General features: G+C 42.0%; 1 pseudogene; it reads right to left on the bottom strand.

Annotated features, from left to right (window-relative positions):
- Positions 1–24,868: 24,868 nt before the first annotated feature.
- On the bottom strand, positions 24,869–26,123 carry LOC129011444 (adenylate kinase 4, mitochondrial-like; annotated as a pseudogene).
- Positions 26,124–144,179: the final 118,056 nt, after the last annotated feature.

Genomic DNA, 144,179 nt, shown 5'->3' with positions numbered 1-144,179 from the left:
CAGCTTGACCTGCAACTCCTTTCCCCTCCCTGTAGGTTGGGGGGGTGAAGCTGAAAGTCCCAACTCTCTAATCCTGCCTTGGTCTTTCCAGTGACCAGCCCCACCGTTGAATCTATCAGACAAAACACACACAGAAAAGACAGCACTTTGGAGATCCCAAGGATTTTAGGAGTCCTGAGCCAGGAATCAGGGACGAAAACCAAAACATATGTATGCCCTCCCTGGAGCCTCCCTTTAATCATCTTGGTTTCCATTGCCACCACAGACCACCTCCTGGTTTTGACCACAGATCCCTTACATCAAAAGAATATACAGAATCATTAATAATTAGTCCAGTCCATCATATTGTACAAATGTCCTAGGATGAGGCCACTCAGGTTTGCAGTCTTCCTTTCAATCTTGTCAGGTTCCCAAAACAGGAGTGGTCCCGACAAATATACAGCTTCACCCTTTCAGGCATATGGAATAATTGAGCAGAGAGACAGTATCATCTATTGCTCTGAGACTTTTGAGTTGTTCATGTAATATTGAGCTTCCCTCAATTAATAACTCATTTATTTATTCATTTACACTCATCTACTATTTCTCCTGCTCTCCATTAATATCCAAATTTTTCACCTTGAGACAGGACATTAGAATTGCCACTGTGCTGGTCTAGATTGCAGGCAGCAGCACTAGTCTGGCGAGTGCCTCCCACTCAGCCTGTTCCCCTTCACATAGGGTAGGGTTATATAGATTCCAAACTAGTGAGCCATTTTCACCACCAGGCATTATGGCTGTATTTATCCTTGGTCCCAGTTTTGCCAGAGGGTGAACGCGCAAGCCACCTGCATCAGGCCCTTAGGAATTCTGAGAGGAGAAAAAAATTTTCTTGAGGTGATTTGGGGAAGAAAAAAAAAATTAGAGCCATTATACCAATACACTCCTCCCCTGGCAAGAGGTGCATACTCATATCAGTGTCCTCCCCACCTCCCCTTCCCCAGATCAACCAGAAAAACTGAGAAAAAAATCTAGTGGGGATACTATAGTCCCACTCATGCTGAGTGTGAGCACAAAATTGTGAAGGTGTGCAAGCCAGCCCTGCAAGCTTTTGTTTCTCCCTGCTTTAGGCAACCAATGTTTCAATTGCCTGTTCTCCTCTATCAAACTATTACATGAGGGAGGATATCTCTCTGCCCATTGTTGGACATTATGGGCTGTATGTGTTCCTTGGTCTGAAGAAATGGCAGTCAGCCATCCAAATTTATGCAATATCTTCTGTTCTGTTCTGTTTTTTTGTTTTTTTTAATTTTTATGGCACTCTGAGCATTTCCATTTCCCACCAGGCATGCAAAAGCCCAGTCCAGAGTCAGTGTCTATTCTTGTCAAGACCCATTTGCAGCCTCCAGGGCTCCCAGCACCAGCCTCCCTTGCCAGCTGTGTTCAGGGCCTTTTCACCAGGGAATCTGCCGCATAGCCATCAGCAGTCTCTGTCTCCTTTTATGACAAACGGAGCAGTTCTTACTGCCATTATGTGCCTGAGAGGGTGCAAAAGAAACTGTCTTGACTCAACCCATCTCTCCACTGCTGCAGTACCCACTATCCTATATCAATTAATTTCATGGACCCAGGTGGCTACCTCCAGGGAGGACACAGGGATATCTGCTTGGGCCCTGGCAATTGTACTTGTTTCCATTTAGCAGGTCCAAATAATATTGCTCGAAGGACAGGTTTACATGCTTTCTGTTTTACAGTATGAGGTAGAGGAAACCAATGTGTGTGTGTGTGTGTGTCATAATACCACACATGGGTTATTAAGAAAAGTTTTTAAAATTTCCAAATATTTGGGGATTTTATTCCTAAATATCTTCTTGTTCTTGATTTCTAATGTAATTATGAGTGGGCAGAGAATATATAATTCAATCTTTATTTATTGAGACTTATTTTACGGCCCAGAATATGATCTATTTTGGCAAATGTTTTATGTGCGCTTGAGAAAAGTATGTGTGCTGCTGTTATGGGATGGGGTGTTCTATAAATGTCAGTCAGATCAAGTTGATTGATAGTATTGTTCAAATCTTCTACATACTAGCTGGTTTTCTTTCTACTCATTAATAAGAGAGAAATATTGAAGTATCTAAATACAATTATAGATAAAGTATATTTCTCTTGTCAGTTATCTTTTGTTCAATGTATTTTGAAGTTTGTTTGTTAACCCTACATGTTAAGCATCTAGGATTGTTATGTTCTCTTGGCATATTCACCCTTTTATTATTATGAAATGTTCCTTTATATCTTGGTAATATTCTTTGATCTGAAGTCTACTTCATCTAATATTAATATAGCTATCTTAGCTTTCTTATAATTAGTGCTCACATGGTATATCTTTTTTTTTTTTTTTTTTTTTTTGAGACTGAGTCTCGCTCTGTTGCCAGGCTGGAGTGCAGTGGCATGATCTCGGCTCACTGCAACCTCTGCCTCCCGGCTTCAAGCAGTTCTCCTACCTCAACCTCCCAAGTAGCTGGGACTACAGGCAAGCCCCACCAGCATGCCTTTTTGTAATTTTTTTTTTTCTATTATTATTATTATTATACTTTAGGTTTTATGGTACATGTGCACAATGTGCAGGTAAGTTACATATGTATACATGTGCCATGCTGGTGCGCTGCACCCACCAACTCGTCATCTAGCATTAGGTATATCTCCCAATGCTATCCCTCCCCTCTCCCCCCACCCCACAACAGTCCCCAGAGTGTAATGTTCCCCTTCCTGTGTCCATGTGTTCTCATTGTTCAATTCCCACCTATGAGTGAGAATATGCGGTGTTTGGTTTTTTGTTCTTGCGATAGTTTACTGAGAATGATGATTTCCAATTTCATCCATGTCCCTACAAAGGACGTGAACTCATCATTTTTTATGGCTGCATAGTATTCCATGGTGTATATGTGCCACATTTTCTTAATCCAGTCTATCATTGTTGGACATTTGGGTTGGTTCCAAGTCTTTGCTATTGTGAATAATGCCGCAATAAACATACGTGTGCATGTGTCTTTATAGCAGCATGATTTATAGTCCTTTGGGTATATACCCAGTAATGGGATGGCTGGGTCGAATGGAATTTCTAGTTCTAGATCCCTGAGGAATCGCCACACTGACTTCCACAAGGGTTGAACTAGTTTACAGTCCCACCAACAGTGTAAAAGTGTTCCTATTTCTCCACATCCTCTCCAGCACCTGTTGTTTCCTGACTTTTTAATGATTGCCATTCTAACTGGTGTGAGATGGTATCTCATTGTGGTTTTGATTTGCATTTCTCTGATGGCCAGTGATGGTGAGCATTTTTTCATGTGTTTTTTGGCTGCATAAATGTCTTCTTTTGAGAAGTGTCTGTTCATGTCCTTTGCCCACTTTTTGATGGGGTTGTTTGTTTTTTTCTTGTAAATTTGTCGGAGTTCATTGTAGATTCTGGATATTAGCCCTTTGTCAGATGAGTAGGTTGCGAAAATTTTCTCCCATTTTGTAGGTTGCCTGTTCACTCTGATGGTGGTTTCTTTTGCTGTGCAGAAGCTCTTGAGTTTAATTAGATCCCATTTGTCAATTTTGGCTTTTGTTGCCATTGCTTTTGGTGTTTTAGACATGAAGTCCTTGCCCATGCCTATGTCCTGAATGGTAATGCCTAGGTTTTCTTCTAGGGTTTTTATGGTTTTAGGTCTAACATTTAAGTCTTTAATCCATCTTGAATTGATTTTTGTATAAGGTGTAAGGAAGGGATCCAGTTTCAGCTTTCTACATATGGCTAGCCAGTTTTCCCAGCACCATTTATTAAATAGGGAATCCTTTCCCCATTTCTTGTTTTTGTCAGGTTTGTCAAAGATCAGATACTTGTAGATATGTGGCATTATTTCTGAGGGCTCTGTTCTGTTCCATTGATCTATATCTCTGTTTTGGTACCAGTACCATGCTGTTTTGGTTACTGTAGCCTTGTAGTATAGTTTGAAGTCAGGTAGCGTGATGCCTCCAGCTTTGTTCTTTTGGCTTAGGACTGACTTGGCGATGCGGGCTCTTTTTTGGTTCCATATGAACTTTAAAGTAGTTTTTTCCAATTCTGAGAAGAAAGTCATTGGTAGCTTGATGGGGATGGCATTGAATCTGTAAATTACCTTGGGAAGGATGGCCATTTTCATGATATTGATTCTTCCTACCCATGAGCATGGAATGTTCTTCCATTTGTTTGTATCCTCTTTTATTTCCTTGAGCAGTGGTTTGTAGTTCTCCTTGAAGAGGTCTTTCACATCCCTTGTAAGTTGGATTCCTAGGTATTTTATTCTCTTTGAAGCAATTGTGAATGGGAGTTCACTCATGATTTGGCTCTCTGTTTGTCTGTTATTGATGTATAAGAATGCTTGTGATTTTTGCACGTTGATTTTGTATCCTGAGACTTTGCTGAAGTTGCTTATCAGCTTAAGGAGATTTTGGGCTGAGACAATGGGGTTTTCTAGATATACTATCATGTCATCTGCAAACAGGGACAATTTGATTTCCTCTTTTCCTAATTGAATACCCTTGATTTCCTTCTCCTGCCTAATTGCCCTGGCCAGAACTTCCAACACTATGTTGAATAGAAGTGGTGAGAGAGGGCATCCCTGTCTTGTGCCAGTTTTCAAAGGGAATGCTTCCAGTTTTTGCCCATTCAGTATGATATTGGCTGTGGGTTTGTCATAAATAGCTCTTATTATTTTGAGATACGTCCCATCAATTCCTAATTTATTGAGAGTTTTTAGCATGAAGGGTTGTTGAATTTTGTCAAAGGCCTTTTCTGCATCTATTGAGATAATCATGTGGTTTTTGTCTTTGGTTCTGTTTATATGCTGGATTACATTTATTGATTTGCGTATATTGAACCAGCCTTGCATCCCAGGGATGAAGCCCACTTGATCATGGTGGATAAGCTTTTTGATGTGCTGCTGGATTCTGTTTGCCAGTATTTTATTGAGGATTTTTGCATCAATGTTCATCAAGGATATTGGTCTAAAATTCTCTTTTTTTGTTGTGTCTCTGCCAGGCTTTGGTATCAGGGTGATGCTGGCCTCATAAAATGAGTTAGGGAGGATTCCCTCTTTTTCTATTGATTGGAATAGTTTCAGAAGGAATGGTACCAGCTCCTCCTTGTACCTCTGGTAGAATTCGGCTGTGAATCCATCTGGACCTGGACTTTTTTTGGTTGGTAAGCTATTGATTATTGCCACAATTTCAGCTCCTGTTATTGGTCTATTCAGAGATTCAACTTCTTCCTGGTTTAGTCTTGGGAGGGTGTATGTGTCGAGGAATTTATCCATTTCTTCTAGATTTTCTAGTTTATTTGCATAGAGGTGTTTGTAATATTCTCTGATGGTAGTTTGTATTTCTGTGGGATCGGTGGTGATATCCCCTTTATCATTTTTTATTGCATCTATTTGATTCTTCTCTCTTTTTTTCTTCATTAATCTTGCTAGCGGTCTATCAATTTTGTTGATCCTTTCAAAAAACCAGCTCCTGGATTCATTTATTTTTTGAAGGGTTTTTTGTGTCTCTATTTCCTTCAGTTCTGCTCTGATTTTAGTTATTTCTTGCCTTCTGCTAGCTTTTGAATGTGTTTGCTCTTGCTTTTCTAGTTCTTTTAATTGTGATGTTAGGGTGTCAATTTTGGATCTTTCCTGCTTTCTCTTGTGGGCATTTAGTGCTATAAATTTCCCTCTACACACTGCTTTGAATGCATCCCAGAGATTCTGGTATGTTGTGTCTTGGTTCTCGTTGGTTTCAAAGAACATCTTTATTTCTGCCTTCATTTCGTTATGTACCCAGTAGTCATTCAGGAGCAGGTTGTTCAGTTTCCACGTAGTTGAGCGGTTTTGAGTGAGATTCTTAATCCTGAGTTCTAGCTTAATTGCACTGTGATCTGAGAGACAGTTTGTTACAATTTCTGATCTTTTACATTTATTGAGGAGAGCTTTACTTCCAAGTATATGGTCAATTTTGGAATAGGTGTGGTGTGGTGCTGAAAAAAATGTATAGTCTGTTGATTTGGGGTGGAGAGTTCTGTAGATGTCTATTAGGTCCGCTTGGTGCAGAGCTGAGTTCAATTCCTGGGTATCCTTGTTGACTTTCTGTCTCGTTGATCTGTCTAATGTTGATAGTGGGGTGTTAAAGTCTCCCATTATTAATGTGTGGGAGTCTAAGTCTCTTTGTAGGTCACTCAGGACTTGCTTTATGAATCTGGGTGCTCCTGTATTGGGTGCATATATATTTAGGATAGTTAGCTCTTCTTGTTGAATTAATCCCTTTACCATTATGTAATGGCCTTCTTTGTCTCTTTTGATCTTTGTTGGTTTAAAGTCTGTTTTATCAGAGACTAGGATTGCAACCCCTGCCTTTTTTTGTTTTCCATTTGCTTGGTAGATCTTCCTCCATCCTTTTATTTTGAGCCTATGTGTGTCTCTGCACGTGAGATGGGTTTCCTGAATACAGCACACTGATGGGTCTTGAGTCTTTATCCAGTTTGCCAGTCTGTGTCTTTTAATTGGAGCATTTAGTCCATTTACATTTAAAGTTAATATTGTTATGTGTGAATTTGATCCTGTCATTATGATGTTAGCTGGATATTTTGCTCGTTAGTTGATGCAGTCTCTTCCTAGTCTCGATGTTCTTTACATTTCGGTATGATTTTGCAGTGGCTGGTACCGGTTGTGCCTTTCCATGTTTAGCGCTTCCTTCAGGAGCTCTTTTAGGGCAGGCCTGGTGGTGACAAAATCTCTCAGCATTTGCTTGTCTGTAAAGTATTTTATTTCTCCTTCACTTATGAAGCTTAGTTTGGCAGGATATGAAATTCTGGGTTGAAAATTCTTTTCTTTAAGAATGTTGAATATTGGCCCCCACTCTCTTCTGGCTTGTAGGGTTTCTGCCGAGAGATCCGCTGTTAGTCTGATGGGCTTCCCTTTGATGGTAACCCGACCTTTCTCTCTGGCTGCCCTTAACATTTTTTCCTTCATTTCAACTTTGGTGAATCTGACAATTATGTGTCTTGGAGTTGCTCTTCTCGAGGAGTATCTTTGTGGCGTTCTCTGTATTTCCTGAATCTGAATGTTGGCCTGCCTTGCTAGATTGGGGAAGTTCTCCTGGATAATATCCTGCAGAGTGTTTTCCAACTTGTTTCCATTCTCTCCGTCACTTTCAGGTACACCAATCAGATGTAGATTTGGTCTTTTCACATAGTCCCACATTTCTTGGAGGCTTTGCTCGTTTCTTTTTATTCTTTTTTCTCTAAACTTCCCTTCTCGCTTCATTTCATTCATTTCATCTTCCAGGGCTGATACCCTTTCTTCCATTTGATCGCATCGGCTCCTGAGGCTTCTGCATTCTTCACGTAGTTCTCGAGCCTTGGTTTTCAGCTCCATCAGCTCCTTTAAGCACTTCTCTGTATTGGTTATTCTAGTTATACATTCTTCTAAATTTTTTTCAAAGTTTTCAACTTCTTTGCCTTTGGTTTGAATATCCTCCCGTAGCTCGGAGTAATTTGATCGTCTGAAGCCTTCTTCTCTGAGCTCGTCAAAGTCATTCTCTGTCCAGCTTTGTTCCGTTGCTGGTGAGGAACTGCGTTCCTTTGGAGGAGGAGAGGTACTCTGGTTTTTAGAGTTTCCAGTTTTTCTGCTCTGTTTTTTCCCCATCTTTGTGGTTTTATCTACTTTTGGTCTTTGATGATGGTGATGTACAGATGGGTTTTTGGTGTGGATGTCCTTTCTGTTAGTTTTCCTTCTAACAGACAGAACCCTCAGCTGCAGGTCTGTTGGAGTACCTGGCCGGCCGTGTGAGGTGTCAGTCTGCCCCTGCTGGGGGGTGCCTCCCAGTTAGGCTGCTCGGGGGTCAGGGGTCAGGGACCCACTTGAGGAGGCTGTCAGCCCGTTCTCAGATCTCCAGCTGCGTGCTGGGAGAACCACTGCTCTCCTCACAGCTGTCAGACAGGGACATTTAAGTCTGCAGAGGTTACTGCTGTCTTTTTGTTTGTCTGTGTCCTGCCCCCAGAGGTGGAGCCTACAGAGGCAGGCAGGCCTCCTTGAGCTGTGGTGGGCTCCACCCAGTTCAAGCTTCCAGGCTGCTTTGTTTACCTAAGCGAGCCCGGGCAATGGCGGGCACCCCTCCCCCAGCCTCGCTGCCGACTTGCTGTTTGATCTCAGACTGCTGTGCTAGCAATCAGCGAGACTCCGTGGGCGTAGGACCCTCTGAGCCAGGTGCGGGCTATACTCTCCTGGGGCACCGTTTCCTAAGCCCGTCGGAAAAGCACAGTATTCGGGTGGGAGTGGCCCGATTTTCCAGGTGCCGTCTGTCACCCCTGGAAGGGGAACTCCCTGACCCCTTGCGCTTCCCGAGTGAGGCAATGCCTCGCCCCTGCTTCGGCTGGCGCACGGTGCGCTCACCGACTGACCTGCGCCCACTGTCTGGCACTCCCTAGTGAGATGAACATGGTACCTCAGATGGAAATGCAGAAATCACCCGTCTTCTGCGTCGCTCGCGCTGGGAGCTGTAGACCGGAGCTGTTCCTATTCGGCCATCTTGGCTCCTCCCCCAAGTCTGCCAGTTTTGAGTGGGGTCCAGAACAGGAAAAGGCTCTGCAACAGGTCCAGGCCGCTGTGCATCTGCTCTGCCACTTGGGCCATATGACCCAGCAGATCCAATGGTGCTTGAGGTTTCAGTGGCAGATAGAGATGCTGTTTGGAGCCTTTGGCAGGGCCCCATAGGTGAATCACAACAGAGGCCTCTAGGATTTTGGCGCAAGGCCCTGCCATCTTCTGCAGATAATTACTCTCCTTTTGAGAGACAGCTCTTGGGCTGTTACTGGGCTTTCATGGAAACTGAATACTTGACTACAGGTTATCAAGTCACCATGTGATCTGAACTGCCTATCGTGAACTGGGTGCTTTCTGACCCATCTGGCCATAAAGTGGGTCATGCACAGTAGCATTCCATCATCAAATGGAAGTGGCATATACATGATTGGGTGTGAGCAGGTCTTGAACACACAGGTAAGTTACATGGGGAAGTGGCTCAAATGCCCATAGTCTCTACTCCTGTCACCCTTCCTTCTCTCCTCAAGCCTGCACCAATGGCCTCATGGGGACTTCCCTATGATCAGTTGACAGGAAGAGAAGACTGGGATCTGGTTCACAGATAGCTCTGCACGATATGCAGGTACCACCTGAAAGTGGACAGCTGTAGTACTAGAGCCCCTTTCCAGGACATCTCTGAAGGACAGCGGTGAAGGGAACTCTTCCCAGTGGGCATAACTTTGAGCAGTGCTCCTGGTCATGCACTCTGCATGGAAGGAGAAATGTCCAGATGTGTGATTATATACTGATTCACGGGCTGTAGCCAATGGTTTGGCTGGATGGTCAGGGACTTGGAAGAAGCATGATTGGAGAATTGGTGACAGAGAAATTTGGGGAAGAGGTATGTGGATGGACCTCTCTGAATGGTCAAAAACTGTGAAGGTATTTGTATCCCATATGAATGTTCACCAGTGAGTGACCTCTGCAGAGGAGGATTTTAATAATCAAGTGGATAGGAAGACCCGTTCTGTGGACACCACTCAGCCTCTTTCCCCAGCCACCCCATCATTGACCATGGTGACAGGGATGGAGGTTACACATGGGCTCAGCAACATGGACTTCCACTCACCAAGGCTGACTTGGCTATGGCCACTGCTTAGTGTGCAATTTGCCAGCAGCAGTGACCAATACTTGCCCTCAATATGACACCATTCCTCGGGGTGATCAGCCAGCTACCTGATGGCAGGTTGATTATACTAGACTTCTTCCACCATGGAAAGGGCAGAGGTTTGTCCTCACTGGGCTAGAGGTTTGCATATCCTGCACACGATGCTTCTGCCAAGACTACCATCTGTGGACTCACAGAATGCCTTATCCACCGTCATGGTATTCCACACAGCATTGCCTCTGACCAAGGCACTTGCTTTCCAGCTAAAAAATTGCTGCGTTGGGCTCATTCTCATGAAATTCACTGGTCTTACCATGTTCCCCATCATTCTGAAGCAGCTGTATTAATAGAATGGTGGAATGGCCTTTTGCAGTCACAATTACAGTGCCAACTAGGTGACAATTCTTTGCAGGGCTGGGGCAAAGTTCTCCAGAAGGCCATGTATGCTCTGAATCAGTGTCCAATATATGGTACTGTTTCATGGGTCCTGAAATCAAGGGTGGAAGTGGAAGGGGCACCACTCACCATCACCCCTAATGATCCATTAGCAAAATTTTTGCTTCCTGTTCCCATAACATTATGTTCTACTGGCCTAGAGGCCTTAGTTCCAGAGGGAGAAATGCTGCCACCAGGAGACACAACAATGATTCTATTAAACTGGAAGTTAAGATTGCAACTTAGACACTTTGGGCTCCTCCTACCTTTAAGTCAACAGGCTAAGAAGGGAGTTACAGTGTTGGCTGGGGTGATTGACCTGGACTATCAAGATGAAATTAGCCTACTACTCCACAATGGAGGTAAGGAAGAGTAGGCATGGAATATAGGAGATCCATTAGGGCGTTTCTTAGTACTACCATGCCCAGTAATTAAGGTCAATGGGAAACTACAACAGCCTAATCCAGACAGGACTACAAATGACCCAAACCATTCAGGAACGAAGGTATGGGTCACTCCACCAGGAAAAAACCATGACCTACTGAGGTGCTTGTTGAAGGCAAAGGGAAAATAGAATGGGCAGTAGAAGAAGGTAGTCATCACTATGACGACATGATGACAGAAACGAGGCCTGTCGTTGTTATGAGTATTTCCTCCTTCTTTTGTAAAAAACATGTTTGTGCATGTACACACTTGTACAAAGAAAATATATTTATTTTATTTCATTTTCCTTTATTATGTGACATTAGATTTATTGACTTCACATCAGCATTTAAAAATTGTTAACTTCATGTAATGACATTTGGGTTGGGGATTGGTGGGTTTCTGGTTGTATGAAGAATAGTTGTATTATCTTAGGTGTAATTATGTTCTTATTATTGTCTTTATTTGAAGATTATGTATAATCTAAGGAGATGTGTGTGTGTTCAAGTTGACAAGGGGTGGATGTGTGATGGTTGATACTGAGTGTCAACTTGATTGGATTGAAGAATATGAAGTATTGTTCCTGGGTGTGTCTGTGAGAGTGTCGCCAAAGGAGATTAACATTTGAGTCAGTGGCATGGAAAAGACAGACCTACCCTTAATCTAGGTGGGCACAATCTAATCAGCTGCCACCACAGCTAGAATATAAGCAGGCAGAAAAATGTGAAAAGAGAGACTGGCCTAGCCTCCTAGCCTATATGTGTCTCCCGTGCTGGATGCTTCCTGCCCTCGAACATCAGACTCCTAGTTTTTCAGTTTTGGAACTCGGACTGACTCTCCTTGCTCCTCAGCCTGCAGGTGGCCTATTGGGGGACCTTGTGATTGTGTGAGTTAATACTTAATAAACTCCCCTTTATATATGTATATCTATTCCATTAATTCTGTCCCTCTAGGGAACCCTGACTAATACTGTATTCTTCTGTCCATTTATTCAGTTTTTTTTTTTCACCCTGGGCCTCCTTTCTTTTGCAAAGGTGCCACTTCCATAATGTTTGGTTATCTTAGCCTTTCTACATTGCTAAATTAAGGATCACATTCACCTTTGACCCCAGGACTACCTGTCCCCTGGATGGTGCCTGCTGTGTGGCTTTTTGATGAAACCTGCAGTAAACTGCAAGCAGAACAAATGGCTTCTGCCCATCAACTCTGATGGCTAGTGCTTCTTTTATTAAATATCTTGTCTCCCAGATCCTCGATCTTACCTTCCAGACAGTGTGTTCTAGATTAGTTCTGTTTACCTGGGCTTATTTTCCCGACCCTTTTAGCCAACTCTGTCCCATGGCAAACCACATCCTCTCTACTGAATCATGCTGAAGTTTCTCCCCCACTATCTTTTCCAGCTATGAGCTATTTCTTGCTCCCCTATCATAGCCAAAACTTCTTGAAAGAGATCTCTTTATTCATTTCCCAATGCCTTCCCCATTCACTCCATCTAGCTTTTCATTTACTTTATTTTACAAACACAATCTCCAGTTTTTTACATCCTATGGGGAATTTTCAGTCATCACCACATAGTCAGCAACGTTTGTTGCTGTTTATTGCATCTTCCTTTAGAGACATGTTTTTCTTCTTAATTTCCATGTTAAAACCTCTTCATGTTTCCTTCTGCTTCTAAAGCCTGTCCTTCTTAGTATCTTTCACTTACTTTATTGTAACTGCACTATAAATATTGCTGTTAAGACCATTTTCTTCAGTCTATAATGTCTTTCTGCATTATAGACTATAATGTCATCTGCAGCCAAGAATTAAATAACCTTTAACATACCTATGAAATCTAAATTTCTATCTCTAAATCCAGATCCATATATCCAACTGCTTGCAGACATCTACCATTAATATCTTACCATCAACTCAAATTGAAAATGCCCAAAACCAAGCTCATAATCTTTCTCTAAAATGTATCCCTCCTCCAGTGTTCTTCTGAGAGAATCCCCTATTGTGTATTCAGGGATGTTGCTGAGAACCTGTAAGATATCCATGCTGCTTGATCTTGAATCTGTTCCCAGTCCATTGGTAAGTTAGTTTTTCTCCTAGTTGTCTTTCAAATACACCTATACTTCTCCATCTGCACATTTCAAGCTATTGTAATACCTTGCTGACACAGCTGCCTAATTGATCTCCTCACTATTCTATCACTACTCCACACTGCAGTAGAGGTAATCTTTCAAAAAGGCAATTGCTTTAATGGAATACCTGTGCTTAAATAAAGTCACATGTCAATGGTATTCCATCAGTATCCTTTATATAATATCTAGGTTCAAACTTCCCAGTATTTTTTACATGTTAGCACACATAGAAAATGAAAATATGTGTATGATTTCACAAGAAAATGAATAAGGTTGTGTATGTTCAGAGGCAACCAGCCTGGGGGCTTATGCTGCCTCCAAAGATGATGGAATCTATGGTGACAGTTCACCTATAATGCAGCCATGGTCATAAGCATGCCTCACTGCACAGCTGGGAAGCTCCAAACTAGAAGGTCCTGAATGACAGGGACTCAGTCTCCCAGCCTCATCTTCTCATGCTTAGTCCTCCAGTCTCTCTAGTATTTCTTGGATGTTTACACCACTTTCCTGGTATGTGCTGCCTATGCAGGTGCTCTTTGAAATGCTCTCCTCCATTTCACCTGGATAACTCATACTCAACCCTCAAATTTCTGTTCAAATATAATTACTTGGAAACTGCACCCCACCACCAACTTCCCCACATGATCAGAATCCCTTTCTTACTGTTTCAAATCTCACTCTACTTTTAAAAGCTTAACATAACATAAAATTTTACATAAAATTCACCACATTAAAGTGTACAATTCAGTGGATTTTTGTATTAAAAAAGTTGTGCAAACATCACCACTATTTAACTCCGCAATATTATTTCACCTAATGGAAATCCTGTACCTATTAACAGTCACTCCCAATTCCCCATCTCCCCACTTCCTGGCAACCACTAGTCTACTTTCTATCTCTATGGTGTTGCCTATTCTGAACATAAGTGGAATAAAAAATATGTGGGCTTTTTTGTTTGGCTTCTTTCACTTAGTATATAATGTTTTCAACGTTTACCTATGTTGTAACATGAGTCAGTACTTCATTTTTATGGTCAAATAACATTCTATTGCATGGATGTACATTTTGTTGATCTAGTCATTGGTTGATAGACATCTGGGTTGTTTTCACCTTTTGGCTATTGTGAATAGTGCTGTTCATGTACAAATTTTGTTTAAATAATTTTGTTTTAATGCTTTTGGGGATATGCCTAGCAATGCATTTGCTGGATCATATGGTAACTCTATGTTTAACATTTTGAGTTACTTCCAAACCATTTCCCATCACAGCTGTACTATTTTACATTTACACTACCAGTGTATAAACTTTCCAACTTCTCCACAGATTTTCTTTTCTCTGTGATGGTTGATTTTATGTGTCAACTTGACTGGGCTAAGGGATGCCCAGATAGCTGGTAAATATTTTTAGGTTTTTCTGTGATGGCATTTCTGGAAGAGATTAACATTTGAATCAGTAGACTGAGTGAGTAAAGAAGATCACCCCCACTAATGTGGTTAAGCATTAACCAGTCTGTTGAGGTTATGAATGGAACAAAAAGGCAGAGGAAGGGTAAATTTGCGGTCTCTTTCTTTTCATGAGCCAGAACATCCATCTTCTTCTGTCCTTGGACATTAGAACTTCTAGTTCTCCAGCCTTGGGACTCTGGGACTTACACCACTTCCCCTGCAGCCCCCCTGCAGCCTTGTAAGTCTGGAACTTACACCCCTGGCCCACCCACCTTGTTCTGAGGCCTTTGGCCTCAGACTGAATTACCCCACCAGTTTTTCTGGCTCTCTAGCTTATAGATGGCAGATCATAGAATTTCTTGGCTTCCATAATCATGCAGAATCCCATAATAAATCTCCTTTTATATATCTCTATATAGCCCATTGGTTTTGTTTCTCTGGAGAACCCTGACTCATACACTTTCCTTTAGTTCTTTAGACATGGTTTCCTTTAGCTCTTCTAAAAATAGCTGATTTGAAGTCTTTGTCTACCATGTCCCATTTCTGAGCTTCCTCAGGGAGTTTTTAAAAGAAACAATTTCTTTCCTCCCCCTTGTATATGAGGCATACTTTCTTGTTTCCTTGCATGTCTCTTAGTTTTTTTTGTTGTTGTTGAAAAATGGACATTTTAAATATTATGTATTAACTCTAGAAATCAGATTTTTCTACCTTCCCAAGTTCTTTTGTTGTTGCTACTTGTTATAGTAGTAGGCATGTGTTCGGTGACTTTTCTGAACTAATTTTGTAAAGCCTGTATTCATCATTTGTGGCCACTCACATCTCTATTCCCTTATTTTTGTGGTTAGCTAATGATTGAACAGATTTCCTTAAATGCCTGAAACAAGAAAATCTCCCAGGCTTTGCTGAAGGGGCCTGCGTATGTGTTGGAACAACCTTCAGTGCTCAGCCAGGCAGGTTACAACTCTACCTTAGCCTTCATTTCTTGAAAGAACCTCAAGGTCAGCCAGAGATAAGAACTTCGTAACTTCTCAGGTCTTCCTGGAGCACACACACAGCGCTTTACATGCATGTGGACTTCTACATTCCTAGAAATATGTTGGAGATTTTCAAAGGTATTGTGAATATCTTATTCTTCAGTTTTTCCTTTTATTTATTTTGTTTAGTCTATTGTTTGCCTCAACTGCTATCTATCATCCCAGACAGTAGTGACATTAAAATAATTGTCTCTAAGTGTTTTTGGCAAATGCTGTATCTAATCCTGTACTACCTGTCTTCTGAAAGGAAGGAATAAACATTCCAATGTCTGCATAGATTTCCTCTTCTCTGTGATTGTTTAGCACTGTGTGTTCCAAGTTATGTTAAATAAAGGCAAGTCTTTCCAGGGGGGTGCTAAGGACCTACCACACAGGTCTGAATGAGGCTCTGAAAGAATTCTAGATACTTTCTGCTCTCTCTAGCCCTGGGAATGTGGACTATTATTTTCCAAGGCTTCTGATAAGCTTAGGAACAGGGGATGAACATACAGCAAGTTAAAACTGTCCCCAATTTTGCTATTCTTAGCAAGATTCAGCAATTTTTCTCAAATAAATGGTCACTGGGTTGCTGTAAGTCTTTGGTTAATTTCCAGAGTTCTGAAAAAAAAATTCCATTTTTTTTCAATTTTTGAAAAAATAATTAATTGATAATGGTTGAAATCTTCAACAAAGGAGCTGAACAAACATACTGGGGAAAGAATAGTCTCTTCAATAAATGATGTGGGGGAAAACTGGATAGCCACATGCAAAATAATAAAATTTGGAACCTGATATACCATACACAAAAGTCAACTCAAAATGAATGAAGGGCTTAAACATAAGACCTGAAACTATAAAGCTTCTAGAAGAAAATTTAGGGAATAAGCTCCATCGCATTGATCTGGGCAATGATTTTTTTGGATATGATATAAAAGAACAGGCAACAAAAGCAAAAATAGACCAATAGGACCATATTAAACTAAAAAGCTTCTGCACAGCAAAGGAAACAATAAAGAAAATTAAAAGGCAACCTACGGAATGGGAGAAAATATTTGCAAACCATATATCTGAATGGGGATCAGTATCCAAAATATATAAGGAACACATACAACTCAACAGCAAAACAAACAAACAAAAAAACACAAATAACCCAGTTAAAACAGGCAAAGGACCTAAATAGATGTGTTTCTAAAGAAGGCATTCAAATGGCCAATAGATATATGAAAAAGTCCTCACCATCACCAATCATAAGGGAAATGCAAATCAAAATCGTAATGAGATACCATCTCACACCTATTAGGTTGTGTATTATCAAAAAGACAATAGATAAAAAGTGTTTGTGAGGATGTAGAGAGAAGGAAACCCTTTTATATTGTTGGTAGGAATGTAAGGTAGTGTAATCGTTACGGAAAACAGTATGGAGATTCCTCTAAATATTAAAAATAACACAGGGGCCGGGCATGGTGGCTCATGCCTGTAATCCCAGTACTTTGGGAGGCTGAGGCAGGTGGATCACAAGGCCAGGAGTTTGAGACCAGCCTGGCCAGCATGGCAACACCCCATCTCTACTAAAAGTACAAAAAATTAGCTGGGCATGGTGGTGCACGTCTGTAGTCCCAGCTACTCGGCAGGCTGGGGCAGGAGAATTGTTTGAACCCAGCAGGTGGAGGTTGCAGTGAGCCGAGATTGCACCACTGCACTCCAGCCTAGGTGACACAGCGAGACTCTGTCTCAATAAATAAATAAATAAATAAATAAAATAAAATAAAACTAACATATGATCTGGCAACCCTACTTCTGGGTCTATATTCAAAGGAAACAAAGCTGCTATCTCAAAGAGATATCTGCACTCTCAGGTTCATTGCAACACTATTCACAATAGCCAAAATACGGAAACAGCCTGTGTCCATCAACGGATGAATGGATAAAATCATTATGGCACAGATTTACAACGGAATATTGTTCAGCTTTAAAAAAGGAGATGCTGCCATTTGTGACAGTGTGGATGACATTAAGTGAAATAAGTCAGACACAGAAAGACAAACGTTGCATGATATCATTTATATGTGGGATCTAAAATAGTCAAACTCAGAGAAACAGAGTAAGTAGAATGGTGTTTGTCAGAAATTGGGGTTTGGGAGAAATAGGGAGATGTTGGTCAAAAGGTACAAACTTTTAGCTATAAGATAAATAAGCTCTGGAGATCTAATATACAGCATTGTGACTATAGTTCATAGACTACAGTTAATAATAATGTACTGTGTACTTGAACTATGACAGTAGATCTTTAGTGTTCTCACCACACACCCACACAAAAAGCCTTCATCAGGTGATGAATATGTTAATTAGCTTGATTGTGAGAATCATTACAAAAGGTATATTTATATCAAAACACCATGTTTTACACCTTAAATATACACAATTTTTTATTTGTCAATCATACTTCAATAAGAAAAGTTAATTCTGACAGCTTTTTGCCAGTTTTTTTCATTGCTTTTATGGAGGGATGAAATGTTGAGGTCCTTACTCCATGGTTTTTGCTAACATCGCTGACTCTTATTCTACTTTTATTTAATATTTACTATAGCTCGTAGTAAAAAAATTAGGTAATAAGTTATTCATGTGACCAATTGGTTTTTGATTAATATTAGTTTTTCTCCTGAGAGTGTAGACTCCTTTAGGGGAGGGTCTTGTCTGTTTAGATTACTGTTGTATTCCTAGTTCTTAGCATAATGTCCAACACATAGAGTTTGATCAATATGTATATGTTGAATGAGTGAATAAGGAAATTAGATAGTTAATTACTGTGAGAACATGGTAATTACTCGGTGGGATGTAGCACAGAGCAGTGTTTAAATCCCAGCTCCATCACTTTGTGGGTGTATTATAATGTGACAACCTCTCAGTTTTCTTATCTGTAAGATGGGAAGAATAGTACAAATCATAGCTTTGGCTAACATGTACTAAGATATCATTATTTTTTAGGTCCTGTGCTAAGTCCTTGAAATGTATTATCGTACTTCTCATAAAACATTTTAAGGTAGGTACTATTATTATCTGCAATTTATTTTAATTATTATTTTTTTTTTTTAGAGACAGGGTCTCACTCTGTTGCCCAGGCTGGAGTACAGTGGTGTGGTCTTACTGCAGCCTTAAACTCCTGGGCTTAAGTAATCCTCCTGCCTCAGCCTCCCAAGTAGCTGGGACTACAGACATGCTACTATTCAACTGCTGAAGGACTATTCAGCTGGCCTGTTCATGGAGGCCAAGCGTGGGTTTCCAAATGGACTGCTGTTCCATTAGTGTCTTTACTTCTAGGGAACTTGGAGCAACGTTGGCACTCATCCCATGATGCCTGTTCTTGAATGTTAATGTAAGTGTGTGCATTTATTAAACATACTTGCGAGAATCAGGCCAGTATTTAATTTTAAAAATTAAACACACCACATGTGTGTTAATCTCCTTTTCTGACTCTGTTGTGTGGGGGTGTCCGTTGCTGGCTCTTCCAATGGACAGATGAGAAAACTAGAGATGCAAAGACCACAGATAAGGACTTCACAAATAACAAAACATGGACCAGAGCAAACTCTAATTTGGAGACTTGCCCAGAGCTTTTGAAAATATTGGAAGCATTTGTAACCCAAATGTCATGGGAATGAAAGAATTTAGAGTATTATCTGCATCTGAGATAAGATATTAAACCACTGTTTCCCAGAGTGGCTGGGTCTGAGATCTCTGTATTTGCTGTGTGAATACTTGCAGTAGGAATTGGAAAATAATTATGGAACAAACAATTTCTAAGTTATGTGAAGTTGAGGGATGTCTTCCGGGCAGCATTCCGCCTGAGAGCCTTCCCCTCCTGCCCAAACCTCCACTGGGACCTAGCAAAGCAGGAAGTGCCTGAGGGCGGCACCAGTGAAAGGAGAAGTTCAGTACATGGAGTTGTGTAAAAGCACAAAAACAGTGATTGGAAATGGGATTAGGCACTAGAGCCATTCGAGGTTCTCTGTATTTTCCAAATGGCTGTGACTCAGGGAAAGCGCTTGTTGGAGTGGGACAGAGAAAGGGGTCAGAAAAGATAAAACCAAAATGAGAAAAGGAAAGGATCTGGTTCAGAGACGGCAAAACTTACAGATATACAACTGAGGAGGGACTGACAGTGAAACCATTCTTACTATATCTGCATATCATGTGTGTAATGTTTTGAGTATGCATAGTCTTGTACATACAAACATGTACACATATATGTGCTTTATGTATGTTTACAAAAATAAGTTGACTGTAGAGTAAATCTGTACATAGTTCATTTATAATATTTTACATCTTCACAGTGCACCCATTCATTCATTTATTCATTCAGTCCTTAGGTGTTCCAGACACTCTGCTGGGCATTGGATGTACAAAGATCACACAACACAGTGCCTTCTGCAAATAATCGCACAGTCCATTGGAGGAAACAGTCATTTGAATAGTCAATTATAAAGCAATGATAGGGATATATGGAGGGCTTTGTGGAAACATGGATAATGGGCTCTGTTATGGGTTGAATTGTGTCCTCCTCTCAAAGTCACATGTTGAAATCCTAGCCCCCAGTACCCCAGAATGTCACCTTATTTGGAAATGGGGTTCTTCAAGATGTAATCAAGTTAAAATGAGGTCATTATGGTGGGCCCTTATCCAATATGGCTGATCTCCTTATAAAAAGGGGAATTTGGGGGACAGGCACACACTAAGGAGAACATGAGAAGATGAAAGGAGAGATGGGAGTGATGCTTCTACAAACCAGGAACTCTAAGGATCACCAGCAAATCACAAAAGCTAGGTGAGGAGCTTAGAACAGATTCTTTTTCACAGCTCTCAGAAGGAAACAACCCTGCCAATAACCTTGACTTTGACCTTGTAACCTCCAGGACTGTGGGACAAAAATTTCTGTGGTTTAAGCCATCTAGTTTGAGGTGCTTTTTAATGGCAGCTTTAGGAAACTAATACTGGGTCTTAACTCAGCTTTGGGGAAAGGGAACAATGAAGGCTGCCAGGAGGAGATGACAGAGTGAACTGTAATAGACAGAGTTGATTGAATAGCAAGTTGCCAAGTGAAAGGGTTGGGGAAGGGTGTCAAGATGGCATTCCAGGTGGCTAGGGAGGCAATACAGGTGGTAAAGTATTGAGGTGAGAAGCAGCTGGTGAGTGAGGAATTTGGTGAGGTTTGAGAGTGGTCTCAAGTAGGAAGTAGGAAGAGGCAGGATATGCCAAGCACAGGACTGGGGTTGTGCACGAATGCACAAGGCCAACAAAGACAAGTTTCATGGAGAGGACACTTACATCCCACACTGGGAAGCCCCAGTGGAGCAACTAACCTCACGTTACTCTCCTGTTCCCAGTCACCACTGAGCTCTGGTGGTTGGACCAGTGACTTAGATCCACAAAATTGGTTGGTGCCTTGATGGGGAAAAGTCCTTGTTCAGCCATGAAAGAAGCACTGCATTTCTGGACTGCTCAAGTTCCATTCTTGGGTACTCACTGCTCTATCTGGGGTTTCCTTTCTTTCAGAGAAAGTGATTTCTTCCCCTTTATCATTAAGCAAAAACTCCAAGATGATGCTAATTATAAGAACATTTAAGCATCATTTAAGGTGACCACATCCTGATTCCGGGACTTTTGTGTCTGTATTTCCTCACAACAGGAATACTGCCAGTGAGGAGGCTTTCCTTTAGCCACTACACTTTACAAAATCTGGCTCAAAAGGTAAGAAGCTGTTCCTGTAAAGGCTGCCTGATGTTCCATGCTCTGTCCTCCTTACAAGATTCAGGGCACTTTTGTATAAAAGTTTCCATCTCTGGTAGACATTTCAAAAGACTCTTGTGAAAAGAATATCTGGAAGCATATAGCCAGAAATGCACAGTGATTTAATCTGATTAATTAAGAAGTTTTTTTATTTTAATGTCAACCCAACTTTTATATAATCTTTAAAAATTCTAGTGCTTCTGGATCAAAGGTGAGGTTATTCACTCCAGAGGGTGAATTTAAATTGAGGAGTATTTGTAACCTCTTTCTTTTAGGTTTATTTAAAATTAAGCCTAAAGTAAAATGTTAAACACTAAAATATAATGGTTTTTGCCTTCATAAAATTTATTTCAAAGCACATTTGAATCATACATTAAATATCCTGGTTATGAGTACCATATGTTTCTACTGAAAATGGAAGAATTGGCTTATAATCCAAGTGTCTTCTTAATTTTTTTTTAAATGACATGATTATATACAGATGAAGAATGTATCTATATTTAAAGTCTAATTCTCTTTGTTCAGAAGAATTAAATGGTCCATACAAATACGTAGTTTAAGATAATTAAGGTTTACCTGTATACTAGAGAAAAGTCAATGACAATTAACTGACATTCCTGCAACACACTACACTGACATTTACATTGATCAGATACTTGTCAGGGGAAGCAGAGGTACTTGGTTCTATGGACATGTCCCCTCTAAAATTCATGTTGAAACTTAATTCCCATTGTATTAAGAGGTGAGACCTTCTGGGAAGTGTTTACCTTATGAGGGCTCTGCCCTCAAGAATAGGATTGGCAACTTTATAAAAGGGCTGGAGAGCCTGAATGCAGTGGCTCATGCTTGTCATCCCAGAGCTTTGGGAGGTCCAGAGGACCACTTGGGACGAGGAGTTTGAGATCAGCCTGGGCAACATAGCAAGACCCCATCTGTACACAAAAAATACAAAATTAGCCAGGTCTGATGGCGTGTGCCTGTAGCTCCAGGTACTTGGGGAGGCTGGGTGGAAGGATCCCTTGAGCCCAGGAGTTTGAGGTTGCAGTGAGCTATGATCACACCATTGCATTTCAGCCTGGGTGAGAGAGTGAGACCCTATCTCTAAAAAAAAATAAAAAAATAAAAAATATGAAGGGCTGGAGAGAACTAGTGATCATTCCTTTCTGCCCCTCCACCTTCTGCCAGGTGGGGATGCTACCAGTAGAAGATGCTGTAAAGGAGCAGGCCCCCACCAGACACTGAACCTGCTGATGTCTTATCTTGGACTTTCCAGCCTCTAGAACCACGAGGAATAAGTTTTTTCTTTATAAATTACCTAGTCTCAGGTATTTTGTTATAGCAGCACAAATGAACTCAAATGAACTCACTACTTATGAGGAACCACACGTCAAGTGGGAGAGACAGATGCATGAAAACAGCAGAGGCCATAACAGGGGTATGGATCAGGTCCTGGAGCAGCTAAGCTCCAGGTGGCGGCGGGTGGGGCGGTGTGAAAAATCTTCTTGGTGATCATATTTACCCCAGGATCTGAAGGATGGCCAATAATGCACCAAGCGAAGAAGGAAGGGAGGCACATTTTAGTAGAAGAGGAACCTGGATAAAGGAAGACAGGTGGTGCCAGGGTGGCAGCACACACTGGGACAGCTGGAAATGCAGTGTGACTGGAGCATGATACATGGGGACAATGGCTGGAAGTGAGACTAGAGAAGTAGGTGAGGGTTGGACAGGGGAAAAACCGTATTATGTAGAGTTTATTGCATTGCATGGACATCCTGATCAGATCTGTAATTTTGGATGCTGACCTGGGAGCACCACAGTGGAAAGACTAGGGGAGGAAGGGCAGCAGGAAAGCCAAAGGCAGTGGTCTAAGTAAGGCACAAGGGGGCGCTGCAGTGGAAGTGCAATGGTAGGGATGGAGATAGAGAAATGGGCTACAGAAAAATAGGGTCAGCAGCTCAAGCACTGGGGTTTCCAGCTGGATATGGGGGAGAGGAGTCAAGAACGAGACCTAGCTTGGAACATGGTGCCCGCTATGGAATGAATTGTATCCCCACCCTTATATTCATATATTGAAGTCCTAACCCACAATGTGACTGCATTTGGAGATAGGGCCTTTAGGAAGTAATTAATATAAAATGAGGTCATAAGGGTGGGACCCTGATTTGATAGGACTAGTGTTTGCCTAAGAGACATCAGAGAACTTTCTCTTCCTCTTGTGAGCACCTAGCAGGAAGATGGCCATCTGCAAGTCAGGAAGAGAGCCCAGTAACTGAACTGGCTGGCACCGTGATCTTGGATTTCTCAGACTTTGGAACTGTAAGAAGATAAATTATTTTGTTTAAGTCACCCAGTCCATGGTGTTTTATTAAGGCAACCTGAGCTAACTATGACTGTGCCGTTAACTCAGATAAAGAATACCAAGGGGACAGTATTTGTTTGTTGTAGTTGTTTTATTTTATTTATTATTTATTTATTTTCTGTTTTGGGCATGTCAAGTGTGAGATGCTAATAAGGCAGACAGGAGGAGCTGTCCAGCAGGCACCTGGGTCTATTGAGTAGGAACAATGAAGGAGTCATCAGGTGAGGAGAGAGTTTAGGGAGTTCTTAGCACAGATGAAACAGAAGGCAAAGGAGTTGGGTGGTTGCCAAGGCAGGAATGTAGAACACATAAAAGAAGGCAGCCCAGAGAAGGACAGGGGAATCCAGACACCTACAGGCAGGAGAAACAGGAGGAACAGCCAGAGAGAGCTGCAGGAAAGAGGTGCTCTAGAGGCCACGGGGGAGGGAGTTTCAAGGCCATTTATCCATGGTGTCTTGTACTGCAGAGGGCTCAAGTAGGCTGAAGACCAAAGAATAAAGCACTGAGCTGGTAATTAGGAGATAATTATTTGGAGCCGTGCCAGTGAAGTACTGGTGGTGAAGTCGGGTTGCAGGGCATTGCAACATGCTTGGGATGAACAGAGAATGGGTATTGCCTTGGTCAGTTGTGGCTGCTGTAACAGAGTACCACGAACTGGGAGGCTCATAAACAACAGACATTTGTTTCTCACAGTACTGCTGGCTAGAAGTTCGAGATCAGGGTGCCAGCATGGTCAGGTTCTAGAAAAGGCCGTCTTTGGTGTTGTAGATGGCTGACTTCTCATTGTGTCTTCACAGGGTGAAAAGGGATTGAGAGAACTCTCTGGGGGCTCTTTTTTTTTTCTTTTAACAAATGGTTTATTGATATGTTATAATGAATGACAAAATATTAGTATCTAATTCTAGACTTTATGGCCACCCCATAGGATGAATCTTTGGAACAGAAAAAAAAATAAAGATTTTGTTTTCTCATAATCATAAAGCTGTTATACTCAGTCCAGGCACAGGTAGTACAACATTCTGCTCAACCCCACAGGCTCCATTCCCTTTACCACATATTTATAATATGTTTGAGTCACTCATAGGAGTGAAACACTGTCAGCATCAATAGTTAGCAGCACTTGCAAAATACATTTTATTGTCCTTAATAGAAACCTTAACTATTCAATTAGTCCAGTAATTCCAAATGGTCTTATTACTTCTATACATAAGATATGATCTTACAACAATTATGTAGCTAAATACTTAACTTCCCATGCTTTTTAAGGATTCCCAAAAGACTTTAGGGGGTTCCCAAGACTTTTAGGGTTTTTTTTTTCACAATAAAAGAAAGGAACAGTGTCAATCCATAGAGTCAGACCAGCAGTTTAATAAGATCCTCTTCATAGCTCAGTTCCCAGTGCATACAGAGATTCAATACAGCCCCATTGCTCTCAGTTCTTAGAATCTGAGAGGGATAAGAGCAATAACTATTGTTTAACAGCCTAAGAGTGAAAACAGATGTCAAAAAAAAAAAAAAAAGCCAAATTCTTTCATCCCAGGATGTCTGAAAAGGAGAGACTCTATGGAGTGTGGATATAGAAAAGGAGTTATTCCTACTGGAAAAAAATGAACTGTGGACACAGACACTCAAGACCAGAGAAACAACCACTATGAGTAAGTAGCTTCAATTTCACTGTTACCAGGAGGGCACACACCAGAAAGCCTGGGACAAAGCCTGGGCTAGAGCCCTCAGGATTCACTCTCAGGCTTCCTGGTGCTGTGGTTCAACAGCCTTTGTGGGGATGGGGAGAACCAGAGACTACCACCATCACGTGTAAAAAATGTTACCACAGCAACAGCTGTCAAAAACCAGCTGGAGCTGAAGTTACACACCATTTGAAATCCACACTGTACTTGCTTTCTTGTGATGGGCTTGAGACATGTGCAGAGACACCTTAAACATGTGTAGGTGACCACCCTTTTGAAAGGCAGAGGAGGGCCTCTTCGTGAACTCTTTCTACTCATTTGTTTTCCTATCAGTTCACCATTTCAACTAGAAAAGATGCTGCAAGCTACCTCAGCTAGCTTCTAATTTGGACACAGCACCAATACTACACACACTATTGAATGAATGACCACATCTTCCTGGTTCTTCCATTGGGCAGGATCAATATGCTTCTTTGGACTGAATAGGTGTGGTCTCGTTTGGGAAAAGTGTGTAAACGTAGGGCCAGATTTTGTTCGTCTCCATTCCGGAAAATTGGTGGAGCACTCCTCGGCTCTTGTATAATTCAATGACTGGCTTTGGCACGTCTTTGTACTGTCTTAGCCTGGCAGCAACTGCTTCGGGTTTATCATCCTCCTGTTGGACTAATGGTTCACCAGTGACGTCATCAATACCCTGTACATGAGGTGGATTGAAGTCCAGGTTATATACCCTTCCGCTAGGAGGGTGAATCCAACGGCGGCTGAGACGATCTTTAAGTGTTTCAAATGGAATATTCAAACTGATCACTAGATCCACTTCACAGATTTTGTCCTGGGCTTCGGCTTGTCCTAATGTCCTAGGAAAACCATCAAGGAGCCAGTGCTGGCCACGCCTATTCTCCAACTCGGACATCATTAGGCGTGTGATCACATGATCTGGAACCAAAAGACTTTATATACTGCTTTGCCATCTCACCAGCTTCGGGGTTGGCCTTGATGTTCTCCCGCAAGAAGTGGCCGCTGGAGAGATGCTGGAGGCCAAAGTTCTGGGCGATCCTCTGGCACACGGTGCCCTTACCAGAGCCGGGCAGCCCGAGGATGACCGTGCGCAGGAGTTTGGAAGCCATTGCCTTCGCGAGGAGGGGGGCGGTCAAACGCGCAGCCCCGAGCGCGGCCCCGGAGGGAGCCCCGGAAACTTTGTTCCTCGGCCCCCTACCTCTGGCACCCTCCGCTCTCACTGGGACTCGCCGGCCGCCCCTACAGGGGGAAGGAGAGACTTTTAAGACAACCCCTCCCCTCAGCCCAGCGCCGGGACGGAGTCGCAGGCGGAGTCTCTGGGGGCTCTTGTATAAGGACATTGATCCCATTCGTGAGGATGACCTAATTACTTCCCAAAGGGCCTGCCTCCTAATACTGTCACAGTGAGATTAGGGTCTCAACATATGAATTTTGGGGTGACACAACTGTTTAGTCCATTGCAAGTATAGACTATGGTTTTATGATCTTTGCTTATGGAAAACGTAAGGGAGGTGGGACAGCAGCTTGAGGGAAGGCACACATGAGACAGTAATTTTCCCTTCTATCTTTCTCAAACTCCCTTTATGCTAAGGAGCCATAGACAGCTAAAGAAACAAAATTATACTTTCTTTTTATGCACATTAATCTCTTATTATTTTAGACTTTCAGGTGTCTGTTCGTTGCCCAACTAGGGCAAATTCCCTGCCCCTTTCCCTGTAGAGTTTCCACCTCTTTGGTTCATTCCTATTATCCTCCTAACAAGCACCATGCTTTAACTGAGTATCTCAACACTCAGAGCGAGGTCAGGGGCATGCATGTGTTTGTGAGTGTGAACATATGCGTGACTGTGTGTCTCTGAGTGTGAGAATATATGGGTGCTTGAATGTGCATACAAGTGTGTGAGTGACTGTGAATGTGTGTGCAAGCATTTGAATGAGTGTGTGTGTGTGTGTGTGGACAGGAAGTGAATGCACAATGTAATTCCAGGGACCTATATTCTAATAATTGGATCAAATGTTAATGTCAATTTTTTGTTAGGCATATTTTACCAAAATAAAACCAAAACCAAAGCTCCCCACAACAACAATTTTTGTGGCCACCCTTCTTCCAACCTCAGATCACAGTTAGAAGAAAAAATGCTGAAGGAAACATATTTTTTTCCCCTCCCACTGTACCTATCTCCCAGTAGCAGAGAGCTGCCTGGTATGCACGTGTGACTCTTTCCATCTTGGAGATTGGCAGTCCAAAGGGGGGTGATGGAGGCCTCTGTTTCAAATTGCTTAATAGTTGAAGCTAAAAGGCAATACGCATTAGAACATTTTTCCTGGAACATCAAAATAATGTGTTAATTTGGGAAAAAAGTGATTCATATGTGACCTTGTATAATATTTGACTTTTTAAATGCCACACATAGCATTTATCTGGTTTTTAGCCTTGCTGGAAAATGGCTGTATCCAGCAAAGATAAAAGACTTCCAGCTGGGATAACTATCCTATAATTAGTGATGCATTTTTTAAAAGGAAAACCAGAAATTATTGGAGACAGTTGATGTAAAAATCTGCACATTTGTAAAGTATGTGTGTTGCTAGCATGACAGGTTTAGCTGTATGGATGCAGCATTTTATACACATACACACACACTCACATACACACAGAACATACACACACACCAGTTCTTTTGCCAGGATATTTAAGGAAGTCAGTTTTCTTTCTATTGAATTTCAATAGAAGTCACTGGAAATCAAGGCTTAGTCTTGTGAATTTATGTCCACAATACATGACAATTTTATCATACTGGTGTGATATGATGGGACAAATAGTAAGATTTCTCCCCTAAGAGACTAAGATACCTTTGTCGTCTCTCAGCACAGGAAGCTGAAGCCACCCCCTACTTCATCAGGGCAATTTAGTCTCTCCTTCCTCAGTGCTTCCAGAACGTTCAGCTCACATATGCCTAGCTGCATTTTCCATGTTGTTCCCCCCATTAGACTATGGGCAGACACATTGGTAGTTAGCACAGCTGGACAGTGGTTCTCAAATGTGGCTGACATCACAATTGCTTTGGGAGCTTTAAAAAATACTTAGAAGCTTGATGTGGTGGCTCATGCCTATGATCCCAGCATTTTGGGAGGATGAGGTGGGAGAATTGCTTGAGTCCAGGAGTTTGTGACCAGCTTGGGCAACATAGGGAGACCCTGTTTCAATTGGGAAAAAAAAAAATTAGCCGAGTGTGGTGGCATGTGCCTGTGGTCCCAGCTACTTGAGAGGCTGAAGTGGGAGGATAGCCTGAGCCTGGGAGGTCGAGGCTGCAATAAGTCATGATTGTGCCACTGCACTGCAGCCTGGATGACAGTGTCTCAAAGAAAAAAAAAAAGTGAGACCCTGTCTCAAAAAAAAAAAATTGATAAATGGGTCCCTGTGTCAATTCTGGTCCTCTAAGAATCAGGTGCCAAAACAGAATTAGACAGGTAAGAGATTGATTGCGGGAAATCCCTGGAAAAGATGAAGGGGAAAGAGTGGGAGCAGGCAGGGAGAGCCATCAGACCCCGAGGCAAGTGTGACCCCTGTGAACAGAGAGGGGAGAAAGAGGAGGGTTGGGTCAGCTGATCCTCAGACTGTAGCACACTTCTGAGAAAGTTCAGGCTGGGATGGTGGGAAGTCCCCAAGCAAAAACTGCCTGTCAGAGGATTTGTGTATGTGCAGGAGTGAGCCAGAACTCATATTCCACCATGCTAAGTCATTGGCGGGGAGCTGTGTGTGAGCCATTGAGTGACCAGCTGAACACTGTCCTAGTTTCCCTGGGACTGAAGGGGCTACCAGGCTCTGGGACTTTGATTTTTAAAACTGGGACTCTCTGAGGAAACCGGGACAAGTTGGTTTCCTCAGCACAAATGCAAGATGGGACCAAAAGGGTGGCATCTGGCGCCACTAGACCACTGTGATAATTCTTCCCCGGCAGGTTCTTTTGAAGGAGAGCTGAGTGCCACCCTTCAGTGCTGCCACTGCCCATGTGACACCAACCAGTTCTCCAACTCTCTGGACTCTAGTGGGAGTCCGACAATTAAATTAAATTCTCAACTATCTACCTGGAGTTAGCATAAGATTCCACATGTTGAAGGGCTCAGTCCCATGAGACTGCTGCACTTCAGATGCCAGCTGCCCATGGGGTCCCCAGGCAACCCATGCTTCTGCCCAGCCAACTCTAAATTTTAGGGTTCCCCTGCTTAGGAAGCCATCCTCACAGGGTTAACAAGAATTCTGGACAGAAATATATTTATAATTAAGCATTAATTAGGCTGTGCTTTGACCCACTTCCTTGTAACCAAAGTCACGTAACACTAGATACTGACCGTTTGTATGCCTGCTGCTTCTGTAGACAGGATTTCTAATGTTAAAATCATAAGACTTTTAAGAATTGCTTAAACAGAATCATAGGATCATGAGGATTTTGTTTAAGAATTGCTTAAGCCGACCCTGAATTCCACTGGAACAGTTGACGCCAACCAGTTGGAAGACCCCCTCAGAGGAACTGAATCAGCATGAGAATCTATATTCTTCACCTGCCTGTCTCATGACTTCACCTGCACTCAATCAACCATCACCACACTCCAGCCCACTCCAAAACCCTTAAAAACCTTAGCCTCAATCTCCTTGGGGAGACATATTTGAGGTTTCCTCCCATCTCCTTGCTTGGCGGCCCTATGATTAAACCTCTTTCTCTGCTGCAACCTGGTGTCTTGGAGTATTGACCTGCCATGCACATCAGGCAATGAACTTATTATGGTTACACTTACCACTCCTTCTTCAGGTTCCGTGATTCACTAGAATGACTCAGTGTTGCTGGTGGTGAATCCGTACAGGTCTGCAGTAACCTCAATTCTTGCCTCCTCAGAAGAAAGAATTCGACTAAGGGTCATAAGGCAGAGTGAGAGACCAAGGCGGGTTTTAGAGCAGGAGTGAAAGTTTATTAAAAAGCTTTAGAGCAGGAATGAAAGGGAGTGAAGTACACTTGGAAGAGGGTCAGGCAGGTGACTTGAGGGGTCAAGTGCACAGTTTGACCTTTGACTTGGGGTCTTATACATTGGCATGCTTCTGGGGTTGTGTCTCTTCTCCCCTGATTCTTCCCTTGGGGTGGGCTGTCCTTATGCACAGTGGCCTGCTAGTGCTTGGAAGAAGCTGTATGTGCAGTGTGCTTACTGAAGTTATATCCATGCTCACTTGAGGCATTCTTCCCTTACTGACATAAGAGTTAAGAAGAAATCACTTAGAAAGATAGTGTGGGTATGGGAGTCCTCGGTAGGGATTGTCTTTTTAATGCAAAGCAGCTCCAAATCATTTTCTAACAAAGAGCAGCCTGTAAAGTTGAGCTGTAGACATACGCAAGCCATCTGGGAGCTTGCATGGGTGAATGCCTGCAAGAACTAGGGACTAGACATGTTCAAGATGGTGGCTCCATCCTCCTTTCTCTGCCAGCCATGTGTACAGTAAGGAAGATGGCCTGGCCAAGGGGAAAGTTCATTTGCATAAGATTAGGGTGGGGTGACCGGCCTTCCCCACATGCTATGTAAACATCATAACTGATTGAACTAATCTGTGAACCCTACGTAAATCAGAAACTGCCTCCTCAAGGTGGACCGTAAGATCCATCTCACCCACCATCAGTGGTCTTTCCTCTCGGGAGTCCCCTCTCTCTCATTAGAGAGAGAGAGCTGTTTTTCTTTCTCTTTCTTCTGCCTACTAAACCTCCGCTCCTAAACTCCTCATGTGTGTCCAAGTCCTAACTTTTCCTGATGACGAACCCTGGGCATATACCCCAATGTAGCTGCTTTATTACTAGTCTAACATTCCTAGAGGAAGGTCATATACCAGTTAAACTTCACTATTTTGCTACTTAGTGTGCATGTTTGAGTCTACTCACCCAGCTCCTGAGATCTTATTGGGAAACTGCTGATCATGAGTTTCAGGTTTTTTCTATCTATTGAGAGACTGCCTTTCCTTGGCAATGGCTGTGACCAATTATTATTTTAGAAAAACTTTGTAACAACCATCTGACTATCACCTGATGGTTGCCTGACGTTCCTGATTGCAGGGAAGAAGGAGCCCTCCCCTGCCCTGCTCATGCCTGACTAGCTACCTGCTGTAACAAAGGGACTCAGAAAAGTGCTGTACTTATGGTTCCAGCTTTATTGTCAAGGATTCCACTCAGGGACAGCCCATGGAAGAGGCACAGAGGGCATGGTATTGGTGCGGGGAGGAGCGTGCAGAGCTTCCATGCCTTGTGGGGGATGGAATGGGACACCCCCCTCCCAGGACTGCTGCGTTCACCAGCCTGGAAACCCTCCAAATCTCATTCTTCAAGAGTTTTTATTGAGCTGTGTCTCCAGCTTCCCTCCCCTCACCTCCCTGGAGGCCTGGGTTGGGTGCTGGGGGTGAGGCTGAAAGTTCCACCCCCTAATCATTTGTTTGCTCCTTCTGGTGACCAGCTACACCCTGAATTCCTCTAGGGGCCCCACCTGAGCCACTTATTAACATCAACTCAGGTGTCGTCTACAGGGGTTCCAAAGAAGACACTCCTCTCACGGCATTTCCAAGAGTCTTAGGAATTTGGGCCAGAAACTGGGAATGAAAAGCAAATATATATTTGTATTACACCACAGCCAACCACATGGTCTGTTTGAAATGACTGGGAGAGGGGCCCAGGCATCTACGTTTTTTAAAAAACCACCCTTAACCCAGCACTTTGGGAGGCCGCGGTGGGTGAATCATTTGAGGTTAGGAGTTCAAGAGCAGCCTGACCAACATGGTGAAACCATCTCTACTAACAATACAAAAATTAGCTGGGCATGGTGGTGGGCACCTGTAGTCCTAGCTACTGGGGAGGCTGAGGCAGGAGAATTGCTTGAACTTGGGAGGCGGAGGTTGCAGTGAGCCGAGATTGTGCCATTGCCCTTCAGTCTGGGTGACACAGCGAGACTCTGTTTCAAAAAAAACAAAACATCCTTAAAAGAGCTGAGAACTGGCCGGTGTTGAGAAACACTAGAAGACAGTCTTTAAATTTAATTTGGTGAATGAAGACAAGGAAGGAAGAGAGGCTGGTACAGTTGTGAGGGAGCCTGCTTGGGAAAAGCCTGAGGGAGTGGGCTGGGGCTGGGTCCCGAGGAGTGGGTGGAATCTCTGGACCCTGTGCTGAGTGCTGAAGGCCTGCAGCTGGGGAGGAGGCTGATGCCTGCAGCCAGGGTCCTGTCAGCCTGGGCGGGGCAGACGGCTGTCTGTAGCCTCAGTGCAAACGATGATAAACGATGAAGAGCCAGACACCAAGTGGTTGGATCTTTATTCCACACACTAAGTCCTTGGTGCAGGAGAGGCCGATCTTGGCAGATGGACCCAGGCTTTATAATTACATGAGCAAAGGAGTGGAAGGCACATCCGTCCTCCTCTGTTGCCCATGGAGTTCACATTTAAACTTCACACTCCAGGAGATTCCCATGACATTGAAAGCCAAATAGAAGGGAAAATATAGAAAAACTTCACCAGGGGAGATTCAGTTCCACAGACAATACATACATTCTTTTAATCTATTATTATTATTTTTTAAAGATGTAGATCTCATTTTGTTTCCCAGGCTGGTCTTGAATTCCTGGGCTCAAGTGATCCTCCTGCCTCAGCCTCCCAAAGTGCTGGAATTACAGGCATGAGCCACCGCCCAGCCATACAATACACACATCCTTTTAGTCTCCCTTTTTCCTTTGTATTAGTTTACTAGGGCTATGGTAACAAAATACTTCAAACTAGGGGCTTAAACAACACTTATTGACTCACAGTTCTAGAGGCTAAAAGTCCGAGATCAAGATGTCAGCAGGGGTGGCTCCTTGTGAGGCTGGGAAGGAAGAATCTGTTCCAGGACCCTCTTCCTTGGCCTTAGGTGGCTGTCGTCTCTCTGTGTCTTCACATCATCTTCCCTCTATGCATATTTATTTTATTTTATTTTTTCATTTTTAATTGTATTATTTTTGAGGTGACATTTTGCTCTGTTGCCCACGCTGGAGTGCAGTGGCGGTCAGGGCTCACTGTATCCTCAACCCCCCAGGCTCAAGCAATCCTCCCACCTCAGCCTCCTGAGTGGCTGGGACTACAGGTGTGCGCCACCACTCCAGGCTGATTTTTTTTTTTTTTTAGTAGAGATGGGGGTCTCACTATGTTGTCCAGGCTGGTCTTGAACTCTTGGGGTCAAGCGATCCTCCCACCTGAGCCTCTCAAAGTGCTGGGATTACAGGCATGAGCCACTGTGCCCAGCCCTTTGATGCATGTTTCTGTGTTTGAATTTCTCTTTTTAGAATATCATACTGGATTAGGGCCCACCCTTATCACCTCATATTAACTAATGATATCTGTAATGACCCTTTTTCAAAATAAGATCACGTTCTGAGGAACTGGGAGTTAGGATTTTAACATGTGAATTTGGGGAGGGGACATAAATCAACCCCTAACAACCTGTAAAATATAGTTCTCATTCCATCTTTCTTTTTGATGCATATCAGAAAAGAGTAACGCTTTGGTAATGAAATGGGATAGTTCCCTTGACCTTGACCCCCTTTGAGGGATGGGAACTGGAGTGACTTATTTCACTCAGCCTGCTGCTGGCTACTTCTTGTGGGAGGGAGACTATGAGCAAGCAAGTGTGGGAACCAGAGGGAATAAATGCTGGAACTAGTCAGTCGCTCCTCTCTGGCAGGAGCAGGCTCTGTGCAGGCCCCACAGCAGCATCCAAGCCCCTGCCCTCTCAGCACCCTGGTTCTTATCCAGCATCCAGTAAGAACCAGGTCACACAAATGGATCGAAGGGTAGTGTATGCAGAGGATTTTATTGGGTGATGGAAGTGGCTGTCAGTGCAATGGGGAGGTGGAAAGGGGATGATGCAGGAAGAAGGTGATCATTCCCTGAAGCGGCACCATCTGAAGTTAGCCGTGTCTATCCATAGTCTCTGACACTCAGTTGCTTCTCTGCTCACCACCCAGCCACTTGTATCCCCACAGCTCAGCTGCTTATGTTGCTCTGCCAGCTGAAGTCTTTTTTTGGGCACAGGATGGGGCATGACAGGCCAAAAAGTCAACAATGGGATGAAAAAGATGAGGTCACCTGTTTTCACTTAGGGGCACGGTTCAAGGCTTTAGGGTGGGATTTAGCCCGGAGCCTAGCTATTTTGTATCAGTAATGGCAAAATAGTGAAATGATAGAGCTGATGGATTGTGTTACTGGACATTGGCCTTTTTACTTGGTTTGTGGGATTGATGCTAACTTGATTTATCTTGGTCTCTGGAGTTATCATAGTACTCTTGTGTTCTAAGAAGCTGAAAACAGCTCAATGAATAATAAAATGTGATGTGTCCTTTTGTGATGCAGAACAGATGGTTCTACATCCTACAGTTGAGTGACAAAGAACTTTGGTCTGGGACATACCAGTGCCTTTCACAGGTAAGTCCATCTGAAAAAGAAAAATATGTTGAAATCTCTCTGCCAAGTCCTCATCAGTGAGACTTTCACCAAGGGTATTGGCAGTTTAGATGACCATTGAAGTTTCTTCTCTTTGTAAAATGAATTTTTGCTTTGAACCTGAAACATAGTCTAAAAATGATTTTTTCTGGGCCAGCATATGCACCAGACCCATACATGGGCTTCAATAGGCATCTCCTGTTCTTAGTGATGCTCCAAGTTCTTCCCAGAGCTGACACGCAAGTATGTTGCTATATGGACAAGACTGACCCTGTTCACAGGTGCTTTGGCCGATTCTTTCCATACTGATCAGAAGCAGCAGCGAAGGTTATTGTTGGATGCAATGTGCCTAAGGACATACATTTTGTGCTTTCTCTCCAGTGAGAGCAGCTGATGGCAGAATTTCATTTTGTCCAGTTATTCCCAAGAGAGAACAAATATTTGTGATGCAATCAAAGATAATCTAAGAATAGCAAAGAGCCAGATAACAGCATGTGGGAAGCACATGAGGAATGTGACACATTGACCCTAAAATGGGGATCCCTGTATGTACAGATGTCCTTAGCAAAGTGGCTCTTGCCATAATAATCATCACTGCTGCCTAGAAATCACTTTGTAGTGTACAGATCATTTTCAAATATGTGGTCTCATTTCATCTCTCATCACTGCTGAGGTGGGCAGAAGAGAAATGGTCTTTGACCATTGGAGAAATAGGGTCTGATATGGTTTGGCTGTGTCCCCACTTAAAATCTCATCTTGAATTATAATCCCCATGATCCCCATGTGTCAAGGGTGGAACCAGGTGGAGATGATGGGGTCATGGGGGTGGTTTCCCCCCTACTGTTCTCGAGATAGTGAGTGAGTCTCATAAGATCTGATGGTTTTCTAAGCATCTGGTATTTCCCCTGCTTGCACTCACTCTGTCCTGCTGCCCTGTGAAGAAGGTGCCTGCTTCTCCTTTGCCTTCCTCCACGATTGTAAGTTTCCTGAGGCCTCCCCAGCCATGTGGAACTGTGAGTCAATTAAACCTTTTTTTCTTTATAAATGAGTCTCAGGTATTTCTTCATAGCACTGTGAGAATGGACTAATACAGGGTCTCATGGGGAGAAGCGAATTGTCTAAAGTCATAAGAATAGGAGAGAATTAGCATGGAAATACATTTTCTTCATCTCTCTGTCTCCTGACTTCACCTTGCACCCAATCAACTATCACCACACTTCAGCCCACTCCCAAACCCTTACAAACCCTAGCCTCAATCTAGGAGAGACAGGCCTCATGTATTCAGACCCCTGGGCCAGGTGTCTTGTTTTTAATTTTTAAAAATTGTGGCATGTACCATTCACATAGAAGAATGTATAAAATATATGGGTGCAGTTTAAAGGATGAGGATAAAATGAACACCATATACCCACCACTTGGGTTAAGACATAGGACATCCCCAGTCCTAGTCCTGTGGAAGCCCCTTTGCTCCTCTCTTAGTTCATTGTTCTTTTCCCCCAGAGGTAACTAAAACTGTGACTCTGACGCTGATCACACTCTTGCTTTTCTTTATAGTGTTATCACACGGGTAAGTAACCCTAGTGATATTTATTTGGAAAAACTGAGCAGCAAGTACACCTCTAGTTTCATAAGAAAGGGGAAACATTGCCACTGTCAGATGAAGGCTCCTGGAAGAAAATAAGCTGATCTCTGGGTCATAGTAGGTCTTCAGCTTGCCTAAGAACTTACAAGAGCTCCTCTCCCTCTCCCTCCTCTCCCTCTCCCTCCTCTCCCTCTCCCTCCTCTCCCTCTCCCTCCTCTCCCTCTCCTCTCCCTCTCCCTCTCCTCTCCCTCTCCCTCTCCCTCTCCCTTCTCTCCCTCTCCCTCTCCCTTCTCTCCCTCTCCCTCTCCCTTCTCTCCCTCTCCCTCCTCTCCCTCCTCTCCCTCCTCTCCCTCTCCCTCTCCCCTTTCTTCGGTCTCCCTCTGTTGCCGAAGCTGGACTGTGCTGCCGTGATCTCGGCTCGCTACAACCTCCCTGCCTCGGGCTCCTGTAAATCTCTTGCCTTGGCCTGCCGGGTGCCTGGGATTGCAGGCGCGCGCCGCCACGCCTGAATGGTTTTTGTGTTTTTGGTGGAGACAGGGTTTCGCCGTGTTGACCGGGCTGGTCTCCAGCTCCTGGCCTTGAGTGATCTGCCTGCCTCGGCCTCCCGAGGTGCTGGGATTGCAGACGGAGTTTCGCTCACTCAATGCTCGATGGTGCTCAGGCTGGAGTGCAGTGGCGTGATCTCGGCTCGCTACAACCTCCACCTACCAGCCTCCTGCCTTGGCCTCTTAAACTGCTAAGATTACAGCCTCTGCCCTGCCGCCACCCCGTCTAGGAAGTGAGGAGCGTCTCTGCCTGGCCGCCCATCGTCTGGGATGTGAGGAGCCCCTCTGCCCAGCTGCCCCATCTGGGAAGTGAGGAGCGCCTCTGCCCGGCCGCCATCCCGTATAGGAAGTGAGGAACGTCTCTGCCCGGCCGCCCATCGTCTGGGAAGTGAGGAGCGCCTCTGCCCGGCCGCCCCGTCTGGGAGGTGAGGAGTGCCTCTGCCCGGCCACCCTGTCTGGGAGGTGAGGAGCAGCTCTGCCTGGCCGCCACCCCGTCTGGGAGGAAGTGAGGAACGTCTCTGCCCGGCCGCCCATCGTCTGGGAAGTGAGGAGCGCCTCTGCCCGGCCGCCCCCTCTGGGAAGTGAGGAGCGCCTCTGCCCGGCCGCCCTGTCTGGGAAGTGAGGAGCGCCTCTGCCTGGCTGCCCTGTCTGGGAGGTGTACCCAACAGCTCCGAAGAGACAGCGACCATCGGGAGCGGGCCATGAGGACGATGGCGGTTTTGTTGAAAAGAAGCGGGGGGAAGTGTGGGGAAAGGAAGGAGAGATAGATTGTTGCTGTGTCTGTGTAGAAAGGGGTGGGCATAGCAGACTCCATTTTGTTCTGACTAGGAGAAATTCTTCTGCCTTGGGATGCTGTTGATCTATGGCCTTTCCCCCAGCCCCGTGCTCTCTGAAACATGTGCTGTGTCAACTCAGGGTTAAATGGATTAAGGGCGGTGCAAGATGTGCTTTGTTAAACAGATGCTTGAAGGCAGCATGCTCTTTAAGAGTCATCACCACTCCCTAATCTCAAGTACCCAGGGGCACAAACACTGCAGAAGGCCGCAGGGACCTCTGCCTAGGAAAACCAGAGACCTTTGTTCATGTGTTTATCTCCTGACCTTCTCTCCACTATTATCCTATGACCCTCCCATATCCCCCTCTCCGAGAAACACCCAAGAATCATCAATAAATACTAAAAAAAAAAAAAAAAAAAAAGAGGAAGGGCACAGGGAAAGGTTTTATTACAAAAGAATGCCAACTAAGAGATGCAGAAATAAAAGAAATTTTTAAAATCACTATTTTATAACCACCAAGAAATGAAAAAATAACCCACTATTGTATAACCACCACTGTAATAACAAATTCAGGTAAGATCATCATGGGTTGCTGAAGCCACTGGGTGAAATACCACGGTACAGGATGTGCAAAAATCCAACAGATACAACCTTAACTGAATGAGCAAGCAGAACATCTCCAGTGACGGGACAAACCACATCAGGTGCCTCTTGACGTGATGCACAGAGAAGGATGCAGCATCTCTGATGCCATTCTCCTAAGAAAATGCTCACCCTGAATCTAATCCTGAAACCAACCCAGATTGGAGGACATTCTGCCAAACAACTAGCCTGGACTCTTCAAAAGTATCAATGTCATGGAAGATTTTTTAAAAGCTGGCAAACTGTTCAAAATTAAATAGGACTAACAAACTGGCAGTCAAATGCAATATATGATCCTGAAATGGATCCTGGATCAGGAAAGAAAACCAAACAAAATTATAAAGTACATTATTGGGACAGCTGAGGAAATTTCAAAATGGACTATGTAACAGCCAAAAATAAATACAGAAATATCTACATATATGCCTGCATGCACACACACAATGAGGGGAGATAAGGCAGATGAGGCAAGACATTAACAACTAGAGAATCTAGGTGAAAATGTTCCTTGTACTCTTCTTGTAACTTTTCTGTAGGTTTGAGCTGTTTCAAAATAAAAGAAACAAAAGTGGTCTTTGGAGAACTATTAAAAAAAAAAAAAAAAAAAAAGAACTTACAAGAGCCCTCTGGGGGAGTCAAGGCAAGGCACTGAGTGTGTCCTGGGGAACCTGGGCTCAGGACATTCGGGGCACCTGGCAAGGCTGTTGTGTGGAGCAGGTATTGGATGACAGGCAGAAGAAGGCTCAGAGCCATTGGCTGCTCTGTACTTTCTGCTTCTAAGCTCATCGTGGGCTCTCTCAGACTCCTAGGAGGGGTCTGTAAAATTTTCCTTGTCTGTAAAATGAGGACAATAATAATACCTACTTAGTAGGGTTAGTTAAAGGATAAATTAGTTAATATTTATAAAGAACTTAGAACATTGCCTTACACATAGGACATGCTACATAAATAGGTGTGCATGTACACGTGTGTGCATGTGTGTTTAATTGGTCAATCTGTGGTAGGCTCACCTAGCTATTCTGGGCTCAGGGTGGAAAGCAGTGGCATCTTGGTGATGACAACTCTCAGTGAGCCTGGCTCCTGTGTCTCACTGCTCCAATCTGGACTGACTTGTGACTGGCACTTAATGATAATCAGGGTTCTGTGTTTATCATCCTTCTGCCAGCTCCCCCTTACCTGCATGTCTTCCTTCTTCTGAGTTTATTTCCTCATTTTACTTGAACACATCCTCCTGGAGCTTTCTAGAAAGAGTGTGTAGAGGCCAAGGGAAAACTTCCTCTTTGCCCACTGAGGGTTTCACTGACATCACTGACAAGGGCCAGATTAGTAGCAGAAAATCCATACAAATGTATTTAATCATAGTTTTATGTGACCCAGAAGCCTTCAGAATGAAGATCCAAAAATAGAGGGGACACTGTTCATTTTATGCTTAGGTTCAACAAGGTATGGATAGCTGTGTAGAAAAATCATTGAGCAAAGAGGATATGATCTATTGCTAATAGACTGAGTGGGGAAACCCAGCCAAGATTCTTCTTGGCCTCTCTGAGCATTCATTCCTTCCTTCTGGGTATGAGATAGGGCCCTCTCTGGAAAGGGGGTCTTATGATCTACGATCAAAGAAGGTAGGTCAGATAATTCTTTTTTAAATTTTTTGTTGTTTAGATAGAATCTCACAGTGTTCAGGCTGGAGTGCAGTGGCACGATCTTGGCTCACTGCAACCTCTGCCTTCTGGGCTCAAGCGATCCTTCTGCCTCAGACTCCTGAGAAGCTGGGACTACAAGGTGCATGTCGTCACACCAGGCTAATTTGTGTGTGTGTGTATATGTGTGTGTGTGTGTGTGTGTATGTGTGTGTGTGTGTGTGTGTGTGTATATATATATATATATATATTTTTTTTTTTTTTGTAGAGACAGGGTTTCACCATGTTTCCCAGGCTGGTCTCAAACTCCTGGACTCAAGGGATTCACCTGCCTCAGCCTCCAAAAGTGCTGTGAGTACAGGCATGAGCCACCATTTTCAGCCCAGATAATTCTTTATGGCCACTTTTTACACAGAAAGATGTAGGGAAAGTAAGACTAATATTTTTAGGTTTTGTGGCTAGCTTTGGGGAAAAGAGGTTCTGGTTTCTATGACCTGCCTTGGGGAAGAGGGATTCTAGTTTTTATGGCTAGCCTCAGGGGAAAACAAAAAGCCAGAGACTGAGAGGTAGGAGAAGGTCAGAGAGTTGCTTCCAAAGCCTTTATTTTGAGACATGGTTTCCTGAGACCCTATAAGTGCATGGGAGGTAGAGATTTTGCATTCATAAGAATGTATTTCCATTGATAATTTGGCTCATATAGCCTTCTAAATTAGATATCATAGTAATTATTTTCTTTTAGAATTTTGAAGGCATTGCTCCATTGTTTTCTTGCTTCTAATATTACTGTAGAGAGTTCTGAAGCCATTTGATTCCAGATCTTTTGCATGTGATCTATTTTTTTCTCTCTGCAGACTTTCAGAATCTACTGTTACTCTTATGTTCTGAAATTTCTCAGTGATGTGCCTTGTGGTAGATCTATCTTTATAGTTCTGGGTACTTGCTGGGTGGGTTCTGCATCAGAAAATTCACACCCTTTGGATCTGCTTATTTTCCTGTAGTATTTCATTGATGATTTTCTTCTGCTCCCTCCCTCCCTCCTTCCCTTCTTTCCCTCCTTCCTTTTTTTTTTTTTTTTCTTGACAGGGTCTTACTCTGTCACCCAGCCTGGAGTGCAGTGGCCTGATCTCAGCTCACTGCAGTGGCCTGATCTCAGCTCACTGCAGTGGCCTGATCTCAGCTCACTGCAGCCTGGACCTCCCTGGGATCAAGTGATTGTCTGATTTTAGCCTCTCATGTAACTAGGACTACAGGTGTGTGCCACTACACAGCTGGTTAATTTTTGTATTTGTAGAGATGAGGTTTCACCATGTTGCCCAGGCTGGTCTCAAACTTTTGGGGCTCAAGTGATCCACCCACCTTAGCCTCCAAAGTGCTGGGATTATAGGTGTGAACCACTGTGTCCAGCTACTCATCTATTTTATTCTTTTTTTCTGAAATTTCTTTTATTTGAGATTAAACTTCTAGTCTGCTAATTTTTCTGGTTTTTCTTTTATATTTTCTATGTCATTGTTTAGGAAACTTCCTCAATCCTATCTCTCAACACTTCAATTGAGTTTTTAATCTGTGCAATCATGTTTGTAATTTCCAAGAACCATTTTTGTTTTTGTTTGTTTTCTGAATCTCCTCCTCTTCCTCTTCCTCCTCCTCTCTTCTTCTAAAAATGGCATCTTTTTATTTTTTCGGGATGCAAACTTCTCTTATCTCTCTGAGGAGATTAAAGCTATTTTAAATTCTTTTTTTTCTACACAGTGTCTCACAGCTAATAATTTTTTAGAACTAAGATTTAAAATCAGGCAGTCTGACCCCAGAGCCTGCTCTCTTGACCATTGTACTAAAATGCCTTCTTTGAAATAAACACTGGGTTCTGGCCAGGCTAAGAAGACCAACTAAACACAAACATCAATTTTTGTCCTTTCTGAAACCACACTAAAATTAAATGAAAGGAATTTTAAAAGAAAGACAAGCTCACAAGGACAAGGAGAATAACATAGCTAATGACAGCAACAAAATATCAGAAATTAGATTTTTGTAAGAAATTATTAATTTACATAAGAGCTTAACAGTGCCTGACACCCAATACGTATATAATAAATGTTAGCTAATATTAATATAACAACTGAAAGCACTTTAAAAATGTTCTAAATATGTTGCATATGATTTAAGAGCTTCCTTGCGCTTCACTAAGTTCTTGCTCCAAATGAGAATGTTAAAGAAGACAAAAAAGTTAACTTATTGAAATTATATTATAATTTTTGGACTGAGTTAATTTCTATTTTACAGAAAAAAATCTGATGTATAACACATAGGGAAAAGGAATGCATTATGAAAAATCTGGGTATGATGTAATTTAATGATGGATGGTATATTAAACTATATATATCTTAGTTCAACTTGAAAACTCCCATGGAAGATACCAAACTAACATGAAAACAGCACATAAATTATTATATGAAAGTATAATCTCAATATGATGGCAAAATTAAATAATGTCAACAAATGTTTTTAAACACAGATAAAACAGCAACAAAGTGCTGATTTGGGGGAGCATCCAAGGGTGAGGTCTCAATCTACGCCTTCAAGAAGCTCATTAAGGAAGGTTGATATTTGCTAGTTAACTATGAATCAAAGCAGAATTAAGTAATGATAACAGAATTACAAGCAAAGTGCAACTTAGGAGTTTGGCAAAGGGAACAATTAATGCCAACCAAGAACACTGGCAAAGGCTTCATGGATGAGGGGGCATTTGAACTTGATTTTGAGAGTATGCCAAGGATGGTTTCTTTGGTCAAAGAAACTGCAAGATCAAGGCCCTGAAATTCAGAAATTCATTGTCTATTCCAAGTCCTGTCTGGCTTTCAATGTACTGTCCATTTTCACCTTTTACTATGTCTGTGACTGGGATGCACAGTTTAAATGTTAAATGTTCTTAAAGTTGTCCATTGGTCAATTTTGTTTCTCAAGTAGACAGTAAACTTATTAGGGACAGATATGTCATAGAATTCTTTTGTATTTCCCCCTACTAATCTCACAATGTTAGTACGTAGTAACTTCTCAGCAAATGCTTATTGATTGATACAGGAACTTTTGCTGCTTGGATAATATGTTTTAATGTAGGAAAACTTAGAGTGCAACAGGAAAGCAGCAATCAGGAAACTATTAGAATTTTAGAATTCTCAATTGTTTCAAAAATATTTTTGAACTTGGTTGTGAGTCTAGAGACCAATCACAAAACAAAACTCTAGAGTTGTCAAGAAGGAATTTATTTATATTTGACATCAATTGCCAAAAAAAGCCATTTGAAAAGCACTTTCCTCCTGCTGAAAGTGCTCACATGAAAATATTTAGAACTTAGAAGTTCTAAGAAGGAACATTAGCAGAGCTAGATGCTATTAGAAACTGTGATTGGTTCTAGGATTCTAAAAACAAAAGGGCATACTGTTTGCTGTTCTTCAAGCGGCATTTATTTCAGCAGTCTTTATTGTGTGACTGGGTGGGCTCTTAGAATCATCCAGGCCATCTACTTGACTGCCTAAGGAGATGCCTGCCCTCAGAATTGGACTTGTTTTAATACAGCAAGCTTTCTATTTATTAGTTATCAACTTTAGAATTAAAAGCTCAGATTCGACAATTAACTCATTTTACAATGTGTCCCGAATGCATGCCACTTGTCATGACTTCCTGCTGTATGACCACTATCCTACACAATGCGGGCAGTGCCTTCATGCCTGAACCTATCCTACTAAATCAATCAAAATGGAACTCTGGTTTCTGCAAGATTTCAGCATGGAAGAGAAGATCCTAAAAGATGTACTTCTATACCTGGAGAAATGTTGAAGAAAATCGTATGCATCTGAAAGCCCCTTGAGAAGAACGGATTCTAGGGCAATAATATGAGACCTCATAAAGTATAAATCCTGGCAGACCAATTTAATTTTTCAGGGACATTGTGGCAAGCCTGATCGATGGAGAAGAAGCCAAGGATGTAATCTGCCTTGACTTTGTGAACATTTTAGGTTTATACTTACAAGCACACCCATCAGAAACAGAAAATAAGCTGCTTCAGGGGCACAGAAGTTTGCAGTACTGAGATGAAGGCACAGCTCTTTCACTGAGCTCTGGCTTTATTTTTGCCAGGGATTTTAGTTGATCTCACTTCCATGACAGTGTGGGGAGGTGAAGGAGAAGAGCTATGCAGCACAGGTTGCTATGATGTCCAGGGCATCTTATTCTACAAGGAATAGGAGGCGAGCAGGACATAATAGCAATACTTGTTATTTGTGCATTGCTCTTGACATTTACAAAGCACATTGCATGAAAAATGGAAGTTGGAAGGGGTGTGTGTGTGTGTGTGTGTGTGTGTGTGTGTGTATAGGGGGCATGAGGAGAGGCAGAAGCAGCACTGGTGCTTCGAATTAATTACCTTTCAACTCTTACATCTTTAATGAGCTTGTTTTCAGTGTCTAGCAATGCCCTATGCTAAGAAGACTGGATTAAGCAAAGAAGTTCAAGCACTGTCCTTTTGAAGGATGTTATAGTAACTGAACTTGCTCAGTGGGAAGCTTTTTGCTTCGTAGGCAAATCCCTGCACCAGATTCAATTGAGATGAACTGAAGAAACTCACCTGTTGCCATTCATGTAGTGCCCACCTTGGAGAACTCAAATTACCAAAATTCGCCTCAGTTGGACATAGAACTTTCTCTGTTGGTTGCCTGTTTTGGATGGTACATCCCTTAAGGAAAAGGACAATGTTTTCTTCTGTCTTTGTGTTTCCAGAGCTTCCAAGCTTGGTGCCTAACAAATAATATGGGCTCAGGAAAAGTTTTGGGAGTGAGAACATGAGGCAGGGAGGGAGGCAATGTGCTCCGGTCATGAAGCTAAAGTGGGCCAGCCAGCTCCAAAGCTAGATGTGGCAGAGGGAAAGGAATTGTGGCAGGTGGGGCTCAGGTGTTGGCAATAAACAGGCAGACTCTAGCAGGGGTGAGAGTAATGGGAGGAAGAATTCAATCTCAAAAAACATTCTGCGATCCTGACTGGGAGGGAGTAGCACAGAGGACATGGGAGGGAGGGGGGTAAGCAGGTCCCGGTTTCTGCCAATGACCTTGAACGGGCCTCTAGGAGGCTCTTCTGAAAGTGGCCCTGCACCTCCTCCTGGTCAACAAGACTGCCCTTTGGAATCTGCTGTTAACCAAGTCTAAAGTTATCTTCTGCCCCCTTTCCCTGGCCTCCTTATCTCTTGTAATATGTTCATAAAGGCAGAATCAGATGAAATGAATAGCCTGTGCTGCCTTCTTTCGTGTTAGTCTTATTTCCTCAAAAATCAAACTGTTTCTTTTTTTAATATCCACAGCTCTGAACAGTGCCTTACACATAACAGGTGCTTTAGGAGCTCTGGGATGAGCAACTTTCTGTATCCCTGATGGAAATGCTTACAGAGTCCATCTTGCTGTCTGCTTCCTTTTGGGTCAAGTGGTGTCCGTTGGGTAGCTGCACATTGGACGATACTTCCTAGAGTGCGTTGGTGTTCTGCTGCCAGGAAAGGTGCCCTCTTGTTTGGAGCTGGGAGAAAACAGCAAGAAATGAGTTCTAAGGATTTTGGTAAGCTTGATTAGGGGAATTGAGTCTAAAGTAGTTGTTAGGTAAGAGATCTGGTGGTACGTGTCAGGGCCAGTGGGTGAGGCCAAACTGAAAGCAGGAGGGGAAAGGGGCAACAAGGCAGGGCAATGCAGGAGGCTGTGTGCCCCAGTGAGTCAGCAGACAGTCGTCTAGACAGACCTGGAGATGTGGTCCCTGAGCTCGTTGTTAGCTTTGCTTTTGGTTCACATTTGAGTGAGTGTCTGCATCTAGAGAGGCCAGTGCAGGAGCAAAACATCCATTTTCAAGGAAGGGATAAGAGAAAGAGGGGCTAACCTTTAGCTTGAGCTGCTTGGCATCCAGACACTAGACAGGTCACAGCTAACCCCCTCTAGTCCTTGCATGACTTTGCAAAATCTCCTGTTTTATTTTGATTACTTCCAAAAGATGGCCATCTAACCTGTTTGTACAAAGAAAAATGAGTATTCAGAACAGGAAACGTCATCCTATGCACAGGGGTAGCCGTTCAGAACTCTGAAATGCTTGACGCAATGCAGTATGCTGTGTTCAGGAAAAATTCATTTGGTATCTGTTGATGGCACAACCAAATATATGCCTGCTGCTAAGTACTCTAACTTTTGTTCATAAAGATGCAGCAAATGCTCTTGAAGGGAAAGAAAGAGCTTTGCACTGATGTTGCCTAGCAACCAATTACTCATTTTTTTTTTCAATTTGTTGTTTTTAAAAACTTCTACTATGTCATGTTAAATTAATCTGGGGCCAAGTGCGGTGGCTCACACCTGTAATCCCAGCAGTTTGGGAGGTTGAGGCAGTCAGATTATTTGAGGTCAGGAGCTCAAGACAACCCTGGCCAATATAGTGAAACTCTGTTTCTACTAAAAATACAAAAATTAGCTCAGTGTGGTGGTGCACGCCTGTAATCTCAGCTGCTTGGGAGGCTGAGGCAGGAGAATCACTTGAACCCAGGAGGCAGAGCTTGCAGTGAGCTGAGATAGTGCCACTTCACTCCAGCCTGAGTGACAGAGCGAGACTCCATCTTAAAAAAAAAAAAAATAATTAATCTGGGTCTGAGGCACAAGGTTCCTGTTTATTTGATGGCTGCTGTGCACAAATAAAAAGATGGTGGCACTTTTTTGGGGTATATAACTCCCTAACTGGGTTACAGAGTCTAGGAGCACTTGTCATCAATTTGAGGGAAATGTATAAATTGGGAAACAAGAGACCATCAAGGACAATATCACACCTCCGTCCTCTCGGCCTCCCTGGTCCTCTGTTGAAAGTTGAACACTGGGGCTTCTTTCCTTCCTGAGCATTCCCCTCCTAATTCTGGATTTCAAGGCATGGGTACTGCCTCTTTACCAGTCCACATTTTGTCTGTTTTCATTTTCAACTGTCTGGTTCCTTTGCTTAAAATTTGGTTTGGTGGCACCTATTCTGACTCTTCGGTGAGTGATGAAGTATGGCCCTCAACTGGTCAGTCAGGGGATTTGGATTCTAATCCTAGCTCTGCCATTAACTTGCTGACTAAACTTGAGTGAGTTGCTTAGTGTGTTTGTTAGAATGGGCTAAACTATGCTGCAGGAACAAAGACATCTTGAAATCTCTGTGGCTGTGAACCACAAAGACAAAAACCTGATGAGTACTGGACCATCCTCTAGAGCAGCTGCCTTCCATGGGGTGATCTGGAAATCCAGGTGGCTTTCATGCTGTGGTTACATCATCTCAACATGGGAGCCACCGAGGGGAAGGAGAGAGAGAGGGACACATTGGCTTGCACAATTTCAGCCAGGAAGTAGCAAGTCACATCTGTTCACAGTGTATGGGCTGGGATGGGTCACATGACTGTCACCTAACTGTGGAGGCAAGGTGTGGTTAGTGGGAGGACAGGCTGGAAAATGAAGAACATCTAAAATATTTGGGGAACAGCAGCCACCGCTGTCACTCTTGGCATCTTTGAGTTTTAGCCTAGTCATCTGCAAAATGACAGGGTTGGACTAGATAATTCCTAAGGGCCCTTTTATAGCTGTAAAGATCTAGGAGGTATGACTAACCAAACCACCATGATTCCAGATTAAGTATTTAAACTTTTCCTCTAAGCATAGTTCTATTTTTAAGAGGAATAGATTAGCATTATCTTCACCCACTCGCTTTATTGTCCTAAATTGAATAGTCTCACTTCTTTTACCATAAAACTCTTCCTTTTAAAAAGAAAAATCAGACAAAATAAAATATTTTTGTAGGCTAACCCTGTTTCAAAACAAATTCTTCAGGCTGGGCACCGTGGCTCATGCCTGTAATCCCAGCACTTTGGGAGGCCAAGGTGGACGGACCACCTGAGGTCAGCAGTTTGAGACCAGCCTGGCCAACATGGCAAAACCCTGTCTCTACTAAAATATACAAACATTAGCCGGGCATGGTGGTGCCCAGCCTGTAATCCCAGCTACTCAGTAGGCTGAGGCAGGGAGAATTGTTTGAACCGGGGAGGTGGAGGTTGCAGTAGGTCAAGATCGTGCCACTGCACTCCAGCCTGGGCGACAGAGTGAGACTCTATCTCAAAACAACCCCAAATCAACAAATTCTTCAGCTGGAAGGACTTAAGAAAACTCTAGTTATTTATTGTCCTAACTACTTCTTAGTCAGATGCTGTAGAAAATGTACAGTATGCACACACAACTCATTTTTTACCAGTGAAAATAATGATTTGAATTTGTGTATTATATGATTATAAAGTGATATCTAAATTGGTACTGAATTTCTCAGAGAAGTAAGCAATTTTAAGTGAAGAACAGATACAAGGGAGGTACAATTTAAGTTTACTTCTCTTTTTGAAAGATATGTCCCTGAAAATCTATAAATAAATACTTTTAATTCCATCCTTATCCTTTGAAAAGTGGGACTTCTGGCAGCTTGGCAAATAAATAAAGTTTTATTGGCACACAGCCACACTCATTTATGTGGTGCCAATAACTGTTTTTGTTCTACAAAACTCTCAGGCCCTTTTCAGAAAACCTTGTCCAACCCCTGAGTTAGGCAATCTAAATGTTAACCTGGTAGCTTATAGAAGCGTTGAGAGTCAGTACAGATGACAACAGCAGTCCTCAAACTTGAGTGAGCATCAGAATGAATAATTTGTTAAGGGCTTGTTCAAGCACAGAGAGTGAGACCCCATCCCCCAGTGTCTGATTCAGTAGGGTCGAGGGTGGGGTCTGAGAATTTGCACTTGGACATGTTCCCAGGTGACGTCAATGCTGCTGGTCTGGGGACAGTACTTGGAGAAGCACTGGAGTACAGCTGACCCTTAACATGGGTTGGAACTGTGCAGGTCCACCTATATCTGGATTTTCTTCTGCCTCTGCCACTTCTAAGACAGCAAGATCAACTCCTTCTCTTCTTCCTACTCAACATAAGGACAACAAGGATGATGATGATCCATTTCTACTTAATGAATTGTAAATATAGTTTCTCCTTTGTGATGGTTAATACTGAGTGTCAACTTGATTGGATGGAAGGATGTGAAGTATGTTCCTATGTGTGTCTGTGAGATATTGCCAAAGGAGATTAACATTTGAGTCAGTGGACTGGGAAAGGCAGACCCAACCTTAATCTGGGTGGATGCAATCTAATCAGCTGCCAGTGCAGCAAGAATAAAAGCAGGCAGAATAACGTGAAGACTAGACTAGCCTAGCCTCCCAGCCTACATCTTTCTCCCATGCTGGATGCTTCCTGCCCTTGAACATCAGACTCCAAGTTCTTCAGCTTTGGGACTTGGACTGGTTTCCTTGCTCCTCAGCCTGCAGATGGCCTATTGTGGAACCTTGTGATCATGTGAGTCAATATTCCTTAATAAACTCCCCTTTATATATACATTTATCCTATTAGTTCTGTCCCTCTAGAGAACCCCAACTAATACATCCTTCTTGTGATTTTCTTAATAACATTTTATTTCCTCTAGCTTTATTGTAAGAATACAGTATATAATTCATATAGCACACAAAATATATGTTCATTGACAGTTTATGTTATCAGTAAGGCTTCTGGCCAACAAGTAGGCTATTAATAGTTAAGTTTTTGGGGGGTCAAAAGTTATACGTGGACTTTTGACTGCATAGAGGTTGGTGTCCCTAACCCCTGTGTTGTTCAAGGGTCAGCTGCAGCAAAAGCGTCAATTAAGAGAGAAACTTAAAGCTCTACTCCTAGCTCTGTTTTGATTTTCTAGCCGAGTAATCTTGAGCAAAGATTCAGTTTCTTCCCATGCAAAATGAGGAGACTGGCCTAAAGTAGGCCTTTTCAACTACTGTCTCCTGACAGCCCTTGGGGAGCTGATCTGGGCCTTGAGCCGATAGCCTTCTACCCTAAGCAACCTCCTTCATTTATCTCAGAGCGCCTTATAAATATTGTCACTTTCTATGTGTGTATGACCCAAAAAGGACTGGGAAATGTTGCACCTGAAAACTGCTGAGGCCCTTTTAGCTCTAAATTATTATAGGCTTACAAGTTTTGATAAACGCCTCCATCTCAATTATACTCATCATCGCCTGCTGGCTATGGCTGTTAATTCACGTCATGCATATGTGGTGCTTGCTTGTCTTTCTTATAAATCACATTCTTTGGATGTTTTCCTACCTCATTGCTTACTTTTTCTCAGATTGAGATCAGTTGCCTGATAGCCTACCTAAAGCACATGGACTTGGTGCTCATTTAGTCATTCAGCACTCGGCACTTCCCGATGCTGGGGGCTGCATGGGATTTATTCCTTCTTCCCTTTAATAACACTGTGTTCTCCAATAGTGATGTGGCTGTATTACCTTCTCCACCTCCTCCTGCTCTTCTCTGCTCCAACAGAGAGAAAAATTAGAGGCAGCTGTAAAGAGGCAAGACATCTTCTTTTCCTCTATTCATAGTTCTTCCTGATGTGTTGTAACTTAATAAATGTTGATTAAATGAAAGAATAACAGATGGCACAGTGTGGCGTATGTAGGACAATAAATAATCAAGTGCAAGTACTCATGATTGCCTACAATGCAGGTGCTGTCTCACTTTCTCTCTGTATATATGTGTGAATATATGCACACATAAACACACATATATACATATGTACTCACACATAAACATATTTTGTTGAAGTCATTGCCATGCTGAATTGAATTCATAGTTATTCCCATGCAATTCAATATGTATCGAATACCTACTAAGCTCAAGTTGGTGCAAGATGTTATATAAAGGAAACTTAGACACAGCTATTATTCTCAGTGAGCTTACAGTTTTGCTCTATAATTATTCTTTGGAAAACCAACTGAGAGAGGAGGTGGGTGAAAACTCTTTACTGAGAGACCATCTTTTGTAGTAGAATTGGTTTATAGTCTTTTTGTCTAGTGCCTCCAAATGATATCAAAATGGAAATAATTTGGAACATGGTGAGCATGAGTCATCGTCTAGTGAAGTGGGCACTGTGAATTCCAGAGGCAGCACAGCTAGAACAAAATTTATGAAAGTCAAGGTTGGAAGGAAGCCTGCCTCCAGAATAAGCTGAATGATCAAAAGTACATGGTGTACCTTTCTGCACTGAATAGCTCTGTTTTTTTCTGTCTATATGGTTTTTTTTTTTTTCTGTCTATATGGGTTTCTAACTTCTGGCCTTTCAGCTTCACTTCTGTAGGGATTTGTACATTTGCTGTCTGGGACCAAATGATTTGCTACCCAACCTCAACCAGACATGATTGGCATCAAATAATTGATTTGACAAATATTTACCAAATGCTATGTATATGATAGAGGCAGATGTAGCTACAGAGGTGAATAAGGTATAGTTCCCATCCTCAGGCTGGTGGAAGAGAAAACATCATTAGCACCATGACAAGATAAATTCTGAGCAAAGGTAGGAGAAGCAACTAACTACCTGGGCAGCCAAGGAAATCTTCACAGGGAAAAACACAGTTCAGAGTTGGCATCTGAGGGTTTTAAAGATTTTATTGTCCATTAAAATGGCCTCCAACATAATATTAGTGAATTTTTGGATTAAAATCAAAGCCCTGTAAATAGGATGGAGAACAGAAGTTGTTATTTACTGATATGACTACATTTAAAGGGGGTTGATGTATTTAATGTGAAAGGAATGTGTTGTTGAGTACCTGCCTGAGTGTGAACGTGCCAGGATGGGTCTGAAGCAGTGCCTGGGAATAGAAGTAGGGAGACAGAATTGTTTTGCATAGTAGAGGGAGAAGGGTTGGGAGCCGGAGGAAGTAATGGGAAAGAGCCGTAAGAGGGATAAGAGGAAGTGAGAAGCCAGTTAGAGAATGGAGAGTGGGCTAAAGTGGCCTCAAGTGGCGAGTGGAAAGACTCCTTACTACTTGAGTGGTCTGAAATGTCAGGCATGGTTGTTTGTTTAATGAATGTAAGGCATCGTTGTTTAATACCCTATTTGAAGTTGCCTGCATTGTTGAGATGTAACCTGGGTCTTCCCAGAGCTTCATTAAACCTAACACACACACACACACACACACACACACACACACGTGCTTTGTGTGGGTGATAATTTTGTCGAAAACGAAGAGCTGCATTCTATGGCTGGTTCTTTGTGCTGCAGCAGACAGAGCATGAGCAAGTGGTTAAGAAGTTTCAAAATGGAGCTGATTCACAAGTGAAGGGTCCTCAGACAAAGGTGGATACCAGAACGTGAGCTTCCCTGCAATTTGCTAAAACCTTGGCAGGAGATTTAAACTTTAACCTGGAATGAAGGTTCACAGCAATTTTATCCAGATATTAGTGGGGGGAAGTGGTTCTTACAGTCAATATCCAGACTTTAACTAGAAATAAAGAATTTGTCACACAGTTCCACCTATTCTATGCTGGTGCCTTGTGTAAATAACAATTACGTATGTGAAATATATAGGATAAAATTAAAACCGTGACACAAATGGTAGATTTTCTCACACTGAGATACCAAATTGTTTTGGAACACATAATTTTTTTTTGGTAGCATTTTTTGCTTTATTCTGCTCATGCATATTTTGGAATGAGGTGAGTAAATAAATGAATGAACAAACAAATAAGAACATTTACAAATTATCTTCTTTTTGAAACATTTACTTTGGCAGTGTTGGTTAATTGTATGGTTTGTAATGTGAATTTATCTGATCCTTGGCCAATCACACTAATTTTGTCACACATGATTTATTGTAGCTTTTAGATTCGTAAATATCTTTCACATTTGAAATTGCTGTGTTTGGCAATGAGCTGCTTAAGCATAAATTAGGAATTTGTTTCTATCAACTCGATCAAGTGTTGGAGGAAGTCCTATATTTTATCTTTTGAAAAATAACACAGTGTTTTTCTCTAGAGGTTTAATATGAATCTTTCAACAGGATATTCATTGAAGACCTACTACGTGCAAAGAACCGTTCTAGAGACTGAGGGAGGAGCAGAAGTGCTGATTCTGTTTCTGAGGTGGTAAACATGCCCAATAAATGATGATTAATAACACAAGACAGTAAATGTTAAGAGTCAAATGAATCATAGATCACTAAGTACTTATAGATCTCAGGGGAGACGTTGAACTAGAGTGATCGGAGATAGCTCCTAGAAGGTTTGAGTTATGACCTGCATTTAAAACATACTTTTTATATTTTAGCAGCTTTATTGAGTTAGAATTAGCATAAATGAACTATAGATATTTAAAGTGAAACATTTGACCCATTTTGGCATACATACACATTCTTGAAACCATCATCAAAATCAAGACAATGAATACATTCGTGACCCCCCAAAGTTTCTTCATGCCCTTTTATAATTCCTTTCTCCACACCTTTCTGCCTCCAGGCAGTCACTGGAACTGCTTGCTAGAATTTTTTGTCTGGCTTCTTTCACATAGTACAATTATCTTGAAATTCTGCCAAGTTGTTGCAAGTATCAATAGCTCATTCTTTTTTATTGTTGAGTAGTAACCCTTTATATGGATATGCCACAATTTGTTTATATCCATATACCTCTTGTTGGGCATTTGTGTTGTTTTCATTTTTGGCTGTTATTAATAGAGATGCCATGAACATTCAGGTTCAAGTCTTCGATGAACATATGCTTTTATTTCTTTTGGGTAACTATCTAGCAGTGTAATTGTCAGGTCTTATGATAAGTGTCCATTTAAGAAACTGTCCAACTGTTTTCTGTTTCTAAAATGATTGTACCATTTTACATCCCCACCAGCAGTGTATGAGAATTCTACTGGCTCTGTATCCACAGCAACACTTGGTTTGGCCGGTCTTTCTGATTTTAGCCATTCCAATAAGTGTCAGCAGTATCTCATGGTTTAATTTGCGTTTCCCAAAAGACTAATGATGTTGACCATCCTTTATTGTGTTTAATTACAATCCAAATAACTTCTTTCAAGAAATGTCTATTCAAATATTTTGTCTACTTTTTATTGGGTTGTTTGCTTCCTTATTATTGAATTTTGAGAGTTCTTTATATATTCTGGATCCAGGTGCTTTATTAGATATGTAATTTGCATATATTTTCTCTCTATTTTATCTTTTCATTCTATTAAAGTGCCTTTGGAAGAACAAAATTTTGTTGAAGTCCAGTTTATAAAGTTTTCTATCTTGTAGGTCATGCTTTTGGTATTGTGCCTAAAATAGCTGCTAACCCAAGTTCACAAGGTCTTTCTCCTATGTTTTCTCTTACAAGTTTTATAGTTTTTGATTTTACATAAAGAGCTATGATCCATTTTGAGTTATGAACTAAATTTTAAAGAGAAAAAAGGAGAGTAACAAAATACATGAAAGCAAAACTGTTAAGGCTGCTGGGTCCAAGGTGTGGTCTGGGCCCAGCGAGGTGACTGGTGTGGGTGAAACTTGGAGGCTGGGTGCTCCTGTACACCAGTCACACAGCGTCCTCTTGGTTTCATGAACATGTCAAGCTCTTTTTTGCCCCCAATGCCTTGTGCATACGAATCTCTGGACTTGGAATGATCTGCCTCTCCACTTAGCCAATATGTCCTTTGGCTGGCAACTCAAGTGTCTCTTACTCAGGACTTGTCTGACTGTCTAGAGCAGGGCTGCCATGCTGTGCAACTCCATGTGTGAATGCTGCCTCTGAAGTGGGACAAAGTTATGATGTTCCTCTTAATTAGCTCAAGAACCTTGCTGTACATTTCCTTAACGCAACTTTTTCTATATAGTGCTTATTACCATTTGTATTATTGTGTCAATATTTGATTTAAACCTCTTCCCCAGGAGACCACAGATTCTTGAGGACTTGTCCATGTCTTGTTTGTTTATTAATGAATCTCCACTGACTAGCACAGTGCCTAGCATATACTAGGTGCACCATAAACATTTACTGAAGGAGGGAAGAAGGAAGGAAGGATCGCTTCCTTTCAGCAGTAGAATCAGCATGTGGAGAGTCTAGAATATCAGGATAAATGATTTCAGCTTTATCCTAGGCAACTGGGTTCTATTTAAACATCTGAACAGGGAAAATGGCATGAATGTGGCGTGAATGGTATATATTAGATGGATTTAAAGTATGAGAGTTAGAATAAACTTTCAAAAAAACAAAGTATCTGAAAATATATTTGGAGGAGAAGAGGTAGAAATGAAAAAATGGATGAAACAGCTATGATATAAGAAATCTATAGGATATATTGGCTGATGGGAACTGGGGAGGAAAAGGGACAGTGAAAATTCACTCAGGTCAGGGAGCTCAGATTATTTGGAGAATGATATTGCCACATTGGTTGAAATGAAGATATTGGGAAGAACAGAAAATTTTATAGAAAAGATATGAAAAAACACTGTTAGTGAGTACGTTTTAAAATATTTGCTTATATATTAGTCTCTCCTCATCCATGGTTTTGCCTTGCATGGTTTCAGCTACCTGCAGTCAACAGTAGTCCAAATGTATTAAATGGAAAATTCCAGAAATAAACAATTCATAAGTTTTCAATGGCAGTCAACAGTAGTCCAAACGTATTAAATGGAAAATTCCAGAAATAAACAACTCATAAGTTTTCAATTGAGTACCAGTTCAAGAAGTGTGATGAAATCTCACACTGTCCCATTCTGTCCTACCCAAGACAGGAATCATCCCTTTGTCTGGTGTATTCATGTTGTGTGCATTACACACCTGTGAGTCATTCAGTGGCTGTCTTGGTTATTGGATTGACTGTCATGGTATTGGAGTGCTTGTGTTCAAGTCACCCTTATCTTACTTCATAATGGCTTCAAAGTGCAGGAATAGTGATGCTGGCAATTCAGATATGTCAAAGAGAGCCATAAAGTGCTTCCTTTAAGTGAAAAGTTAAAGTTCTTGACTTAATGAGAGAACAAAATTGCACGCTGAGGTTGCTAAGATCTGTAGTGAGAATAAAATTGTGAAGAGGGAAAAAGATTCTTGCTAGTTTTGCTGTCACACCTGAAACTGCAAACGTTATGGCCATAGTTTGTGGTAACCTTTATTATAGCATATTGTTATAATTGTTCTATTTTACTGTCAGCTATTATCGCTAATCTCTTATTGTTCCTAGTTTATAAATTAAATTTTATTAAAGGTATGTATAAGAAAAAATAGTATGTATAGGTCTTGGAACTCTCTGTGGTTTCAGGCATCCACTGGGGGTCTTGGAATGTATCCCCTGTGGATAAGGGGGCCTACTGTATTTTAACCTTTACTTGTCCTAAGTAAATATTATGTCTATGTATTTTTATGCTATCTTAGAAAACATATTTTGGGGAAAAATTGTATATCTTTTGCTTATAGCAAAATAACTATGCAAAATTATCTAGAATACTGATTTATGATTTCTATAAAAATCCTATTTAGCCAGCCCCAGTGGTGAGCATCTGCCGTTCCAGTTACTTGGGAGGCTGAGACAGAAGGATCACTTGAGCTCAGGAGTTTGAGGCCAGCCTGAACAACACAGCGAGACCCTGTCTCTAAAATAAAACAAAACAAAAAACTTATTTGTAGTTATCCTGTTTGTTTGCTAAACTAGTAAGCAGTGGGGCATAGATTTTATCCCAGGCCTGAATTTGTTTCTTAGTACCTGAAATCTGTCTCAGCACTACATAATCTGGAAGCTGCTAAGAACTGTTAAAAGAAAAATCTTGGCCGGGCATGGTGGTTCATGCCTATAAGCCCAGCACTTTGGGAGGCCAAGGCAGACAGATCACTTGAGGCCAGAAGTTCAAGACCAGCCTGGGCAACATGGTGAAACTGTTTCTATTAAAAATACAAAAATTAGTTGGGTGTGGTAGTGCATGCCTGTAATCCCAGGTCCTTGGGAGGCTGAGGCAGAAGAATCGCTTGAACCTGGGAGGTGGAGGTTGCGGTGAGCTGAGATCATGCCACTGCACTCCAGCCTGGGCGACAGAGTGAGACTCTGTCTCTAAATAAATAAATAATCTTTAGACAGATTAAATTTAACAGAGTTAATTTGTGCAAAGAAAGATTCATGAATTGGGTAGCACTCTCAGGACAAGAAGATGTTCAGAGACCTCTATCCACAAGCATGAGCAGTGAGCTTTTTATAGGCCAAACACAGAAGCAAAATAAAAAAGTTACCCGGTTGTCTGTAGCTAGGCATTTGCCTTATGGGCATGGTGTGATGAGGCATTTGCCTTATTTGGTCTGATCAGTTGGATGCCTGTGGTTGGCTGAAATCCAGCAATTTTTATTTACAAAAAGTATACTAAAAAGTTAGGTTTTGGTCTGTTTATGTACTCAGTTAGATTGTGGTTTGTTACATAAGAATTCAAAGTATGGAGACAGCCTCAGGCAAATGGCCTCCTTATTTTGCCTTAACAATCCCTCCGTTTCGGCCAGCCTCTCAATTTTGAGAGATTCACTAAAACCTTGGGCATTGATGTTATTCTCTGTCACCATCATAACAGACTTCTTTGGTGTCTGTATGGAATTCACAGTCATGATATTAAGTCAGCTGAATAATTCTTCATGTTCTCTTTGTGTTATTGTTGCTATACCTGGAGTGAGACCATCTGACATACAGTAGATGACTGCATACAAGCAGTTAAGGCTTTTTAAAGGATACAACATACCAGGGAGACTACTATGATGACTATCAGGAGGATCACACAAAAAGACTGAAATATGCTTCTTAACCAAGGCCCTTGTGAACCAAACCAATTATAATTAAATAAATCAAAGAATGATACAGAATAGAAATGTACTTGCTTTAACCAATTATCCAGTTTGTTGATTTCTTTAAAAAAAAAACAACAGAAGAAGGTTGTTTTTCAATATATAACTTCTATACAACCTCAAAATAAAACACCACAGTAAAAGAAATGGGAAAAAACATAATACTTTATTTGCAAAGCTTGACAAAATGTTAATATCTTTAATGATAAATGAGCTCTTAGAAATCAGTAACAAAGAGACTAACATTACAAGGGAAGTGAAAAAAACAGAGGAAAATGAAATAACACGAATGACTTACAAGGCTATGTGAAGATGATATAGCTTAACATTAATAGATGAAAAAGCAATTTCACTATAAATTACATTATCAGTGTTTACAAATATTGATATCTAATGTTTGTATAGTTTTAGGAAGTGGGAAATCCTCATACTGGGAAAATTTACTCCGGTTATAGGAAATTTACACAAAGTATAGATTTTACATATACTTTGCCCCAGCAGTTCCAGTTCATGGGGATTATTCCAACAAAGTAGTTGGATGAATTTATATATATATATATATATATATATATATATATATAAATATATAAATATAAATAAATATATAAGCAGGTTCACTACATAGAAAATCTTTAGCTAATATGTCATCCCCCAAGAAACTACTTATGTACCAATTGGTTTATAAAATAATAGATGGGGGGGTAGAGTTAGAAAGAAAAATGGCATGTAAGTAAAAAGATAAGATTTCACAAAATTCTCTGTTCTTTGAATTCTCGAAAAAGATCATTCTTTAAATGGGTCAGTTTTATATTTACCCTGTGATAAGTGAAAATTATAAATGTATACACTTCATATTTATGGAAGCACTGAGATGAAACCCTTTTAATTCTACCGTCCTGGCTTCTTTGTTCAAGAATGTCTGTCATTCCAGCTCCTGAGATTGAGTCCAATGACAACCATTGGACTACTTAGGATCTACTTCAATGACACTCTTAGGTCACTTTTCAAAAATGAGCTTTCTCAGTTAAGTTTTTCTGATCTGCAGGGAATGTCCACTGCAATGCATGTGAGGAGTCTCCATACATCATGAAGACCATGCTTTGGTTTTGGTGAAGATGGTGGTGGAAACAGTGGCACAGGTTCCCTCCTTCAGTCATTACAATTATGTGGCCAAGACAATGAAGAATGCTTGAATGAGAATACTGCAACAGGTCATTCAGTGATAACTGAGGTTTTACAATACCAGTTGTGTTTATCCAAGTTCAGGAGGAAGTGTTAGCTAATGTACACAGTGCCCCTTCTTCATCCAACAGACAGTCCAAGGCAATTTGATTATCTACAAAAAATTTAGCAGGGGAGTTTAGAGAAGTTTCTTGGGCACCTATAGCCTTTGCAGTAAACTTAGCTATAGTAGCAGATATTTGAGACAGATTTTTAACCGTGACCTCATTTACATTTGTGCCAAGCCAATAAACTATCATTCTACCAAAAGATGCCCATTCAGAGGAATTTACACAATTTAATCTACTCTATGATAAGTCGTGGGCTGCAGAGTTTTCAGTAATGGAAATTTTAAGGACTCAAAAGACCAGGCAGCCATCCAAACCCTCTGTGAGTCCATGCTTAACATTAAATTTATATCCTTTTAGATACAAATTTTGTTTTTCCAAGTCAGATACATACAACTCTGCTTATTAAATAGGTTATTATAGGTGATTTGACTTGGATCAATCTTATGGAGTTCATTCAAATAGCATATTCTAACATTTTCAATACTAGTTAACTTAGCATGAAAATCTGCTGAGGAATTTGCTTGGTATTCAATTATTTATTGTTCTGCTTGATGTTGGGTTAGCAATTCTATGAACCAATCAGTTGCTTCATTAGAGTTCTGGGAATTGTTATCCAGTTCAATGGTATGATCTTAAAGTTATCAAAACCCTGTACTTGTCAGAGTCCTTTCTGTGAGTCACCTCAAAGACAAACACTAGGTTTGTAGTTGCTTGTAATAGTTTTCAGGAAAGTACCAGAGTAAACCAATTAACTGTTTGTGGATGAAAAAATTTAAAATGGCCATGGTGAAAATCTGATGAGGGTTCATTATACCACAGTTGACAAGGAAATTTTATTTCTGTGACATATACTATTTTAAGATAATAACTAAAATTACGACTGGTAGCATCATACCAAATCTATCAGATTTCTGGGCATTCTGTATAATTTATGAAACACATATTAAACACATATTGATAATATATGGCTTAAAGAAGGTTCAGCATCACTTATTAGACAATACTTCCCAAACAATTTAACATATCAAATAAGCCTAGTTAGTTTCATATCTCTCTTCATATGAAGAGAGAACAAATTTTTTTGAAATACTCTAGTGACCTGTCTGGAAGCTCCCAGAGCTAGTTTGAGGTAGAAAGATCTTAATTTAGGATTTGGTATTAGAAAGTTGTCAGGAATATGAAATGGTTTGAAATATTTAATTAAAATAGGATCACAAGTCATTGTGAAACAATACTTATTCATTTAACTAGAGTGTGAATTAAAGTCTTCAAAGGTAAATACGGAATGCCATATAGTTGTAGAAAAAACTTAGCTCTTTTAATATAGAGGATTCAGTTTTCTTAGTAATCAAAGACAGGAAATTATCTTGATAAAACACATAATCTTTGTTTCCTAGGCTAATTACTTAATAAGTAAAGAAAAACTTGTCATAATTTTTTATAAAGAACAGACCAATACTCCAAGAAAAGCTTATTGTTTTAACAGAAAGGACCAAATTCTTCATTTGCATCAGTGTACTTTTGGTATTAATGCTCAGTTTAAAAAAACCTTATAATTCCCTTCAAATTTTAGCCAGTTGATCACACATAAAATTCCTTTACCAAGATTCCTCTTTCACAAACCTACAACTTTCTTATATCCATTTAGTTTTTGTCCTACACTTTTCAAAGTCTTTCTCCTTGTGGAACAACCAGTCACTCTACTTTGGGATAAAAATCAGTCTCCTTTTCCCTTTACGAAACAGAGCACATACATCATAGCTTTCCTTGCAAAAACCACATCTTATCTTCTTTGTATGCTGGCATATGATGTTGTTTCCCCTATTATTTCTAGGAATTTTAATTACATATATTAATTAGAATTTTTATTTTTTTATTTTTTATTTTTTTTCTTTTTTTATTATTATTTTTTTAATTCATGAAGTATTTGTTGATCATTCTTGGGTGTTTCTCAGAGAGGGGGATATGGCAGGGTCATAGGATAACAGTGGAGAGAAGGTCAGGAGATAAACACATGAACAAAGGTCTCTGGTTTTCCTAGGCAGAGGTCCCTGCGGCCTTCTGCAGTGTTTGTGCCCCTGGGTACTTGAGATTAGGGAGTGGTGATGACTCTTAAAGAGCATGCTGCCTTCAAGCATCTGTTTAACAAAGCACATCTTGCACCGCCCTTAATCCATTTAACCCTGAGTTGACACAGCATATGTTTCAGAGAGCACGGGGCTGGGGGAAAGGCCATAGATCAACAGCATCCCAAGGTAGAAGAACTTCTCCTAGTCAGAACAAAATGGAGTCTCCTATGTCCACCCCTTTCTACACAGACACAGCAACAATCTGATCTCTCCTTCCTTTCCCCACACTTCTTCCCCTTCTCTTCAACAAAACCGCCATCGTCCTCATGGCCCACTCCCGATGGTCGCTGTCTCTTCGGAGCTGTTGGGTACACCTCCCAGACAGGGCAGCCGGGCAGAGGCGCTCCTCACCTCCCAGACAGGGCGGCCGGGCAGAGGCGCTCCTCGCTTCCCAGACGGGGCCGCCCGGGCAGAGGCGCTCCTCTCCTCCCAGACGGAGTGGCCGGGCAGAGGCGCTCCTCACTTCCCCGACGGGGCCGCCCGGGCAGAGGCGCTCCTCGCTTCCCAGACGGGGCCGCCCGGGCAGAGGCGCTCCTCGCTTCCCAGACGGGGCCGCCCGGGCAGAGGCGCTCCTCACTTCCTCCCAGACCGGGTGGCAGCCGGGCAGAGGCGCTCCTCACCTCCCAGACGGGGCGGCCGGGCAGAGGCGCTCCTCACTTCCCAGACGGTGTGGCGGCTGGGCAGAGGCGCTCCTCCCTTCCCAGATGGGGCAGCCAGGCAGAGGCGCTCCTCACTTCCTCCCAGACGGGGTGGCGGCCAGGCAGAGGCGCTCCTCACTTCCCAGAGGGGGCGACCGGGCAGAGGTACTCCTCACTTCCTCCCAGACGGGGTGGCAGCCGGGCAGAGGCGCTCCTCACCTCCCAGACGGGGCGGCCAGGCAGAGGTGCTCCTCATCTCCCAGACGGGGCAGCCGGGCAGAGGTGCTCCTCATCTCCCAGACGGGGCGGCCGGGCAGAGATGCTCCTCATCTCCCAGACGGGGCGGCCAGGCAGAGGTGCTCCTCATCTCCCAGACGGGGCAGCCGGGCAGAGGTGCTCCTCACTTCCTCCCAGACGGGGTGACGGCCGGGCAGAGGCACTCCTCACCTCCCAGACGGGGCGGCCAGGCAGAGGCGCTCCTCACCTCCCAGACGGAGTGGTCAGGCAGAGGCGCTCCTCACTTCCCATATGGGGTGGCGGCCGGGCAGAGGCGCTCCTCACTTCCCAGATGGGGCAGCCGGGCAGAGGCGCTCCTCACTTCCTCCCAGATGGGGTGGCGGCCAGGCAGAGGCACTCCTCACCTCCCAGACGGGGCGGCCGGGCAGAGGTGCTCCTCATCTCCCAGACGGGGCAGCCGGGCAGAGGTGCTCCTCACTTCCTCCCAGACGGGGTGGCGGCCAGGCAGAGGCGCTCCTCACCTCCCAGACGGGGCGGCCGGGCAGAGGTGCTCCTCATCTCCCAGACGGGGCAGCCGGGCAGAGGCGCTCCTCACTTCCTCCCAGACGGGGTTAATTAGAATTTTTAACTGCTAATTTCCAATGAAAATAAGGAAGCAAGCAATTGTGAACTGCCTGCAACATACCAGCATTTTGTAATTTAACATCATTTTATAATTCTAGAAGCATCTGCTTCCTCATGGTACAATTTTTGAATGTGGCACAGGACATGTTTATTAACAGACGTAGCTATCTTTAGTTTCTCTGTAATAAGAAGCTACAGGGAGGCAAAATTGTATCTGTCTTACAGCTTTTGGCTAGGCCTGAGAATTAAATCATTATTTGTATAGATTTCCCTCAGCCTCCATTTAATTGATGACAAGAATGTTGAAACCTCCCTGTATAGAGAGGACATCTTTTATATAGGAATTTTATCTCATTTATACCTGTTTAACTCACTTAAAAAACAATTATGCTTGAATGTTATGAAAATGAGATCATAAACAGCCATCATCTTATTTTTCTTCTTCTTTTTTTTTTTTTTTGGAGATGGTGTCTTGCTCTGTCACCCAGCCTGGAGTGCAGTGGTGCTATCTTGGCTCACTGCTACATCTGTCTCCCAGGTTCAAGTGATTCTCCTGTCTCAGCCTCCTGAGTAGCTGGGACTACAGGTGTGTACCACCACACCTGGCTCATTTTTGTATTTTTAGTAGAGATGTGGTTTCACTATGTTGGCCAGGATGGTCTCAAACTTCTGACCTCAGGCAGTCTGCCCTCCTTGGCCTCCTAAAGTGCTGAGATTACAGGTTTGAGCCACCACACCTGGCCAAGTTATATATCTTTTAATATAGCGATAACTTGAGCTTATTTTACTAGTAAACTTAGGTAGAAAAAGTTGTACATCTGTATTATGTTTAATGCTGACTCTGAAGACATGCCTATTTTTATCAAATTGACAAGCTTTAACAAACTTTTATTTACCGAAAATTCTCCCAGATCACATGAACTTGAAAAACATTTTAGTTTAGTTTCAACCTTCCTGAATAACTTAAGGAATAGTTAATCAATATAAGAGCTTATTTTTCCATTAACTAATTAAATATGGCTCTTTTACAAATTAATTTTGTCAATACTTTCCAGAGGTAGAAAAATGTCACACATGCATTCCCATAGACAGACATAAATAATCATGCAGATCAAGGCAGATCTTAAAGCTTTTATTTTAAAATTGTAGCCATATGCCAGGTACTAAAATACAAAGTTTACTAATTTATTAAAAAATACCTGTATCCAAATTGTTTTTCTCTGGCCAATGGAACAAGATTATTCACTCTGATGGCTGAAGTTTTTTACTAATATTTGTGCAAAAGATTTCTAATATTTCTCATTTGCCTTTTATAAGGAGTCTTTTAGAAAGGCATTGGTTCTGGGTCTACAAATTTAGTACATAAAATTAACTGGTGTCTCAGAAAGTAGAGTCCCAGACTCCTGGATTTCCAGATTCCTTACATTTGGAAGAATCCATTTTCAAAAGGTACCTACCTGAGGCCTCTAACTGGGCCCAGTACAATTATTTATTGGAGCGAATCCTATTCCAAACTCTGGTAAAATAATTACTCAGAAAAGTTGAAGAGCTCAAAATGCAAATTCACGAGCTTGAATTTGGAGGAGACTCACTTACAACTTCCAGTTATGAAGAGAGAGTAATGGGAGCAGTAGGCCTGGGGGGTACCTTTGCTTCATCACTCAGTGCTCCTGGGGGGTCACTGGAGGTCTTTTCTGTATTCTGCTTCTGACATCAAAATGTTAAAAGAAAAACTTTAGACAAATTAAATTTAATAGTTTATTGGAGCAAAGAATGGTTCATGAATTGGGCAGCATTCAGAACCAGAAGAGGTTCAGAGAGTTCTGCACAGAAGCATGAGCAGTAGACTTTTACAGGCTGAACATGGTAGCAAAGTAGAGAAATCACCTGACTGGCTATAGTTAGACATTTGCCTTAGGAGGCATTTGCCTTATGTGGGCATGATCTAATCAGCTGGCTGCCTGTGATTGGCTGAAGCTCAGCTGTTTGTGATTGGATAAAATCCAGCTATGTGTTCCAAAAAATAAACTAAGTTAGGTTTTGGTTTGCTTCTGTACAAGTTAGGTTGTGGTGTTATATAGGAATTCAAAATACACAGTCAGGCTAACGGCCTCCTACTTACTTTGCTTTAATAGAACACATTTTGTATGTGACCTGGGAGTGTCTCTTTATTACCCTCTGCTTTCCTTGATGGGCTGTTCCACAGCCATTGTAAACTTTCACTTCTCTACTAGATTTGGAGGAAGGGCTGCCTGTTGGGGGAGCTTTACGACTTTGAAGAAAATTCATCTGTAAAATGAGAATGATTATAATACAGGGTTAGAATGGGATAGTACATGTGAAACTGCCTGGCATATAGTGTCTCATTAATGCTATTTTCTTTTGTACTGAAATAACAACAGCCTATGGTAGGAATAAAGACATTTGAGGTTATCAAATGTATGTGAGAATATATGTCAATAAGATCTCCCATCAACTAACTGGTATAGGGGAGTAATTTGGTGTAATATTTTTGGAAAACTGTTTGTCATTGTCTTAAGCAATTGAACCATCAATAACTCTGTGATGCAGAAATTCCACTTCTAAGTATGTATCCAAGTGTAATTCATATTCATACCCATTATGATGAAATATGTATAACAATGTTCATACATGTCATATTTGGAAGAACAACAACAACAAAGGCATTGATACTAGACATTCTAGTTTTATTCCTGGCTTTAAATGTGTTTCTTAAGCATGAGGTTAGATTTGGATTGAGACAGATTTATTTAATCATATTAAAGGAGTATTTATCTGTTTCTATTTTTTTCTTTTTAAATTTCTTTTTTTGTTTTGTTTTGTTTTTATTTTAGTATTATTACACTTTAAGTTTTAGGGTACATGTGCACAATGTGCAGGTTAGTTACAAAAGTATACATGTGCCATACTGGTGTGCTGCACCCATTAACTCGTCCTTTAGCATTAGGTATATCTCCTAATGCTATCCCTCCCCCCTCCCCCCACCCCACAACAGTCCCCAGAGTGTGATGTTCCCCTTCCTGTGTCCATGTGTTCTCAATGTTCAATTCCCACCTATGAGTGAGAACATGCGGTGTTTGGTTTTTTGTCCTTGCGATAGTTTACTGAGAATGATGATTTCCAATTTCATCCATGTCCCTACAAAGGACATGAACTCATCATTTTTTATGGCTGCATAGTATTCCATGGCGTATATGTGCCACATTTTCTAAATCCAGTCTATCATTGTTGGACATTTGGGTTGGTTCCAAGTCTTTGCTATTGTGAATAGTGCCTCAATAAACATATGTGTGCATGTGTCTTTATAGCAGCATGATTTATAATCTTTTGGGTATATACCCAGTAATGGGATGGCTGGGTCAAATGGTATTTCTAGTTCTATATCCCTGAGGAATCGCCACACTGACTTCCACAAGGGTTGAACTAGTTTACAGTCCCACCAACAGTGTAAAAGTGTTCCTATTTCTCCACATCCTCTCCAGCACCTGTTGTTTCCTGACTTTTTAAGGATTGCCATTCTAACTGGTGTGAGATGGTATCTCATTGTGGTTTTGATTTGCATTTCTCTGATGGCCAGTGATGGTGAGCATTTTTTCATGTGTTTTTTGGCTGCATAAATGTCTTCTTTTGAGAAGTGTCTGTTCATGTCCTTCTCCCACTTTTTGATGGGGTTGTTTGTTTTTTTCTTGTAAATTTGTTGGAGTTCATTGTAGATTCTGGATATTAGCCCTTTGTCAGATGAGTAGGTTGTGAAAATTTTCTCCCATTCTGTAGGTTGCCTGTTCACTCTGATGGTAGGTTCTTTTGCTGTGCAGAAGCTCTTGAGTTTAATTAGATCCCATTTGTCAATTTTGGCTTTTGTTGCCATTGCTTATGGTGTTTTCGACATGAAGTCCTTGCCCATGCCTATGTCCTGAATGGTAATGCCTAGGTTTTCTTCTAGGGTTTTGATGGTTTTAGGTCTAACATTTAAGTCTTTAATCCATCTTGAATTAATTTTTGTATAAAGTATAAGGAAGGGATCCAGTTTCAGCTTTCTACATATGGCTAGCCAGTTTTCCCAGCACCATTTATTAAATAGGGAATCCTTTCCCCATTGCTTGTTTTTCTCAGCTTAGTCAAAGATCAGATAGTTGTAGATATGCGGCATTATTTCTGAGGGCTCTGTTCTGTTCCATTGATGTATATCTCTGTTTTGGTACCAGTACCATGCTGTTTTGGTTACTGTAGCCTTGTAGTATAGTTTGAAGTCAGGTAGCATGATGCCTACAGCTTTGTTCTTTTGGCTTAGGATTGACCTGGTGATGCGGGCTCTTTTTTGGTTCCATATGAACTTTAAAGTAGTTTTTTCCAATTCTGTGAAGAAAGTCATTGGCAGCTTGATGGGGATGGCATTGAATCTATAAATTACCTTGGGCAGTATGGCCATTTTCACGATATTGATTCTTCCTACCCATGACCATGGAATGTTCTTCCATTTGTTTGTATCCTCTTTTATTTCATAGAGCAGTGGTTTGTAGTTCTCCTTGAAGAGGTTCTTCACGTCCCTTGTAAGTTGGATTCCTAGGTATTTTATTCTCTTTGAAGCAGTTGTGAATGGGAGTTCACTCATGATTTAGCTCTCTGTTTGTCTGTTATTGATGTATAAGAATGCTTGTGATTTTTGTACATTGATTTTGTATCCTGAGACTTTGCTGAAGTTGCTTATCAGCTTAAGGAGATTTTGGGCTGAGACGATGGGGTTTTCTAGGTATACAATGATGTCATCTGCAAACAGGGACAATTTGACTTCCTCTTTTCCTAATTGGATACGCTTTATTTCCTTCTCTTGCCTAATTGCCCTGGCCAGAACTTCCAACACTATGTTGAATAGGAGTGGTGAGAGAGGGCATCCCTGTCTTGTGCCCGTTTTCAAAGGGAATGCTTCCAGTTTTTGCCCATTCAGTATGATATTGGTTGTGGGTTTGTCATAAATAGCTCTCATTATTTTGAGATATGTCCCATCAATACCTAATTTATTGAGAGTTTTTAGCGTGAAGGGTTGTTGAATTTTGTCAAAGGCCTTTTCTGCATCTATTGAGATAATCATGTGGTTTTTGTCTTTGGTTCTGTTTATATGCTGGATTACATTTATTGATTTGCGTTTGTTGAACCAGCCTTGCATCCCAGAGATGAAGCCCACTTGATCATGGTGGATAAGCTTTTTGATGTGCTGCTGGATTCGGTTTGCCAGTATTTTATTGAGGATTTTTGCATCAATGTTCATCAAGGATATTGGTCTAAAATTCTCTTTTTTGGGTTGTGTCTCTGCCAGGCTTTGTATCAGGATGATGCTGGCCTCATAAAATGAGTTAGGGAGGATTCCCTCTTTTTCTATTGATTGGAATAGTTTCAGAAGGAATGGTACCAGTTCCTCCTTGTACCTCTGGTAGTATTCAGCTGTGAATCCATCTGGTCCTGGACTCTTTTTGGTTGGTAAGCTATTGATTATTGCCATAATTTCAGAGCCTGTTATTGGTCTGTTCAGAGATTGAACTTCTTCCTGGTTTAGTCTTGGGAGGGTGTATGTGTCGAGGAATTTATCCATTTCTTCTAGATTTTCTAGTTTATTTGCATAGAGGTGTTTGTAGTATTCTCTGATGGTAGTTTGTATTTCTGTAGGATCGATGGTGATATCCCCTTTATCATTTTTGATCGCGTCTATTTGATTCTTCTCTCTTCTCTTCTTTATTAGTCTTGCTAGTGGTCTATCAGTTTTGTTGATCCTTTCAAAAAACCAGCTCCTGGATTCATTAATTTTTTGAAGGGTTTTTTGTGTCTCTATTTCCTTCAGTTCTGCTCTGATGTTAGTTATTTCTTGCCTTCTGCTAGCTTTTGAATGTGTTTGCTCTTGCTTTTCTAGTTCTTTTAATTGTGATGTTAGGGTGTCAATTTTGGATCTTTCCTGCTTTCTCTTGTGGGCATTTAGTGCTATAAATTTCCCTCTACATGCTGCTTTGAATGTGTCCCAGAGATTCTGGTATGTTGTGTCTTTGTTCTCATTGGTTTCAAAGAACATCTTTATTTCTGCCTTCATTTTGTTATGTACCCAGTAGTCATTCAGGAGCAGGTTATTCAGTTTCCATGTAGTTGAGTGGTTTTGAGTGAGTTTCTTAATCCTGAGTTCTAGTTTGATTGCACTGTGGTCTGAGAGACAGTTTATTATAATTTCTGATCTTTTACATTTGCTGAGGAGAGCTTTACTTCCAAGTATGTGGTCAATTTTGGAATAGGTGTGGTGTGGAGCTGAAAAAAATGTATATTCTGTTGATTTGGGGTGGAGAGTTCTGTGGATGTCTATTAGGTCCACTTGGTGTAGAGGTGAGTTCAATTCCTGGGTATCCTTGTTAACTTTCTGTCTCGTTGATCTGTCTAATGTTGACAGTGGGGTGTTAAAGTCTCCCATTATTATTGTGTGGGAGTCTAAGTCTCTTTGTAGGTCACTCAGGACTTGCTTTATGAATCTGGGTGCTCCTGTATTGGGTGCATGTATATTTAGGATAGTTAGCTCTTCTTGTTGAATTGATCCCTTTACCATTATGTAATGGCCTTCTTTGTCTCTTTTGATCTTTGTTGGTTTAATGTCTGTTTTATCAGAGACTAGGATCGCAACCCCTGCCTTTTTTTGTTTTCCATTTGCTTGGTAGATCTTCCTCCATCCTTTTATTTTGAGCCTATGTGTGTCTCTGCACATGAGATGGGTTTCCTGAATACAGCACACTGATGGGTCTTGACTCTTTATCCAATTTGCCAGTCTGTGTCTTTTAATTGGAGCATTTAGTCCATTTACATTTAAAGTTAATATTGTTATGTGTGAATTTGATCCTGTCATTATGATGTTAGCTGGTTATTTTGCTCGTTAGTTGATGCAGTTTCTTCCTAGCCTCGATGGTCTTTACAATTTGGCATGATTTTGCAGTGGCTGGTACTGGTTGTTCCTTTCCATGTTTAGTGCTTCCTTCAGGAGCTCTTTTAGGGCAGGCCTGGTGGTGACAAAATCTCTCAGCATTTGCTTGTCTGTAAAGTATTTTATTTCTCCTTCACTTATGAAACTTAGTTTGGCTGGATATGAAATTCTGGGTTGAAAATTCTTTTCTTTAAGAATGTTGAATATTGGCCCCCACTCTCTTCTGGCTTGTAGAGTTTCTGCCGAGAGATCAGCTGTTAGTCTGATGGGCTTCCCTTTGTGGGTAACCTGACCTTTCTCTCTGGCTGCCCTTAACATTTTTTCCTTCATTTCAACTTTGGTGAATCTGACAATTATGTGTCTTGGAGTTGCTCTTCTCGAGGAGTATCTTTGTGGCGTTCTCTGTATTTCCTGAATCTGAATGTTGGCCTGCCTTGCTAGATTGGGGAAGTTCTCCTGGATAATATCCTGCAGAGTGTTTTCCAACTTGGTTCCATTCTCCCTGTCACTTTCAGGTATACCAATCAGATGTAGATTTGGTGTTTTCACATAGTCCCATATTTCTTGGAGGCTTTGTTCATTTCTTTTTATTCTTTTTTCTCTAAACTTCCCTTCTCGCTTCATTTCATTCATTTCATCTTCCATCACTGATACCCTTTCTTCCAGTTGATCGCATCGGCTCCTGAGGCTTCTGCATTCTTCACGTAGTTCTCGAGCCTTGGCTTTCAGCTCCATCAGCTCTTTTAAGCACTTCTCTGTATTGGTTATTCTAGTTATACATTCATCTGAATTTTTTTCAAAGTTTTTAACTTCTTTGCCTTTGGTTTGAATTTCCTCCTGTAGCTTGGAGTAGTTTGATCATCTGAAGCCTTCTTCTTCTCTCAACTCGTCAAAGTCATTCTCCGTCCAGCTTTGTTCCGTTGCTGATGAGGAGCTGCGTTCCTTTGGAGGAGGAGAGGTGCTCTGCTTTTTAGAGTTTCCAGTTTTTCTGCTCTGTTTTTTCCCCATCTTTGTAGTTTTATCTACTTTTGGTCTTTGATGATGGTGATGTACAGATGGGTTTTTGGTGTGGATGTTCTTTCTGTTTGTTAGTTTTCCTTCTAAGAGGCAGGACCCTCAGCTGCAGGTCTGCTGGAGTTTGCTGGAGGTCCACTCCAGACGCTGTTTGCCTGGGTATCAGCAGCGGTGGCTGCAGAACAGCGGATTTTCGTGAACCGTGAATGCTGCTGTCTGATCGTTCCTCTGGAAGTTTTGTCTCAGAGGAGTACCCGGCCGTGTGAGGTGTCAGTCTGCCCCTACAGGGGGGTGCCTCCCAGTTAGGCTGCTCAGGGGTCAGGGGTCAGGGACCCACTTGAGAAGGCAGTCTGCCTGTTCTCAGATCTCCAGCTGCGTGCTGGGAGAACCACTGCTCTCTTCAAAGCTGTCAGAGCAGGACATTTAAGTCTGCAGAGGTTACTGCTGTCTTTTTGTTTGTCTGTGCCCTGCCCCCAGAGGTGGGCCTACAGAGGCAGGCAGGCCTCCTTGAGCTGTGGTGTGCTCCACCCAGTTCAAGCTTCCTGGCTGCTTTGTTTACCTAAGCAAGCCTGGGCAATGGCGGGCGCCCCTTCCCCAGCCTCGCTGCCACCTTGCAGTTTGATCTCAGACTGCTGTGCTAGCAATCAGCAAGACTCCGTGGGCGTAGGACCCTCCGAGCCAGGTGCGGGATATAATCTCCTGGTGCGCTGTTTTTTAAGCCCGTCAGAAAAGTGCAGTATTAGGGTGGGAGTGACCCGATTTTCCAGGTGCCGTCTGTCACCCCTTTCGTTGACTAGGAAAGGGAACTCTCTGACCCCTTGCACTTCCCAAGTGAGGCAGTGCCTCACCCTGCTTTGGCTCGCGCATGGTGTGCTGCACCCACTGTCCTGCGCCCACTGTGTGGCACTCCCTAGTGAGATGAACCCGGTACCTCAGATGGAAATGTAGAAATCACCCGTCTTCTGTGTCGCTCACGCTGGGAGCTGTAGACCAGAGCTGTTTCTATTCGGCCATCTTGGCTGCCCCCTGTTTCTATTTTATTAAGAATCTTGACTAAGAATATATATTGAATTTATTAAACGCAATTTCAGTATCACTCATGGAAATTATATTATAATTATATGATTATATTAATTTTTATTCATAGAATATGATATGGTAAAGTGTTAATAAATTAATTTTGTTATTGATAATCTTTTTATTTCTAGGATAAAGTCCACTAAATCAGATGTGTTATCCTATTATAGCTGGTTATTATTTGTTAATATATTTTGTTAAAGATTTTTCTATTCATATTTATACAAAAGTTTGATCTGTACGTTTCTGTTCAATCTTTGCTAAATTTTGGTGTCCATATTACTTCATTAAAAATATTTAGAAGTTTTTCTTCTTTTTTCATACTCTAAAACAATTCAAATAATGTTGAAAACATGTATTCTTTAAAGATTTGCCAAATTTCCCTGTGAAACTATCTGAGCCCATTGCTTTTTTAAATGGGAAGTTGGTGAGCGAGAGCTTTTTTGCAGTTTCCCCTATTTTTTTCTGTAGATACTAGTATGTTCAGATTTACTGTTTTGTCTGGAGCTGGTGTGGGCTAATTGCATTTTTCTAGGAAATTATATATGTTATCTGGCTTCTCAAATTTATTTGCACAGAGTTGAGCAAGGAAATCTACATGGTTATTGTAATTTTCTGTAGTTATAGTTATTTCCTTCTTTTAAAAAAGTTTTGTGTATTTGTGGTTTATTTCAGTTTTTCCCGTCGTTTGTTGCTATATAAGAAGCCACTCAATATCTCAGTGGCTTAAAACATCAAACATTTATTTCTTGCTTGTGGATCTACAGGCTGGTGGCAACTCATCTAGGTTAGGCGGGGCTCTAGCTTCCAGGTTCCATGTTCCATGTTCCATGTGTTTCTCATTGTCTTCAGTTTAGTGGCTACCTGGAGTCCCGTTGCACAAGATGAATGACAGTAGCATAAGAGGACAAATGGACCCGTGATACCTCTTGAGTCATCCATCCTGGTACTTGCATGCTGTCATTTATGTCCACATTTCATTGGCTAAGACAAGTTATATGGTTAAAACCAACATTAACAATGTGAGAAAATACACTGCCCACTATAGTTGGTGTAACTGTAAAGTCACATGGCAATGGAAATGGCTATATAATTCTAATACTGAGTGGGCATAAAGAATGAAAGACAACGATTTATTCTGCCACAGTCCACTCTTTTATTTATTTATGTTTACATACCTCCCACGTACAAAATACACTTAGTCTTATAAAAGTCATGCCAAAGTCTCATCCAATTATTATATCTGGGATTTCATTTATATTAATTTTGAATTTGGTTCCCTTGACTGAAAGAACTATGAATTTAAAGAAATTATTTCCCCTTACTTATCCAACATGCAGTGATGGAGCAGGGATAGGCTAACCTCCACAAGTATACCTGTTCAAAAGAGGATGCTGAGGAAGTATATGGTCATCACTGGTCTGTAGCAATCAATACTCAAATCCTGTGGGCAAATATTGCCTGATTACCTTATCTTGGGAGCAGAGTATTTTTCCTTATTAGCTTACATTTTGTTCCCTGGGAGTATGTCCTCATTTCATTGTTCCCCATGGCTCTTGACTCTGCTGGCTGGGAAGTTCTTCCTTTATCCTTATATTCCTTAGCCACTTCTGAAGTAATCATTAAAGAATATGCTATTTTAGCTTACTTCCTACCAGTAGAAATCAGAGGAGGCCAAAAGTCTTTGACATCTTAAATAATTATAGTCTTAATCCTGACTGGCAGCACTTTTAATGATTTATTTCATAAGTTCTATAAGAAGAAATAGTACAAAACATCTACTTATCACAATGCAATAATTCTGGCATGTAATTAAAATAAAGGCTGAAAATAAAAAGCCTCCATCAATCAGAAAATTTAAATGATCTCTTAAAGAACTTTTGGCTGAAATCTTTGAAATCAAAACGAAAATTTTAGAATATCTAAACAAATGATAAAAATACTATATGTAAGAACCTACAAATTTCATCTAATGGAGACTCAGCAGATCCTTTCATCTGCATATAATGGCTTCTAAAAAGTCTATTGATATGATCTTCTGATTTTCTCATAGCACCTGTAATTAATTCTAGATAGGGAAGCATATTTCAAAGAGAAGTATGGGTATGTCTGTCAACATAACAGGGATCAAATATTTAGAAAACCCATGAAACTTTTGAGAGACTTGGATATTGGTTTATACTTTATGAATATTTGTTCTATGAATAAATGTATTTATAATATATATAATATATAAGCTCTATAAATTTTTTTGGTGCATAAATAATAAAAACTATTGTATCTTCTTTTCAGATTGCTGTCTTATTCTGTTAGGACTTTTGCCACAAATTTAATCTTGCTTTCAGTCTTGTACAAAATTGAAAAATTGAAGTTGTCTTCTTCTGCTTTTGTATTTTCTTGGTTATTTGTTTATCCTTTAATTTGCAGAATCAGTTTGTTTAGGTGTGTTTGTATAGGACATAGAGTTGAGGTTTGCTTTGGATTTCTTTTTCTTTTCTTTTTTTTGTTTTTTGTTTTGTTTTTTGTTTTTTGAGACAAGTCTTGCTCTGTTATCCAGGCTGAAGTACAGTGGCATGATCATAGCTTACTGCAGTCTTGACCTCCTGGGTGCAAACAACCTTTTCACCTCAGCCTCCCAAGTAGCTGGCACCACAGATGCATGCCACCACATGCCTGGCTAAGTTTTACATTTCTTTTAGCAAAAGGGTCTCACCATGTTGCTCAGGTTGGTCTGGAACTCTTAGGCTCAAGTGATCCTCCTGCCTTGGCCTCCCAAAGTACTGGAATTACATGTGTGAGCCACCAGGCCCGGACTTGAACAGCTTCTTTTAAAAGGTGAGTTTTTCCATTCATATTTACTAATATGGCAGATCTATTTAGTCTCAGTTCTGTTATTTTAGCTGCATCCCACAAACTTTGATATGTTGTGCCTTCATTTTTGTCCAATTAAATGTACTTTCTCTCTTATAATTTCCTCTTTGACTCATGAGTTATTTACATGTATGTTGTTTAACTTCCAAATACTTGAGGATATTCTGCCTATTTCTTTGTTCTTACAAGCCCATCAAACGCAATCTTTATATCTGTTACTCTTTTTTTGAATCTATGAACTTGCACTGCCTCTCACATTCTTTTTCTTTCCTCTTTCAATTTCTGTAAAATATATGTTTATGTTGTCAGGGCTTATGGCATTTAGGTTTTGTTCTACCTCTGTTTTTTATTTTATTTTTTTTAGTTATAATTCTACCATTAGTTCCTCTCACATCTTTGGCTGTTTAACCAGTCATCTCATGATTAAGGTTTTTTCTAAAATATACTCTCCAAGAAGCCTTATTATAAAAACAGTATTCCCCAAGTTCATTGCATATAGTAGCTCTGTGACTGTTGCCTTTATGTTTGACCGTCTGTCTACAAAATTCATGGGTCACATTCTTTTTTCTTTGAGGATTTTGAAGTTCTTCCAATGTTTCCGAGAATTGAATATTGCTGTGAAGAAGTCCAAGGATAGTTGGAATATTTTTCTCACATAAATGATTTGATAACTTACTTTGTTTTCTAAAGTATTATTTCATTATTTTTTAAATGCAATAAGTTCAGAGTATGTCTTGCCACTGAACACGCTGGGTCAGTTTCTGCTGGGATGTGATGTCCATTTAATATGTAAATTTAACATATCTTTTATTTTTGGAAATAATTTGCTTTACTCCAATTTTTTCATTGCCTTCATTTGGATCTTTTTTATTTATTTATTTATTTATTTTTTATTTTTTATTTTTAGAGACGGAGTCTTGCTCTGTTGCCCAGGCTGGAGTGCAGTGGCGTGATCTTGGCTCACTGCAAGCTCCGCCTCCCGGGTTCACAACATTCTCCTACCTCAGCCTCCCCAGCAGCTGGGACTACAGGTCCCCGCCACCATGCCCGGCTAATTTTTTGTATTTTTAGCAGAGATGAGGTTTCACCATGTTAGCCAGGATGGTCTCGATCTCCTGACCTTGTGATCCACCTGCCTCGGCCTCCCAAAGTGCTGGGATTACAGGAGTGAGCCACTGCTCCTGGCCCATCTTGATCTCTTTTAAACAAGATCAGGCACGTTCAGGGTGGCATGGCTGTAGAGTTGATCTCTTTCAGGTACCCATAATTTTCTTCTTAATATTTTAAATATGTTTGGGCGTTAATTTCCGTTTCTTGTTGTTTTCCCCAGTTTTATCTTCAATATCCTATGCAATATCTATCCTACTTTGTGCTTGTATCATTTTAACTTTTATTTCTGTGATGATTTTTCTTTCAATTCTGTTCTGAAATTTGCTGGTTCATGCTTTATTTTCTTCAGTCTTTTGACTAACTCTTCACTACGTTTTCACTGCAGTTGCTTCAGAAGGGCAATTGATTCAAGAATTTTAAATTGACTATAGTGTTTGGTCACTCTTTTCATCTACTACTTGTTGGTGAATGTTCATCGTCTACCATTTATTTTCTTTTCCCTTTTCTCTCTCCCTACTCCCATCATATCTATTTGGAAGAGTTCTTGTGATGCTTCCTTTTGATTACTCTGTTGATTGAAGTGAATTTTTCTTGAACCAGCCATTTTCAGAAGTTTCATGTTGGGGGGGAACTAGGGCTATGTTCTGGGCTAGCTAGAATTTCCCTCATGACCCAGGATTCTTGTGTCAGGTTAATTAGCCTTTACTTCTTCCCAGCCCTCAGAGATAGCTCCCATAAACTTTTCACCGAGTTCTGTTATTCTGTCATCGCTAAAGGGACAAGGTGCTTCTTTTAAATATGCTGTCTATGTGATTTCTCATGCAGTCCAACACTCTCTGCTTCCTAGTTCTGGGGAAGCTCTTGACGCTAGTTTGTGCACTCATCCTACTGCTGCAAATGAACGATTTTTATTTTGCTCTTGTCTCTCACCGCCAAGAAATATACTTTGCTGGCTCGTCCACGATCCAGGGTCACAGTCTTTTTCCCCTTTCACTTTCTGCCACGTATATTTCCACTTGATCTCTGCTTTTGGCAGCCTTTCTATTTATTTGATGGCGTGGGGGGTTTCTCTTGCCTAGTTTTACCATAGGTAAGTTTTTATTTCTTATTTCTCATTATCTTTGTGGCTTTCAGAACACTCCCAAGAAAATAAGGAAGATATTCTGACTTTAAACCACATCTTTAAACTAGAAGTTCAATTTATGAATTGTAAAGACAGGTGGGCTTTTTATGACTTTGTATTGCAATGTGTTGATGCTAGTTTTGATAACAAAGACATTTTTAAGAGCACCATAATGACCAGTATTTTGATTTTACTTAGAAAAAAGAGGGCATCAAAACAATTTTTTTTGACTGAGTTTTCCAAAAAGCTTCAGATAATATCAAAGTTGTATATGGCATATCCCCAAAGAAGTTTTTCTGATGTCCTTAATCATGATTCAAATGTTCATTCATCTTGTGATTTTTAAAATGTATTATATAAAAGGAAGATAATATAAATAGTATATGGAAGAACTTCCATAATATTGAAGTAAATTGAAGCCAATTAATGAGCATGGGTCCTTGTTTGCCTTGTTTTATCAACCTATGTAGATTTCAAAAGTTTTGTCAATTGAAAAATCCCAAGTTCTATAAATTTGGAAAGGAGACTTTATTTATTATAAAAAGGGTTATAGCCTCTAGGGTGGCCATCATCCTGACAGATTTGGAAGTGTAGCCTCTGGCAGGGGCTTGAAGGGGGCACTTTGAGGGAGAGGAGTGTGGGGCTGGGATTTATGCTAAACAGGTTGGCCTGGTACACATATTCAACAGGTTATAGGAGGAGCTACAGATATTCATGAAGCAGGGCCTGACACATAAACAAGCATGCATGTTTCATGCATCCCATGTTCACTTTGGTGTGGAGCTATAACATTTAAATGCATTACAATTAGGCCTTGTATGTCAAAAGGTGAAGCAGGGAGATGAAGACACTCAAGTGTGCAGTCTCTTTAAACAGGCTGGGACCAGTCCAAGGTCTCTGGTCTTTTATCAGGAGAGTTACTGAAATTAGTCTTGTCCAATCAAAGTTATAGTTATGGCTTGTGGAACAGGCGACCAGTGAGTCAGCATCTGGTGGTAGAGGAGCTGCAATTATTTCAATATTGCTTCTCTTAAGGCCTTTGCTTGTTTAGCATCTATAGAAGAAGAAAAACCTGTGGCAGTTAGAACACAGTTTATTCTTTAAGTGTAGGGGTATGTGGCTTAATCCTTGACTGGGTGGCCTTAGGTCCTATTTGTAGTTTGGTATCTTATTGCTGCAGAGTCCATTCCATCAGTCTTATGAACTCTATTTTAACACTAATGCTGATCAGTTGTGTCTAAACCACACAAAGAGGAGATATACCAATGTGTGTCCAACCTCGTGTCCTGTCATGGCCAGGAACTCAGTTTTTAAGGTTTCTCTGGGTCCTCTTGGCCAAGAGGGGGTCCATTCAGTTGGTTGGGGGCTTAGGATTTTATTTTTAGGTCTCAGTTTTATACTGTGAATGCTAGCTGATTAAGTGAGAGGTTTGTGGCAATTTTTAAAGAAAGGATAGATATTAGATTGCATTAAATATTACCTCCTTGATTAAACTATTGTTATTAGGGAGAAAGATTGGGCCTGAGTAATTTTGAATGTAAGAATGTAACTCTGTTTAAACATTAGCAGTTTCTCTAATTGATGCTGCTTTATTAAAATATCACTTTTTGTACTGGTGAAAGAGAAAAACGTTAAAGGAATTTTTATCTTAAAATGTTCTCATTCTTATAATTTTGGGGGGGTGCAGGTTTTTGGGAGTTTCTCTGTTTCTCACTCTTCAAAGGATAAAAGTCCTTTAGCCAAAAATAAAACATATCACATTATATTTTATTAAAATAATTATTGTGGCTGAAAATAAAGCATATCACATAACACTTTATTAAAATAATTCTCTGCAATTGACATCTATATTTTTTTCACTTGAGAATACTTCTGCTTTCTGTGAGCATAAGTGCAAAACAAATACACAAACAAAGCAGCAGCCACCATCTCCAAATCTTAATGTTGTGGTTTGAAAATATGTATATAAATTCTTTGATACACCTACTTTCAAAGAGTGGAGCCTAATGCCCTCCTTTTGATGGAGGCTAGACTTAGTGACTTACTTCTAACAGAATATGGTGAATGTGTTGGTGTGTGGATTTTGAGAATACCTAAAAAAATCATTGTGTTTTTTTCTCTTGATCCCTCTTTTGGATAACTCACTCTGAGGGGAGGCCAGCTGCCATGCTGTGAAAACACTCAAGCAGTCTCACGGAGTGTTCAAGTGGCAAGGTACTGAGGTGCCCTGGCAACGGCAAGGAACTGAGGCCTTCGTCCAAAGCCATTAAGTGAGCCATACTGGAAGCAGGTGCTCCGGTCCCTGGTGGTCTTGAGAGGACAGCAGCCTCAGTGTCTTGACTGCAACCTCAAGAAAGACCTTGAGCCAAAGCCATCCAGGTAAGCCACACCTGAATTCCTGACCTACAGAAATTGTTAGCTAATTCGCTTGTTTTAAGTGAATATGGTTTTGGATAATTTGTTATATAGCAACATATAGCCAAAACATTTCATGTGGCCAATTTCACTCTCTCTGTAAGGACACACCAACCTATAGTCCCTGGAGTACACAGCAACCCGTTTAATTTTGTACCTGTAGTCCCTGGAGTACACAGCAACCTGCTTAATACCCAGCACTTGTTTGCTTACATTTTAGTTTCTTGGTTCTGTTTTCAAAGATCTTGCTATACCTACATCTTTTTAACAGTCAAATGAATAATAAAAATATGAAAGCTTCCAATTTTTTTTTTGGATTCAATTAAGTCAAAAAAGGCTTAACATTTTTGCCAATTGAAGCAGACCTCTTGTTCAAATAAGCGTATCAGACGCCTAAGTGGCTTTTGGCAAGAATTTCTAGAAAAAGAGTGATTGAAATTAAGACTTCTATGAGCCTCACTTCCTAAAAATGCTGCTAGTAAATAGAAAACAACAACAATAACCAACACTTTTATCTCCCCTACTATTCCATATAGGCCATAAAAGGAGAAGGACTTGAGGCTAATTATGAAATAACAGCCAAAACCTGATAAAGAAGACAAAGGGCAAGCTCAGAACTGGAGACAATGGCACAGGAAAATGAGAAATAAACAGCCACGTATAGGCAGCATTATCAGTGGTTGCCTTACAAAGTGACAGGGGCTAAGGCAGGTACTTATAACTGGTGCTTTGCTAGATTTATACACCAACTAAATTCTAAACCTATTTTCTGCCAGATGGAGTTAGGTTGTGGGGTGATGAGTGTTCAGTGATCAAACAATTCCTTCTACCTCATCTCCACTTAGAGATCAGTTGATTATTATTATTACTATTATTTTTTTTTTTTTGAGAGGGAGTTTCACTCTTGTTGCCCAGGCTGGAGTGCAATGATATGATCTTGGCTCTGCCTCTCAGGTTCAAGTGATTTTCATGCCTCAGAGTTCCAAGTAGCTGGGATTACAGGTGCCTGCCACCCACACCTGGCTAATTTTTTGTATTTTTAGTAGAGATGGGGTTTCACCATGCTGCCCAGTCTGGTCTCAAACTCTCGACCTCAGGTAATCCACCAGCCTCAGCCTCCCAAAGTGCTGGGATTACAGGTGTGAGTCACCACACTCAACCTAATTGATTACTTTTGAATGCCTTATTAGGAGCTAGAAGGGTTCTTCCCCCAAATATCTCCTCTACTTGAATTATACCATTTCGAATTTTATCTCAACAGTCACTAGAAGGCAGATGTGTTCCAAAAAGATCTATTCAGATGATAGTAAGTGAAAATTGGTTTATTTTGATGGAAGATCAAAATGTATCATTTAAGAACAGTTTATTTCTTCAGAGAATTTATCTTAACACATCACCTCATAAAACTGTTATGAGTATAAATTAGTATATGTACTTAGTTTATGAAACATGCTGTCTTTTGTTGGGAGTAAATCATGAAGAAGCTTTATTTTCTCATACTACTATGGTCTTTCAACAGTATCTTTAAATCCCCCTCTCCTATCCTTTAGCTGCACTTTACTTTCAACTAAAAATGAAACAATAGCGGATTAAATGCTTATTCATCATTCTTCCTGGACCCTACTTATCACTGATGATTTCTTTTGTTGTTGTTAATACTCATACCAGTGTGTTCCTCGTCACTTTCAGGTTTTATTTTCACATAGTAAAAATTTCAGTTTTATTTTAACTATTAAAATGTTGAGCCCAATCAGTAAATGTTGAAACTTGAAATGCTCACTCAATTTAAAGGTTCTTGCTTCCCCACCTCAGCCCGGTTTTGACACATGCCTGGAAACCTGTTCCTGGGAAGATAAGGGCATGGTTGGTTCATTTGCTTGCTGCTATGGTCCAAATGTTTCTGTCCTCACCCCCAAATTCGTATGTCAACATCCTAACCCTCAAGGTGATGGTATTAGGAAGTGGGGCCTTTGAGGGGTGATTTGGTCATGAGGATGGAGCCCATGTAGATGGTTGTGAATGGGATTAGTGCCTTTATAGAAGAGGCCTGAGATAAACCGTTGCCTCTTCCACCATATGAGGATGCAGTGAGGTGGCAAGATGGGATTAGGTTGTGGACACTTACCTGACACTGAATCTGCAGATGTCTTGATCTTGGACTTACCAGCCTCCAGAACTGTGAGAGATAGATTTCTGTTGTTTACAAGCCATCCAGTATATTCTGTGACAGCAGTTTGAACAGACCGAGACACTTCCTTCTGTCTTCTTTGTGCTTTCTCCCCACTTTCTAGTTGCCCTTTCTGGCCCCTCCAGGGTTAAGCCCAGTGGAGGGAGGATTGGCAGGAAAGGTCAGAGTCTTTCCTGATCAGAGCTGCTCCTGATGGCCGAGCAGGGAGAGAAGGCTACCATGGAGCAAAGCAGCACCCACCAATCGCAGGGAATGAGGGCTTCCTGGAGTGTTTTTCTAGAGTGTGCTCCATGGAAAATAGTTGAGTTTGAGTCATTTTAAGAGGACCCCACCTCTAGAGATCTACCCAAGGGGGCTAAAGTAATCCTAATGGGGAAGAGTCCTGTGGAATATTTTGTTGAGGAGAGATTCCATGGGGCTGCTTAGGGGAGCAGTGCTAGGTACTGGTCACTAGTAAGTCCCCAGTAAGGGACCCACCCAGGTGCTCCACAGAACAAGAATCAGCCTTTGTGTATATGCCATCCCCAGAAGCCTCCTGGGTTCAAGCAATTCTCCTGCGTCAGCCTCCGGAGTAGCTGGGATTACAGGCGCCTGCCACCATGCCCGGCTTATCTTTTGTATTTTTAGTGGAGATGGGGTTTTACCATGTGACATGTGACAACAGCAGCTGACATCAGCACATGTTGGGTGAAGTTTTATCTGCTCCCTCCCTGCCCTTTTCTCCAACCAGTTAGAAGCAGATGGTAATGGAGAAGGAGACAAAGTAAAAAAAAAAATTACAGAACTTCAACTATTGCCTGTCGCAGGTTTCTTCAGACTGAGTAAGGGTTGGGATTCACAAGGAGGGGAAGCTTCAAGTTGGTTGAGCATTCTAAGCTGTACTGAACTTTTGAATACATCAACGTGAGGGTGTTTGTTAATATCTCAAGGTGACTTGCAAAATATCATCTGCCTGACATATTGGCCAGGTGTGTGATGGGATTGTACAACTGAAAGTCATGGGCAGGAAAAAAAATTGTTTTACCTGCTTGTACCTTCTGAGTCTGGACTATTTTTTATTAAAAAACCAACTGACCTGACCCAACAAAAAAAATCCATAAAAATCAAATAAAACATCTAGTGCCTGGCACATAGTAAGTGCTCAGTAAACGTTATGTGTTATTATTGTCATCTTCAATATTATTACCACACCTAATTCTTTTATGCTCAGACCCTTTGGTGGAAAATGTCATGGAACAAGAAGGATGAGAGATTCATAGAGGCTATTTTGCATAGCTGTTAAGAGGTACTCAATTAGGGTACAGATAAGTACCTGCTAATTCCCATTTTCTGTTTAATAAAAGATACTCAATTAAGATTTGATGGTTTTAGTACTAATTTCCTCTTGGCTAAGCTGAAATAATGATGGAGAATGAGGTGGTTCAGGTATACTAAATGAAATGCTGGAGGGATAGGGGAGACAGAGAGGAGAAACGGCCCATTGGAGAGGGTGCCCTACTTTCAAGCTTCACGAGATGATTGTAAGGTAGAAATAGAGAAGGAAAGTGGTCAGAACGAACTTTCTCACCCTCTGGGGATTCTAGAAAAGTGGCAGAATTCAGGCGAAGTAAGTTTATTGCTGCCTTTATGAGGCAACACTTGTTCTAACCTGGATGTGACTCTTATAAAAATTTTTTTCAACAAAAAATGAAACAATAGCAGATTAAATGCTTATTCATCATTCTTCCTGGATGTTACTTATCACTGATGATTTCTTTTGTTGTTGTTGTTGTTGTTGCTAATACACTTTTTATTTTAGAGTAGTTTTAGATTTACAGAATTATTGTGAAGATAGTAGAGCTCCTATGTCCCCACATCCAGTTTCCCCTACTCCTAATATGTTAACATTAGCATGGTACATTTGTTACAATTAATGAACCAATATTGATATGTTGTTATTAACTAAAGCCCATGCCTTCATTTATATTTCATTATTTTTGTCTCTGATGTCCATTTTCAGTTCTCAGATCACATCCAGTACACCGCAGTACATCTAGCAGTCCTGTCTTCTTTGGTTCCTATTGGTTGTGACAGTTTCTTAGACTTCCTTTGGTTTTGATGACCTTGATAGCTTTGAGGATTGAAATACTGGTCAGGTATTTTGTAGAATGTCCCTTCCTCTTATGTTTTTCTGATGATATACAGGGGTTATGGGTTTTTTTGGGGAAGACCACAGAAACAAAGTGACATTCTCATCACAGCATATCAAGGGTATATATTGTTAACATGACTCATTGCCATCGATGTTGAACTTGATCACCTGAGATTGTGTTTGTCAGGTTTCTCTACTGTCAAGTTACTCTTTTTTCTCCTCTTTCTATACTATTTTTTAATTTTCTTTTTCTTATTTTTTGAGACAGTGTCTCACTCTGTCGCCCAGGCTGGAGTGCGGTGGCATGATCACAGCTTACTGTAGCTGTGATCTCCCTGGGCTCAAGTGATCCTCCCACTTCATCCTCTCAAGTCACAGGGACTACATGCATGAGCCACTATGCCCAGCTAGCTTTTTGTAGAGATAGGGTTTTGCTATGTTGCCCAGGCTGGTCTTGAACTCTTGGGCTCAAGTGATCTGCCTCAGCCTCCCAAAGTGGTGGAATTATAGGCGTGAGCCACTGGCCGAAGTTAATTTCTTTCTTTCCTTTTCTTTTTAAATTTATGTCCATGTTTACACATTACTTTTTTTATACTGTGCTCTCCAGAAGGAAGTCCTTTTGTGCAGACCACACTTAATAAGCAGGAGTTGTAATCCACTTTCTTGAGATCTGAGTATATTTATAGATTTGTTCAAATTTTACTGCATGGGAGATTTGTCTCTTGTTCAACATTCATTTAATCACTTATATCAGTATGGACTTGATACTGATTTTGTACATTGGGTCATAATCCAATACTATGTTATTTTAATGCTCAAATTGTCCCTCCTTCTAAGTATTGGGAGCTCTTTGATGTACCTCCATCATTGTGGAGTGGTTTTCTTTCTCTTTCTTTTTTCAGTTTTTATAATTTTTTTATACTCTTTTACTTTATGGCATTAAAAGATACTCCAGGCTTATCTTGTATATGCCCCCCTTCTAGAATGAGCCATTTATCTGAGGAGCCCGGGTTCCTTTTATTGGAGGTCATATTAGAAACAAAGAACAGGGCAGTAGATGTGCTTGTTGCTCCTGGTGTGTTTTTGCTTCTAGCTCCTCTCAGCTGACAGAGTGAGGATATTTGTGTATTCTAACCAGTGTTTACACACGTCTATAAACATTTCTATATGTAACCATCTGTATCTGTATTGAGTTGAGTATGAGTTTATACTGCTGTCTCCAATTCTAATCCATTACCACAGGGATCATTCCAGGCTCCTCTTTTGCTTATTTGTAATCTTACACTTCAGTGAGAAACCTGGCTCCCACCATCCTCTATCTGTTCACTCTATTGCTCAAGTCCCATGTACATGGAGAGAGGTTTCAGAATTGTTATCCTCTGCTCTTACGGGAACCAACTTTAGCAACTAGATTGTGGTGCTTATGCATATTACCTTTTACCTTTAGTCTTATAGACTCTACTTATTTCCAAAGTTATTTAAGTCAGTACCTTATTCCCCTTTTCCCTTAAGTGAGATTGTTTCATAACGTTTGTAATATCACTGGATTCTTTTGTCACGTTCTCCATTCCATCCTATCTTAGAGTAAGGGCACAATCAAAGGTAGCTGTTGCTAATATATAATATATATTTATATATATTTGAGACAGGGTCTGGCTCTGTTGCCCAGGCTGGAGTGGTGCTGTAGTGGTGCTATCATGGCTCAATGTAGCCTTGACCTCCCCAGGTTCAAGTGATTGTCTTACCTCAGCCTCTCAAGTAGCTGACACTACAGGCATGCACCACCACATCAGTCTAATTTTTTGTGTTTTTATATAGAGACAGGGTTTTGCCATGTTGCCCAGGATGGTCTCAAACTTCTGAGCTCAGGTGATCTGCATGTCTCGGCCTCCCAAAGTGCTCAGGCTACAGGTGTGAGCAGACGTGCCTTGGCCCACTAGCATATTTTTTATTTATTTATTTTTCTTTCTTCTATTACACCAGGAAAAATTAGTAGGCAACCTCTAAAGTATTTTTTAATGGTTGCCTAATATTCGTGGTTCAATGGCCCATAATTTACTTAGACAACTGCCTATCGACAAATGCTTAGCCAATTGTTCCTTATTGGACAATGGCCTATTATTGGACTGTCACAGATACCATGGTCAATAACATTCTTATATATTAATCTTTGTGCACACTGATCATTTCATTATGGGAAATTTCTATAGATAGTTAAATCTCTGAAGTAAAGAGTATGAACCTTTTTAAGGCCCATACTATTTCAAATTACCCTCTGAGAAATGTAAACTTCACCAGAACTAAATGAGAAGCCTCAAAAGAGTGAAAATCATGATTTAAAATGTTTTTTCAGTTTGACCTATCAAAAAAAAGGTCTGTTATGTGAGGTTGAGTTTTTTTCACCATTTGTGTCTCTTCATTCTTTCATTATCTCATATCCCTTACTTTTTTTTTTTTTTTTTTTTTTGAGATGGAGTTTTGCTCTTGTTGCCCAGGCTGGAGTACAGTGGTGTGATCTGGGCTCACTGCAACCTCCGCCTCCCAGGTTCAAGTGATTCTCCTGCCTCAGCCTCCCGAGTAGCTAGGATTACAGGCATGCGCCACCATGCCTGGCTAATTTTGTATTTTTTTTTTCTTTTTTTTTTTAGTAGAGACAGGGTTTCTCCATGTTGGTCAGGCTGGTCTCAAACTCCCGACCTCAGGTGATCCACCTGCCTCGGCCTCCCAAAGTGCTGGGATTACAGGCGTGAGCTACCACACCTGGCCTATTTATTTATTTTATTTATCTATTTATTTATTTTTTTAGTGTAAGCTTTGTTTTTCATCTGTAGCTGTTCAGCTAAACTGGAAATCCGATGCTTCATTTGTAGCAAGTCAATGACCTTCCCCTGTCATTAGGAATACTGAATATTCTTGCTTTGTGGAACTTCCCGAGGGATCTTGCTTTCTGGATGCAAGGAGTGCAGAGGGATTTGCCTTTCCCCCTGACTAATCTTCAAGAATCCAGGCTGAGGCTCTTCTCTGTTTGCTCACAGATGCAGGATTTAGTTCCTCCATAACTATAATTACTAAGGAATTACAGCAGTTGTTTTTATATTTCTCTTCAAAGTGCTGTTGATATTTGAAGATTCTTCTCATGTGGTCACTTTTCTAGATATGGTCTCAGGACTCTTCAGATGGAGTGAGGGTTTTATATGGGTTTTTCATTTGTTAACTGATGTATCTGTGTGCATTGGAGATGTTTCTTCTTTCAACCTATACAAAGAAATTTGCATCCTCAAAAAGACTGATTACCTCAAGTGATGCTTCTAAATTCGATACTTGATGACAAATCTCTTAAAAATGTCTATCTTGGGCTGAGTCAAGGGCCTTCTTTTGCTCAGTTGGATCACATAGTCTCCAATTCTTAGAGTTCTCATGGTTTTTATCTTAGGGGCTTTGGCTTTTCAACCTGGAGCCTTGAACATTATACTAGTCAGTGTGAGAGAGTGGAGAGACCCTGGCAGGGCTGGCTGGCGGTAGTAGTCCCCATGCTGCAATCCGGTGGTGCAATCTTGGACAAGTTTCTTGACATTTCTGAGCACCAATAAAAATGGTTAGTGGAATGAATAAGAAAATTAGACATGGTGATTCCTCAATCCCTAAAGACCCTTCTGGCTCCACATCTAATTTGAATTGGTCTTATGGTCACATATCATAGACTTGGAAGGTACCAGAAAGGCCCAACCTAAAGGCTGTAGCTATGTTGTTAAACTCCTTCAACCCCTAGGGAAGGTCATATTCCTGCTCCAAATTCCTCCCTTACCACGTATGGAGTCAGAGGCAAGGGGCCAGCAGCTATTCTCTTAGATGCAGTTGACTTTCCTCTTTACCTCCCCTCATTCTTTCTTGCTAAATTTAGCAACCCTTTCTGCTTTTCTGAAAAGGAGCTCTAAAAATCACTCTTATCCTCAAACTCAAATTATGCTTTGAACCAGAAAGTGTTCAGAATTTGGAAATGCAATGTTTTTCAAGTATTTAAATGAGAATCAGAGACACCCAAAGACTACTTCGTCATATTTTAATTCTATTTCATTTAGCGCTAATTTAAAACAGAAACCTGTGGAGTAGAACCAAGGAGGCAGCCATAAAGTCAGGAGGTAAAAGCCTGGGAAAGCAGATAACGTCCTTCTCCTCCTCCCTCTGATGACTGACTCATCCCCGCTCTTCACTGTCTTCCTCCTGCCCAGTCCTCAAAGTTATTATGTTTGAGTGAATAGTTGCAAGAGATTCACTGGTCTAACTTCATTGTCTCTTCTCAAGTAACATGCCGCCTGTCATGATGATTTTACTAGCTCCTTTACAATGGAGCCAGTGCAGTCTGCTCTGCAAATCCAATCAAATCCACCAGCAAGATGCAGAGGCTGCTGGAGTAGATGAGGTTGACAGCTGGGGGTCTCAGAGAGAGAATCAGCATCTTCAACTGCACACTCTTCACTTGGCTCATTGACTACCAGTGTTTTTTATTTTCTGTTTGCTCCTTGTTCTTCAGAAACTCCAAGAACACTGGAACTTCCTGGGAATTTCAGGCATCACTGAGAACTTCCTAGCACAAATAGGAGGACTAGTGAGACACAGGCTTGGTTGTGTGTGCTTTAAAAGGCTCCCTGTGGCGGGGCATGGTGGCTCATGCCTGTAATCCTAGCACTTGGGAGGTAGATATGGGAGGATTGCTAGAGCCCTGGAGTTCAAGACCAGCCTGAGCAACATAGTGAGACCCTGTCTCTACAAAATATAGAAAAATTAGCTGGGTGTGGTGGCACATGCCTGTAGTTCCAGCTACTCGGGAGGCTGAGGTGGGAGGATCATCTGAGCCTGGGGAGGTTGAGGCTGCGGTGAGCAGAGATCACGCCAAAGTACTCCAGGCTGGGTGACAGTGTGACATCCTGCCTAAAAAAGAAATAAAGGCACCTTGCTGCACTCCAAAAGCTGATACTGAAAGACTTGATGCAAATAAATGCTTTCTCAAGAATCCAGGATGGAGGGGATTATAGCAGGCAGAACTCACAGTCCAACTACCCAGCAGGATTCCCAGGGACCCTTGTGGACAGTTTTATCAAGTACCAAGTGAAACCTGAAGATGGTGATGCCTTTACTTTAGTCTCCTACAATACTTTCAAAATGGGGACACAACAGGCAAGAGGCGACCAAGCCTCCCTAGCCTGAGGTAAGTGAGAAGACACCACCAGCTCTACACAAGCGGAATCATTGGTGCCCTTGCTTCTCCGGTGCTCTCCTTACTCAGAGTGGTGTAATTTGCTGGGAAGGAGATCTTGGGCTCTTGAGTTCTGTGTAATATTCAAATTCTCATTATGTAGACGTGGTTGAAAATGTCAGGGGAATAAAAACTAGAATTTCAAGAAGCCCTCTGATATGGTTTGGCTGTGTCCCCACCCAAATCTCATCTTGACTTGTAGCTCCCATAATCCCCACATGTTGTGGGACAGACCTGGTGGGAGGTAATTAAATCATGGGGGCAGGTCTTTCCCGTGCTGGTCTCATGAGATCTGATGGTTTTATAAAGGGGAGTTCCTCTGCACATGTTCTCTTTGCCTGCTGCCATGTAAGATATGCCTTTGTTCCCTCTTCGCCTTCTGCCATGATTGTGAGGCCTCTGTAGCCTTGAGTCAATTAAACCTCTTTCCTTTATAAATTACCCAGTCTCGGGTATGCCTTTATTAGGAGCATGAGAAGGGACTAATACACCCCCTTTTCTCCCCTCAGGGTCACCTGCAATCCTTGGTGGGTGTGGGTGAGGGCAAGTAAACTTGCACCCCACCAGCCTTTTAAGAGATGGAGTCCCTAAGAACCTGGGTCCACCAGACACTGGGGATAATGAGTTAGGACTAAATAAGTGCGACAGGGACTCAGGAGAGCTAGAATTTCACCAACCTCTGTCAAAAGCAAGCCACGCCCCCTCTCTGGACTTCTGACTCTTCAACTGTAAATGTAAACTCTGAAATTCTGATTTTGGGGGGATTATTTCAGGAGATACAGTAAGATTGCCCTAAACCTGTTTGAGAAGGCACAGGAAGATGAAGAGAGGAACACAAACTGGGTTTGTCCTCAGTTTGCACACAATTATAAGAAGCACATTTCATATTTGACTTTGAACCACAGCCTTTACCTGCAGATAAATAGAAACATTGCAACTTGGAAACCACGAATCTGTCTTCCAGGGTGAAGTGGAGATAGAACCCTCAAGGAGCTATGCTTGGGATGAACAGTGTCTGCTGTCATTTTAGTGAAGGGAGCACTTCAGGGCCCCCGTGAACTGTCCAGCACTATCCAGTGCAGGGGGTCAATGCAGGCCCCACTCTGTGAATCCAGACTGAGTCGGCTTGGCCCCAAGGATTTCCAGGTTGGCCCCAAGTGAATACCACCTGGCTGTAAGCATGGTCACACTCTGCCACAGAGCAGAATATTGCAGGATTTTGATAAACCTCAGGGTAAGTCATGTTCTTTAGACTTAAGCACATAGTAAAAGCCTGTGACAACAGGGGAACTCATACAAAGAAAGATAGTCCTGTTTCCTATGTGAATGTTATAAATAGGCTTAACCACATAATCAGTGCTTACTGCAGGCATTGTGTGTCATACACTCTGGGCACAAAAGAAAACACCAGGAGAAGTAACAACAGAATAATTTACCATTTACCCACTGTATGATCTTCCTTGGGCAAGTTACCCAAGGAACTTGGGTAACCTCTCTGTCTCTCAGATTTCCCAGTTCAAAATGAAAAGGAGGATAATGACGCTACTGACCTTACAGGGTTGTTAAAATAAGTCATTTAGCAGACCAGCTGGCACCATACCAAAAATGTTAATTATGATTGTTTTTATTATATATAAAAAGTAGTGGTAAGCTTCTTGGGATTTTATGAAATTTTATGAAAACGCTTTACTTTTATCATGTCATTGGATTCCTATAACAACCTGGCAAAGAAGGCATTCTCATTTCCATTTTACAGATAGGAATGGAAGCCTACCTAGAATTATACACCTAAAAAGGGGAGAGAGGGCAAATTTGGATCAATTCATTGCTATTTTCGCTTCACTGAACTGCCTCCCATAAAGACTAGGAAAACAAAGCTCATGTACTTAAGAGCCCTGCTATTTATGAGGGTAGCCAAAAACTCAACACATGAAAATGACATGGGATAAATAAGTGCTAGAAATGTTTAGACATTTGCAACTAATTCTAGGCAGAATTGTGACTCAGCAATTGCTGTGGAAGTGCTGCAGTAGAGGGGTGTTGGGGGAGAGGTTGGCTGCTGCCTAGTGATCACCCACTGGGCTGCTGTTGGCTTCTGTGGGTACTGGTCCATTACTAGTCTGCACATGGGACATATGTAGCCATTGAATGGAATTACGGCTCTTTTTTTTTCTTCAACTTTTATTTTGAGTTCTGGAATAAATGTGGAGGATGTGCAGGTTTGTTACATAACATGTAACACGTGCCAAGGTGTTAGGACTAAATAAGTGCGACAGGGACTCAGGAGAGCTAGAATTTCACCAACCTTTGTCAAAAGCAAGCCACGCCCCCTCTCTGGACTTCTCACTCATCAACTGTAAATGTAAACTCTGAAATTCTGATTTTGGGGGGATTATTTCAGGAGATACAGTAAGATTGCCCTAAACCTGTTTGAGAAGGCACAGGATCTGCTGTACAGATCAACCCATCACCTAGGTATTAAGCCCAGCATTCTCCCTCCCTTGGCCCCCCACCTCCACTGACAGATCCCAGTATGTGTTGTTCCCTACCATGTGTCCACGTGTTCTCATTGTTCAGCTTCCACTTATAAGTGAGAACATGTAGTGTTTGGTTTTCTGTTCCTGTGTTAGTTTGCTGAGGATAACGGCTTCCAGCTCCATCCATGTCCCTGCGAAGGACATGATCTCAATCCTTTTTATGGCTGCATAGTACTCTGTGGTGTAGATGTACCACATTTTCTTTATCCAGTCTATCATTGATGGGCATTTAGGTTGAATCCATGTCTTTGTTATTGTGAATAGTACTGTGATAAACAATCTTTATGATGGAATGCTTTATATTCCTTTGGGTATATGCCCAGTAATGGGATTGCTGGGTCAAATGGTATTTCTGTCTCTACATCTTTGGGAATTTGCCACACTGTCTTCCACAATGGTTGAACTAACACATTCTCACCAACAGTGTAAAAATGTTCCTTTTTCTCCACAACCTTACCAGCAACTGCTGTTTCTTGACTTTCTAATAATCACCATTCCGACTGGTGTGAGATGGTATCTCATTGTGATTTTGATTTTGATTTCTCTAATTATCAGTGATATTGAGCTTTTTTTCATATGTTTGTTGGCTGCATGAATGTCTTCTTTTGAGAAGTATCTGTTCATGTCCTTTGCCCACTTTTTAATGGGGTTGTTAGTTTTGTTTTTCTTGTAAATTTGTTTAAATTCCTTGTAGACTCTGGATATTAGATCTTTGTTAGATGGATAGATTGCAAAAATGTTCTCCCATTCTGTAGGTTGTCTGTTCACTCTGATGATAGCTTCTTTGGCTGTGAAGAAGCTCTTTATTTTAATTAGATTTCATTAGTCAAATTTTGCTTTTGTTGCTATTGCTTTTGGCATTTTTGTCATGAAATCTTTGCCTGTGTCTATGTCCTGAATGGTATTGCTTGGCTCTCTTTAGTTCTGCACTCCCGTCTGTTGGCTCTCCCCTCTGTCTATCTATCTCTAGTTTCCTAGTGTCCTTTGGATCTCTCAACCCAGACATCTGCTCTTCAGAATTTCATCACAGCAAAGATCAGATAAATTATTACAGATGAAGGTAGAAATGACTGGGTTTTATATGGACATCCTTCCCTAAACTGTGTTCCCTACCCTAATCTAAACCCTGGAATGTTGATACTCGTACAAGGCAAAAAGCCAGAAGACAAAGAGGTAGTGGATATTTAGGCATGAATAATTTAGAGTAGTGAGAAATTTTGAGGAAAGAGGAGATCTATGGGAGCTATTTAAAGATGCTATACAATTTGCCTATCTTACCTGCTTTTTAAAATTGTAGCAAATCTGAAATCAATAGGATCTTAAGTAAACAAACTCCAAAAGGTCAGAGATTACATCTTTCTTATTTACTGTTATATCTACAGTACTGGCACAATCTCTAGTACATAGCACGTACTCAATAAATATTGGTCAAGTGAATGAATTATTTGATGAATGACTCAATGAAGACTTAAATTGTAGATTTACATTAAATTCATCCAACCTAGATGAGTATTTTGATTGGCTGGCCATGAAGGAATCTTGAAATTTTGACTGATTATAGCCTCAAGATTGAAAAATACTTTTATTCTCATTTTTACAAAAAGAATCTCTTGAACAAGGATGAGGATGATAAATTGAATGAAACATATTGCTCATCTGCTATAGAAAAAAATGTATTATTCAACAGTTATTACTATCATATCGTAGCACCAGTAGTATGTATGTTTCCTTTTTCTAACACATTGGAATGGTCAGGAATTGACTTGACATTGAATGATACTGACACGTGTGTTTCTCCAGCATCTCCGGCAAATGGTCCTAACACAGACTTTGCAGCTCACGGAGAACTGGAAGGCTGGCATCTTTAGACATTGGAGATAAGTTATAGAACAGTATGCAGTTACCAATTTCAGTGCTGTTTATTCCTCTGTATAAATCCACACTTCTATCTGGTATCATTTCTTCTGCCTGAGGGACTTCATTTGACATTTCTTGTTGTGTGAGTCTGCTGGTGATAAATTCATCTAGCCCTTGTATGTTTTAAAGAGTCTATGTTTAATGTTCATGTTTGAAAGAACCCTTCACTGGTTATGGAATTTTAGGTTGACAAGTTTTGGGGGGTGAAGGGTGGAGTGGGGGTACATTAGAGATATTACTCCATAGTCTTCTTGTATGCCTTTTTCCTGATGAGAAATCTGTCCTCAGCATCTTTGTTTCTCTGTATTTTACCTGCCTTTTTCCCCTAAAGGCTGCTTTTATAATTTTGTTTATTACTTTTTTAAAGCAAGTTGATTTTGATTCACTGCGGTGTAGTTTTCTTCATGTTTATTTTGCCTGGGACTCATTGAACTCTTTAAATCCATGGATTTATAGCTTTTATCATATTTGGAAAATTGTTAGCCTGTTTCTTCTAGATTTTTTTTTTTTTTCCTGTTCTTGTCCCCTTTGGAGACATCAATTAAAGACATATTAGGCCACTTGAAATTGTATTACAGCTCACTAATACGAAGGGCATTTTTTAAGGGTTGGCTTTTTCTTTATGTTTCATTTTGGCTAGCGTACATGGCTACTTGCTTCAAGTTTATTAATCTTTTTTCAGCAAAGTCTACTTTGCTTTTAATCCCATCCAGTATAGTTTTCATCTAAGACACTGTATTTTTCACTTGTAGAAGTTCAATTTGAGTTTCTTTTTAATTTAATTTTTTTTTTTTTTTAACAGAGTCCTTCTCTGTCGCCCAGGCTGGAGTGTAGCCACGTGATTTTGGCTCACTGCAAACTTCACCTTCCGGGTTCAAGTGATTCTCCTGCCTCAGCCTCCTGAGTAGCTGGGATTACAGGTACCTGCCACCACTCCTGGCTAATTTTTGTATTTTTAGTAGAGACGGGGTTTCACCATGTTGGCCAGGCTGGTCTTGAACTCCTGACCTCAGGTGATCCACCCGCCTCTCTTTTTAATTTTTAAATTTTTGTTTTATTTTATTTACTTATTTTTTTGAGACAGGATCTCACTCATTTGCTGGAGTGTGCAGGCATGATTGTAGTTCACTGCAGCCTTGATTTCCTTGGCTCAAGCAATCCTCTTGCCTCAGCCTCCCTAGTAGCTGGGACTACAGGCATGTGCCACCATGCCTGGTTACTTTTTGGGGGATTTTTCATGGAGACAAGGTCTTGCTATGTTGCTCAGGCTGGTTTCAAACTCCTAAGCTCAACCGATCCTCCTGCCTTGGTCTCCCAAAGTGCTGGGATTACACGTATGAGCCACCATGCCTGGGTGAGTTTCTTTTTCATATCATCCATGTCTCTACTTGACTTTTTAACCATATGGAATACAGTTATAATAGCTGTGTTATGTTCGTCTTTCCTAAATATAATATCTGTATCAATTCTGGTTCAGTTTTGATAGATTAATTTTTCCCTTCACTATGGTTTATATTTTTCTACTTCTTTGCATACCTGGTAATTTTTTATTAGATCCCAAACATTATAGATAACACCTTTTAACAATTCCTACATTTATTCTTGAGCTTTATTTTAGGACATAGTTCAGTAACTTGGAAACAGTTTAAGCTTTTCAGGTCTTGCTCTTGGGCATGACCTGAACAGCATTTAGACTAGGACAGGATTTTCCAACCTCAGTACTTTTGCCATTTTGTATGAGATAATACTTTTCTGTAGGATATTTAACAGCATCCCTGGCCTCTACCCACTAGATGCCACTAGAAGCTCCTTTCAGTGTTGACAATAAAAAAATGTCTCTAGACATTGCCAAATGTCCCCTGGGGGCAAAATGACCCCAGGTTGAGAATGACTTATGTAAGATTAATTTTGCCCACCACTGCAGCGAGATCTTTCTGAATATTCTATTCAATTCCTGGTGAGGCTTTGCAGCCTGACTGGTGGAATTGAGCATTATTGCTAGTGCTGTGTGCATGCTGGGTACTTGCTCCCTCTAATCCTTTAGGGTGAGTCTTTCCCCAGCCTCAGGGGGTTTCCTTACATTCATATGCTGACCAGGACTCTACTGAATGCATCAGGGGGACCCTATGAATATCTCACCTCTCTGCTATTCTGTTCTGCAAATTCTAGCTGCTTGGTCCCCCAAGATTCCCAACTTAATCTTTTTGATTTAAGGAGTCTGCTGGTCTCCTCTTGCATCCACCCTCCCTGGGCTACAACCTGGAAACTCTCCCAGGGCAGTAACTTGGAAAATCATGGGGCCCACCTTGTTTGTTTCCTGACTCTCAGCGATTATTGATATCCTTTGTATTCTGTTATCCACCATGGGTTTCAAATGTGTTTTTCATTTGGTAGATAAAAACGGTGTTTATAGTTTATTTAAAACTTTTGTCTCATTTTTTACTAGTTGAGGTTGAATTTTTTTTTAGTCATATTCTTTTTTTTTTTTTTAAAGGTCTTGCTCAATTGCCCAGGCTGGAGTGTAGTGGCATGATCTCAGCTCACTGCAACCAGGGTTTGAGTGATCCTCATACTTCAGCCTCCCAAGTAGCTAGGACTATAGGTGTGTGCCACCACGCCTGGCTAAGTTTTGTATTTTCAGTAGAGATGGGGTTGGTCAGGCTGGTCTCAAACTCCTGGCCTCAAGTGATCCATCCACCTTGGCCTCCCATAGTGCTGGGATTATAGGTGTGAGCCACCACACCCAGCTAGCCATATTCTTTGTTATTGAATTATATGAGCTCTTAATATATTGAAGATATTAATCCTTTGTCTATCACATTAGAGGCAATTCCCCCCCTCCACTCAGTTTGACACTTACCTTTTAATTTATATATTTTTTACAAATAAGTTAAAATTTTTATGTAGTCAAATCCGTTGATCTTTTCTTTTGTAATCCTATTCCTGCAGGTTTTATATTTAAAAAGTCCTTCCCATTCAGACATTAAATAAATATATTTTCTTCTGAGTTTTTCTTTTAATGATTTAATTAAAATTTTTATCTCTCCAGTCCAGATAGAATTTATCAGTGAATGGAGAGCTGAAATGAGTATCTTCATGGATTTCCCCCTCCCCCACCCCACAAATAACATCCTGTTTTCCCAACACCTTTTGTGGAATAGCTTATCCTTTGCTCACTGGAGTTTTTTACAAAATTATTTAATACACCTTGGGTTCCTGTGTAGCAGGAGGATCTATGTCTGTAGCAGCCATTCTCTTTCCCAGGTCTAAGCTGAGCATCTGTTCTCAGGCCTGAGGTATTTTTGGACTTACACATCTCAGTGCACTGATGAATCGCCAGCGCTTCCCTCTTCCTTGGCCAAAGAGCTCCAGGTGGGAACAGGGTGTGGACACCTACAAGTGCCATAATGGGAGCTATTTGCAGTAGCCACCGATCCTCAGACACTTCAACCCTGGTCACTTTCTTGTAGGATTAATAAAACAATCTGCTTCACACGGCAGCTCTTTCATACCAACACTTGCATTCACACACGCACAAGCATGGTGCTATCTTGTCAGCTTATCACCCTCTCTGCCTGTCACTGTTTATCAGTTGATGAGCCAAAGTAGGGAGAAGGTGAGAAGAGAGATTGCTGGTGTGTACGAAACTGTCAAAAATCTAAATATAGGTCATGTGACTGACTAAAACTCATCTCCACAAATTCCATCCCTCCTTAGCACATTTTCTCCGATCTGCTTCTCTAATCTGCTCGTAGCCCCTTCACTCATGTTTCCTTTAATTTTTCTACCTTTCTGATGACCTCCTTGCAGCAGGTGTATGTAGAAATTTTCACAAGAATGTAGTGGCTATAGGACTCTTCACTGATACTCTGATTTTTATTCCTTTATGCACAGAGCAGGATTAAACTCAGGCATTTTCCAGTGGTGTGCTCTGACCAGGGAAATATTAGCAGAAGATTGAAGAATTAGTGTGCTATTTGGTATAAAGTCTGAGTCCTAGAGCAGTCCGATGGCTGACTGCTCCATCAACTTGTGTCCCAGTATGAGTAGAGCCTCAAGACAATAATGAAAAACATGACATGCAAGTGAGAAAGCAATCTGTTGTTTGAAGCCACAGGGATTTGAAGGATGTTTGTTCCAAGGTGCATCTAGTCGAATCTGACTGATATGTCACATACTCTATGTTCAAAACAAATGAATGGGCATCTGGTTTGTGAGACATGAGGATGTATCTGTACCTCAAGCATGTTATCATTTTCATCTCCTAAGAAACTGGGCAGGGTGGAATGGTCAAGCATGGAGAATGGCTTCCTCTTTCCCCATCCGATCAGTGGAGCTGCAGAGAGCTCCCAGCCCATCAGTGACAACAATAGAAACAAATGTTTTAAACCTCACCGTCCTTGTCGCTTGGATGCAAAGCACCATGGTTGCTTTTCTTAGTACTGGCCAGGAAGAAAATCATAGCCTTAGTCTCCTGTGGCTCAACTCTGTTTGGCCTTTATGATAGACACTTAGGGTTAGTATCCCAGATGTAAAGATAAGTTCATGTTCATGTTTCAGATGATCTTGCAATTTTTTGCACTTCTCTAGCAGGTGTTCTGTGAAAGCAGGGCAAGAAATAAAGAAATTCCAAGCAGATGCTTAATCAATGGTGAGTGCTGACATTTCTACATCTTATCTCAGGTCTAAAGCAAGGTTTAGCCTATTTAATTTTGGCTTCAGTTGGCCCTTTGCAATCTGGAGATCTTTTTCATTTGCCCCCTTGTCTACAATGTTATAGCCAATAACCTGATTAGGTAAATTCTTCAGCTCAGATTGTTGAATGGGTGGTCATTTCTTATTTTGATGAGTTATTTCAAGGGTTTTTCATAATTTGGATTTGAAAATATTTTATTGTGCCTTATTGATTCTAGCTTTCATATTCTAATGCTTTTGGCTCATTTTCTTGCCATCCACTCCTGTCTGCTGTGTTTAAGCCTCACTGATGGGTACTAACTGGGTGAAAGGTCAATATAAATCAGATACTAGGCTGAATTAAAGTCAATTTTTAAAGAAATATATTTTAAATGCAAACAGAAACTCAAACTAAATTTTCACATAGTTCTGACAGAGGGCTTCCAAGTAGAAGTCCTGCTGAGCTGCTGTATTGACGAGATAAAACTCATTTATAATTAGCAACCCTGTTTGCATGCAAATGGTTAATGGGTTAAAGTCCTTAAAAACAATTTGCTCTCTTCCAGAGATTGAATGTGCTTCTGCAATCGTGCACAGTCTAATCAGCTGCTTTGCAGAACATCTTTGCATTGGCCACATTGAACCCCAGTCTAACCTACACAGAAGTGTAACAAAGACTGAGTTCGTACATTCTGAAGAAATAAAATGTTACTGAATGAATCCAGGTGTTTTTGAAATAGTAATTGAGTTTTAAAAATAATCTCCAGGGGATGGGGCGTGGTGGCTTATGCTTGTAATCCCCACACTTTGGGTGACTTGAGGTCAGGAGTTCAAGACCAGCCTGGTCAACAAGGTGAAACCCTGTCTGTACTAAAAATACAAAAATTAGCTGGCCATGTTGGTGTGTGCCTGTAATCCCAGCTACTAGGGAGGCTGAGGTACGAGAATCGCTTGAACCCAGGAGGCGGAAGTTGCAGTGAGCCAAGATTGAGCCACAGCACTCCAGCCTGGGTGACAGCCTGGGTAACAGACTCTGTCTCAAAAAAAAAAAAAAAAAAAAAAAATCTCCTGGGGCCAGGTGCAGTGGCTTACGTCTCTAATCCCAGCACTTTGGGAGGCTGAGGCAGGAGAATCACTTGAACCTAGGAGTTTGAGACCAGCCTGGGCAACATAGCAAGACCCTCTCTATACAGAAAAAAAGAAAGTCCTGAGTTACTCATTTCATCCGAGAGGACAGGAAGAGAGCAGAAATCTCAATTAAGAAGTTTCTGTCATCTACAGAATGGGTTGTTTGAAATAGAAATTACATCATAGAAATTCTAGAAAATAATATTTCATATGAAGCTTTGGACGTGGACTGAAATTGAATCCTACAATCATGCCCTTATCACATAACTCTAGATGCCATTCATGTAGAGTACAGTGTGAATGGTGTCCCATTAGACTTGAGCCAGTGTAGGTATAATGCTATTGGAATTCGATATTTACTTGCCTGAGCTACGGATGCTAGAAGATGTGTGGCTCTTGCTCTTTTAGTTGACAAGATTGCAGCCATTCTTCATGACTCAGATTGAACGTCATGTCTCCTGAGCCTTCCTATTTCCACTGTTTGTATGGGTCATGGTTTCAGCAGGAAACAGATGCATACACAAATTGGGTAATTTGAGGACAGTTTACAAAGGGGCTATTTACAAAGGTATAGGCAGGGCATATGGAAATTACAAAGGATCAACTGCAGGACCTTTGAGCTTGTAAAACGTTGGGGCCTGAAAAGGTAAAGGAATAGTGCAGTCACTGGGACCTGGTGTCAGTAACTGTAAGGGGGCAACCACTAAACAGAAACTGACACCTTTATGGCCAAGACACAGTGGTCAATAGGGGGGAAGCTGGTTAATTGAATATCCTAATTCTGCTCCACAACCTTTCTCCCATCATAACCCTCATTAGCTGAACCCAGCTGGAAGTAAGAGTTGGGCAAGGGAGCCTGCTGATGATGCAGTCCAAAGAGGTTAGTGTATTATTTATCTATTGCTTTATAACAAATGATTCCAAAACTTAGTAGCTTAAAATAGCAAACTTCACCTCATAGTCTCTGTGGAGCAGGAATTTGGATAGCTAGATTTTGGCTCAGTGTCTCTTAAGAGGTTGCCTTTAAGAAGTCAGCTGAGGCTACAGTCATCTGAAGGCTAGAGAATTTGCTTCCAAGATCCCTCACTCACCTGGCTTTTAGCTGGAGGCTTTTTAGTTCCATTATCACAGGGGGCTCCTCTATAAGGTTACATGGGTGTCCTCATGACATGGCAGCTTGCTTCCCCCAGAGCAGGTGATGTAAAAGAGAGCAACTGAGAAGTTGTGATATGTATGATAACCTAGCCTTGAGAGTCACATACCATCACATCTGACACAGACCAGCCCTCATATAACATGGGAGGGTGTTATTCAGGAGCAGGAAAACCAGAAGGCAGAGATCACTTAGGTGCCACCTTGGAGGCTGATTATCACAACCAGCCTACCTGCAGGATGCAGACGGTTGAAAGTAGATATAGAAATGCAGACAGAAGACATCCAGCACACCCCCAAGTAGGAGTACCCCTTCTCTAATCTGATCACATAATAAATTACCCATATCTTGACTGCAGCACTAATTATATTGCTTAAAATTTGTTGTTTATCTGTCTCTCTGGAATGTAACCTCCTTGAAGAGGAGAACTGTCTTATTCTTTCTTATGTCTTTGGTGTTTACACAGTGCCAGGCTATGATGGTTCCCCCAAATACTTGAAGTTTTTATTTTTTTATTTTTAAAAATATCTCTTTCATAATTTATTATATTGATTACATGTTGAAATGATATTCTAAATATACTGAGTTGTATAAAATACAATATTAAAATCAATTTTACCTATTTATTTTCAATTATTTAAATTTGGTCCCTCTCCCTCCCCCTCTCCCTCCCCCTCCCCCTCCCTCTCCCTCTCCTTCTTCGGTCTCCCTCTCCTTCTTTTTTCGGTCTCCCGCTGTTGCCGAAGCTGGACTGTACTGCAGTGATCTCAGCTCGCTGCAACCTCCCTGCCTCGGGCTCCTGTGACTCTCCTGCCTCGGCCTGCCGAGTGCCTGGGATTGCAGGCGTGCGCCGCCACACCTGAATGGTTTTTGTATTTTTGGTGGAGACGGGGTTTCACCGTGTTGACCGGGCTGGTCTCCAGCTCCTGGCCTCGAGTGATCTGCCTGCCTCGGCCTCCCGAGGTGCTGGGATTGCAGACGGAGTCTGGCTAACTCAATGCTCAATGTGCTCAGGCTGGAGTGCAGTGGTGTGATCTCGGCTCGCTGCAACCTCCACCTACCAGCCTCCTGCCTTGGCCTCTTAAAGTGCTAAGATTACAGCCTCTGCCCCGCCACCACCCCGTCTAGGAAGTGAGGAGCGTCTCTGCCTGGCCACCCATCGTTTGGGATGTGAGGAGCGCCTCTGCCCGGCCGCCACCCCGTCTGGGATGTGAGGAGCGCCTCTGCCCGGCTGCCCCATCTGGGAAGTGAGGAGCGCCTCTGCCCGGCCGCCATCCTGTATAGAAAGTGAGGAACGTCTCTGCCCGGCCGCCCATCGTCTGGGAAGTGAGTAGCGCCTCTGCCCAGTCGCCCAACGTCTGGGAGGTGAGGAGCGCCTCTGCCCGGCCGCCCCATCTGGGAAGTGAGGAGCGCCTCTGCCCGGCCGCTCCGTCTGGGAAGTGAGGAGCGCCTCTGCCCGGCCGCTCCGTCTGGGAAGTGAGGAGCGCCTCTGCCCGGCTGCCACCCCGTCTGGGAGGAAGTGAGGAGCACCTCTGCCCGGCCGCCCCGTCTGGGAGATGAGGAGCACCTCTGCCCGGCCGCCCCGTCTGGGAGGTGAGGAGCGCCTCTGCCTGGCCACCACCCCGTCTGGGAGGAGGTGAGGAGCGCCTCTGCCTGGGAAGTGAGGAGCGCCTCTGCCCGGCTGCCCCGTCTGGGAAGTGAGGAGCACCTCTGCCTGGCCACCCTGTCTGGGAGGTGAGGAGCGCCTCTGCCCGGCCGCTACCCTGTCTTGGAGGAAGTGAGGAGCGTCTCTGCCCGGCCGCCACCCCGTCTGGGAGGAAGTGAGGAGCGCCTCTGCCCGGCCGCCCCGTCTGGGAAGTGAGGAGCGCCTCTGCCCGGCTGCCCCCTCTGGGAAGTGAGGAGCGCCTCTGCCCGGCGGCCCCGTCTGGGAAGTGAGGAGCGCCTCTGCCCGGCTGCCCCCTCTGGGAGGTGAGGAGCGCCTCTGCCCGGCCGCCCTGTCTGGGAAGTGAGGAGCGCCTCTGCCCGGCCGCCCCGTCTGGGAGGAAGTGAGGAGCACCTCTGCCCGGCCGCCCTGTCTGGGAGGTGAGGAGCGCCTCTGCCCGGGTGGCCCCATCTGGGAAGTGAGGAGCGCCTCTGCCCGGCTGCCCCCTCTGGGAAGTGAGGAGCGCCTCTGCCCGGCCGCCCCGTCTGGGAGGAAGTGAGGAGCGCCTCTGCCGGGCCGCCCTGTCTGGGAGGTGAGGAGCGCCTCTGCCCGGGCGGCCCCATCTGGGAAGTGAGGAGCGCCTCTGCCCGGCGGCCCCGTCTGGGAAGCGAGGAGCACCTCTGCCCGGCCGCCCTGTCTGGGAGGTGAGGAGCGCCTCTGCCCGGGCGGCCCCATCTGGGAAGTGAGGAGCGCCTCTGCCTGGCTGCCCCGTCTGGGAGGTGAGGAGCGCCTCTGCCCGGTGGCCCCGTCTGGGAAGCGAGGAGGGCCTCTGCCCAGGCGGCCCCGTCTGGGAGGTGAGGAGCGCCTCTGCCCGGCCGCCCTGTCTGGGAGGTGTACCCAACAGCTCCGAAGAGACAGCGACCATTGGGAGCGGGCCATGAGGACGATGGCGGTTTTGTTGAAAAGAAGGGGGGGAAGTGTGGGGAAAGGAAGGAGAGATCAGATTGTTGCTGTGTCTGTGTAGAAAGAGGTGGGCATAGGAGACTCCATTTTGTTCTGACTAGGAGAAGTTCTTCTGCCTTGGGATGCTGTTGATCTACGGCCTTTCCCCCAGCGCCCTGCTCTCTGAAACATGTGCTGTGTCAACTCAGGGTTAAATGGATTAAGGGCGGTGCAAGATGTGCTTTGTTAAACAGATGCTTGAAGGCAGCATGCTCTTTAAGAGTCATCACCACTCCCTAATCTCAAGTACCCGGGGGCACAAACACTGCAGAAGGCCGCAAGGTCCTCTGCCTAGGAAAACCAGAGACCTTTGTTCATGTGTTTATCTCCCGACCTTCTCTCCACTATTATCCTATGACCCTGCCATATCCCCCTCTCCGAGAAACACCCAAGAATCATCAATAAATACTTCATAAATTAAAAAAAAAAAAAAAGAAAAAAAAAAAAGAAACTTCTGATGCAAGTAACACAGACGTATTGAGGAGAGGTATTTCTAAAGGGTTACGGGGAAGAATGCCTGTTGGAGGTCAACATCCCCCTAATTCTGGAGCTGTTGGCGCTAAGCTCTAGAGCGGTAGAATGCCCAGAAGAAACCAGTAAAGAAAAATAAATAGAAGCATTTCTTTTCGGAAAAACAACAACAACAAAAAACAAAACAACGACAACAACAAAAAAAATAAATTTGGTTGTAAAATTTAACATTATATGTGTGGTATACGTTATTATAATATATTATTACATTTTTATTGTATAGCCATACCTTACTGATTTTATATTCAATTCTGTTTCTGAGTTATTTTTTCACATTCTCTGGATAACACGTTTCAAAGTTCAGAAATACTTTATTAGTATTAACATTTTCAGTAGTGAATAGTCTTTCTAGAAAGAATTGTGTGATGACTAAAATTATTTTTGAAATAGTTGTATTATTAGTTGCTCTTAAAATGTTCATCATCTTGCTAGCACTTTTATAGAATATTTTAGGACTTGTGAAGCTCTGGAATCTGAATTTTGGTTCTTTTAAAGGTGCTTTATCTGTGTAGATAGTTGTTACATTGGTGTCCTTGCCAGGGAGACCATTGGTGGAACCTTCTAGTTCACCGCCTTGCTCTGCCTCCAGTCTGAAATCTTGAATAAATGAAATCTAATAGCATTCTCTTGGTGGTCTACAGTCAGTGATGTGGACTGTCCTTCATCTTTCTCCACCCCCTTCATCTTCCCTGCAGTTGCCCAGTGCTGTCAAAATACCTTTGCGTCAATTAGAAAATTGACCTAATATGCGAATGCATACACCAGATGTTAGTGACTGTTAAATCCTAGAGTATTTGCATATAACTATTTTTAATTTTAAAAAAGGAAAGATGAGCTGGAGTGTTAGCAGCCCATCACTTAATAACCCCCATGTCATTCCTCTGAGTTCTCTATTAACTATTTTGGCTCAAGTTCTCTCTCCCCTTGATATGACTTGGGTACTCCATACTTGTGCCTCAAAGACATCTTGATGTGAAGTGCCCATGTGAAGGGGAAGGGCGGTGGCCATCCAGTTGTAGAAGGAAGTTTCTTGGGCACATAGTCCAGCCCTTAAAAGCCTTGGGCTTTGGTTCTTTAATTGAACAAAATTAAATAAAATGTAAAAGCCTGAGAAATGATGAAGATTTGCCTGTGCTTTTTCTGGTGCTTCATGAAGCACCAGTCTATTATTTCAGACTTCAAATATGCATTTTCTTCATGTTCCTTGTTGAAATTATCTGTAAATTCTATGTAAAAAAGGGATTACTCTATCACCAGCAAAAGTATCACATGTATTTCCATAAAACACCTGTTCTGTATTTTGGCCAGTATCAGTTCAAGTTCCAAATATATAAAATAAGAGATATATAAATAAATATATATATGTGTGTGTGATAACATTTTTAAATATCTTGATACCTTCAACTCCTAAACTTCTCTTTATGGCTACATTATTTACCAAAACTGTTTATTTAAAACAGTGAGATACCATGATGCACCTATCAGAATTGCCAAAATCCAGAACACTGACACCACCAATTTCTGGTGAGGATGTGGAGCAACAGGAACCCTCATTCACTGCAGGTGGAAATGCAAAATGGTATAGCCACTTTGGAAGACAGTTTGGTGATTTCTTACAAAATGAAACATACTTTTACCATATGATTCAGTAATTGTGCTTCTTGGTATTTACCCAAAGGAGTGGAAAACTTATGTCCACACAAAAACCTGCACATGCATATTTATAGCAGCTTTATTCATAATTGCCAAAACTTGGGAGCAATCAAGATGTCCCTCAGTAGGTTAATGGTTAAACTGTGATACATCCAGATGATGGAATGTTATTCAACACTAAAAAGAAATGAGCGATCACACCGTGAAAAGACATGGAGGAAACTTAAACAGTTATTACTAAGTGAAAAAAGCTAGTCTGAAAAGGCTACTTACTCTATAATTCTGAATACATGACATTCTGGAAAAGGCAGATCTGTGGAGAAAATAAAAAGATCAGTGGTTGCCATGGGGTTAGCGGGAGGGAGAAATGAATAGGAGCCCAGGGGATTTTTAAGGCAGTAAAACTACTGCGCATGATACTCTAATAGTGAATACATGTCATATATGTCATTATACATTTGTCCAAATCCATAGAATGTACAACACCAAAGTTGAACCCTAATGTAAGCTATGGACTATGGGTGACAATGGTGTGTCAATGCAGGTTCATCCAATGTAATAATGTACCTCTCTGGTGGGAGATGTTGGTAATGGGGGAGGCTATGCATATGTAGGGGCAAGGGATATATAGAAAATCTTGGTACTTTCTGCTCAATTTTGCCGGCCGGACATGGTGGCTCACACCTGTAATCCCAGCACTTTGGGAGGCTGAGGCAGGCAAATCACTTGAGGTCAGGAGTCCGAGACAAGCCTGGCCAACATGGTGAAACTCTGTCTCTACTAAAAACACAAAAATTCGCCGGGCTTTGGTGGTGTGTGCCTGTAATCCCAGCTACTGGGGAGGCTGAGGCAGGAGAATCCCTTGAACCTGGGAGGCGGAGGTGGCAGTGGGCTGAGATCATACCAGTGCACTGCAGCCTGGGAGACATAGTCTGTTTGAGACAGATTCTGTCTCAAAACAAAAACAAAAACAAAAATTTTGCTGTGAAAATAAAAGTGCTCTTTAAAATAAAGTCTCTTAAGAAAAAGGGTTGGGCTATAAATATTTTACTAAAGCAAGGCAAAAGGATCTAATGCCCCAGAGGAGAGATTTCTAATGAGGGACTTGAGTCTCTGTCATGATATGGGGGGGTTATCGGGGAAGATTCTTGAGGCTAGAGAAGCTCCCCTGGAGCCTGGGGGGTGGCCGCTTCCACATATGTCCAGAACCACCTGAGATGTTTCCATCACTTTTGTATTTATTAGCTGTGTTATCTCTCTCCTTGGCATCACCACTACCCCTAAGATCTCTGCAGAGGAAAAGCTAGAAAATATATTTCTCAGAATCTCCTTCCCCTGAATGGTCTTGGGTTAGAGTTTCCCAAAGAAAGGCAAGCGGGTGAGACTGGGGAAGCTGCTGTAGGCAGTGGTAAGATCCAGGGCAAGGCTCTAGAAAGCTCTAGAATAGTGGTTCTCAAACTTGAGCTGGATCAGAAGCACCCAGACAGCTTGATAAAGCACAGACTGCTGGAGCCCATCCTTGGAGCGCCTGATTCAGTAGGCCTAGGGCAGGGCCTCAGATTTACATTTCTAGCAATTTCCAAAGTGAGATTGATACTGCTGGTTCCCATACCCACTCAGAGAATCACAGTTTTAGAAAAATAGCTGCTTCAATGCTTCCATTTCCTTGAATTAAGACCCATGATGTAGAGAATACATAGCATGGCCCCTGTTTTCCAGAGTAAATTTGACCAATATTCAGTGCATGAACAGGTAGAGCTTTCCAGAGTGCTTAATTTTAGAGAAGGGAATCAGGCAGGCTGGCATTGCTTCCAGGACCTGTGTGGTTTCGATCTCCATGAGGCAAGGCCCCTGCTGCCATGCTGGTCTTCAGCTTCCTGTGGGGAAGGGACACTTGGGCCTCTTGCACCCGGCACTTTTGACTTTTTGCTCATTGACACTCCCCAGCTCTATGGAACATGCCAGGGCAGGACAAAGCCTCCAACTATTGGCCCTGCAAGATAGCTGTGTCAGTCCATTTGCACTGTCATAAAGAAATAACTGAGGCTGGGTAATTTATAAAGAAAAGAGATTTAATTTTCTCCTGATTCTGCAGGCTGTACAGGAAGCATGGCTCCAGCACCTGCTTCTGGTGAGACCTCAAAAAGCTTCTGATCGCGGTGGAAGGTGAAATGGGAGCAGGCGTGTCACATGGCAAGACAGGAGCAAGACAGAGAAGAGGGAGATCCCAGACTCTCTAAACAACCAGATCTTGTGTGAACTCAGAGAGAGAACTCTCTCATTATCACAAGGATGGCACGAAGTCATTCATGAGGGATTTTCCCCCATTACTCAAACACTTCCTACCAGAGCCTACCTCAAACACTGGGGATCACATTTCAACATGGGATTTCGAGGGGACACATATCCAAGCCATATCGACAGCCCAGGGAGTTGCCCTGAGTCACAGCTGATAGTAGGTCTGCTGTGATGGCAGGGACATGTATGGCTGGCAGCAGGCAATGTGACATCCAGTGGCTGTTGCAGTGGACGGGGGTGACCGCAAACAGCTGTGTATAAGAACAAAGTTGCTTCTTGTAAGCAAAGGCCTGGATTTGTGGTGAGGCTAAGAGGCTGAGTCACCTGTGGGCCACCTCAAGAGCTCTGCCGTGGCAGCTGAGGGACTTGAGCACCACATTGAAAGGGCCGCTGGCCTTACACAGGTCTCTGGGGCCACAAATGATAGAAAGGACGGTCAGAATACCCAATATTTGCAAATCTGTAAGTGGCCTTTTCTAAAAAAGAAAGAAATTTTACAGGTAAAGAAACAGACTCAGAGGCTAAGCGGCATGACCAGAGTCAGTGGGAGAGTCAGGACCATGACGAAGTCCTTTAACTCCAAATTCCATGTTCAAACTGCTGCCTGCAGTCCCCTCTGGGAACCCTGGCTCCAGGACAAAGGGACAAAGGGGACCACGGGGAGACACCACGTGCTTAGGCGTTGTGAGGAGCACCTCTTCCACGTCCCACTTTGGACACTGTATATCTCGCCTGTTGAACTACTCAGGTTATCTTTTCATTATTTGTAATGTTAAATTTTGAAATAATTATAGATTCACGGTAATTTCACCCAACTTCCCCCAGCTGGTGCATCTTACAAAACCAGGGCAGATTGTCTTGAAAGGAGCAGTTTTTCCCACAAATGTCCTCCAAGCCCTAAGACGCAGGCATTTAGAAAATCCGGTAATTGCTGTCATTTTCATTATCAGTTAAATGAGTCCCCTAATGTTTCAGAACAACAAATGACATGAGATGTCCCTGCTGGGGAGAAAAACTTGATGATCCCATTGGCAAACCAGTTCCTGAGATTTGTATCAAGGCCTCTGCATCTCACAGCTACCTTGTGTCTTCTCTATTGAAAAGCAGCTGGGACTTTCAGAGACATTCTACTAATGGCAAATTCTGAGGTTAGTGGATATAGTAAGATTGGCAGACCTCTCTGGAATTGTTTATGTAGCAGAGAAAACAGAATTTAGAGTCAGGCAAATCTGAGTTTTAATCCTTATAATCAATCATGCATTAAGTATTGACATTTCTTCTGGTATTGCCTTAAAATGTTAAGGAAAATTATAAGTAATTTCTTGTAACTTAACTTTTCATGTACATCTGTTTTATTATGCCTACTAGATTATAAACTGCTAAATTACATGCTTTGCTTTTTTTTGTTTTTTGCATTTGCCCCTATGATGTGATGATTAGATCTAGAAACACTGACAAGATTGTTGAAACACAGATAGGCTGGCTTCAAAACACTGAAATTCAATGACTATGCAAGGTATCATCTGCCAATTTGTAGTTATTAAAAACAAACTCACAGGTAAGCAAAGCAGGCGTGTCGCCTTAGAAGTGGAGTGTGAACGTTAATTTGGAGTTTGGTAATCAGTGTAATATTGTCCATCTTAGAAATCATTTTCTTAGGTCAGGCATGGTGGCTCATGCCTGTAATCCCAGCACTTTGGGTGGCCGAAGCAGGCAGATCACCTGAGGTCAGAAGTTTATGACTAGCCTGGCCAACATGGAAACCCCATCTCTACTAAAAATACAAAAATTAGCTGGGCATGGTGGTAGGTGCCTGTAATCCCAGCTACTCAGGAGGCTGAGGCAGGAGAATTGCTTGAACCCGGGAGGCAGAGGTGGTAGTGAGCCGAGTCTGTGCCAGTGCACTCCAGCCTGGGCAACAAGAGTGAAACTCCATTTCAAAAAAAAAAAAAAAAAATCATTTTCTTGTGCTGTAGGTTTAAATACCAAGAACCCACAACATGAAGACATTTGAAGATCTCAGATGAGATCTCTTGGTGAGTTTCAGGTCTCCTAAGAATTATGTTATATCCCTAAGGATACACATGGTGTTCACAGTTATTACGTGTTAGATGAAAGACACAAAACAACCGTTATGACTTGTTTGTATCCCTCCAAAATTCATATGTTAAAATCTAACCCCCAGTGTGATCATGATGCAGCCTTGAGAGGTAATTATGTCATGTGGGTGGAGCCTTCATGAATGGGACCAGTGCCCTTATAAGAAGAGGCCAGAGGGCTAGCTTACTCTCTTCCCACCATCTGAGGATACAATGACGAGACTGCAGTCTGCAACCCAGAAGGGGGCCTTCCCCAGAACCTAACCATGCTGGTGCCCTGATCTCAGGCTTACCAACTATACCAACCTTAAAAAAATATGCTGGAAGTTTTTTTTCAAAGGGAAATATAGGATTAGTTCCAGTGCTCCAAATAATGATAGAAATTGCTAAATACAAAAGCTATAGGTATTTATTGAACAGATGTGAGCTATACAAGGGTATGCCTTGTGTGTATACAGTTTGCCTTCTTTGTTTGCTTAATATTTTATCATAAAACATCCATGTTGTAATGTTGTATATGGAAAAAACAGTGCCAGGTAGAAGATGGATGGGCAATGAAAAATAGGTTATGGAAAATATACTGAAGCAAGATGTTTCCATCAAAACTAAGCTATTAATGTTTGGGTTTGGCAGTGACCTTTAGTCTATCAAACAAGGCTTTGGGGTTCAGGTAGCACAGAGAAAACACCTATAGACAGAAACCATAGGCACATTACTTCAATCACAATTAATGTCGATGTTGCATGCATATTCTTGACAATGTATATTGTAGCCAGCTTCTGTGGCCATGGCTGCTATTATCCCTGCCTTTTCCCCTGTTTGAAAAGAATCTTCTCAGCAGAGCTACAGTCAGTAGAGAGTGTGTTTTATGTTATTGTGTTTGTGCTGGTGTCCTTTGTGCTACTGGTAATTACTCAATTGTTTCAATCAACAATATGATTTCCAACTCTAAAAGATTATCATTTATAGAAATAAGTAATCATGATATTGGTGTCTTAGATTCCTAATCATTCGATGCTAATGATCCCTAAGCAATTTCAAAAGAGATCGCTTTGCTGGTTTTAAAAATAATGATGCCGAGTATGGATTATGACTCTTCCTTGTGTGACTCGAAAGCTTTTCACCCATGTGTTTGCAATGACTGCTGTAAGAGCCTGGTAAAGTTATTCAATGCTTTCCCAGTGATGTTTAGGATAACCTGAGTGAATTCTTTGTTCATTTGAGGGTGGGAAGGTGTTTTTATAGCTTGCATGGTTCTTGACAACCAGACTTGTATTTGGACAGTCAAAAATTGTGTGTTCTTTGCTTAGTGCCATCATGAAGAATTTCAGGAAGAGACGTGATTTGACCTTAGTGTTTTAAATGGGCATGGTCCTGCTACCAAGTTCAGCAAAACAGCAGCTACTGCTGTCTGATGTACCCTGAAAGCCTGATCAGTCAGATTAGCCATTAGAGACCTGACCTCATGGACCCAGTTGCAGGGTGGTGGCTGGATGATGGGCTGATATGAGGACAACTGCTCCATCGTGCTCAGCGCTGCTGGGTTGTACTACATGAGGAGCCAAGCTCAGTTTTATTTCCCTGCACCTTTGCAAACGATTATTCTAGCAACATACACTAGGCAAACAGAAAATAATATGAAATGGATTCTGATGTTTTTTGTGCTTGGACTAGTTTGCTTCACTGTAGCCCTTGAACTCTTGAAACAGAAGTATCAAGAACCTGCTATTCTCTTAGTGGGCTCTGACCATGTGGTGCCCCAGAAGTTATCTCCAAATATACTTCAAAATATCAGGCAGAGGTTTCCTGTCTAAAGTTACCATGTGCCATATACCTGGTAAGGTGGCCACCAGCGGCATCTTTCTGATGATGACCCTGAATGTTCACAATGATGCTTGAGAAAGGGTAAAAGAGGCAAAATATGCTGGTGAATATATTGAGTGTCTTTTGAGAACTTTGTTCTTTTCACTGGATCGTCTTTAGAGCCTTCAGTGAACTAGCTCACCTTCTACAATTTGTTTATTACATGCACATTAGCCACAACATCTGGCAGAATTGAGCCTAGTATACTTCTTTCTTTGCAATTGAAAGGATCTCAGAACAAAGTGCCATGTTTAGGGTCTGGATGTGTGAACAATAGGCATTCTCAAGAGCACCCTCAGTTCTCTCCTGGGCATCAACAAGAAACCCTCACAGTGAAGATTGAATGACATCAAGTGCAGTAGCTCCATGGACTTCATGACACTCAGGGGAACTTAGGCTTTTGTTTTGTTGGACTATCTTTTGTTTTTCAGCTTGTGTGTTCATTGGAAATTCAGAGAGAAGCCATTTGTGAACTAGGGATCTAGAAAACTTGTCACCAGATGACACATCTATTTTAGGGGCTGCTGAGCTCCAGGTGGCCTGATTGCTCATCTCAGGCTCCCCCCACCACTGGAACTCCATGGATATAGTCTCAGCTAATGTGGAACACGGTGGATGTCTACCCTGAAGGTGGGTTCCTTCTGGGATGCCACCTGTGCAACCAAGTGAGTCCCGTCTGGGTTTGATGTAAATTCTACAGTGTCACACAGTTTGGGTTATAATATAGGCTGTATTGGGAAGATGAAAAACTAACATAGGCCAACGGTTGTTGAGAGAGAGAGAAGGCACTGGTTTCCTGATTCCCTCATTATCCCAGGGAGGTGTGTGAGGCCAGGGCACCATTCCAGTATTTGGACCCCACACTCTAGGGGATTCCATTTTACACAGGGCATTTAAGAGAAAGTACCCATGTCAGTGGAGGAAAACACACTCATTATCTGGCAGCTGGCAGTCTGGATTTGGGCTGCCAACTGTAGGTAGGAGTTGTCTGGGAATGTTAGCTGCCCAGACCTCGAGACATTGGGGCTGAAGGAAGTTATACACCCCACTTCTAGAAGGAGGACATTACTCATTCTATCGGAAGCGAATTCCTTGCATGCAGCCCCATCTGCTGATTCCAGCTAACTTGTTCAGGCCACCCAGAGAGAGTTCCTAGGGCTACATTCAGATGATTCTGGTAATCACCCCACAGGGCCATATAACCATGGTTTAACAACAAAGAGTAGGACAGAAAGAAAAGAATTACTTTGGCCCCAGTTAATTATATCCATCTAGTTTTATGCCATTTTGACCATTAATTGAGCAGAAAAGAAACACTGAAGGAAAGAAAAATATTCAAGCACCCTAAGCAGACTTGTGATCACTTGGAATACTATGTAATAATTTTAGATCAATAGCTCTGCAAACATTTAATGAGCAACTACTGTGTGTCTAACACTGTGCTAGGTATTGGGGTGACATGGCCTCTGATCTTAAGAACCCACGGTCCAGTATACCTCATAGGAATATAATAAATATTCATGACTGATGATTGATGACGCTGAATTACATGGGTTGAATCTTAGGGTAAAAGTGATAAAAGAAAAAAGAAATAATGCATTAGGTGCAACTATTTTCTCTTTGGGTGCAGCTCGGAAACTCTGCTTGCATTAACATCGTGGTAAAATCTAATTGTTGGTAACAGCCACAGGCAGTGGTGTGCTGCAGCCAGTTTGCACCAGCCCACAAGAGCCAATTGTTAGATTTTCAGCAATTTTGTGAGCCAGTTGGTAAACATAGCCAATATAAAAATTAAATTATATAAACTTACAATTAAATAAATTATACTAAAGACAAAGACAGTAATATTTAAAATTCATCTTTTCTTAAACATTTTAGTGCATTTTACTTTTATCTGTGCTCTTAAGGTAATCTACATCGCCTGCATCTGAGTGGTGGAAATGTCGTATAATGCTGTGCTATTGCACATCTCTTATCAACTCTGCGTTCAGTGATGGCACCATTGTAGTTTGAAACTGGCTGTCATGTAGTATTTACACCATGGAAATCAGCGGACACCACAAATTAGGGCTTGATTTACTACCAAAGCTGAAAAAAATTTAGTTTAATGAATGCAATTAATACAAGGGTAAAAAAATAGTTTAACAGAAGATCACGTATCAAGTTTAATGACAGTAGATTAATTGGAGAAAAACTGGATTGGAATAAAATTCCTCTTGTCAAGTCACAGTCAAATTGCAGTTCTATGTTGGCTGTGGTGTGATGGTTAATTTTATGTGTCAGCTTGACTGGGCCATGGGATGCCCAGATAGCTGGTAAAACATTACTTCAGGGTATGTCAGTGAGGGTGTTACTGGAAGAGATTAGCATTTGAAATGGTAGACTGAGAGAGAAGATGGCCTTTCCTCTGTGGGTGGACCTTATCTGATCTGTTGAGGATCGGAACAGAACAAAAAGGTAGAGGAAAGCTGGAGGAACTCTGCCTGACTGCTTCAGCTGGGACATTGATCTTCTCCTGCCCTCACTGCTTCTGGGTCTCAGGCCTTCAGACTTGGACTGGAATCTACACCATCAACTCTTTGACTTCCAGGCCTTCAAATGACACCACCATCTTTCCTGGGTCTTCAGCTTGCAGGTGGCAGATCATGGGACTTCTCAGCCTCCATAATCATGTGAGCCACTGCATTATAATGAGTCTATCCATCTATCTATCTATCTATCTATCTATCTATCTATCTATCTATCTATTATCTATCTATCTATCTATCTATCTATCTATCTATCTATCTATCTATCTATCTATCTCTATCATCTTTTTATCCATCTGGAGTTTCAATCTAGGTAGACAGATAGCTCTGAGTATCTAGATAGATAGAGAAGTAATATCCTATTAGTTCTGTTTCTCTGGAGAGCCCTAATACATAAGGATTTGGCAAAAATCAATGGAAACATTCTGTGAGAATAAATTAGCTCTATGAAATTGACAATAAATAATATTTTTTGTAAATTGTACACTATACATCCTTTATATTATTGAAATTTATGACATACATATTTACACTTTTTTTTTTTTTGGAGCGCCAGTTTACTGTACACGTATTTACTGTAATACCACTGAGTATAAGCCCGTCATTGAAGCTGTTAGCAGGAGACAGGCTGTTAAGACAGAGGTGGTTTCCTCAAATGAGATGGAGAGAAGGAGACAGTCACTGCTGGCCTCCTGGAAGGAGAGCCCTCTTCACCCTTGTTCTCCAGGTCCTTTCTCCTTAGCAGCTCACCAGAGCTCCCTGACATCCACCTCTCAGGGTGTAGAGACTCTAAAGGTGTCTTTCCTTTGATCGTGAAGACAAAATGGGATTAGAAACACTTTATTTTTAGTGCAAATGATTGTGGAAAATCATTTGAAGTCTTCACATTGTTTTCTCATAAGTATGCTGTATTAGTTTGCTAGGGCTGCAGTAAGAAAGTACTGTGAATTACACGGCTTAAACCACAGAAATATATTTACCCAGTTCTGGAGGCTGGAAGTCCAAGGTCGGGCTGTCAGCAGGGTTGGTTCCTTCTAAGGCTCTGAGGAAGAATCTGTTTCCTGCTTCTCCCCTAGCTTCTGGTGGTTTTATGGCAATCTTTGGTGTTCCTTAGCATCACCCAGATCCCTGCCTTCATCTTCACATAGGTGAAGGAGGAGTTGATCCCATCCTGTGTCATCCCTGTCCGAATTTCCTGTTTTACAAGGACACGGTTAGATTAGGTTAGGGGTCACGCTAATGACCACATCATAACTTGATCATATGCAAAGATCCTATTTCCAAATAAGGTCACATTCACAGGTACTAGGGGTTAGGACTTCAATGTTTTTGGTGGACACACTTCAACCCATAGCATTTGCGCAATGAACAATGAAAATAAACCTGAACTCCAAGGGATAGGAAATTTGTGCTTGGAGTCACAAGGTGGTTTGATGAAATTACAAATTCTTGCATAGCTAAAGATGACTATATGGAGCAGAGGCTGCCAGTGATCCCCTAAATCCAATTCTTGACATTTTGCATAATGGTAGCATTATTAGCTGGACCACAGCCACCAGAATAAAGATTTGATTTCCAAGTCCTCCTTGCAGCTAACTGCAGTCATGTGATAACTTCTAGTACATTTAGGAGGTGTGGTTTGCCTCCTTCCTACCTATTCCAATCCTATTGCTTGGAATACAGTTGTGATGGTTGATGTGCCATCTTGGATGATTTGGATGGAGGCCACACCCTGAGAATGGCAGAGGAGAATGCTGGAAGGCACTTGGGTTCCCCAAGGAGCTTGTGAAAAACCTGCCGCACCTACCCCAGATGCTCCCCCTCTGCACTTTAACATGAACGAGAAGCAACCTTCCCTCTTGATTAAACCCTTTTTATTTTGGGTCTTTCTCACTTTTTCACAAATATATATATTTTGAGTTTGTTCTACTTCACCAAGGATATTCAGGGGTTCTCGCATAGCTACAATTACGTGTCTATTTGTCTTTTCTCTCCTTACAGCTTAAGGGGGAGCATGGTTTAAAGGAGTGGTTTTTAACCAGAGAAATTTTGCATCCCCTGGGTAACATCTGACACTGTCTAGAGATATATTTGATTGTCATACTTGGGGGAGAGGTTCTACTGCTGTGTAGTGGGTAGAGGTCAGGATGCTGCTAAACATCCTACTATGCACAGGATAGGTCCCCATGACAAAGAATGATCTGTCCCCAAACTATCAATAATGTAGAGGTTGAGAAACCCCAGTTTAAAGGGGAAAGCATAGAGTTTGGAACCAAGCTGGCATGGGTTCAAATCCTGGCTCTGCTAGTTATCAATGTGACCTTGGTTATATGGGTCTCTGAACTAGTGCAATCAGGTTACTAATATCTACTGTTTAGGGCTGTTTTGGAGGTAGGTGAGATCATCCTTAGAGAAGGCACACATTAGGCACTCAATAAATGGTAGTTTTCATTCCTCAAAAGGATTTCTTCTTGAGTACACTTCTTGTACAACAGGGAAGAGGAGGCCTTGCCTGCAGTTTAAATACCGAGGAAAATCAATCATCATCACACACAGAGGCTTAGTTGTGTCCATGTCCCTCAGCGTTGCCTGTCGAGGTCCCCAATCTGATTTTTAGTCCATCCTGCAGCCTCAGTTCTTGCCCCTTTCAGTCTGCATGGTGGACTCCAGCCCCTCCAATCTGCACATACCTCCCCCATGCCTGAGCACACACATTACCCTCTGCCTGAAGCACCCTCCACACCTTTATTGGCAGATCAACTCCTCACTCTGCAAGGCTTGGTGGCAGAGGCACCTTTTCTGGAGGTGTTCCTGCACTGTGGAATGAGCTAAACCCCTTGGCTCTGAGCTTCCAGAGCCTTCTCTACTTAGTTCCATCTCGCAAGAATCCATTTTCTCAGCTGTTAAAGACAGAGAAGGCTGGGCACTGTGGCTCATGCCTGTAACCCCAGCACTTTGGGAGGCTGAGGTGGGCAGATTACTTGAGGTCAAGAGTTTGAGACAAGCCTGGCCAACATGGTGAAACCCCATCTCTACTAATAATACAAAAATTAGCTGGGGGTGTCATGTGTCTGTAATCCCAGTTACTTGGGAGGCTGAGGCATCAGAATCGCTTGACCCAGGAGACAGAGATTGTAATGAGCAGAGATCGCAGCACTGCACTACAGCTTGGGCAACAGAGTAAAACTGTATCTCAAAACAAAACAAAAACAAAAAACAGAGAAAAGTTATTGCCCTGGAGTCACCTGCAGGGTGAACCTTGAGAGTCACTCTAGAGTGAATGTAAATGTGGTCGTGGATGGAAACGTCTGACACATATTGCAAACACACAAAACCCTTGTTGAGCTTAGTGTCATGTTCTCCGTAAGACTCGGCATGTTATTTGAATGCTGGGGCTATGCCCTTTACTTCTGTATTCCCAGCACCCAGTAAACTACCCAGGTAATTAAAAAAAAAAACTTTGTTAAAGGTTAATTTAGTTAGAATTTTCTCTATTTTCTATTTTAACGAGAAAGATATAAGATTTCTCATATCTTTCTCATTGTTCTCAGACAATTCCAAGGGGTTTCTATGTCTTATCAATTATACCTTCCTCATATTTTTCTTTCCTGTCATCTCTTCTTCTGCCTGTAATTTTGCTCTTTTTTTTTTTTTTTTTTCCACCTGAACTATGAGAATGGGCTTTTAACCTATAGCTCTGCTTCTGGGCCTCTCTCCAATCCAACCAGACAGTTGGACTCATCTTTTAAAAATATTACCTGATCATTTCATCCCTTGGTTAAAACCTTTCAAAACTGATCTATTTCCTACAAGATAATATCCAGGGTTCTCAGAATGGAATGCAATGTTCTTCATGACCTGGCCCCAGTTTTCCCTAAACCCCATTTCCTGTAACTTGCTTAGATGAAGTTGAGGCTTCAACCTGCCAAATCAGTAAATTACCCCAATTTACTATGCTGTGATATGACTGCTTCAGAGTCAAATATTCGGCTTTCTGGAATGCTCTTCCTGGCAAACTCCTCATTCTTTGAGATTCAGGATGAGTTTCTACTTCTACAAAATTTCAGATCTACCCAAGCAGTGATGAACTCATCTCTTTCTTCCATGGAGAACAAATGGATTTGGAACTTTCTTCTGAGATAGCATTCATCACATGGGCTTGCAATGATTTGTTTGCATGTTTCTCTCACCAGCTAGACTGAGTGGTCCAGCTTTATTTGCTTTGGCAAACTAATTGTTTCCTATGGGTCCTGGGACCTGTAGGTCTGAATAAGTGCTAAATGAATGAGTGTAAATCTGCTGATTTACTAAAAAATAACTGGGTTAAACTGTGAAGTCTGGTTGCAATATCAACTTACTAGCTAGAACTTACTGAGGAGTTATCATTTGTCTATCTTCACTGAAAACTCTAAGACCATTGTTTTCCCCACTTTACAGATGGGCAGACCAAGACACAGATAGACTAACTTGCCAAATAATACAGAATTAGTGCTCATGGTGCTTGAACTCAAGTCTGACTCCAAATCTGCCTGAAGCACCCTCCACACCTTTATTGGCAGATCAACTCCTCCTCACTCTGCAAGGCTTGGTGGCAGAGGCACCTTTTCTGGAGGTGTTACAGATGGGCAGACAAAGACACAGATAGACTAACTTGCCAAATAGTACAGAATTAGTACTCATGTGTTCTTAATCACTCCCCCCCAACACTGCAAGATCTGAAGATAAAAACAATATTGGGAATAAAATATTTAGGGCTAGAAACTATTACAAGGCAAGAATTTGTGTAATTAATTGATCTCTGAGGGCTTAATTTACAATATTAACACATTTTATTCATTCCGAAAATGAAACGTGTTTAGAAAAGCCAATTATTAACAAAATCAAATGGAAAGGGGTGTAAATTTTCTCCAGGAGCTTACCAAATGCACTAGTGTGGGTGCCCCTGGGAACTGGTGAAAACTGATGACTTACCATCATAAATGGAGATTGAGGTCCCCCGCCCAGGTGGGGTTTGCCCTGCCTCAGTTGACCGGGACATGAGATGCATGGTAAAGGTTTTGGCTGTCATTTTCTATCAAGACAGTGGGCAAAAGAACTGTTAGAGTCACAACAACCCCACCTTCCCCATCGTTATCCTTGTGGTCTTCCTAACAGCCCTGGAAGGAGAGAAAGACAGGGATTCGATCTCCATTTCACAGATTAGAAAACAGAGGCCCAGAAAAGTTACGTGAAGCCATCTATGCTCCGTCCTCCACTATTTTGGCATCTACTTTGACGTTTATCCATATGAAAGCATTTTCTTTCAAGAGGCTTCCAGGAATTTTAGCAAGAATTTGAGAGCCAAGTATAAGAGGAGCTAGTCCCTCTGCCTTAGAAGGGAAACGTGCCCAATTTATTTTTGGTTTGACATTCTACTGCCGGGCGTTTCCTCTTCACTGGTGTTGTTTGTAGTCAGGCCCCAGCTTTTAACATGCTGGTCTAGGGATGCACCTTAAGACTGACCTAGAGTAAGGACATTTTGATGCTGACATTTCCTGTCTCAATTTCCTTCCCTGCTTCCTTATGATTAATGGTCAGGCCTCCTCCCACCTGCATTCCTGCCTTCCAGCCAGAGATGCACTATCCGACAGGAACAGAAACTGTTTGCCTGCAGTTTTGTAACTAAAAATAACAATGAGAAAAATGTTCAATTAATCTCTTGCCTCCCCAGCCTGCCTTGCACCGGCTCTCTGGGTTGTGCTCACATGTTAGGTCGGGCAAGGTGCTGGCCAGTTGCAGAGTCTCTTTAAACTGCTAAGGAAGGCGGAGGCTGGAGGATTCCAAGCCAGGTCACAACAGGTAGCAGGCAGGACCTCAGGCCTGCTTTACTTTAAAAATGATCTGCTGCTCACTGAAAGATTACTGTGTGCCAAACACTGTGCTAAGCATGCCATCTACATGATGTCATTTAATCCTCATAAATCAACCCAATGAGATAGTTTGCATCATCTACATTTTAAAAATAATAAGCAGAATCAGGGAGGTTAAGTAAGGTGCCCAAGGTACACAGCTATTAGAGACAGGATTTAAGCCCAGGGTTCTCTTGATGCATTTTCGTGAGCATCTGATTTGGTTTTTCATTTTAGTAATTATAATTATTAAAATTGTAAACACTGAATTAACAAACCATTTTTAAGTCTTTAGTATTCACTGGGAAAGATGTCAAGTTCAGGGGGAAAAGAGAAGTAAGAATAATTCCTGCCTTCAAGAAGTTTTCCATTAAGTGAAGCAAGTCTGTTGTCTCTCACTTCTTATACTGAAGAAATATGGGAGTTGTTTGAAATAAAGTCATATTTGTCCCACTCGATCTCAATATGACATAGTTGCTCTTCTATTTGGACCCACTAGCAGACGTTTGATATGTTTAGGATGAGTGTTTTTTTTCTCAACCATTAAAAAAATGTAATTCAGATCTCAAGGCAATGATTACTCCTTTTCTATTGTGTTTTAACAAGTAGCACAGAGGGGTCAGTAGACCATTGGTAATAGACAGAACCTGTATTATACCCAACAACAAAAGGATGCCGGACCACCCCTGCCGCATGTCAGTAGGTGGCAGTCTGGCTTTGCACACGCTGTGTGCCTGGGCTCAAGTGGGTTTCACAAATCCACGTGCCGTGGAAATTCCCATCACCAACCTTTTCAGAGCTTTCTGGCCCTAAAAGCAATGCATTATCCAAACCTGAAGACATAAATGTTGTGATTGAGACATTTCTAGAAACTCTTATTAGCTTGTCTTAGTTGAACTTTGGGAAGAATCTTGTGGGGACTCAGATCCATAGCTGCTGTGTTTTACCATCAACTCCACCTTGTCCGTGAATGTCGTGCCTGCTTAGCACTCTCTCAGGTCTCACCCACCTGCACCAGGTCCCTGAAATGGGCTGCCACTGCTCACCTGGATGGCTGCCTTCTTGTATAGCTAACTCAGAGAATTCAAATAGCTATGCCTTCCTCCAGGAATTTGGAATCTTCCAAGATATCATCAGTTGTGATGAAATGATTGTAGGACTTTAATATAACCCTGCCAATGAAGATACCGACAGTATGATATTTGTGATAATAATGGCTGACAAGTTTACCTCTGAATTATCTATTAAAAAAAACTTGTTTGCTAAGAAAACAACCCCTAAAGATGAGATTATGGGAATCCTGTTGAATTAAAGGGAGCCAAAAATCATATATGCAATCGTACATTGCATGAATTGTACCATTGTCTAGATGAAGTGGTATCAAAGTACATTCCATTCATGGAATCAAGGTCTGAAGAAACTCTGGAAATTTTGAGTTAGCAGTAATCTTGAGTCACTTCATTTACTAGAAAGAAGAATGCAGCCTTTCTTCAGACATTTAAATCATATTATGGACTTTACACTTACAGTAGTCCAGTTTCTTTAAATTAATAGATTAACTAAATTAGTTTTACTCTATTTGGAGATCTAAGTAATTTGGCTAGTTTGACTAAATGAGTTTTACTCTGTTTTTGAGCTTCATATAGAAGCAAGAAATTGACATAATTATCTAATGACTTTCCTCATCACAAGATATTGGGTCAATTTCCTCTTTTTCTTTTTCAGGAAATACCTATTGGTGAGTGCCAAATAAAGCTCCTTAGGAAGCATCAGGAGCTCTTTAAATAAGCTGCTGGAAGCCACTTTTCATTTCTTTGCTGACAGAGCTGAGTGCCTATATCCTGGAGTTAAACTTGGGCCAGAAGGACTTTGTCCCATCTGCTGGTGTGACAGAAAGGGTCCCAGGAGGGCATCTGCCCTGAAGTCCCTCCTCCATGATGCCAGGCATCTGAAATTCTGCTTTTAGAGATGACCCCGATAGACTGTTAGTCTTTAAAGATTCACTCATACTAATGCAAATATTTCTGTGGGCCATAAATTAAAGCCTTGGGGCAGTTACCACTGACTTTTCTACTGAGAAAGCCATCCAGGAGCTCTGTCAAGAATGTGCCCAGGCAGACACTTTCAGAGGGGAGGCATGTGTGGGGGTCCTGGGGTGGAGGAAGGGCACTGAGAACAGAGATGACAGTAACCAGACTCTACCCATGACCCTCATGGCCCTCTAGGACCTGAGCCTGCTCACCTGTCCAACCTCAGCTCCCACCATTCACATCTTGGCTTCTTGGCCTTTCTCTTCATGGACACGCCATCCTCTTTCCTGCCTTAGGGCATCTATGGTGGCTACTTCTGGAATATTCTTCTCCAAGACCTTCTCATGACTGGTTCACCTTATTATTAATGTCTCCAATAGCTCCAATATTCCTGTCTCTGAGAGGCGCCCATTAATCACCAGCCTCAAGTCATCTTTCTTCCATGTCTACCCCGATCACTCTCTATTATGCTCTCCTGGATTGCTTTATTTCTAGTGCTTCCATGTTGAAATTATCTTCTTTATTTGGTTGACTACTTGGCTATTTTCTGTATTTCCTTACTAGCCTTTGTTTTATTATGTGACTTTTGTTTTTTATTAGAAGATTATGTTTTGCCTAATGCTGGACCCTTTTATCCACATCCTCTCGGAGTTACCTACCATTGATGTGTTAGTCTGTTTTCACATTGCTATAGAGAAATACCTGAGGCTGGGTAATTTATTTGAAAAAGAGGTTTAATTGGCTCATGATTCTGCAGACTGTACAGGAAGCACAGCAGCTTCTGCTTCTGAGGAGGTGATATGGTTTGGCTGTGTCCCCACCCAAATCCCATCTTGAATTGTAATCCCCATAATTCCTATGTGTCATGGGAGGGGCCGATGGGAGGTAATTTAATCACAGGGGTGGCTACCCTCATGCTGTTCTCATGATAGTGAGTGAGTTCTCACAAGATCTGATGGTTTCATAAGGGGCTTTTACCCCTTTTGCTCTACACATCTTCTTGCTGCTGTCATTTGAAGAAGGAAGTGTTTGCTTCCCCTTCTGCCACGATTGTAAGTTTCCTGAGGCCTCCCCAGCCATGTGGAACTGTGAGTCAATTAAGCCTCTTTCCTTATTAAATTAAATTACCCAGTCTCAGGTATGTCTTTATGAGCAGCATGAGAACTGACTAATACAGGAGGCCTCAGGAAACTTATAATCATGGTAGAAGGCAAAGGGGATGCAGGCACATCTCACATGGCCAGAGCAGGAGGAAAAGAGAGAGGGAGGAGGTGCCACCCACTGTTAAATAACCAGACCTTATGAGAACTCTCTCACTATCACTAGAGTAGCACTGAGGGGATGATGCTAAACCATTCATGAGAACTCCACCCCTGTGATCCAATACCTCCCACCAGGCCCCACCTCCAACATTAGGGATTACAATTTGACATGAGAGTTGAGCAGGGACACAGACCCAAACCATGTCAATTGATTAGATACACAATATTTCTTATAGTATGAATAAAAGAAGTAAAGAATCAAATATAAACTTATTACTTCGAGGCATGAGCTTGTCTGTTGGAATCAGTAACATGAGGCCATCAAGAACAGGGAAGTAGCTGAGATTTTATTTTACCTGCAAGCTAATGAGCTAGCCTACCACAATTTCAGATATACTGGAAGAAGATATGAGATTCCTGTCATAGCAGGAGCCAGAGTATCAGGAGTTGATGCAGTTTAGGCCCTAATCCTGAATTTCCATAGGAAAACATATAGAGGGCAACCTGAGTGGTTACATTATAGGAGAAGAACCCTGAGCTTAGGAAACCCGAACAGTTTATAACAGGAAGTAAGCCTGCCTGACTCCTTTCCTGGAGGGAGACATTATCTTTAATTATACTGGACAGTAGACAAACCTGCTCTTTGCTCCAGAGGAAGACACAATCTCTATATTCAAGCATATTCTTTTTAAGGGTGTTCGATTGTATAAAAACATCTTTGAAAAGAGAGTCCACTCTGTTGGCAAGATATATAGAAATGTGAGAGACCTGTGGAGAAGTGCCTCCTAACAAAGCCCATCTTCCTGGCCTATCTTTAATCATTCCTTTATCCCATCTGTCCTTCCTATCCCAAGAAAATCTCAAATAATGTTTGTTTAATGGAACACTTACTGCATCCTACCTCACATTTCTTTCTTTAGGGAGATAACTTGTCAATAAATGGACCCATTCTTACTGGAATGGCTGTGTGAGTAGCCCTGTTTCTAGAACTGTGGAGCTTTTCTTCCCAAACCAGGATACCTGTTTGTTAGTGGGTTCCTGGTGGAGTGCCATAGGGCAAATAAAGCCCTGGGGTTAAAAACGGAACACTTCCCTGGATCACAATTTTTACTAGAAAAAAATGGAGAAAAGTCTACTAACTTCTATTAAAATACATGTAAATATATTATGCAGTAAGTGCACATTCTCAAGGATTTTAAAGGTAAAGAAAAGATTTCTTTGGGCAGTACTGCTACCTCTCCCCTGTCCTAGAGCATAGATGAACTTTTTCTTGCTGCTGTAGTGGAAAAATTTTAAGCTGTTTTATAGAACAGTGTTTTGCAAACTATGGGTCATAACCTGGTAATGGGTTGTAAAATCATCCAGCTGAGTCTGGCCAACAATTAATAGTAATTTAAAATATTATAGAATGGACAATATCAGAGGGCGTCTGTGACGGTTAATATTAAGTGTCAACTTGATTGGACTGAAGGATGCAAAGTATTGTGTGTGTCTGTGAGGGTGTTGCCAAAGGAGATGAACATTTGAGTCAGTAGACTGGGAGAGGCAGACCCACCCTCAATTTGAGTGGGCACCATCTAATCAATTGCCAGCACAGCTAGAATAAATCAGGCCTGAGAAGGTGGGAGAAACTGACTTGCTGAGTCTTCTGGCCTTCATCTCTCTCCCATGCTGGATGCTTCCTGCCCTCAAACATCAGACTCCAAGTTCTTCAGCTTTTGGACTCTTGGACTTATACCAGTGGTTTGCCAGGGGCTCTCAAGCCTTTGGCCACAGACTGAAGGCTGCAGTGTTGGCTTCCCTACTTCTGAGATTTTGGGACTCGGACTGGCTTCCTTGCTCCTCAGCTTGCAGACGGCCTATTGTGGGACTTCACCTTGTGATGGTGTTAGTCAATACTCCTTAATAAACTCCGCTTCATGTATACATCTATCCTATTAGTTCTGTCCCTCTAGATAACCCTGACTCATAAAGATAAGTATTATTTTATTAAACATTTATTTCAGATTGTGTGTGTGAATCAGCTGGGCTGCAATGTTAAATGTATTTCTCACTTTGAGTTGCAGTCATAAAAATTTAAAATATACTACTCTAGAGGATGTTACAAAATCTAGAAATTATTGTTCATAAATATCTTAAAATCTACTGGGGAATTCAGACATGGGAACAAAATTAATACCACATGGTGATGAAGACTTCAGAATCAGACTCTCAAATTTCTAGATGAAAAAGCTGAAAACATAGCAAACATGATGGATGATAGAATAAAAATGTCAAATAATCTCAGATTAAATTGGAGAACCATGAATGGAAAGGTAAATGATCAATGTGAAGTTCTGATTTTATACTTGAAAGAAAGGGATCCACCAAATTAGGAAACTACTGTTTCTAGGTCAAGCTGGATTATGGTTCTTGTGTATTTATTGCACATTTCATCACATCTGTGGAACTCTCTTCAGTTTGGGGAGTTTGTTTGCAGAGGCATTTATACACCTGGTAGATGGCATCTGGAGGAAGATGACCTGCAATGCGGAATTTTTACTTGGACAAGAGAACACTAGGGGAATAAAGGAAACAACATTTATTGATCATGTACTCTATTTCAGGAAGCTTACACAACTGTCTTTATATATTTGGAAAATTTCAGCTGAAAGAGAGAGGGAGTAGAGATTATGTCTGGCTTTAGACAGCTGCCAAAGCTATGGCGTTATAATAGCTTCCATTCTTCAGTAGCTACAGGTCACCAGGCATTGTAATTGATGCATAGCGATATTTCCTAGACCAACAACCATTTACCAAGCCCTGACTATGTGTCAGATATGATGCAAAGCATTTTACTTGGACTATTTTATTTAATCTTCCCAATAATCTTTTGAGGAAGGTACTAATTTTGTTTCCATTTGTAAATGGGGAAAGTGGGTCTCTGAGAGATAGTCCCTTGCTTGGCATTGCACTGTTGGAGTAACCTGGGGATTTGCTATCGTCAATAAAATAGAGAAGGGACTCTGTTGCAAACTGTCACTTTAAAACTTCTAAATTATTTCTTAATTCACTGAGACTTGGTTACAGGCTAACTTTGAAGACCCCAGTGACATCTGTTTTTCCTTGCGGAGCCCGAGATTCTGCATCTCAAGATGGTTCTCTGGGAATGAGTTGGAAAGCCGCTGAGGAGTGAGCAGTGATGCTCCGGCTGGTTGGCTTCTCTCGGAGGCGAGCTTTTCTTGCTGTAATGTTCTCTTCCAGCGCTCCCTGGCTCTCATGCCCTGGAGCACTTTTGGCTCCTTACCAGGCATCTACTTTAAACACAAAGCACAATTTTTCAATTTCATCATCATTTTCTGAAGCCAGGGTGGTGCGTAGTGATGGTTTCCAACTGTTAAAGGTTTGATTCTGCATCTGTGTACTGGTCTCCAGTGCTGCCACCCCAGATGGAGGGCTGGTCCTGAGCCTTCGCTTTGAACTTGAGTGCAGTTGGGGGCTAGCAACGTAATGATTGCAAGGAAAAATGACAACATATAAAAGGTCCCTCGAGTGGACGGAGGTGAAGGAGAAAGGCCTGAGCTCTTTGCAGAGGAATATGTGGCTGAGGCTGAAGCAGGAGCAGCCTCTGGGTGTTGGCTTCCTGTCCTGCGAGCCTGTGCTGCTGTGTCAGGGACATGCGCTAAGTCACAGCCACCTCCCCGGGAGTGTTTCTCAATCATCAAAGGCTTCTGTGGACCCCAACTGCCTCAGAATTATTTTGGGGTTTAGTGCTTCTGTCAGGAATTTCTCCCACCTAAACAAATGCTCCTTCCTACCCCCCTTTTTCTCTCTCATCAGTCATTTGGTATCATGTAGTGAAGCTCTGACCTGGCAAATTTGAGATAAGTTTCATGTTTTTCTTATGTGATTCAGTGACAATCTCATATCTGGATCTTTGGGGCTTCTCCTTCTGCCCTTTTCTGTCTGAAATGGGCTTGGCAATGTTGGGGAATGGGTAGGTAGTTATGTACAGAAGCACCTCTCAAATTTTGATATGCTTGCAAGCCACCTGGGGGTTTTGTTAAAAATGCAAATTCTGATTCAGTAGGTTTGGGTGGGCACCTGAGATCCAGCATTTTCAAAAAGCTCCCAGATGATTCTGATGCTACGGGTCCAAGGACCACACTTTATGGGTTTTAACTTTGCCTGAACATGAGAACCATCAGGGGGAATTAAAAAATTACCAACGCCCATGCTCCATTCCAGACCCAATAACTCAGAGTTTCCAGGAGTGGGATCCAGGAGTAGGTAATTTGTGTGTGTGTGTGTGACATTCTTCAGGTAGTTTTGTTTTGGAACCAGAGTTGATAACCGTTAGATTTGGATTAGTGGGAAAAAGTATTAAATTCAGAGACATAAGCCAAAGTTCTATCCCAATTATACTACTTCTGTCAGGCCTCTGAGCCCAAGCTAGGCCATCATATCCCCTGTGACCTGCACGTACACATCCAGATGGCCAGTTCCTGCCTTAACTGATGACATTCCACCACAAAAGAAGTGAAAATGGCTTGTTCCTGCCTTAACTGATGACATTACCTTGTGAAATTCCTTTTCCTGGCTCATCCTGGCTCAAAAACTCCCCCACTGAGCACCTTGTGACCCCCACCCCTGCCCGTCAGAGAACACCCCTCTTTGACTGTAATTTTCCTTTACCTACCCAAATCTTATAAAACGGCCCCACCCCTATCTCCCTTCGCTGACTCTCTTTTCCGACTCAGCCTGCCTGCTCCCAGGTGATTAAAAAGCTTTATTGCTCATACAAAACCTGTTTGGTGGTCTCTTCACACGGACGTGAGTGAAAACTTCCTTAGTATGTATTAGAAAGATGCACTTACTTGCACTAGTTATAACATATAATAGTAATGGTGTTTTCCTCCGTTCAGCCATTTAGTTTTTACCATTTTACAGAACAATCCATGATGGCTCTCCATTCCATGTAACATACACTCTCGGTTCCTTGTTTGGCATTAGAAATCCTCCATATTTCGTCCATCTGTGGCCATTTCCTACTTGCTATAGTTTGGTTTGTTTGTCCCCTCCAAATTTCATGGGGATGAGGCTTAACAGGAGGTGTTTTTGTCCTGGGGGTAGATCCCTCATGAATAGATTAATGTCCTCCCTGAGACTGGGGGATTGCAGTGGGTGAATATTGCTCTATTAGTTCCTGCAAGAGCTGGTTGTTAAAAAGAGCCTGGTTGCCTCTTTGCCCTCTCTCTTGCTTTCTCTCTCCCCATGTGGTCTGCACACGCTGGCTCCTCTTCACCTTCCACCATGAGTGGAAGCCATCTGAGGCCCTCACCAAAAGCAGATGCTGGTGCCATGCTGCTTGTACACCCTGCAGAACTGTGAACCAAATAAACGTCTTTTCTTTTTAAGTTACCTGGCCTCAGGTATTCCTTTATAGCAACATAAATGGACTAAGACACTACTGCACATGAATTTTGGCCCCATCTTATCCCTGGGCACACTATAAGCTTTCCAATCACCTGCTTTGGCTTAAATTAGTCCTTCTGCTCTGCAATCTTGTTCTACTCTGCCTTCTCCGATTCCTCATAATATTTGGTCACAGCCATCCTTCAAGGCCTACTTCCAATTTCAGTTATTCTAAGAAACCTTCCCTTACACTCTTTCTAGTGAGTATGAATCCATGTTTTATCATACCTTCCCTCTCTCGTATAATTTATCAGTCTACTTTGTGTCAATTATTTTTATGAATATCCTTTTCCTGCTTCAAATTGTGAACTTCTAGAGGACAAAAACCACCTCTCATTTCTCTTTCTATCCCTCCTGGTGTTATAGGAGTTACTAGGAAATTATTTTAGGCAGATAGAGAGGAAAAGGGGTCCTTTTCGTTTCTTTTATAGCAGCCCCAGAAACGTTCTTTGTCTAGCAGGAAAGCCCTGGCTCTTGGAGCCAGTGGCAAGCTTTGATATGCAAATGACAGTCATTAGAAACTGGGTCCACCCAAACATGGCGATTCCCACCCTTTTCTTCTTGCCCTTGCCCCCACATGTGCCTGGCAACATGGCCACCCCCACACAGCCCCACGTGTGTGGAACATCATGGCACACTGCATTTGCATATTAAAAGGCTAGGGTGGGATGGCCAATTTTTTCATGGGCTATGTGAGTGACAAGCCTGGTCAAACCAATCCCCTGAGCCCTATGCAAATCAAACACCACAACCTCCAGCCTCCACATATAAGCGGCCACTTTTCCTCTGCACAGGGGGTATTCTCTTTGTTCGAATCCCCCCCTCTGTCTCTGTACGGGGGAGCTGAGAACAGTGTCTGCAAGAGACAGATGATGGCCAGGGCTTTGGGTTCAGAGGCCTCCTCAGTCATAGCCAGACAGTGCATCCAGCATGGAGTGACTCTTTTAATCTGAAGTGAATTCAAAAAATTCTGCACAGTCCAAGTCATCTTTGGTTCAAAGGCAGGCTATGTCTCTCTGACAGAGAACAGGAGAAGCTTGGGTTTGACTTCATCTTGGAAGGTTCACCTGGCATCTCAAACTGGGAATTCTTGAACTGGGAATGACTCAGGATGGGGTCGTAGTTCTTGAGGATGCTTTGTGCTGGAGGGAGGGGAAAGGAGCTAATGTGTATTGATCACCAACCATCTATTAGGCAGAATATTTTATCTGTATGATATCATTGACTGTGAAATGAATATTATTGTTCCTGTTTTAAGGATGAAGAAAGTGAAGATCAGCTAGATTACTTAACTGCCTGAGGCCACACAGTTAATACATGACATAGCCCAGGTTTGCACTAAACTCTGACTGACTCCAAAACCAATACTACTTGTTTTGAAGGAGAGAATTTACATCTGATTGTCCCCCATCTCTAGCTGAGATTCCCTTCTCATGAAGATAAAAGACAATCCACACTGCTCCTGTGTCTTCTTGACCAGGACTGGGTTAATCTCTTTGGGGACCCTCCTCCTCCTATTCATTCTAGATTGTAAACTCAGTGAAGGCAGGGATGGAGTATTTAACCATTGCCGCTGACCCTTGGGATCCACTGGGGATTGGTTTTAGGAGCCCCCACCACCTCAAGATACTAAAATCCAAGTCCCTTATATAAAGTGGCGTCATGAGGATCCACGGATGTGAGACCTATGGACACAGAGGACCAACTGCATATCTCGCTCTCCAGTAGGAGTTAGAATAGACCAAAGATTAATTCTACAGGCTTTGTTATCTGGCGATGGCTGGGGTTCTTAGCCTGCCACTCAATAACTTGGTAATCTTGGCAAACTACCTGAATTTCCTGAGCCTTGATTTCTTTTTATATGGTGGATTGTGGTGAACATTAAGTAGGGGAAAGTACTTAGCTGAGTTCCTCACACATAATAGACATTCAATAAATTTTAGATAATCCAAACTCTTCCAAATATTCTCTAGTAGGGTGACTCTGGACCTAAATAGACAAACACATTTTGTACCTTTCTATAATTCAACTTAATTCTAATGTAGATCCCCTTTCTTCTGGGAAGAGTGGAAATACTCAGTGTCAGTCTTTCCTTCCCTTTCCAGGTGGGTATATATGTGGGCTTAGGTAGTGCAAGGCATGATAGGAAGGAGAACATCTGCTCCTTCATGGCATCAGTCCACAGAAACATCGATTATTCATTGGGTCTTCTGTTGATTCCTGTGCAGATCCATTCCCTTTCAAGAGCCTTGCTTCTTTCTTGGGGCTCAATCTGGGCCAAGAGATCAGTTTCTTCTACCACTGGGTCTCACCAATCCTCTCATGGGTTTTGCTGTCCCCATGAGACCCTAACCAGGAAGCAGGACCCAAGACCTTCCATCTGGGACCTGCCAGTATTCTCTTCCTGTTGTTGACAGACTCCATGCAACACAGACATGCTGACATATACACTTACTGTCTGTCTCTCTCTTTTATCTTCCACAAGTCTGGAGAATCTTTTTCTAGCCTGAGAAGGAGAAAATGTCCTCTCTTACTCCCGGTGGGCAATTTGTGCAAGCTTTCTATTTCTCTAGGGGCATCTGTCTTTGGAACCCAAAAGACAAAGGATTCTTTTTTATCCTCTCCTTTGCTCAAAGTCACACCTTTCCTCTGAGGCCAGGAGGAGAAAATGGCTTAATTAGGATGTGGGTGGAGGGGAAGGGGGAACCAACAGGGGGAAATAGATGTGCAGGGGAAACCATGGGCTGGTGTTTGAGAGGCATCCACCCATCTCAGCTCCCCTTGGCTTCATTCTCCCCAGAGGTTCAGGTAAGACCCTGTTTTTGCCTTTCATCCTTCTTGTGTTCTTAATCTTTCACTTTGCTAATTCTGTGGGTATTCTGATTCTCTGTGTGATGAAAGCTTTGCATGCAATTGTTCTTGTAGGCTTTGCCTTTCCGATTAGATGGCAAACTCATTAGTAATTTCCTGCAGAGCCTATCTGTGTTCTCAGGCAGTGAATGTTCCAAAGACTATTGACTGACTCACACACAGAGGTGCGGGCACATACACTGCTGTCTATCTTCATTTTCTTTTCATTTGTCCTCATTAACAAAGAGGCTCTTTTAAACGTTTCTAAGTCCTTGTTATCACCTGAGGCTATTTCTATATAAATAATTATCTCAAATTACTTACGTGACATATGACAAAAATCCACAAAAGAATTGCAGGCCTCTTAAAATATGAACTTTGAGTGATTGCTTATCTAGAAAGTCAGATAGCCTGTTTTAAAATATATCAACCACAAAATATTTCTTCCTGAGTCACATGATGTTTATCCTTATGGAGCCCAGGAAGGACAGAATGTGCAGCATGGTGGGACCTCCGTAGAGACGCAGGAAGAGAAGTCAACCAGGACTGAGCAGAAAGGCATTGCTCGTGTTGTGGGCGGGGGGCGGGGCATGTTAGGGGAAACTAGACTTCTGGTTTCTGGTCAAGTATGAGAGGGACTTGGAACAATGAGGAAAAAACTGAAAAAATGGAAAAATCAACAACTCTTCTTCTATCTGTCATGCGCGTCCATGTGAAGAGACCACCAAACAGGCTTTGTGTGAGCAACAAAGCTGTTTATTTCACCTGGGTGCAGGTGGGCTGAGTCCGAAAAGAGAGTCGGTGAACGGAGATGCGGTGGGGCGGTTTTATAGGATTTGGGTAGGTAAAGGAAAAAGGGGGGTTGTTCTTTGGCGGGCACGGGTGGGGGTCACCAGGTACTCAGTGGGGGAGCTTTTGAGCCAGGATGAGCCAGGAGAAGGAATTTCACAAGACAATGTCATCAGTTAAGGCAGGAACAGGCCATTTTCACTTCTTTTGTGGTGGAATGTCATCAGTTAAGGCAGGAACTGGCCATCTGGATGTGCACATGCAGGTCACAGGGGATATGATGGCTTAGCTTGGGCTCAGAGGCCTGACATTCCTGTCTTCTTATATTAATAAGAAAAATAAAACGAAATAGTGGTAAAGTGTCGGGACAGCAAAAATTTTGGGGGTGGTATGGAGAGATAATGGGCGATGTTTCTCAGGGCAGCTTCGAGTGGGATTAGGGGCGGCGTGGGAACCTAGAGTGGGAGAGATTAAGCTGAAGGAAGATTTTGTGGTAAGGGGTGATATTGTGGGGTTGTTAGAAGGAACATTTGTCATTTAGAATTATTGGTGATGGCCTGGATACAGTTTTATATGAATTGAAAAACTAAATGGAATAAGAGAAGGAGAAAAACAGGTATAAAAGGTCTAAGAATTGGGATGACTCAGGACATCTGATTAGAGAGTGCCTAAGGAGATTCAGCATAGTCCTGCCAGCAAAGATTATTTATTTACTTCTAGAGTTAAGAGTGGCAGTTTGGGGATAGCACCAGGAGATAACAGCTGTGATGGCTTGGAGAAACAGTGTAAACCGGCAGTGTAAACAAGAGCAGGGCATGTATGAGTAGTTGAGAACGGTGAATAGGAGTATGACTAGACAGAAGATAGTAGGGATGACAAGTTTTTTTTGGGCACAGTCTAAATTGGTCTGGTGTCTGGAATGAGGCTGGGGCCTAATAAAAAGGAGCATCTATACAGGAGCTCAAATGGGCTGTACCCTGTAGCATTCTGAGGACAGGTCTGACTTCTGAGAATGGAAAGTGGTAAAAGTATTGTCCCATCCTTTTTAAGTTGGTGGCTGAGCTTGGTGAGGTGTGTTTTTAAAAGACCATTAGTCTGTTCTACTTTTCCTGAAGACTGAGGACTGTAAGGGATATAAAGGTTTCACTGAATACTAAGAGCCTGAAAAAATGCTTGGGTGATTTGACTAGTAAAGGCTGGTCCGTTATCAGACTGTATAGAGGTGGGAAGGCCAAACTGAGGAATTATGTCTGACAGAAGGGAAGAAATGACCGTGGTGGCCTTCTCAGACCCTGTGGGAAAGGCCTCTACTTATCTAGTGAAAGTGTCTACCTAGACTAAGAGGTATTTTAGTTATCTGACTCAGGGCATGTTGAGTAAAGCTAATTTGCCAGTCCTGGGTGGGGGCAAATCCTCAAGCTTGATGTGTAGGGAAGGGAGGGGGCCTGAATAATCCCTGAGAAGTAATAGAATAGCAGACGGAACACTGAGAAGTTATTTCCTTGAGGATAGATTTCTACGATGGAAAGGAAATGAGAGGTTTTAAGAGGTGGGCTAGTGGCCTGTACTATAGCATAGCCTGCCTTTGCTGGTGTGTGGCTATTAGGCCTGGTGGAACTGCCATCAATAAACCAAGTGTGATCAGGGTGAGAAACAGGGAAGAAGGAAATGTGGGGAAATGGGGTGAACGTCAGGTGGATCAGAGAGATGCAGTCATGAGGGTCAGGTGTGGCATCCGGAATAATGTGGGAGGCCAGATTGAAGTTCGGGCCAGGAACAATGGTAATTGTGGAGACTCAACAAAGAGTGAGTACAGCTGAAGGAGCTGGGGAGCAGAAAGTATATGCGTCAGGTGTGAGGAAGAAAATAGATTTTGGAAATTATGAGAGCTGTAGAGAGTGAGTTGAGCATAGTTTGTGATTTTGAGGGCCTTTAAAATATTAGGGCGGCAGCAGCTGCTGCACGGAGACATGACGGCCAGCCTAAAACAATAAGGTCAAGTTGTTTGGACAAAAAGGCTGCAGGATGTGATCCCCGGTCCTTGTGTAAGAATTCCGACTGCACAGCCCTGCACTTCGGCTGTGTGTAATGAAAAGGGTTGGGATGAGTCAGGGAGAGCTCGGGTGGGGGCAGTCTCTAAAGGTGTCTTCGAGGAACTGAAAAAGGAGTGGGGAAAGGATTTAGGATCTATGGGGTCAGCTAGGTTTCTTTTTGTGAGTTTATATAATGTTTTGTTAGGATGGCAAAATCAGGTATCTAAAGTCGAAAGTATCTAACCATGTCTAGGATGTAGAAGGTGTTGGGGTTTGAGAGATCAGTCAGACACGATCGGCAGGGAGAGCACGTGTGATTTATAAGAATTACGCTGAGACAGGTAACAGATGAGGAGGAAATTTGGGCTTGACTGAAGTAATGGGGGCTGTCTGTAAAGCCTTGCGGCAGTACAGCCCAGGTAATTTGCTGAGCCTGATGGGTGTCAGGGTTAGTCCAAGTGAAAGCAAAGAGAGGCTGGGATGAAGGGTGCAAAAGAATAGTAAAGAAAGCATGTTTGAGATCTAGAACAGAATAATGGGTTGTAGAGGGAGGTATTGAGGATAGGAGAGTATATGGGTTAGGCACTACAGGGTGGATAGGCAAATCAATTTGGTTGATAAGGTGCAGATCCTGAACTAACCTGTAAGGCTTGTCTGGTTCTAGGACACGTAAAATGGGGGAATTGTAAGGAGAGTTTATAGGCTTTAAAAGGCCATGCTGCAGCAGGCGAGTGATAACAGGCTTTAATCCTTTTAAAGCATGCTGTGGGATGGGATCTTGGCATTGATCGGGGTAAGGGTGATTAGGTTTTAATGAGATGGTAAGGGGTGAGTGATCGGTCGCCAAGGAGGGAGTAGAGGTATCTTATACTTGTGGGTTAAGGTGGGGGGATACAAGAGGAGGACACAAAGGAGGCTTTGGATTGGGAAGAAGGGTGGCAATGAGATGTAGCTGTAGTCCAGGAATAGTCAGGGAAGCAGATAATCTAGTTAAAGTGTCTCAGCCTAATAAGGGAACTGGGCAGGTGGGGATAACTAAAAAGCAGTACTTAAAAGAGTGTTGTCTAAGTTGGCACCAGAGTTGGGGAGTTTAAAGAGGTTTAGAAGCCTGGCCGTCAATACCCACAGCAGTTATGGAGGCAAGGGGAACAGGCCCTTGAAAAGAAGGTAATGTGGAGTGGGTAGCCTCCATATTGATTAAGAAGGGGACAGACTTAACCTCCACTGTGAGAGTTACCTAGAGTGTCTGTGATGGTCCTGTAGGCTTCCGAGGCGATCAGGCAGTGTCAATCTTCATCTGCCAAGTCAAGAAGATCTGGGAAGGAATCAGTCAGACAGCCTTGGGCCAGAGTTCCAGGGGCTCTGGGAGTGGCTGCCAGGTGAGTTGAACAGTCTGATTTCCAGTGGGGTCCTGCACAGATGGGACATGGCTTAGGAGGAATCCCGGGCTGTGGGCATTCCTTGGCCCAGTGGCCAGATTTCCGGCACTTGTATCAAGCTCCTGGGGGAGGAGGTTCTGAAGGAACTCCTGGCTGCTGCGGTTCAGGCGTTTGGAAGTTCTTGTGTGCTGGAGATATGGCTGGGGTTTGTCTCACAGTGGAGGCAAGAAATTGCAACTTTTTTCTATTATTGTACACCTTGAAGGTGAGGTTAATTAAATCCTGTTGTGGGGTTTGAGGGCTGGAATTTAATTTTTGGAGTTTTATTTAATGTCGGGAGCAGATTGGGTAATAAAATGTATATTGAGAATAAGACGACCTTTTGACCTTTTAGGGTCTAGGGCTGTAAAGTGTCTCAAGGTTGCTGCCGAACGAGCCATGAACTGGACTGGGTTTTTTATATTTGATGAAAAAGAGTCTAAATGCTAACTGATTTGGGAGACGTCGGATAAAGAAAAAGGAGCATTAACCTTCGCTATGCCTTTAGCTCCAGCCACCTTTTTAAGAGGAAATTGCTGGGCAGGTGGGGGGAGGGCTAGTCGAGGAGCAAAACTATAAGCCGGACCAGGTGTGAGGAGGAGAGGTGATAAAAGGATTATAGGGTGGAGGAGCAGAGTCTGAGGAAGAACTGGGACCTAGCTCGGCCTGGTGAGGAGGGGAGAAGTCAGATGGGTCTGTAGAAAAGGAAGATTAGAAAGACTCAGCGACGCTTGGGGTTGGGACTGAGGGGACAGGCGGGAGGGAAAGGAGGAAGATTTGGGACGAGTTGCATTGGGCACAGAGACTAGGAAGGGACCAATGTGTAAAAGAATGCCTGGACGTCAGGCACCTCAGACTGTTTGCCTATTTTATGACAAGAATTATTTAGATCTTGCAGGATGGAAAAATGGAAAGTGCTGTTTTCTGGCTATTTGGAACTACTGTTGAGTTTGTATTGGGGTCAAGCGGCATTGCAGAAGAAAATAAGGCATTTAGGTTTTAGGTCAGTGTGAGTTGAAGAGGTTTTAAGTTTTTGAGAACTCAGGCTAAGAGAGAAGAAGGAGGAATGGAGGGTGGAAGGTTGCCTATAGTGAAGGAGGCAAGTTTAAAGAAAAGGGAGAGTAGAGACATGGAGGGAAGCGGTTTGGGGGTTCTTACCCTCCAGAAAAGTGGGAATGGGGTTGGGGCACAGAGATATGAGGTTGGGGTGCAGAAATAAGGGATCAGGGTGCAGAGATATAAGAGGTTGGGGTGTGGAAATAAGGGATCGGGGCACAGAGATACAAGAGGTCGGGGCACGGAAATAAGGGATGGGGCGCAGAGATACGAGGTTGGGGTACTTGCCCCTCCCCCAGAAAAGCGGGACTTGCCTCTAAGGGTGAAGGAGAAGGGGTTGAGGGGTTCTTGCTTCTCCCCCAGAAAAGCAGAGAAGGGGTAGAGACAGGGAGAGAAGGGGTTGGGGTACTTGCCCCTCCCCCAGAAAAGCGGGACTTGCCGCTAAGGGTGAAGGACCAAGGCAGGCGTCTCTGCGTGGTCTGACACCTCTGAAACGTGGGTGAATAATCAGAGAGGCGTCCCTGCAATGATAAAACACGAAGGGAAGCCTGCCTTCCCAGTCTGTGACTGGCGCCAGAGTTTTGGGTCCATGGATAAAATGTGTCTCTTTTGTCTCTACCAGAAAATGAATTGAAATTAAGAGAAGGGAGAGATTGAAGTGTGGCACCAAGATTGAAAGGAGAAGGAGGTTGAGGGATAGTGAGGGAGGTTGGAGAAGAGAGTAAAAAGAGGCCGCTGACCAGATTTGAAATTGGTGAGATGTTTCTTGGGCTGGTCGGTCTGAGGTCCTGAGGTTGTAGGTGGATCTTTCTCATGGAGCAAAGAACAAGAGGACAGGGGATTGATCTCCCAAGGGAGGTCCCCTGATCCGAGTCACAGCACCAAGTGTCATGCACATCCATGTGAAGAGACCACCAAACAGGCCTTGTATGAGCAATAAAGCTGTTTATTTCACCTGAGTGCAGGTGGGCTGAGTCCGAAAAGAGAGTCAGTGAACGGAGATGCGGTGGGGCGGTTTTATAGGATTTGGGTATGTAAAGGAAAAAGGGGGGTTCTCTGGCGGGCAGGAGTGGGGGTCACAAGGTACTCAGTGGGGGAGCTTTTGAGCCAGGATGAGCCAGGAGAAGGAATTTCACAAGACAATGACATCAGTTAAGGCAGGAACAGGCCATTTTCACTTCTTTTGTGGTGGAATGTCATCAGTTAAGGCAGGAACTGGCCATCTGGATGTGTACGTGCAGGTCACAGGGGATATTATGGCTTAGCTTGGGCTCAGAGGCCTGACACTATCCATCAGAGAAGTGAGGTCACAGGGCAAAACGCTGTCCCTAAAATTGAAGAGACGAAGGCAGATGGAGAGAATCATAGCTTACCAGATCAGAAGCCCCAGAGCAGAAAACTCTTCAGGAACCAGGACCAGGATAGAAAAAGCTAAACTCAAACTGATGAATTTCTCAAGGCTCATTGTGAACAAGCCTGAGAGTTAAAAATGCCATGGGGTCCAGGTGTAGGGTGAGGTGGGGTCCTACTCTTTCATGAGTTTTACCTCCAAAAGCCCTACAAGGTTCTCATAGTGAAATTCAGAAAAAAAAAAAAAATCCCTTTGTCTTTCCAGCAGGTGAGAAAAAAAAATAGCCTTTTTGAATTATACCCAGAAAATTTTGTGGTTGTTGTTGTTGTTGTTGTTGTTGTTGTTTTAACGAGATCTGCTCTCAAGAGAAACTATTATACTTTACCAGCGCTTAAACTATGGGGGTTTCACAAAAGACTGATTGACATGGGGAAAGGAAATACCAACTACAGCACCCTCTGGTTTTCAGGTTGGGAGGTGGGAAAAGGCAGTAGGAAACAAAAGAAGCAAAACTGAGAAGTGCTTGTGAAGGTTACAGCCTGAGGACAGGAGCTCATCTGAAAACCGGGCCCTAATTATAGGACTATCGAGCACTTCTCCTTCCCCACATATCACCATCACATTAACAGGGCTCCTGTGGCATAATAGAGGATTACAACGGAAAAAAGCATGCAGCTCAGACATTATTTAAGAAGAGTTTGGACAAAACAGATCCAGGTACTAAGGCTAGCACCAGAAAAGGCACCCAGGTGGCCAGGATGCCACAGTGAAGTGAACAAGATGAGGCCAGGATGGGCCCGGCAGTAATGTGCCAAGCTCTGTACTTGGGAAAAAACCAGCATAGAGTCTGCTACCATGCAGATATCCATCAATGACTCACCAACATCCATGTAAAATTGCATCTATGACAAGGGACCCAAGGTAGAGGTATATCGTGCTATGAGAACCTAACATAGGGGAATTCGGTGTGATTGTGGAGGTCACAGAAAGCTTTCCAGAGGAGGGGCTTGAGGAAGATCTAAGAGTTGAGTGAGGATGCTTTCTAGGCAGAGGGAACAGTATGTGCAAAGGTTCTGAGATGGGAGCAGTGTGGTGAGTATGAACAACTGCCAAAATCTGGAACTCAGAAATCTTGAGTCTATGAGAGAGATTGTCAAAAGAGGATGGGTTTCGTTGAGAGGCTGGAAGGAACTGCCGGTTAATACTTATGAACTAGGCAGTCTGTGTGTCGCAGACATTTTCTTTAAACCCCTAGGCAGTTTTAGAAAAATTTAGATATCACATATGAATGATATCCCATCTAAAAATAGCATGAGAAAAGTAGGATGATGGCGTGTGTGTGTGTATAGGTATGCCAGTTCCAGAAATCATTTATATAGTCTAGCAGGAAGCTGAATCTGGGGTATAGAAACTTGATGCAAAAGTTAAAAAAAAAAAATAAGGTGAGAACTCAGCCTGAACAAAAAGAGTCATGGCCTGAAAGTTGGCAGACCTTCATCCAGGCCCTGTCTGTAACTGCTCTGACTGTGGGCTTCTCTAGCCCCTTTAACTGTATACAGGACAATTTTCTAATATCCAAGATGGAAATATTTCTTGATCTTGCCAGCTCTTGGGTGTGGTGAAAAACACCAAGTTAACGTATGGAAAGCAGGTCTGTAGGAAGATGGTATAAACACTACAGAGGCTGTCACTTCATTCATTCATGGCACCCATTTCAGTGGACACGTGTCTATTGAGCATCCTATATGCTAGATGCTAGGAATGCAGTGGTTAATACAACCTGCAGGGTCCCTACACTCAGAGCTTGACTCCTGCCATCTGGCTAATGTCACTCAATGAATGTCAGTAGCTCTGCACAATCAAGTGCTGGGATTAAAAGATAGAACAGGTTTTTTTTTTGTTTTGTTTTGTTTTTCTGTCATGGAACTCAGAGTTCACTGAGAAAGAAATCTAATAAACTGTGGAGGGTACCATGAAATAGGAGTAAAAGACATGGTTGGGGGTGTTAGCAATTGAACTGGTGGGGATGCAGACAGGTGATTAGGAAATCTTTCAAAAGAGTTGAGTTTTGAAAGGAGGCAGGAGAGAGGATTATACAGTGATGTAATTAATCAGATTTTTTATTAGCATAAAATGACATACTGGCATTTCTGCAAAAACTCCATATATGTTGCTAAAAACCATGTCTTCTGCAAAATTGCAGATTAAAAATAATAGGATTTATGAGGAAAATGGGATTAGGAGGATCCCTCAAAATCAATAGCACTTTGTAACCAAGATAGATAAAAGCAATAATAATCCAATAAAACACTAGCCTGGTGAAACCTGCATGCTAGCCTGTGAACCTAGTATTTGTCCTTTGCAGCCCAAAGCCCTGGAACTTATGCGTGGTTCATTTCTAATAGTGACAATTTTCATCAACATTAAAATTTAATTCAGGGCAAAGTTTTCTTCATCCTTTTCTTTCTTAACATGGAGAAAATATATTTTCAGCCTTTTCATCTGTAGTTGTAGCTTCCCCAAATAGGTTTAAAATAAATGTGGTTGTTTATGAAGTCTCTAAAGCAGCCAGATTTGCACTAAAGTAACTTCTGTAGGATTTTAAGCTTTTGTCTTTACATCTTCATATATTTTTCAGGCCTTTTCCTTATTTTGGAGAAAGCTTGTACTTGATTGCATGAAAAAAAAATGTGCTCAGGAAAATGACAGAAGCAGTCACAAAATTTCTGGACACAAACATCATTCTTTCATTTCACAATCAGATATGAGCTAATTTGTGTTTAAGAAATAAGCATTGTAGCAGAATTGATCATAAATCATTCCATGAAACGAAGTCCCTGGAAACTTGTTCATCGAAATAAGTGGTGTTGTCTGCACAGTATGAAAATGGACAGATAATATGCTTTATGGCAACAAATGCTCAAAAACTTTTGGAAACTCTTCATTTGGAAATACTTTCAGAACATGCTGTGCGCTGAATAGCGTTCCTCCCAAATTCATGTGTTGAAGCACTAACCTCCAATGTGACTGTATTTAGAGATAGAGTCTTTATGGAAGAAATTAAGGTTAAATGAGGTCATCTCCAGGGCTTTCTCTAGGAGATCCAATCGAGGCCAATATAGGTCCCTATTCTGATAGGATTAGTGTCCTCAGAAGGAGAGACACCAGAGTGCTCTCTATCTCTCTGTTACTCTCTCAGTGTCTCTGCCATGTGAAGACGTGGTGAGAAGGTGGCCATCTGCAAGCCAGGAAAAGAGTCCTCACCAGACCCAGCCATGCTGGATCCCATTCGGGACTCTCTCCAGTAACATTTCTTGTGTTTCACCCTCCTGGTCTATGTTATCTTGTTACGGTGGCTCAACTGACTAATACAGAGTCCTTATACAGTCTTTCAAATATCCTCAGAATAGTAAATTTTTGTCTTAAGAAGGCACATTTTACATTTGGAATCCACTAAATATTTGAAGCCAAGGATATAGAACAAAGCGGATGAGTGAACAGCATAAGAACATTTTTCAAAGTAAGAAAAAACAACGAAATGTAGTTATAAAGTAAAAACATTGCTTTGGACTGGATTTGGGAGTAATTTACAACAATGAACAAAGGACAACATCTTTGTGATAATTGTGCAGTCTCCAACAGAACCACTTTGAAGGACAAAAGTCATTTACAAAATTATGTTTTTTCTGAATTATAAAAGAACAAAGATATATTAATTCATTGTAGAAAATTCCAAAATTTTGGGAAATTATAAATGAATTTAAAAAACCCAGAAATGTACTATCAAACCATCTCCAGAGATAACCACTACAAACATTTTGTAAGAGTTTATTCCAGAATGCTTGGCCCCCAAATATTCACATGTGCACTTACACAAGCTCATATATTTGGGATCACACTGAATATGGTGTTATGTAACTTGTTTTGTTTTCATTTAACATTATGTTATGAGTATTTCATAAGTAATTTAGCAGACTTGAAACAATGCAATTATATGTTTGTATAATATTCCATTCTATAAATATGCCAATCACCTTTTAAAATTATCTACTGCCAGACATTAAAAATGTTCACATAGTTAAATGTTACAAATAATAAGATTTAAAATGACACAGTATTCCACGAACTTGTCCAAAAATGGATAATTAAAGGAGTTCTTGAATCTCACTTCTGTTCTAGAAAGCTAAGTGTGCCAATTCCTCCCGGTGGGGACAATTTTTGAAGAAATTGGTATATAGTAGGAAAACCAGGGTCAAGAGTTTTAAAGTAATCACCAGATAGGCCATATTTTAGGTAGAATTATATCACCAGTGTGGACTCTTAATCCTGTAATTGGCTCCAATCTTCCCCCATGTACCATAAATTTAATCAGAGTGGTCTAATGTCTCGAATCAATGTTTCCAACTTTTTGCAGTAAACCACTTAATGCAAAATCCACAGCTCTATAAAACCCAATTATGAAACTTTCTCCTCTTTATAGTCAGTTAATCATAAAGCTCTCTTGTATATACTCAGCAAAAAAAAGACAAATGATGCACACCCTAGAATTCTCTAACACAGCTGAGTTTTAGTTTTTCTTGAAGGAACAATCACAGAATGTAGGTTACAGTTCCATGCAGTAGTTATAATAAACCGAGAAGAAACAGACCAAGTCAATACTGTTTTATCATACATGTCGTTGCTCTAGATTGATAAAACTTTTCACAAAAGTTTTATTGATGTTGGTTTTCTCATCCTATGCCATTTTATGTCCCTATTATTTGGCAGATCTTGAAGGGCAGAAGAGGAAAAAGTGGGAGGATGTTTCCAAAGCCACATCCCAGTCTTGGACCAACTTGAGTGTGTCTGGGTGTCTGTGACAGAGGCATGGGGGACCCTAGGCCCAAGAGTGGCATCTTCTGCCTGGTTCATCCTTTGGGCTTCTAGAGAATGGGACCGTCATCCTCAGCAGTGGGAAGGCCTTGCTGAGGGTTGCACACGCTTAGGAGACACCTGAGTCAGGGAGTGCGGTCACTGCAGATGCCACACCTCCCTGTTTTCTGTCCCAATTCCTTGGGAAATAGGTCACATGCAGATTTTATTGGCTGCATATGTACCTTGCAGAGGAAACCACATACCCTGAGGAACAGGAACCAGAAAGGCAGCTCCCCATCTCCTTAACTGCTCTGACTTCTGCCCTCTCTTTCCCAGCCTTAGCTAAAGAGCTCATCCCTTTCTCCTAGGACTATTTTAATAGTCTCCAAATTGGCTTCCTGACTCTAAATTGGCTTCCTGACTCCAAATTTGGTTCCTATCAGATCTATCTTTTGGAAGCTTTAAATGTTTAGTTCTTTATAGCCTGCAGAATTAAAATCCAATCTCTTAGCATAACATTCAAGGTTCTTTGAGGTCTGGCTCCATGCCTACTGGACTCCACGCTCCACCAATATTGAAATAATGACAGTTACCTGAATGCATCCTGCTGTTTAAGATTCTACAGGTATGACTTTGGGCAAGGTACTTATCTCCTCTCTGTTTTGGCTCATTTGGATGTGAGGGTGAGAATAGAATCTGCCTTGTTGTAGTGTTGTGAGGATTAAATGAGATAATATGCAAAAAAGACTTATAGAGAAGTCTCGCACATAGTAAAATGCTCAACAAATTCTATTACTGTTATTCCCTCTTCCTGAACTTCTTTATTTTCCATTTTAATCTGTCAGGTCCGTGCTTATCTTTCGAGAGGCAAATCAAGTGCCTCCTCTCTGTTCAGTGTTTATTTGCCTCTGCTGAGTAGAGATCATTGCTTCTGTTGTCTCCTATTGCACTAAGAACCTACCACTCACATCGTGAGGTACACCCTTTGCAGTTATTTGCTTACATATTTTTCTTTGCCATAAGACTGTAAGCTCAGTGAGGGCAGGTACCATGCCCCAGTCATCTCCGTAGCTCCCACTTAGCAGAGAGCTTAGCACATGGTAAGACCCTTACTTGACTTTTATTGGATGGGTTAGGATTAGGAATCCCCAGGTGCTCGATACCTTCCCAGCCTGGTGCTCATATATGAGAGTGGGTGTTGGGTTCTTATCATTCGACATTGCAGGTCAGATGCATTTCAGGTGCACAGCCGTGTAAAATGGTCTCTGTGTGTCTGCCTGCAGGAAGATGTTGCAAATGTCTGCAGCTGATCTCCCCATCCCCCAGAAAGCACCTCTCAGCAAATTTCTATGTGCTGGATTCAACATAAGAGCCACATCTCAGTGTGCAAGAGAAGACAGTTTCTGGGTCTGTACCTTTCACCTGACAGATGCCCACTTCACTGTGTTCAGCACGCTCAAGTCCATTCTACAGCAGTTAAGAATATTTTCATTGTGCTTCGAAGTGACATGCTAAGATAGATCTGGCTGTTGGGGTGGGAAGGAACACTAACTACATTTTCCAAAATTAAAGTTTCTTCTTATAATTACCAAGTAAAGTTGTCCGTGCAGGAGTACCAGCTTTTCATAAATCTCCTAAATAGCTCTTGTTTAAAATCTGATATAAT

Source organism: Pongo pygmaeus, chromosome 14 (genome assembly GCF_028885625.2).
Source record: "Pongo pygmaeus isolate AG05252 chromosome 14, NHGRI_mPonPyg2-v2.0_pri, whole genome shotgun sequence".
Lineage (NCBI taxonomy): Eukaryota > Metazoa > Chordata > Mammalia > Primates > Hominidae > Pongo > Pongo pygmaeus.
Note: the sequence above shows the minus strand (reverse complement) of the source record. Positions and strands in the feature narration are given on the sequence as shown.